General features: G+C 38.7%; 2 protein-coding genes across 4 annotated transcripts; one reads left to right on the top strand and one right to left on the bottom strand.

Moving 5' to 3' along the window:
- Positions 1–2,833: 2,833 nt before the first annotated feature.
- On the bottom strand, positions 2,834–104,917 carry CCNB3 (cyclin B3). Of its 2 annotated transcripts, none has more exons than XM_055106867.2 (13): positions 104,206–104,917; positions 70,135–70,209; positions 69,492–69,624; positions 65,864–65,971; positions 59,779–59,909; positions 43,310–46,301; positions 42,166–42,264; positions 40,850–40,942; positions 12,479–12,616; positions 8,011–8,166; positions 7,043–7,192; positions 3,455–3,585; positions 2,834–3,219 (listed from the first exon to the last, which is right to left on the bottom strand). In XM_055106867.2, the coding sequence occupies exons 3-13, from the start codon at positions 69,585–69,587 to the stop codon at positions 3,123–3,125; spliced, it is 4,191 nt and encodes a 1,396-aa protein (XP_054962842.1). In that variant the 5' UTR covers positions 69,588–69,624; positions 70,135–70,209; positions 104,206–104,917; the 3' UTR covers positions 2,834–3,122. The 2 variants fall into 2 exon arrangements, with proteins under 2 accessions (XP_054962842.1, XP_024783034.2); XM_024927266.5 differs by having other exon boundaries at positions 42,166–42,261.
- Positions 104,918–105,794: 877 nt separating this feature from the next.
- Positions 105,795–118,490, top strand: AKAP4 (A-kinase anchoring protein 4). 2 transcript variants are annotated; one of them, XM_003805955.4, is made up of 8 exons: positions 105,795–106,291; positions 107,131–107,240; positions 108,113–108,296; positions 110,391–110,486; positions 111,549–111,599; positions 112,149–112,250; positions 114,692–116,824; positions 118,051–118,490. In XM_003805955.4, the coding sequence occupies exons 3-8, from the start codon at positions 108,270–108,272 to the stop codon at positions 118,204–118,206; spliced, it is 2,565 nt and encodes an 854-aa protein (XP_003806003.1). In that variant the 5' UTR covers positions 105,795–106,291; positions 107,131–107,240; positions 108,113–108,269; the 3' UTR covers positions 118,207–118,490. The 2 variants fall into 2 exon arrangements, with proteins under 2 accessions (XP_003806003.1, XP_003806002.1); XM_003805954.4 differs by lacking the exons at positions 105,795–106,291; positions 107,131–107,240; positions 108,113–108,296 and adding an exon at positions 108,702–108,929.
- The last annotated feature ends 3,406 nt before the right edge of the window (positions 118,491–121,896 follow it).

Here is a 121,896-nt window from a genome sequence, read left to right as displayed (position 1 = left end):
TTGGTCCCAACTGATCACTGGTTCCAAATCCAGCTTGATATCCCTGGCATCTGGGGCTCTGGTGACACCACCTCTTGGCTACTGTTCCTCCAGCCCTAAGTATAACAGAAGCTTCACACTGTGTGTGTGACTTCTTAGCTCTTCTGTCCTTGAGTAACCAATTCCCGGCATTAAATTTCCTCTGTTCGAAATAACTAGAGTGGTTTCTGTTTTCTGACTGAACCTTGATGGATACATCTCCCAAATCAAAACTCTTAGTATAAAAACCTTCAACATACCATATAAGCCTTATTATTATTATTATTGAGACGGAGTTTCGCGCTGTCACCCAGGCTGGAGTGAGTGGCATGATCTCAGCTCACTGCAACCTCCGCCTCCCGGGTTCAAGTGATTCTCCTGCCTCAGCCTCCCAAGTTGCTGGGACTACAGGTGCCCGCCACCACACTCAGCTAACTTTTTGTATTTTTAGTAGAGATGGGGTTTCACCATATTGGCCAGGCTGGTCTTAAACTCCTGACCTTGTGATCTGCCCGTCTCAGCCTCCCAAAGTGCTGGGATTACAGGAGTGAGCCACCGTGCCCAGCCAGGCCTTTTTCTTTAAAACAAACAAACAAACAAACAAACAAACAGTCTCACCCCTACTTATCTCTGTAGCCACTCTGTGCCCCTTCCGCTACCAGAGAATACCACCACCATTTATTAGATATTCATGCTATGTGTCAGGCATTTTTCTAAGCATGTCACATTATTTCACAGGCTATGTTTGTTTTACTTATGAATTACCAGGCACATATCTCTACCAGAGTGTTTTTATGACCTATATAGATGATTTTGTAGTTTAAACTTTTAGAATTTTTTAGTTTTGTTTTTTAAACTGTTATGATCTTAAAGATATAGGGAGACATAAAGTTATATATACATATAAAAAGTAATTTGCATTCAGTTAAGAAAGTAAAACTGTTAAAAATACATAAGGTTACAAAGAAAGCTAGTTTTATTCATATATAGAGAGACAGTCATCAAAATATAAAAGCAAATTCTTTTTTTTTTAAAGCAGGGTCTTGCTCTATTGCCCAGGCTGGAGTACAGTGGCACGATCATGGCTTACTGCAACATCTGCCTTCTGGGCTCAAGTGATCCTCCTGCCTCAGCCTCCTGAGTAGCTGGGACCACAGGCAGAAGCCACTATGCCTGGCTAACTTTTTAACTTTTTTTTAGAGACAGGGTCTCACTGTATTGCCCAGGTGGGTCTCAAATTCCTGGGCTGAAGTGATCTTCCCGCCTTGGCCTCCCTAAGTTTTGGGACAACAGGCGTGAGCCACCTCACTGGGCCAGCAAATTCCTGATAAAGAATAGATGTGCTTCTTTAATAAGGCACTAGATATTAGGTTGGTGCAAAAGTTATCGTGGTTTTTGCCATTAAAAGGAATGGCAAAAACCACGATAACTTTTGCACCCACTTTTAACAAGCTCCAGTTCTAACAGCTATCTTAATTTTGAAGTAGTGATGAGTGTGTGCAAAATAAATGTTGAGGCATTGCAAAATCAACAACAAAAATGACTGATGGTTTCATTAGCACCTTTAAAGAACAGGGTTGGTAAAAAGGGGGAAACAATTCAATTGGTTAATTTTTTCCCCTTGATGTAAAGCTCCAGAATTCAAAAGCAGGTACAAGACACATCCTTTTAGTAAGGCTGGAGATTTGCAAGATGGCTTCCAGCCTAATGCTTTTAGCATGTTCATGCAAAGTTGGCTGTGCCAGCAGAACCACTGCTGAGTAGCTTGGACCTCTCTGGCTGTACCCCTTAGTCATCTTGCAATACAGTGGAATGGGGCAGGAGGAAACCTAGTGATGTCTGGTCTCCAAGGCAAAGCAAGTCAGGAGGAAGAATGGGAAACTGATTGGAAGGGAAGGAAAGCACTGAGACACCTAAGGGCTTGGCATGCTCATCCATCTGTCTCTAACCCATCAGAAAAGGTGATGTAATTACAATAGCATGGAGAGTCTTGGGACAGAATTGAAGAGGCATTTTCCCCATAACTGCTTCCTTGATTGTCCTCTCCACCAAATGTCCACCCTCCAGGACTGATATTCAAAATATTTGACAAGTGGTAACAAATGGTCACAGACCAATCAGGATAATTGCCAGCTACAATACTAGAATAGAGTCCTAGAGGTCTCCTGCTGTGGTAGACATTACTTGCTGGATTGTGGGGAGGTCCTGGGGTGAGACTGAGGCAGTAGCTCTTGAACAACTGGCATACTGGATGTTCCACTCCTCCATTAACAACTTAAGTAACTGTCCCAGTACACATCACCCCAAAGGTAGGGCAGAGTGAAAAAGAAAGGAGAATCTCTTAATGCTATATGAATTAAAGATTGGGCAAGTGGTTGATGCTTGCATTCATGGGACACCTTGCCAATTTCACAGGTAGGAATTTCTTCTCCTGGCAGAAGACAAGGGCCAAAAATGATTTCAGCACATACCACTCCAAGAGTATTTTCAAATTTGTACTCTAAAAAGCTGCCTAACTGAAAGCAAGGCTACATTTGGATTAAAATCCTGATCCCCAACTTTTCACCATCTAGGAAGAAGCAAAGAAAGCACAATACCTGAGATTGAGACCAAAAGGTATTAGCCTACACTGCCAGCTGCCCAGCTCTGAAAAGTGAGGTCTACCTGTCAGGTAAGGAGCTTTCTCCTTGGACTGGGCACCATAATCCTCCTTCTGTAGACCCATCCATCAGTTCATGGTTAGCTCAATTCCTCTTCCCATGAGGAGAAGACTTCTAAACAGAGGAGGGAATTGGGTAATCTAGGCTCTGGGGCCCAGCCTTGACTAGGAAGAAAAAAAAAATTATTGAGCTGTGCATGGGGCTCCTGAACAATAAGAGGGGAGATGAGCCATTTTAACAATAACCATTAATTTTTTATTAAATTTGTAGTCAAATATGACAATATTTTTTTCTTTCATAAAAACAAGCAACATAAATATTTATAACATTATCAGTTTGGGAAAAGACAAAGAAAGGAAAAATGAATAAAAGCGATCAAAAGACAAATTCAAACACAGAATAAATATACCCTGTTAACATGCATGCTTAGCCCTGTGGCTGCTGCTAGAGTACCAGGCCCTGAGCCTCACAATCACAGTTCAAAATCTCCTCCAGCTTCAACATATCCAAGGCAGGGATTTTGGCGACTTCAAAGAAGACCCTGCAAAAGGAAGAGGGGTCTCCTCAGCATAGAATAGGGCAAATACAATCATGCTCCATGGAACAAGTGGGACATACGGCCCTTAGTTTCCTATCTTGCTTTAACCCTAGAGTAGAAAGGAAGGTGAAAAGTGCCTGAATCTTTTTCTCTTAAGTGAGGCTAGTCTCGGTCTAGTATTTTAAAGCCTCCCAATAAATGAACACAAACCCAACCTCATCCGGGGCTTAGTACTTACGGGTGAGAATACTTGTAATACACAGCCTTGAGACTATCGTAAGAACTGAAAGTCAGCAGTTTGTTCAGCTGTCTGACCAAGGGGTGAAGCTCAGAGATACTGTAGCCACTGTAATGCTCCAGGAAGGGAACCTGGAAGAAGCAGCATGAATAGTGATTTCTACTATAGGAAGTACACCCTTCCTCCATCTCTGCTATCCCAAGTCTAAGCTTCCCACACATGGTTTAAACAGAGATGACATTCAAAACATTTCAAAGACTCACACCATCTGGACGCTGATCAATAATTATACTATGCTATATAGAAGAATAGATTCCAGCCACAAACTACTGGGATGGCTATATCCATACGTACCCGTTAGATATTAGCTCTTGGCCAGGCGTGGTAGGGATCATGCCTGTAATCTCAGCATATTAGGAGCCCGAGGCAGGAGGACTGCTTGAGCCCAGGAATTCAAGACCAGTCTGGGCAACGCAGCAAGACCCTATCTCTTTTAAAAAATTTTTAAATTATCTGGGCATGGTGGTGTAGACCTGTAGTCCCAGCTACTCGGGAGGCTGAGGCAGGAGGATTGCTTGAGCCCAGGAGTTCGAGGCTGCAGTGAACTATGATCGCACCACTGCACTCCAGCCTGGGTAACAGAGCAAGACCCTATCTCTTAAAAAAAAAAAAAAAAAAAAGATATTAGCCCTGGTCACAGATGTTCATGTAAGCAGAAATTCACCAGTCCTAAGGAACAGGACTGGTTTTGTAATTTGCTCACTCTCAGGTCCAGAGCTAATGGCCAGGTAAACCCCAGAACAAAGTTTAGGTGCCAACTCCACAGCCAACATGAACTTAAGGCTGATCCTCCTCTCTGGCTCTAACAGCTATCATTCCACAGGTTCATTTTCTCACTCAGCTAAGAATGCCTATTATGTGGCAGAAGCGGTATAGCAGTGTTTAAGAGCAGAGGTCCTGGAGGCAAAATGCTTCAGGTCAAATTTCAGTTCCCCTAACAGCTTGGCCTTGAGCCAGTTAATTAACTTCTTGGGGCCTCAGTTTCCCAACCTGCCAAATGGGGATTATTACGGTAGTTCCATCATAGGGTTAAATGTGTGTGTGTGTGTGTGTGTATTTGTGTATGTGTGTATCATACATAGAACAGAGTCTGGAACATAGTAAGTATCCAAACAATGCTAACTAGGATTACCAAGCCCTATATGTAGGATCCTGGGAACACAAAAATGAATGAGGGACCTGCCCTTGAGGAGTCTGTAGTCTAGTAGAGGAGACAGATGTGCAAACAGCGAGTTAAAAAATGTGTGATAAGTGCTATAATGGAAGTGAGCATAGGACACTGGAGGAACACAGCAGCAGGACCCACGAACTCTGTCAGGAGAGTCACAGAAAGCTTCACAGAGGACAGCATGTCCACAATGGTTGGTGAAGTGGGGAGCTCAACAGACAGAGAAAGGAAGAGGATATATAAGTCAGTGGTTTCCTCAAAATGTCTTATTTTCCTTGAACTCCTCTTTTTCAAGTGTCTTACCTGGAAGCCCAAATAGCTTACCTGGAAGTGGGGGTGTGAGCTAAGAAGCCCACAAATTTGGATCCCTTTATCTTTTACATGGTCCCTGAGAGAATTCTGCAGGAAACCCAGGGCTCCCCCAAATACTGTTTGGAAACCACCACCACCACCGGCAAAGGGCCGTCATTGGCGTGCTGAGTAGGGGAGTAACACAAGGGGGTAATGGAGTAGACTGGATGTGTTAAATAAGATTAAAAGGCCCCAGTGCCACTGTGTCAGTTCAGACCCTCAAATGCTTCACCTTGACTATGTTACAATAGCCTGCTCACTGGTGTTCCCACCTTTATATTCTCTCTCATTTACTCTACCTTCTCTTTTGCTATACCAGTACTGTTTCTAAAATACACAAACAGGAGCATGTCACCTCCCTGCCTAAAAACCCTTCAATGCCTTAGTGTAAAGTGGGTCTCTCAGTGTGGTATACGAAGCCTTTCTTTCACAATCTGACCATGATCTACCATTCTGGTCTCATCTGTCACTATTAACATCATTAGCACCTCTCCTTTTACCATACTCTCTGTTCTATCCATAGGGGATGTCTTATTCTGCCCTAAACACAACACACTCCCTCCTTAATGCCTTCACGTCTTTTTAATTACTGCTCCCTCTACCTAGAATGTCTCCTCTCACAAGTTCCTGCATACGTTTCAAGACCCAGCTCAAAAGTCACCTCTTCTGTGAAGCCTTCCTTATCTATAGGAGAGGCAGTATACTAACATAGAGGATTGTGGAGTCAGACTACCTGAGTTCAGATTCGGGCTGACATTTAGCTGATATGCCCTGGTTTAGTCACCAAGTGTGAAAACACTGAAATATTTCTATCTTAGTTGGCACACAGTTTGCTTGCCTGAACCCATCAGCTGTCCCCCTCACGGCCCACTGGATTTCCATGGGATCCAAGGGTCAAAGCCTGGTTCAGCATGGGGCCTCCAGACCCTCAGCTCCAGAGCTGTGGCCATGCCCATTCTGATTACACAGTTGGTTTGGATTGTGAACACCACTCCTAGTTTCCAAAGCCTAGCTCCACCTCTCATCAGCTGTGTAAACATGGGAGTTATTTCTTATCTGCAAAACAGGGATAACGGTACTATCATGTGGGGTTGTTGTGGAGATTAAATGAGTTAATACACAAAGTGCTTAGATCACTGTCTAAACACTCAATAAATGCCAGTCATGATTATTATTTATTCTTTTTCATCATCACTATCATTTATTGAATGCTTTCTCTGTTTCAAGAAATTTCAGTATGGCTTCTCCAAGTTCACATAACTACTTTATGTGGTTCTTTCTCAGCCCACAGAGGTTCTTCCCTCAGTGGCTCCAGGATTTTTAGGTAGGAGGAGCTCAGAAGTGGTTGAGCAGAGGGGCTGCATTTGCAAGCATACTCCTGCTACTTGGATTATATATTATACATATCATTAGTAAGAATGAGAAATTATCTAAAGTTGATTTTACCCCCAACTTTTCATAAAATTGAGAAAGCATCAAATATGAGTTTTATTTGTATTGGAGCAGGAGGCTTTGAGAGCCTTCTTCAGAGAAGAACACTATAGTCATGCCCCTGAGTGCCACTTTTGTAGACACAGACAGTTGCTTTCACTACTCTTCTCTGGCTCAGTGCTTTTCAAACCCTGTTCCAACAAGCTCCCTCAGGGGCCAGTCTTGCTGAGGGGATTGCAAGAGGCAAGAGGGGAACAGGGCTGGGGATAAGAAGTAGGGTCACACTACCCCATATGACAACCAGAATATCTTCACAGTAGTCTGGTATGTAATATTGGGCTTTCAGGTGAGCTTTCTTTGGAACAAAGGGTACTTTGATTATGAAAAATGGCATAATTCAAAACCATTGCTGTAGAAGCCCTTGCCCCAAGTTGTCCAGGTGTTAGAGTTCACAGTGGTGAATATGTGTCAGTTTTGTCCCCAAGAGTTTCCCGTAGCCTTAATTTACACCTTCCCCATGAGCTGACCTTCTGCTTTTTAAATCTCTACCCCTATACCCCTATCTCGCAAGTGTTTACCCAGTATCCGAGCTTCTTCATGTAGAGGGCCAGGAGTAAGGAGGCAGCAGCTAGCTTGGAAGCCTTCTCCTGGACATAGTGGTATTCCTGCAGGGTCATCTCGCAGATGTAGCGGGACAAGGTCAGTGTCTTCATGTTGGTGTGGATACACTAAAGGCAATGAGAAGACTGGCTCAGAAATCAATTTAGAGAACTGGCACCAAGCAGAGGACTCCCTCTCCAGTTACATCATCCCGAGCCTCAGTGGCCCTCTGTTTGAGTAATGTGCCTTTCTCCTGCAACCATAACTCACCTCATCTTCCCTACCCACAAAAACAGACTCTTTAGGGGGGATTCTGAAACAGTCAGTGGGATTTGCCACCTTTAGGATTTTAATCAAATTACCAACTGTGTGTATGGTACTGGCCCACATCCCCCCTTGCTATATGGGTCATTCTTTAAAGAGCCAAAGTCCTCCCACCGTGACTCTGTTCCTGGTCCTCCCTAGAAGGTGTTCCATACTTCAAAACAACCTTTTCCCTTTTCTTATTTAAACTTATTTTTTAAAAATTACAACCTATCACACACACAAAGAGAAAAGTACATCGCACTCATTTGCACAATACAATGAATTATAAAGTGACCTCCCTTGTAACCAATACTCAGGCAAAGATTGAGAATATTGCCAGCATCCCCCCACAAAGTTTTCCATGTGTCTCTCCCTGATCAAAGAAACGTTTCTCCTCCCCAACTCTGGCCTCACTTCAAAACCTTATAGGCACACTGTGGAAATCTGCAACTCACTCCCGCCCACCTCCCACTATTTCATAAAGATTGCCAAGCTTTAACCTAGGAGACTGGATGGAAGGAGAAAGCTCCCTGCTGCCTGTTGTCCCTTTCCCCTTTCCTACCACTCAAGGCAGCTACTCTGGGTATAAAGGAGACTAACTCAGCAGTGGGAGAATGAAGATGTGTCTCTTCTCTCTTACCCTAGCATATCTGCGCAGAAAATGATAGGCGATGGGAATGTTAATGTCACATTTGAGGACATTCAGGATGTTGATTTCCATGCTGAGTACCTCAGATCGCTGATAATTATCATCACAGATGTACACAAAGTCATCCACACGAGGTGAGTTGTGCTCCTATGGGTGGAGAGGAGAGGAGGTGACAACCAGACAGACAACCCAACCTTTCTGCTTAGAGGTAAAAGTCAGCGGGGAGAAGGGTGAAGGATTTCCTGGCATAAATCTTCAGGGTATCTCTGAGACTCAGCTTCTGGTTGATGTGAGTGGCTCATCAGAAAAAGTAAACCAAAGAAAGGACAGGAGAGGCCTGCCCCAAAACTGTACCACCACCACCACCAGATAGAGGATAGGACCTCCTGGGGGTGGATTCTTACAGTGCCAGAAGCAACATAATGGGGCACAGGGCCTAGGAGCAGCAATCTGCCCTCTGAGAACCACGAATGTTGAAATCTAAGGCCTTCTCTGGAGGGAGGGACAGAAGGAAGCCACAGAAATGGGAGCTAGAGATAGAAAATAAGCCTGTATTTTGTGTCCTAGTGTAGGGAATGAGTAAGGATGTTTGAGGAGGGCAATACAGGGTACCTGGCAGTGAGAGAAGTGGAGAGGCAGACAGGCATAGAGGGAACCTAAGCAGAGACAAAAGTCTGTGGTGGGCAGAGTGTGTGGAGGCACCCAGAGGTCAGACAAGGAAGGGCCAGGCCAGGCTGAGGGTGAGAAGAACCTCTGTCCAGGGAGCACCTTCCAGGGCTCTGCCCTCTGGAGGTCAAACATTGGTTTGGAGAAACAATGAGGACACAGGAAGGCCCCTAATTCTTCTCCCTACCTGCAGCTTACTGCCCGCAACAGCTTTCTTCCCCCACCTTTCCCCTATTTTTGGATGACAGACAGGACCAACCCTTTGGTTTGGCAGACAAGGAAACCTAGGCTCAGAGAAAAGTGATGTGCTCAGGTTCACACGGCAAGCTAGTGGCAACACCAGGGCAGGAACCTCTCTCTTCCGCTGCTCTGTGCAATGGCTACTGTCTCCTTTCTCTCCTCATGCCATCTCCACACCTCCCCTAAACAAAAGGCTTTCTGTACTTCTTAATCCTGTGAGAGGAAGACACCCCTCCTCCATGGACTTGGTAGGGGCCCTCTGTCCTGGCCAACAGAGGAAGGGTGCTCCAACTCCCAGGATTTGCTAAGAAGTACCCAGAGTAAAAAAGGAAGGGAGAGAGTGGGCAAGGAAGAAAAAGAGGGAGCCTGGGAGGGAAGGACAGAGCCTGGGAGGGAAGAAAGCAGGTGAGGGAGGGAGAGAGCAGGTGAGGGAGCAAGGGAAAGAGAGGAAAGGAGAGAGCAAGCCACCGAGGGAGGGAGGGTGTAGACTAGCCAGGGAGAGAGGAATCTATCCACCAAGTGAGAGAGGGAGCCTGGGAAGGAAGCAAGGAGGGAAGGAAAGAGGGAGCCAGCAGGTGAGTGAGGGAGGGAGGAAACAAGGGAAGGAGTGAGCAAGGGAGGAAAAGCAGGAGGAAGGGAGGAGGGAGCAAGCAAGCTGGCACAGGACGAAGGGACAGAGTGAGGGAGGGCTCAAGTGAGCAGGTGAGTGAGGGGCAACAAAGGAGAGTGGGGTGGTGAGTGAGGGAAAACAATCACTGAAGGGCAGGTGACAGGGAAAGAAGGAGGGGAGGAAGGGAGCAAGTTAAGGAGGGAGAGAGTGAGGCAGGGAGGGAGGGAGGGGGTAAGAGCCAGTATGTGTTTGGGGAGGAGAGGAAGGCAGGAGCTGGGGAGGGAGCCAACACAGAAACAAACCCACAGTTCTAAAGTTCTTTGAAATCCTTGGTAAAAGTTGCCACCTCTCTGCTCCCAAACCCTAAGGCTTCCTACAACTAGCCTAGCTGAAGGAAAAATGAAAGTTGAACAAGATCAGTTAGCACCTAAGGAAGGGGAATCAGAGAGGTTAGTTAGATGGATTATGGTCATGAAGAAAAGGTCAGCTACTCACTTTTATACTGCTACTTCCCAAATTACTATTTCACCTGGACCATTTAGACTCACTGCCATCAACATCAGGCCATTTTCTCTTAAATGTCTCCAGCACCCTGGTTAGGCAATGCTTTGTTATATAAGCAGATTGAGACTCCACTAGATGGGGATGGAGTTGGTGGAACAAGAAAATGGTGGAGGCAGAGAATCATGGAGCAGAAGGAAGCTGTAAAAAGAACTGCCCATTTAATTAGTTGGATGCCCACATAATACATCTTCAGACAGAAAATGGAAGAACCTTGTTGATGCCAGGAAACAAATACACCACCATTGCCAACCAACACCAGCTTCTCTGCTTTGGGAAGAGGGACAAAAAATGTGGCAGAAAAAAATTATTTGTATGTATGTAACTGTATGCACACACATATACACACTGATGTGTATGCACATGTGTATATATGTACAAATAAATGTATGTATACACAGTTATGTGTCACTTAACAAGAGGGATATGTTACGAGAAATGCATCATTTTCATCATTGTGAGAAGATCACAGATAAGAGTGTACCTCCAAAAACCTAGATGGTACAGCCTACACACCCAGGTTATATGGTATACAGCCTATTGCTCCTAGGCTACACACCTATGCACATGTGACTCTACTGAATTCTGTAGGCAATTGTAAAACAATGGTATTTGTTTAGGTTATCTAAACAGAAAAAGTACAGTAACAATACAGCATAAAAGATTTAAAACCAGTACACTTGTATTGGGCACTTAACATGAATGGAGCTTGTGGGAGTAGAAGTTGCTCTGGGTGAGTCAGTGTGTGAGTGAATGGAAGGCCTGGGACATTCCTGTACACTACCATGGACTTTATAAACACTGTAACTGTACAATTAGGCGACACTAAATTTATAAAAAATATTTTTTCTTCGATAATAAATTAACCTTAGCTTACTGTAACTTTATTTTGTAAAACTTTGACTCTTCTGTAATAACAGCTTAAAACACAAACACAGTATAAAGCTGTATAAAAATATTTGCTTTCTTTATATCCTTATTAAATAAGCTTTCTTCTTTAAAAAAAAATTTCTTTTGAGACAGGGTCTTGTTCTCTCACCCAGACTGGAATACAGTGGCTTGAACAAAGCTCACTACAGCCTCAACCTCCTGGGCTCAAGGGATCCTCCTGCCTCAGCATCCTATGTAGCTGGGACCACAGGTATGTGCCACAATACCCAGCTAATCTTCTTTATTTTTTTGTAGAGATGGGGTCTCACTTTGTTCCCCAGGCTGGTCTTAAATTCTTGGGTTCAAGCAATCCTCTTGCCTTAGCCTCCCCAAGTGCTGGGATTACAGGCATTGAAATACCATGCCCAACTTTACTTTTTACTTTTTAAACTTTTTTATTAAAAATGAAGACACATACCTAATGCTAAATGACGAGTTAATGGGTGCAGTACACCAACATGGCACATGTATACATATGTAACAAACCTGCACATTGTGCACATGTACCCTAAAACTTAAAGTATAATAATAATAATAAAATAAAAAAAAATGAAGACACAAACACACACATTAGCCTAGGCCTAGAAAGGGTCAAGATCATTAATATCACTGTCTTCCACCTCCACATCTTGTCCCATTGGAAGTTCTTCAGGGGTCATAATATGCATGGAGCTGTCATCTCCTACAACAATGCCTTCTTCTGGAAAACCTCCCGAAGGACATCCTGAGGCTATTTTACAGTTAACTTTATTTTTTTAAAATAAGTAATAGTATACTCTAAACCAGGTCAGGCACAGTGGCTCACACTTGTAATCCCAGTGCTTTGGGAGGCCAAGGCAGGAGGATTGCTTGAGGTCGGGAGTTCAAGACCAGCCTGGGCAACATGAGACCCCACCCCTACAAAAAAATTTCTGAAAATTAGCCAGGCACTGTGGTGCATGCCTATAGTCCTAGCTACTTGAGAGGCTGTAGTGGGAAGATTGCTTGAGCCCAGGAGTTTGAGGTTATGGTGAGCTATGATCACATCATTGCACTCCGGCCTGGGCAACAGAGCGAGACCTTGTCTCTAATAAAATAATAATAAAACAATTAAAAGTACAGTGAACACATAAACTAGTAACAGTTTATATCATTATCAAGCATTATGTACTGTACGTAATTGTATGTGCTATACTTTTATGACTTGCAGTGCAGTAGGTTTGTTTACACCAGCATCACCATATGAGTTATCTTTTGTAACATTACAATATTACAAAAGATAAGATGTCACTAGGTGATAGGACTTTTCCAGCTCCATTATACTCTTACGGGACCACCATAGTATAAGCAGTCCATCATTGACCAAAACACTGTTATACAGCACATAACAATGAATATATATGAATATATATTCATTCACTGGGTTGGACAGAAACTTGATTAGTTCTCCAGGCCATAGGGACTCAGACTCACCTCAAATTTTGCTGCAATCATAAAGGCAGTGGCACCAAGGAGTTGTAACTTATCCTTCTTGCATACTGCCTTCATTAGGTAGAGATCCACCAGCTTCACTGCCAAGTACAGGGTCTCATGGGTCATCTCAAAGGACACCTGGAGGAACACACACACGACACAGATCTGCATATTGTCCAACTCCAAAGTCGCCTCCAGACAGATCTAGCTACCTGGAGTGTCTGCAACATCAAGAACAGTCCTGACTAGCTGGGACTCTGCTACGAATACAGAAACTGCTTCAGCTAGGTTCCTGTGTATATCTCCTGTGCCTTTGAGGACACTGGCATTATCTATCCTTACACATTTGGGTAGTTGACCAGCCTTACAAATCAGAGAGAAATGCTCTGCCTTCTCTATGAGAGCCTTGAGTGGACACATCCTCTCCCTTTGATCTCTAATACTTAGGTTCTTGCTTTCTCCATTTGCTGCCAACTTGTACAGTGACCTCCCAAAGGAGATGTTTATTTAGCTCTGAAATATGGAGTTTATTCATGTACTACTTTCTCTTCCCAACTAGATATGCTATCAGAATATATCAATTGGGAGCAGACACCAACAGCACAATTTGGAAGTGAGCTAAGGGACTGGAGAAGCCAGACTGGGATTAAAGTATTAATAATACAACCTCCTTCCCTTCTTTTTCTTTTCTGATTTCATTTGGGTTCTCTCTCATTTTTTTCTTAGTCTAGCTTATGGCTTGTCAATTTTATTTATCTTTTCAAAAAAATCAACGTTTTGTTTTGTTGATCTTTTGTATTTTTTTTTTTAGTCTCTATTTCATTTATTCTTGCCATGGTCTTTATTATTTCTTTCCTTCTACTAATTTTGGGTTAAAGCAGTTCTTGCTTTTCCAGTTCCTTAAGGTGCTTTGTTAGATTGTTTGATATTTGTCTACTTTTGTAAAGTTATTTATTTTTAAATTTTTATTTATTTATTTATTTATTTATTTATTGAGACGGAGTTTCGCTCTGTCTCCCAGGCTGGAGTGCAGTGGTGCAATCTCGGCTCACTGCAAGCTCCGCCTCCCGGGTTCACGCCATTCTCCTGCCTCAGCCTCCCGGGTAGCCGGGACTACAGGCGTCCGCCACCACGCCCGGCTAATTTTTTGTATTTTTAGTAGAGACGGGGGTTTCATCGTGTTAGCCAGGATGGTCTCGATCTCCTGACCTCATGATCCACCTGCCTTGGCCTCCCAAAGTGCTGGGATTATAGGTGTGAGCCACCACGCCTGGCTGATCTTTGTCTACTTTTTAAATAAAATTTTGCTATAAATTTTCCTCTTAGTACCACTTTTGTTCTATCCCATAGGTTTTCGTATGTTGTATTTCTATTTTCATTTGTTTCAAGAATTTGATTTCCTTAATTTCATTGACCCATTTGTCATTCAGGGGCACGTTGTTTAATGTCCATGTATTTGTACAGTTTTCCAACTTCCTCCTGCTATTGATTTCTTGTTTCTTTTTCTTATGTATCCTTGTCTTGCCTTCACCAACTCCAAGAAACCATCTCCTATAGCCCTAGTCCCATGGTTTGTGCTGGCCCCTGCAGTACCTTTCTGCAAATTAGAAAAAAAGTGTCTTCTTTGGGTGAATGCAGCCCTTCAAGCATACATCTTATCAAGTAGATAATACCTTTATATGAATTAGCCAAAGGTTACTCCTGCCTCAGGGCACAGCAGCCCCACAGCCAGAATGCACAGCTTGGCAAACAAAGTGTGAGCTAGATTCTATTGGTGGTTTCAGCCTTGGCTAGAGACCTTGTGTAGGCATAATTTGCACATCTATACACAAGAGTCCCACCCAATCTTCAGTGATGCTTCTTCCTCACAACCTCTTGGGTTCTTAGGATTCGAGAATAAAATCTGTCCTTATCCAACAACTCAACCAATGCATGAATGTTCTCTTTAACATCTCCACCAAGTAGTTGTTTAGATCCTGCCATACAAACCTCTAAATACAGCCCAATCTCTTTTTGAATGGCTTTAACAGAAAATTCTCCCTTATATTGAGTGACATTACCCTCCCTGTAAGTTTCACTTAAGTGGACCTCCCCTTGTATAGGTTACTCTTAATGACTGGTACCTAGATGATCCAAAAAGTATGTCAATGAGAAGCACTGGAGAAATTGATGTGTATTTTCATGGATGAATGATTATCCGAAGATGGTCAAATATAATGGTTCAGCAATACACATATTAAATTTCTGAATAACAGAAATACCAAGAAACAGTTCTTACTGTTTCTGGAATATGGCCTTGGATCTACTCAGAAACCTGTTCTGTGTTAGTTTCCTATTGGTGCCTGATATAGTTTGGATGTTGTCCCCTCTATATCTCATGTTGAATTGTAATCCCCAATGTGGGATGTGGGGCCTGGTGAGGTGTGTTTGGGTCATGGGGATGGAGCCTGCATGGCTTGGTGCTGTTCTGGCAATAGTGAGTTCTTGTGAGATCTGGTTGTCTAAAAGTGTGTGGCACCTTACCCCACCCCCTTGCCCCTGCTTTTGCCATGTGACATCCTGCTCTTGCTTTGCTTTCTGCCAAAAGTACAAGCTCCCTGAAGGGGCCTCCTCAGAAGCCAAGCAGATAGCAGTGCCATGCTTATATATCCTACAGATCTGTGAATCAAAACTCTATTTTTTCTTTTTTGAGAGACAGGATCTCGCTATGTTTACCAGGTTGATCTCAAACTCCTGGCCCCAAGCAATCCTCCCAAAGTGCTGGGATCACAGGCATGAGCCATCATACCTAGCCAAGCCTCTGCAAAAGAAAAATAAATCTTGGGACCCCAAAATCACTAATCTAAAGAGAAAAGTCAAAGTGAGAACTGCTTAAGGCAAGTCTGCCTTTCATTCTATTCAGTCATCCCTCTGCTCAATGAGATAAATGCATATCTGATCGGTTCCTTTGGTAAGGCTAATCAGAAACTCGAAAGAATGCAACCATTTGTCTCTTATCTACCTATGACCTGGAAGCCCCCTCCCCACTTCGAGTTGTCCCATCTTTCCAGAGTGAACCAGTGTACATCTTACATATATTGACTAATGTCCCATTTCTCCCCAAAATGCATAAAACCAAGCTATGCCCTGACTACCTTGGGCACATGTCATCAGGACTTCCTGAGGCTGTGTCATGGAAGCAAAATAAACTTTCTAAATTGACTGAGACCTGTCTCAGATATTTTGGATTAACACCTCTTTTTAGAATAAATTACCCAGTCTCAGGTATTTCTTTGCAGCAGTGCAAAAATTGCCTAACACAGAAAATTGGTATCAAAGAGTGGGGCATTGCTATAAAGATACCTGAAAATATGGAAGCAACTTTGGAACTGGGAAATGGGCAGAGGATAGAAACATTTGGAGGGCTCAGAAGAAGAGAGGAAGATGAGGGAAAGTTTGAAACTTCTTAGAGACTGGTTAAATGGCTGTAACCAAAATGCTGATACTGACATGGACAGTGAAGTCCAGGCTAAAGAGGCCTCAGATGGAAATGAAAAATTTATTAGGAACTACAGCAAAAGTCACCCTTGTTATATGCCTTAGCAAAGAACTTGGCTATATTGTTAAGGGAGGAGACCACCCCTCATATTGTCTTATGACCAATTTCTGCCTCAAAGAAAAAGTAGGAGTTAAAGAAAAGACAGAAGTGAAATCAGTAGTCAGACAGCCTGGCGCTGCATTCCAGGCCTGGTAGTTAAAAATTGACCCCTGACCTAGCTGGTTATGTTATCTATAGATACCAGACATTGTATGGAAAAGCACTGTGAAAATCCCTGTCCTGTTCTGTTCCATTCTGATTACCAGTGCATGCAGCCCCCAGTCACGTACCCACTGCTTGCTCAATCGATCATGTCCCTCTCACATGGACCCCCTTAGAATTGTAAGCCCTTAAAAGGGATAGGAATTGCTCACTCAGGGAGCTTGGTTTTTGGAGACATGAGTCCACCAATGCTCCCAGCTGAATAAAGCCGTTTCCTTCCACAACTCGGTGTCTGAGAGGTTCTTGTCTGCAGCTCATCCTGCTACATTTCTTGGTTCCCTGACCGGGAAGTGAGGTGATTAATGGACGGTCAAGGCAGCCCCTTAGGCGGCTTAGGCCTGCCCTGTGGAGCATCCCTGTGGGGGACTCCAGCCAGCTTGAGCAACGTGGATCCTGAGAGCGCTCCCGGGTAGGCAATTGCCCCAGTGGAACGCCTCACCAGAGCAGTGTATGGCAGGTCCCTGTGGAGGATCAATGCAGTGGCTGAACACCAGGAAGGAACTGGTACTTGGAGTCTGGACATCTGAAACTTGTTAAGACTGGTCTTTGGAACTTATCCCCTCCATTTGAGTGGAAGCGTGGCCTAATCACCCATGACGTGCCTGCACTGGCACTTTGGTTTTTGTTTTTGACTTGACTTGGATTGCTTGATACTTTGGTTTTGTTTCTGACCTGGCTGGGATTTCTTGATACTCTGATTTTGGTTTTGATTCTGGTTTGGTATAAACTGTAAAAGTGTGTGTGTGCCCTCTTTACCCATTCTGTTTTGTGGTGTGCGTGTGGTGTGAGCATGGTGTTTTGTCTCAAGGAAACATGGGTCAGGCACAAAGTAAGCCCACCTCACTAGGAACTATGTTGAAAAATTTCAAAAAGGGATTTAAGGGAGACTATGGAGTTACTATGACACCAGGAAAACTTAGAACTTTGTGTGAGATAGACTGGCCAGCATTAGAGGTGGGTTGGCCATCAGAAGGAAGCCTGGACAGGTCCCTTGTCTCGAAGGTATGGCACAGGGGAACCTGTAAGCCAGGGCACCCAGATCAGTTCCCGTATATAGATTCTTGGTTACAGCTAGTTTTGGATCCCCCACAGTGGTTAAGAGGACAGGCAGCAGCAGTACTAGTAGCAAAGGGACAGTTAGTTAAGGAAGGCTGTCACTCCACCCACCAAGGGAAGTCGGCACCAAAAGTCCTGTCCGAGCCAACACAGGAAGAATCATGGCAGGAACTGGTACCAGCAGTGCCTCCTCCTTATCGAGAGGAAGGGCTCCCCATTCCTGAGCCCACAGCACCTCCACTTCCACCAGATATCCATACTCCTAGACCACCCAGAGTAGACAAAAGAAGAAGTGAAGCCACGGGAGAAACTCCTCCCTTGGCAGCTCACTTACGGCCCAAGACTGAAATCCAAATGCCCGTGAGAGAACAGCAATATACTGGGGTAGATGAGGACAGACACATGGTGAAAAGGCAGCCTTTGTGTATCAACCTTTCACCTCTGCTGACCTCAACTGGAAAAATAATACTCCATCTTACACCGAAAAGCCTCAAGCTTTAATTGACTTGCTCCAAACTATTATACAGACTCATAATCCTACTTGGGCTGATTGCCACCAGCTGCTCATGTACCTCTTTAATACAGATGAAAGGTGAAGGGTGCTCCAGGCGGCAACTAAGTGGCTAGAGGAGCACGTCCTAGCCAATTACCAAAACCCTCAAGAATATAGAAGAATTCAGCTGCCAGGAACAGGCCACCAGTGGGACCTGAACAAGGGGCCAGACATGGAGAGGCTAAGACAGTACCATGCGGCATGGATAGAAGGTCTAAAGAAAGAGGCTCAAAAGGATACAAATGTAAATAAGGTCTCTGAGGTCATCCAAGGAAAAGAGGAGAGTCCAGCGCAATTCTATGAACGACTGTGTGAGGCTTACCGTATGTACACTCCTTTTGATCCAGATAGTCCTGAAAATCAGAGAATGATTAATATGGCCTTAGTCAAAACGTGGAAGATATCAGGAGAAAATTGCAGAAACAGGCTGGGTTTGCAGGTATGAATACCTCGCAGTTACTGGAAATAACCAATCAAGTGTTTGTGAATAGAGATGCAACAAGCCCCAGAGAAAGCCGTAAGGAAGGCGAACGCCAGGCCAGATGAAACACCGACTTACTGGCTGCGGCCATTAGGGGAATTCCCCCAAAAGGACAGGGAAAGGGGGGTTCCGGGAAGAATACCCAATCTAATCGCCCACGCTGCAATGTAACCAATGCGCCTATTGTAAGGAAATAGGACATTGGAAAGATAAGTGTCCCCAACTGAAGGAAAAGCAAGGTGATTCGGAGCAAAAGACCTCAGAAAAAGACAAGGGAGCTTTGTTCAATCTGGCTGAAGGGCTATTAGACTGAAGGGGACCCGGCTCAAGCGCCCCCAAGGAGCCCAAGGTCAGGATTACAATTGGGGGCAAGGACATTAAGTTTGTGGTCAATACTGGTACTGAACATTCAGTAGTGACCACCCTGGTCACCCCCTTATCCAAGGAAACCATTGATATAATCAGAGCAACAGGAGTTTCCACTAAGCAGGCTTTCTGTCTACCATGGACCTTCTCAGTGGGGGGACATGAAATAGTTCACCAGTTCTTGTATATGCCTGACTGTCCCTTGCCTTTGCTGGGAAGAGACTTGCTTAGCAAGCTGAGAGCCACCATCTCCTTTACAAAACAGGGCTCTTTACAGCTAAACTTACCGGAAACAGGAGTTATCATGGCTCTTATGGTCACCAGGGAAAAAGAATGGAGACTTTTTCTGACCGAGCCAGGCCAAGAGATAAAACCAGCTCTAGCTAAGCGATGGCCCCGAATATGGGCGGAGGATAATCCTCTGGGACTTGTGGTCAACCAAGACCCTGTACTCATAGAAGTTAAGCCTGGGGCCCAGCCAATTAGACAAAAGCAGTATCCGGTTCCCAGAGAAGCTCTCGAAGGAATCCAGGTTCATCTCAGGCACTTGAAAGCCTTTGGAATTATAGTTCCTTGCCAGTCTCCATGGAACCTCCCCTTCCTCCCTGTCCCTAAGCCAGGGACCAAGGACTACCAGCCAGTACAGGACTTGTGCTTGGTCAACCAAGCTACAGTGACTCTGCACCCAACAGTTCCTAACCTTTACACATTGTTAGGGCTGCTGCAGGCTGAGGACAGCTGGTTTACCTGTCTGGACTTAAAAGATGCCTTCTTTAGCATCAGACTAGCTCCTGAAAGCCAGAAGCTGTTTGCCTTTCAGTGGGAAGATCCAGAGTCAGGTGTCACTACTCAGTACCCTTGGACCCAGCTTCCCCAAGGATTCAAGAACTCCCTTACTATCTTCGGGGAGGCCCTGGCTTGAGACCTGCAAAAGTTTCCTGCTAAAGACCTAGGCTTGCTCCAGTACACGGACGACCTTCTGCTGGGACACTCCACAGCAGTCGGGTGCACAAAAGGGACGGATGCCCTGCTTTGGCACCTGGAGGACTGTGGGTATAAGGTGTCCAAGAAGAAAGCTCAGATCTGCAGACAGCAGGTACGCTACCTGGGATTCACTATTCAGAAAGGGGAGTGCAGCCTGGAGTCAGAAAGAAAGCAGGTCATCTGCAACCTACCGGAACCTAAAACCAGAAGGCAAGTAAGGGAATTCCTAGGAGCTGTGGGGTTCTGCAGATTATGGATTCCAAACTTTGCAGTGCTAGCCAAACCTTTGTACAGGGTTACAGAGGAGGCAACTGGGAGCCTTTTGAATGGGGGCCTCTACAACAGCAAGCCTTTTGTAAGTTAAAGGAAAAACTTATGTCGGCCCCCAGTCCCAGGACTACCAGATTTGACAAAGCCCTTTACACTCTATGTGTCAGAAAGAGAAAAAATGGCAGTTGGAGTTTTAACCCAGACTGTGGGGCCCTGGCCAAGGCCAGTGGTCTATCTCTCAAAACAACTAGATGGGGTTTCCAAAGTCTGGCCACCATGTCTAAGGGCCCTGGCAGCAACAGCCCTGTTAGCACAAGAAGCAGATAAACTAACCCTTGGGCAAAACCTGAATATAAAGGTCCCCCATGCTGTGGTAACTTTGATGAATACCAAAGGACATCATTGGCTAACAAATGCTAGATTAACAAAGTACCAAAGCTTGCTGTGTGAAAATCCCCACATAACCACTGAAGTCTGTAACACCCTAAATCCCGCCACCCTGCTCCTAGTATCAGAGAGCCTGGTAGAGCATAACTGTGTAGAGGTGTTGGACTCAGTTTATTCTAGCAGACCTGACCTTCGGGACCAGCCATGGGCATCAGTAGACTGGGAGTTATACATGGACGGGAGCAGCTTCATCAACCCACAAGGAGAAAGATGTGCAGGATATGTGATGGTAACTTTGGATGCTGTCATTGAAGCCAAACCATTGCCACAGGGCACTTCAGCCCAGAAGGCTGAGCTCATTGCTTTAACTCGGGCTCTAGAACTCAGTGAAGGTAAGACTGTAAACATCTGCATTGACTCTCGATATGCCTTTCTAACCCTCCAAGTGCATGGAACATTATATAAGAAGGGTCTGCTAAACTCTGGGGGAAAGGACATAAAATATCAACAAGAAATTCTACAATTACTAGAGGCAGTGTGGAAACCTCAGAAGGTGGCAGTCATGCACTGCAGGGGACACCAGCGAGCCTCCATCTCAGTGGCCTTAGGAAACTCTCGAGCTGATTCAGAAGCTTGAAAAGCAGCATCTACCCCTTCCCAGGCATCGGTAGCAGTCCCCTTACTCCCTCAAACATCTGACCTTGTACCTACCTATTCTAAGGAAGAAAAAGACTTCTTCCATGCAGAAGGGGGGTAAGTAATAAAAGGAGGATGGATCAGACTGCCAGATGGGAGAGTAGCTGTGCCACAGTTGCTGGGAGCCACAATTGTATTGGCCATGCACGAAACCACTCATCCAGGTCAAGAGTCACTTGAAAAATTGTTGGGCCAGTACTTCTACATCTCACAGTTGCCAGCCCTTGCCAAAGCAGTAACAAAACAACAGTGTGTTACTTGCCAACAGCACAATGCGAGGCAAGGCCCCACTGTTCCACCCAGCATACAAGCTTATGGAGCGGCTCCTTTTGAGGATCTTCAGGTGGATTTCACAGAAATGCCAAAATGTGGAGGTAATAGGTATTTGCTGGTTCGTGTGTGTACTTACTCTGGATGGGTGGAGGCTTATCCAACACGAACTGAAAAGGCCTACGAGGTAACCCGTGTGCTTCTCTGAGATCTTATTCCTAGGTTTGGACTGCCCTTACGAATCGGCTCGGATAATGGGCCAGCATTTGTGGCTGACTTGGTACAGAAGACAGCAAAGGCATTAGAAATCACTTGGAAGCTACATGCCGCCTACCGACCTCAGAGTTCCAGAAAGGTGGAGCGAATGAATCGGACTATCAAAAATAGTTTAGGGAAAGTATGTCAGGAAACAGGATTAAAGTGGATACAGGCCCTTCCTATGGTATTGTTTAAAATTAGATGTACTCCTTCTAAGAAAACAGGATACTCCCCTTATGAAATACTGTATCATAGGCCTCCTCCTATACTACGGGGGGGCTTCCAGGCACTCCCTGAGAGTTAGGTGAAATTGAATTACAGCGACAGCTACAGGCTTTAGGAAAAATTACACAAACTATTTCAACTTGGGTAAATGAGAAGTGTCCCATCAGCTTATTCTCCCCAGTTCACCCTTTCTCTCCAGGTGACCACGTGTGGCTGAAGGATTGGAATGTAGCCCCTTTGCGGCCACAGCGGAAAGGACCTCAGACCGTCATCCTGACCACCCCCAAGGCTGTAAAGGTAGAAGGAATCCCAGCCTGGATCCACCACAGCCAATGAAATCTGGGAGGCGAAACCAAGCCTGGACAACCCCTGCAAAATGACTCTGAGGAGGACGACAAGCCCTGCTCCAGTCACACCCGGAAGCTGACTGGTCTACGCGCAGCCGAAGAATGAGGAGGATCATCGTGGGACTCATTTTCCTTATAATTTGGACTTGTATAGTAAAAACCTCCACTGATTTTCCCCACATTGAGGACTGCTCTCAGTGTATACATCAGGTTACCGAGGTAGGGCAACAAGTTAAAACAATCTTTCTGTTCTATAGTTACTATGAATGCCTAGGAACTTTAAAAGGAACATGTTTATATAGTGACACTCAGTACAAGGTATGTAGCCCAGGAAACAACCAGCCAGATGTGTGTTATGACCCCTCTAAGCCTCCCATGTCCACAGTTTTTGAAATAAGATTAAGGACTGAAGACTGGTGGGGACTCGTAAATGATATAAGTAAAGTATTAGCCAAAACAGAAGAAAAAGGGTGCCCAAATGCATAATCTTGAAATTTGATGCCTGTGCTGTCATTAATAGCAATAAGTTAGGAAGGGGATGTGGCTCTTTTGATTGGGAAAAAGGCTATATGACTGAAAATAAGTACATTTGTCATGAATTAGGACTGTGTGGAAATGAATGTGGATACTGGTCTTGTGTCATTTGGGCCACTTGGATAAAAAAATGAAAAGGATCCAGTCCACCTTCAGAAAGGAAAAAGTGGCTCTTCCTGTACTAAGGGACAATGTAACCCCTTAGAGCTGGTAATAACCAATCCCCTTGATTCTCGCTGGAAAAAAGGGGAGCGTGTGGCCTTAGGAATCAGTGGGGCCAGACTGAATCCTCGAGTAAATACCTTAGTTTGAGGAGAAGTTTACAAACGCTCTCCTGAGCCAATGTTTCAAACTTTCTATGATGAACTACATGTGCCAGTACCAGAAATTCCAGGAAAAACAAGAAATTTGTTTTTGCAATTAGCCGAGCATGTAGCCCAGTCTCTCAATGTCACTTCATGTTATGTATGTGGAGGAATTGTAATGGGAGACCAATGGCCATGGCAAGCCTGAGAATTAGTACCTACAGACCCAGTTCCTGATTAATTCCCGGCTCAGAAGAATCACCCTGATAATTTCTGCATCCTAAAAGCCTCAATTATTGGACAATATTGCATAGCTAGAGAGGGAAAAGAATTCACTCACCCGGTAGGATGACTTAGTTGTCTGGGACAGAAACTGTATAATGGTACCACAAAAACAGTCACTTGGTGGAGTTCAAATCACACAGAAAGGAATACATTTAGTAAATTCCCAAAGTTGCAAACCGTGTGGACCCACCTGGAGTCCCACCGGGACTGGACGGCCCCCACTGGATTTTACTGGATATGTGGGCATAGAGCTTATGCCAAATTACCCAACCAGTGGGCAGGTAGTTGTGTTATTGGCATTATTAAACCATCTTTCTTCCTACTGCCCATAAAAACAGGCAAACTCCCGGGCTGCCCTCTGTCCATGCTTCCCGCAAAAAGAGAAGCATAGCTATAGGAAATTAGAAAGATGATGAATGGTCCCGAGAGAATCATACAATATTATGGGCCTGCTACTTGGGCACAAGATGATTTGTGGGGATACCGGACCCCCATTTACATGCTCAACCGAATCATATAGTTACAAGCTGTCTTAGAAATAATCACTAATAAAACCAACAGAGCCTTGACTATTCTGGCCCGGCAAGAAACTCAGATAAGAAATGCTATCTATCAAAAGAGATTGGCTCTCAACTACTTGCTAGCAGCTGAAGGAGAGGTCTATAGGAAATTTAACCTTACTAATTGCTGTCTACACATAGATGATCAAGGGCAAGTAGTTGAAGACATAGAGATATGACAAAACTGGCACATATGCCCATGCAAGTGTGGCATGGATTTGATCTTGGGGCCATGTTTGGAAAATGGTTCCCAGACCTAGGAGGATTTAAAACTCTTATAATAGGAGTTATAATAGTAATAGGAACCTGCTTACTACTCCCTGTACTTCTTCAAGTGATAAAAAGCTTCATCGCTACCTTAGTTCACCAAAATGCTTCAGCACAAGTGTTCTATATGAATCACTATCGATCTGTCTTGCAAGAAGACGTAGGTAGTGAGGAAGAAAGTGAGAACTCCCACTAATGAGTGAGGTTCTCAAAGGGGTGGGTAGTAAGGGAGGAGACTACCCCTCATATTGTCTTATGACCAATTTCTGCCTCAAAGGAAAAGTAGGAGTTAAAGGCAGAAGTGAAATCAGTAGTCAGACAGCCTGGCGCTGCATTCCAGGCCTGGTAGTTAAAAATTGACCCCTGACCTAAACGGTTATATTATCTATAGATACCAGACATTGTATGGAAAAGCACTGTGAAAATCCCTGTCCTGTTCCGTTCCATTCTGATTACTGGTGTATGCAGCCCCAAGTCATGTACCCACTGCTTGCTCAATCGATCACGACCCTCTCATGCAGACCACCTTAGAGTTGTAAGCCTTTAAAAGGGACAGGAATTGCTCACTCAGGGAGCTCGCTTTTTGGACACCTGAGTCCACTGATGCTCCCAGCTGAATAAAGCCCTTTCCTTCCACAACTCAGTGTCCGAGGGGTTCTTGTCTGCGACTCGTCCTGCTACATTGTGTCCATGCTCTAGGGATCTGTGGAAGTTTGAACCTAAAGTAACAACCTAGGATATCTGGCAGAATAAATTTCTAAGCAGAAAAGTGTTCAAGATGGGGCCTGCCTGCTTCTAAAAGCCTACACTCAGATGCAGGAGCAAATAAATCACTTAAAGTTGGGAGTTTATATTTAAAGAGGAAGCAGAGTGCAGAAGTTTGGAAAATGTGCAGCCTGGTCATGTGGTAGAAAAGAAAATACTGTTTTCAGGGAAAGAATCCAAGCAGGCTTAGGAACAACCACTGGCTAGAGAGATTTATATAACTAAAAAGGAGCCAAGTGCTGATAGCCAGGACAATGGGAAAAAGGCATTTAAAGCATTTCAGAGATATTCAAGGCAGCCCCTTCCATCACAGACCCAGAGGCCTAGGAGGGTGAGTGGGGGGCTGCTTCCATGTGCAGCCTCAGGACACTGCTCCCTGCATCCCTGAAGCTCCAGCTGCAGCTCAAAGGGGCCCAAAGGGGCCCAGTTACTTAGGCCTGCTGCTCCAGAGGGTGCAAGCCATAAGCCCTGGCAGCTTCCATGTGGTGTTAAGTCTGTAGGCACACAGAGTGCAAGAGTGAAGGAGGCTTGGCACCCTCCACCTAGATTTCAGAGGATGTATGGAAAAACCTGGATGTCCAGGCTGAATCCTGCTGCAGGGGTGGAACCCCCACAGAGAACCTTTATGAGGGCAGTTTGGAAGGGAAATATGGGGTTGAACCCCCTCACTAGAGTCCCCACTCTGGAGTGCCACTAGGCAGTGGGATACTGCCTAGTGGAGCTATGGGAAGGGGGCCACCATCCTCCAGACCCCAGAATTGTAGAGCCATGGGCAGCTTGCATCCTGAGCCTAGAAAAGCCACAGGAACTCAACTCCAGCCCATGAGAGAAGCTACCGGGGCTGAACCCCATAAAGTCACAGGGGCAGAGCTGCCTAAAGCCTTAGGAGCCCACCCCTTGCAGCAGTGTGCCCTGCATGTGGAACATGGAGTCAAAGGAGATTGTTTTGGAGCTTCAAGATGTAATGACTTTAATACATTTAAGATGAAATGACAGGGCTTAAGATTTAAACCCTACTGGGTTTCAGACTTGTGTGGGGGCCTATAGCCCCTTTCGTTCATTCTCCCTTTTGGAATGGGAGTATTTACCCAATACCTGTACCTCCATTGTATCTTGGAAGTAAATAACTTGTTTTGATTTTATAGGTTCATAGGTAAAAGGAACTTGCCTTGTCTCAGATAAGACTTTGGACTTGATGCTGGAATGAGTTAAGATTTGGGGGGACTATTGGTAGGGGATGATTGTAATTTACAATGTGAGAAGAATGTGAAATTTGAGGGGCCAGGGGTGAAATGATATAGTTTGGATGTTGTCCCCTCTAAATTTCATGGTGAATTGTAATCCCCAGTGTTGGAGGTGGGGCCTGGTGGGAGGTGTTTGGGTCATGAGGACAGATCCCTCATGGCTTGGTGCTGTCCTCATCATAGTGAGTTCTTGCAAAATCTGGTTGTTTAAAAGTGTATGGCACTTCCCCCACTTGCTCCTGCTTTTGCCATGTGATGTGCTTCCTCCTGCTTCACCTTCTGCAATGAGTAAAAATCTCCATGAGGCCTCCCCAGAAGCTGAGCAGATGCCAGCATCATGCTTACACAGCCTGCAGAACTGTGAGCCAATTAAACTTCTTTTTTGTTTAAATACATTACCCGGTCTCAAGTATTTCTTTATAGCAATGTGATAATGATCTAACACAGTGCTATAATAAATTACCACAAACATAATGCCTTACAACAACACCAATTCTTTATATTACAGATCTAGAGGCCAGAAGGCCAAAATGAGTCTCACTGGGTTAAAAATCAAGGTGTCATCAAGGCTGTGTTGCTTTCTGGAGGTTCTAGTAAAGAATCAATTTTCTTTTTTTTCTAGCTTCTAGAGGCAGCCTGCATTCCTTGTTCTGTGGGCCCTTCCACCTTCAAAGCCAGCAATAGCCAGCCAAGTTGTTCTCACATTGTATCACTCTCTGCCTCCCTTTTCTATATTTAAGTATCCTTGTGATTACATTGGGCCCACTTGGGTAATCGAGGATAATTGCATATCTTAAATTAAGCTGATAGCAACCTTAATTCCATCTGCTACCTTAATTCCCCTTTACTAGGTAAGGTAACATATGTACAGGTTCTATGGATTAGAAAATGGACTTTTTCTTCTGCCTATCACACTGTCTAAAGGAATGTCAAGAGAAAGGGATGGGACGAGCTCATGCATGTGAAAAGTAATGACTACCACGTTAAGTATCAAGAAATTACAGTAAGGTGATTATGAAAAATAAAAAGAGGATAGGAATAGAAAGCAGCAGTTCTCTAAGGATAATGCCTCTGTGAGCAAATGCCATAGCTAGTGCTTGCATAGCCTCCTAGTACCTCACATAGGCACTTGGCCACTTATGCATGCATTCATGCGTGTTGGTATCAAGTGGTAACATCAAAGTGTGTGGATTATATCTGAATGAATGGTTGAAATCTAGAGTCAATAAATATTTAAAACACAAGCTGTGTCAGTTATAGCAATTCTCCTTCCTTGAATGTAAGATGATACCCTTCTAACATAATTCTACCACTTGGAACCACATAGAACAAGTCTAATCCTTCTTGTGACAGCCCTTTAACTACTGAAGATAGTTATTACGTCTCCTATAAATCTTTCCCATTCTAGAACAAATAACTTGACTTCCTCTAACTATTCTTCACATGATATGGTTTTCAGCCCTCTCAGCATCAGGCTCCAAACAAGGGTCTTTGTGCTGGTCAGAAAATAGGGGCAGTGCTCCAGGTAATTTAAAGCAGCTACAACAAATATGGACAAGAAGTCCCTCAGCACATTAGCAAGATTCTCTCCTTTCCTCACAAGTGCTTCTGGTTAGAACACTCTTCCAATTCTTCAGAAACAACTGCTTTCCCTGTCTAGAGATGGGTAAGAAGAAACAAAAGGAAAGTAACAAATAAATCAAAACTATAGAACATATAAAGAGTACTCGTAGTCTTGAACTAGGAGACAAATCTGATAAAATCTGCCTCAAATTCCAAAACTCAAAGATCACCTTCTACAAATACAAACAGAGAAAATCAACCAAATGTATGAAAAAACAACAAGTAATTTTTAAAGGAGAAAAATCCTGAAGAATCAGAGTAAGTGTCTATTTATGCAATCTTTTTACTCCAAAGAACTGAAATACACTTTTAAAGAGTACACCCTCAACAAGGTCTGAGAGGACACTGAATCTATGAAAAGACGACATTCTGGAATCCAGAAAGACTGATTTCTGATGAAAAAAAGAACTAATTTAAGCAATGTAACAGAGGCAGTGAACAGCATATTAGATACTGCCAAAACCAAATCAATTATTCCAAAGGCTATCTTAAGAAATTCTCCCAGAATTAAGAGATAAAAGAAAGTTGAAGATAATGAATAAAAACTTGAGGGAATAAATTCTGGAGACACACATACACACATGAAGAGAAAAGGAAGACGGGTAATAATGTCAAAAAATAAAAGATAAAAATTTATCTGAGTCAAAGAAATAATGAACTTTTAGACTGAAAGGACTCACAATATACCAGACAAAATTAAGGAAAACAGGCTCACATCTAGAAATGTCAAAAATAATTATCCATAGGGAAGACAATATATTACATATAATCTGGATCTAAAAGCCTAGACTATTTTAACTAAAATCAGAAGAAGGAATGAGCTAAAATATGCAAATTATCTCAGCTTACTTGAGGGGAAATTAACAGACCAGGTCTATCAAAAGAGTTGGTTAACAAAATAAACACTATATTCACATAAAAGGATATCATGCTGCAGTTTAAAAGAATGTCATAGATCTATACTTATATGGAAAGATGACTAAGACTTATTCCTAAAAATCAAGGTGCAAAGCAATGTGTACAGCATAACCTATTCATATTATTCATACAACAAAAATATCACATAACCTACACCCATTAAAAGCTATATTTCATGTATTGCTCATATAACTTAGGATTTTAAAAGAAAGGATAATAAAAAAAAACTTTAAAAAAGTGATGAGACATATAATAAAGGATCTGTAAGGATACACTCTAAACAATTTATAGTTGTTACCCCACAGAGTTAGGAGAAAAGGGTTATTATGTACACACACACAAACACACACACACATATATATGAACATTTGCACATATACACAGTGAACAAATGTAAACCAGAAACAGCCAATCCTTCAGGATGGATCCTCAGTAGCTACCTGGGCCTAAATTTAAAATACAGTCAAGTGACCATTTGCTGACTAGAGGTCACATAGGTGCTCAGAGGTCTGTGGAAAACCCACACTTTTTAAATTTTGAGGTTTTCGGAGTTCACTTGCCTTGGCCAATCAGGGTTCAGCTGTACCAGCCAATGAAGGTTCCACTGTATCAACCAATCAGAACTCAGCTGTGTATACCATATACCAATCAGAACTAAGCAAGTTTGAATTTTTCATTTGCATAAATAGACCAGATTGGCAACCTTGGTGGGAACCTTTGCTGGAAACCCTAAACCCTTAATTTTTTTTCTCAGGAGCACACCTTTGTTTTACACTGAAGGCTGGTATCTCCTAGTTTGCAAACTGTTCACTGGAATAAAGTCTCTTTTCTCAAAATTCCTTTTTGGAATTTTTCAGTTAAAATATTGTATAAGTCAAGGAGGTTAAGGTAGGATGGCAGAGGTGAAGAAATGCCAGGAGAAATTAACTAAACAATAATATTTGTGGGTAGTTACCATACTGCTCTTAGGCTTTGATAAATTAGAAAAAATAAATTAGCATATAAATTATATAATTATTAAGCCAAAATTGATATAATGATCATTGTACCCTATAGAGAATACAGTTCTTCAGTGAATCATTTATACAAACTTATTATACCTGAAACCATGAAGAAAACCTTATTAACTTTAAGAAACAAATTATCATTCAGGTCACATTTTCAATACACAATGAAATACCTCTAGAAATTTATAATAAAAGGATAAATCAAATAAAAGGAAATATTTTTAAAATGTTAAGCACTAAAAAAACAACAAAAAACAGGGTCGAAGAGGAAATAAAAATTGCAACTGCAGATTATTGAGAAAAATCAAGATAGCTACAACACTATTTTTCAAAATTAATTGGATATTCTCAGAACTATACTTAGAAGAAAATGTATAGCTTTGGATCTTTTGTTATGAAGTCAAGAATAATTAAAACAGACTAAGCATTCAATTCAAGCAGCCAGGGAAAACAACAAAATAAACCTTAGCAAAACAAGAATAAAATAAAAATAAAAGCAGATGTTAAATGAATTTTTAAAACAGAAAAGGTATATATTTACCCATGAGCTGGTTCTTTGAAAAGACAAAGAGGATTTTTAAAAAACTGCTTGTGAGGAAAATTGAAGAAAAGAACATGTAGATATGAATGCAAGCACATGTGAGGAAGATAACACATCACGCAATGAGTGAGAAAAGAAATCATTATAAAGGGTTATAAAATGATATTATGTACAATCTATGATAATAACAATATATCCAAGAAATGGATACATTTTTAGGAAAATATAAACTACAAGGCCAGGCACAGTGGCTGACACCTGTAATCCTGGCACTTTGGGAGGTCGAAGAGGGTGGATCATTTGAGGTTCAGGAGTTTGAGACAAGCCTGGCCAACATGGTGAAACCCCGCCTCTACTAAAAGTGCAAAAATTAGCCAGGCAGTAGTGGTGCACGCCTGTAATCCCAGCTACTCTGGAGGCTGAGGCAGGAGAATAGCTTGAGCCTGGGAGGCAGAGATTGCGGTGAGCCGAGATTGCGGTGAGCCAAGGTGGCGCCACTGCACTCCAGTCTGGGTGACAGAGTGAGACCCTGTCTCAAAACAAAACAAACAAACACAAAAAAGTAAAATATAAACTACAAAAATGACTCAAGAAGGGCAAGAAAACCTTACTAGGCCAATAGCCATTGTTATTATAAAAATTTCTCAAAGAATCACACACAAAAATGGCACTATACATTGATGGGTTCATGGACAAGTTCTTCAAGGAAAATACAATTCCTGTGTTAAATTTAGTACTGCCAGAAAATTTCCCTAATTATGTTAAAAAGCTAGAGTAATCCTTTATAAAGACCTTTCTTAAATCTTTACCACACTTAATAATGACAGCATCCTTCAACAGAAACTTAAAAAGGAATCTGATTTATGAGCAAAGATGCAAAAATTCTAAATAAAGTATAAGCATATCAAGTGCAAAAGTAAATTAAATGAATCATGACTAACTTCAGCAAAGTAGATGAACATAAAATACATTAAAAAATCAACTGTTTCCCAATATACTAGTAATAAATTTTTTTTATTATACTTTAAGTTCTAGGGTACATGTGCACAACGTGCAAGTTTGTTACATATGTATACATGTGCCATGTTGGTGTGCTGCACCCATTAACTCATCATTTACATTAGGTATATCTCCTAATGCTATCCCTCCCCCCTCCCCCTACCCCACAACAGGCCCCAGTGTGTGATGTTCCCCTTCCTGTGTCCACGTGTTCTCATTGTTCAATTCCTACCTGAGTGAGAACATGCGGTGTTTGGTTTTTTGTCCCTGCGATAGTTTGCTGAGAACGATGGTTTCCAGCTTCATCCATGTCCCTACAAAGGACATGAACTCATCATTTTTTATGGCTGCATAGTATTCCATGGTGTATATGTGCCACATTTTCTTAATCCAGTCTATCATTGTTGGACATTTGGCTTGGTTCCAAGTCTTTGCTAATGTGAATAGTGCTGCAATAAACATACATGTGCATGTGTCTTTATAGCAGCGTGATTTCTAATCCTTTGGGTGTATACCCAGTAATGGGATGGCTGGGTCAAATGGTATTTCTAGTTCTAGATCCTTGAGGAATCGCCACACTGTCTTCCACAATGGTTGAACCAGTTTACAGTCCCACCAACAGTGTAAAAGTGTTCCTATTTCTCCACATCCTCTCCAGCACCTGTTGTTTCCTGACTTTTTAATGATCGCCATTCTAACTGGTGTGAGATGGTATCTCATTGTGGTTTTGATTTGCATTTCTCTGATGGCCAGTGATCATGAGCATTTTTTCATGTGTCTGTTGCCTGCATAAATGTCTTCTTTTGAGAAGTGTCTGTTCATATCCTTTGCCCACTTTTTGATGGGGTTGTTTTCTTCTTGTAAATTTGTTTGAGTTATTTGTAGATTCTGGATATTAGCCCTTTGTCAGATGAGTAGATTGCAAAAATTTTCTCCCATTCTATAGATTGCCTGTTCACTCTGATGGTAGTTTCTTTTGCTGTGTAGAAGCTCTTTAGTTTAATTAGATCCCATTTGTCAATTTTGACTTTTGTTGCCATTGCTTTTGGTGTTTTAGACATGAAGTCCTTGCCCATGCCTATGTCCTGAATAGTATTGCCTAGGTTTTCTTCTAGAGTTTTTATGGTTTTAGGTCTAACATGTAAGTCTTTAATCCATCTTGAATTAATTTTTGTATAAGGTGTAAGGAAGGGATCCAGTTTCAGCTTTCTACATATGGCTAGCCAGTTTTCTCAGCACCATTTATTAAATAGGGAATCCTTTCCCCATTGCTTGTTTTTGTCAGGTTTGTCAAAGATCAGATGGTGGTAGATGTGTGGTATTATTTCTGAGGGCTCTGTTCTGTTCCATTGGTCTATATCTCTGTTTTGGTACCAGTACCATGCTGTTTTGGTTACTGTGGCCTTGTAGTATAGTCTGAAGTCAGGTAGCATGATGCCTCCAGCTTTGTTCTTTTGGCTTATGATTGACTTGGCAATGTGGGCTCTTTTTTTGGTTCCATATGAACTTCTTTAAAGTTCATATGGAACCAAAAAAAAAAAACTAGCAATAAATTTTAAAAGGGAAAAAGGATAACACTCATAACATTTAAAAAATTCTCAATACTCAAGAAAAACATTTTTAAGTTAGTGAGACCAATATGAAGAAAATTTTTTAAAAATTGAAATTGTAAAAGACCTGGGAAGTAAATAGACACAACATAACTGGCTTAGTAAGTTCGATATTATAAAGTCTGTGAATTTTTCCTGAATTAATCCTAACGGGCTATTTTTGAAAACTCGACAAAATTATTCTACAGCTCACCTGGAAGAATTAATGTGCAAGAACAACCAGGAATATCTTATAAAAGATGAGTAAAGAGGCAATAAATGTATTACAAAGCCATAATAATATAATAATAAAACAGCATGCTACTGATGTTAGAGTAGACAAATAATATATAATAAAAACAGTATACTACTGATGTTAGAGTAGACAAATAGATCAATGGAAGAGAATTGGAAAGACTACAAACTGAAGTATTATGATAAAGGTGTCATTTCAAACCAGTGTATAATGAAAATAAATGGTGTTAGAATAACTGGATAATCATTGGAGAAAGTTGTTTAGATTCTGACACCCAATAGACTAAGGATTTAAAAGTAGAAATGAAACTATAAATATTCTAGAAAAAATTTTGTAGAAATAGTTATATAATTCTGGACTAATGACTTTCCTAAGCAAGAAACAAATCTTAAAGCTATAAGAACTGATAAACTTGACTACTTAAAATGCCAGTGCTTCTGTACAGCTAACTAAAATAACACATTAAAATTTTTCATTTATCAGATGGTAAAAAATATAACTTCTTTTGTTGATAAGATTATGGGAAAATAAGCATTTTCATTCAGTAATGGTAAAAGCATAAATGGTCATGACATTTCAGAAGGATAGCTGTCAACATGTACAAAAATTTTTCATGTGCATCTTTTGATCTAATAATCCTATTCCTAGTCATTTGGTCTGGAGAAACAATAGTAAAATTGTTAAAAAATGCACATTTATGTATATTCACTACAGGGTTATTTCAAAGAGCAATATTTGAAAATAACCTAAATGTCCATTAATAGCAGGATGGGTATGATAGAAGAGAAATACCATATTGCAAATAAAATGGATATAGAAATACATCAGTTTGACTGGAAAGATGTTTGCAATCATATAACCATTGTTATATGAAGAAAAAGTCAGAAATAAATATAAAGAAGATATAATAATCCTAAATGTGTATGTTCCTAACAACAGAACTTCAAAAAACACAAAGCAAAAAATGACAAAACTTAGAAATAGACAAATCCACAATTATAGTTGAAGACTTCAGTACTCCTCTCTCAATAACAGAATTATTACACAGAAAATCACCATGGATAATAAAGAAATTAAACCATAAGCAAGAAGAAAGAAAACTATTTTTTAAATAGTTATAAAATTATAAAAATTATAAAATTATAAAAATTAGAGCAGATATGAAGAATACTAAAAACAGAAAAATAAAGAAAAATGGATGAAACCAAAATCTGGTTCTTTGGAAAGATGAATAAAATTAATAAACCTCTAGCAAGACTGATAAACAAAACAAGAGAAGACACAAATTACCAGTATCAGGAATGAAAGAGGGAACACTATGAAAAACTCTATGCACATAAATTTGACAGCTTAGACGGAAGGGACCAACTCCTTGAAAACCACAAACTACCAAAAGTCACCCAATATGAAATAGATAACTTAAATAACCTTATAACTATTAAAGAAATGATATTCTTCACTGAAAACCTTTTGGGAAAAACCCTCCAGGCTCCAATGTTTTCACTTGCAAATTCTACCAACATTTAAAGAAGAAATAACATCAATTTTACACATCCCTTCCAGAAAACAGAAGGGTTGGGGATAATTCCCAACTTATTTTACAAGATCACTATTATTCTGATACCAGAACAAAAAACAAACAAACAAAAAACCCAATCAGAACACTACAGACCAACATCCCAACATCCATCACAAACATAGATGTAAAAATCCTCAACAAAATATTAGCAAATCAAATCCAGCAATACCTAAAAAGAAAAATATACCAGGACAAAATGGGGTTTATCTCAGGAATATAAAAATAACGTTGCTCCCATTTTTGAAGATCAATTGATTTAACTTACTATATTAGTCTAAAACAAAAAAAATCAATAGATGCAAGAAAAAAGCATTTGACAAAGTTCAACATTTATTCATGATAAAAAAATATATTACACAGGATTAAACTAGAAATAGAAAGTAACTTTCTCAACCTGATCAAAGGTGTTTACAAAAATCCTACAGCTAAAATCACACTAATAGTTAAAGTCAATGCTTTCCTCCTAAGATCAGGAGTAAGGCAATGCTGTCCACTCTTACTGCATCTATATCAACATCATAATGGAAGTCTCAGGCAGTATAATAAAACATGAAAATAAAATAAAAAGCATGGAGATTAGAAAGGAAGAAATAAAACGGTCCCCATTTGCAGATGATTCAATTATCTATGTAGATAACCCCAAGAAATCTACAAAAAAAGAACTCCTGAGTTTTAGCAAAGTCACAGAATACAAGGTCAACACACAACTATCAACCGTATTTCATACTGGCAATGTACAAATAGAAAGCTAAATTTAAAAAACATCATTTACAATAGCTTCAAGAGAAGAAAATATTTTTTATAAATCTAACACAACATGTGTAGGATCTATATGATGAGAAAAATAAATCAAAGAAAATTTAAATAAATGGAGAGACATACCATAGGTTGGAAGATTCAACATAGTAACGCGCCAATTCTATCTGAACTCACCTATAGATGTGTATTGGGGTTCCCTAAGACCACCTCAAGCACAATGATTTCCTAGGATGGCTCACAGGACTTAGCATATAGTCATACTCATGACTATGATTTATTTCAGTGAAAGGATACAAAGCAAAATCAGCAAAGGGATAAGAAGCATGGGGCAAAATCTGGAAAAAGCCACAAGCAAGCTTCCAAGAGTCCTGTCAGTAGTCACTTCAGGATGCACTTAATTCCTCTAGCAATGAGCTGTGACAACACATGGAAAGTGTTGTCTACCAGGGAAGCTTACTATCACTCAGTGCCCAAAATTTTATTGGGAACTGGTCAAGTAAACACTCTGTGCCTAGCATGTTCTGAAGTTCCAGACTCCCAAAAGGAAAGCAGGTGCTCAGCCTAAACCACACTGTTTGCATAAAGAGTTTAAGCACAGTAAGCCACAATTAACATTCGGGGAAGTTTTATATCAGTGTGGGGACTGCTTACCGGCCAAGTTTCCAGATTACCAGCCAAGGGCCAACCTTGCAAACAGACCTTTCTAGGGATAGCAGTATCAGGCCTATTATTTTAACTCTTTTCTGCACAAAATATATTTCAATTCCAATCAAACTCCTAGAAATATCTTTAAGATATAATCTGATTCTAAAATTTACATAGAAAGGCAAAGGAACTAGAATAGCTAAAACAGGTGTTTTTTGCTTTGTTGTTGTTGTTGTTGTTTTGAGATGGAGTCTCGCTCTATCGCCCAGGCTGGAGTGCAGCGGCCCGATCTTGGCTTACTGTAACTTCCGCCTCCCAGGTTCAAGTGATTCTCCTGCCTCAGCCTCCTGAGTAGCTGGGATTACAGGTGCCTGCCACCATGCCCGGCTAATTTTTGTATTTTTAGTAGAGACGGAGGTTTCACCACGTTGGTCAGGCTGGTCTCGAACTCCAGACCTCATGATCCACCCACCTCAGCCTCCCAAAGTGTTGGGATTACAGACATGAGCCACCATTCCTGGCCAGTTTTTTTTTTTTTTTTTAAGGAATAGAGTTGAAAATATCACAATACCCAGTTTTAAGACTAACTATAAAACTACAGAAATAAAGACAGTGTGATATTGGTGAAGGAAGAGACACAGAGATAAAGGAAACAGAATATTGGTATAGACCCACAGAAACTGTTTTTAGCAAGGTGCAAAAACAATTCCATGAAGAAAGTATAGTTTTTAATTCCCACACGTGGCGTTAGAACAATTAGACACTCATATGCAAAAAAAGAACCTTGACATAAATCTCACACCTTATACAAAAATTAACTAAAAATGGACTATAGATTTAATGTAACATGTAAAACTATAAACCTTTGAGATAAAATATAGGAAAGAAGTCGGGCACAGTGCCTCACGCCTGTAATCACAGCACTTTGGGAGGCTGAGGCAGGCAGATCACCTGAGGTCAGGAGTTTGAGACCAGCCTGGCCAACATGGTGAAACTTCATCTCTACTAAAAATACAAAAATTAGCCAGGCAGGGTGGCAGGCACCTGTAATTCCAGTTACTGGGAAGGCTGAGGCAGGAGAATTGCTTGAACCTGGGAGGCGGAGGTTGCAGTAAGCTGAGACCGCACCATTGCACTCCAGCCTGGGCAACAAGAGCAAAACTCCATCTCATAAATAAATACATACATACATACATACATACATACATACATACATACATAAATTTAAATACACACACACACATACACATGAGAGAGAGAGACAGAATATTCCTGACCTAGGTTTAGGCAAAGAGTCCTTAGAAGTAAGTATAATCCATAAAGAAGGCATTGATAAACTGGACTTCATCAAAATTAAAAACTTTTGCTCTGGGAAAGACACTGGTAAGAGAAAGAAAAACTACAGACTGAGAGGATATATTTATAAATCACATATCCAACAAAGGATTTGTATCCAGAATACGTAAAGAACTCTCGTAACTTGACACTAAGGAAACGAACTACCTATTTATAACTGGGCAAAAGACTTGAATAGACATTTCATCAAAGAGGATATATGCATGACAAGTATGGTTGTCAACATTATTAACCCTTAAAGAAATAAAAATTAAAACTATGAGGAGGTTCCTCTATACACCTATTAGATGGTTAAAATAAAGTACTAACAAAACCAAGTGCTGACAAGAATGCAGAGCAACCAGAACTCTCATGCATTGGAGGTGAGAATGCAAGATGTACAGCCACTCTGTGGCAATTTCTAATTAAGTTAAACATACACTTAACCATATGTCCCAATGATCCCACTCCTGTGTGCTGACATTAGAAATTAAAACATATCTTCACATAAAAACCTGTACATTAATGTACAGTTCTTTTCACAGTCATCAAAAACTGGAAACAAACTAAATACCCTTCCACAGGAGAATGGATAAACTGTGATATATCCGAACCATAGAATACCACTCAGCAATAAAAAGAATGAACTAATGATATCTGCAACAACTTGAATAAATCTTAAAGGCATCATACTGAATGAAAGAAGCCAGTCTCATAAGGTTACATATAACGCAAACATTTATAGAATATTCTTGAAAAGGCAAAGATAGAGAATAGATTAGTGGTTTCCAGAAGTTAGGGGTGGAAGGTGGGTGTGACTCTAAACGGATAACATAAGGAAGTTTTTATGGCGTGATCAAACTGTTCTATTTCCTAATCATAGTGGCAGTTACACAAATCAATACATATGCTAAAAATTCACAGAACTGTCACACTCTTCAGTATTAATCCCAGAGAAATAAAAACTATATTCACAAAAAAGCTGTATGCAAATATTCATAGTAATTTTATCCTTAATAGCCAAAAACTAGTAACAACCCAAATGTCCTTCAATAGGTGAATGGTTAAACACACCGTGTGTGTTAGTCCATTTTCATACATCTATGAAGAAATACCTGAGACTGGGTAATTTATAAAGAAAAGAGGTTTAACGGACTCACAGCTCCACATGGCTGTGGAGGCCTCACAATCATGGAAAAAGGTGAAGGAGGAACAAAGGCACATCTTACACGGAGGCAGGCAAGAGAGTGTGTGCAGGAGAACTGCCTTTTATAAAACCATCTGATCTCGTGAGACATATCCACTATCACAAGAACAATATGGGAAAAACTCATCCCCATGATGCACTTACCTCCCACTGCGTCCCTCCCACAACACGTGGGGATTATGGGAGCTATAATTCAAGATAAGATTTGGGTGTGGACATAGCCAAACCATATTACCGTGGTACATCTGTACCATGGAATACTACTTTGCAACAAAAAGGAATGAACTATTCATACACACAACTTGGATGGATCTCAAGGGAATTACGGTGAGTAGTAAACATCAAGCTCAAAAGGCTATACACTGTATGATTCCATTTATATAACATTCATGAAATGACAAAATTATAGAGATGGAAAACAAATAATTTGTCAGGGACAGGAAGGAGAGGGGAGGGAGATGGTTGTGGCTAACAAAAAGTGGCATGAGGGATCCTTGTGGCGATGGAACAGTTCTGTACCTTAACTGTGGTAGTGATTACAAAATGTACACGTGAACAAATAGACTAAATATTTATTTACAAATGTGATCAAATAGACTATACACACCCCCAAATGAGTGCATGTAAAACTGCTGAAATCTAAACAAGGTCTGTGGATTATAACAAAGTCCATTTCCTGACCATGACACGATACTATAGTTGTGCCAGATGGGATAAACTAGGGTGAAGGGTATACAGGCTCTCTTTGTCCTTTTTTTCAATTTCTTATGAATTGATTATTTCCAAACAAATGCTAAAATTTCATGGAACTTTATATCCAAAAAGTCATTATTGTTATTTGGTTATTTTAAAATAAAAAACCAAGGAGTTATAAAAGCACTACATATAACTAAGGTTATAAAAACAATATGGTATTTTCTAGAACTGAGATTCTCTTTCAAGGGGTATACATTGATATAACTTGTGGAGCTTTATAAAAATATGTGTGCCTGGGCCACATCCCCACAATTCTGATTGGATAAGTCTGGGATAGGACCTGGGCATCTGATTCTGAGATGCACCCCTAATGGATAACCACTGCTTAAGATGGGGGGATAATATATGCAAACAAATGAGAACAGCAGTTTGGGGTTGTGGGATCACAGGTAATTATAATTTCTTACTTTGCTATAATGTACATTTTTATGCAATAAAACTTTAAATAAAAAATATTTAGTTCATCATTCCAGCTGGCAGAGATATTTTTTCTCTGTAAGCCATTTATTTCCTATCCCTACTCCTAGTTTCCTGCCATCCAGGAATTTAATGAATACATCTTCTCTGTTCTCATTTACATTACTAATGACAATGTTAAGCAGAACAAAGTCCAATGGCAGTCACTAGAAATTTCTTTCCAGCTTGGCAATGATAAGCAATCTTTGGGTTCTGTTTCACTTATTTAAGATCTACCCAAATTTTACTCTTACCTGATTTACTGTTCTCTACCATTTTCATAAGATGAGAGACATTTTCATGTTTTGCTGATGTTCAGATATACTGTGTCTACCACAATTCCTTGGTCTGTCACCCCAAAATGAGCCTGAGCCACTCCTCTGATACTTAACAAAGGATATAAAACTATATTGTCTTTTCTTCCTAATTACATACTAAGACTGCTGAGCGTAGACTGACCATGCTGTATGTTTCCTTGCAAACTCCATAGCAATTCTTTCAATTCCATTCATTCAACAAATACTTACTGACCCCCTACTATATGCTATGTACTACTCTGGGCTCTCCTATCATAGTATAAAATAATAATTAAGTATTCATAGCAGTATTCCCTCAATATCTCACCTTGGACAAACAGCTACCTGCCATGTCCTGTGCCACACTGTCCTTCCTATTATCCATTCCACCCAAAGTTTGAACGACTTTGTCATCGACCCCAGTCCAAATCACTAGATATACTTTTACAAGACTTTAAGAATGATAAAATGACCATACCGTCCCTGCCTTTTCTAGAAAGAGTCTCTCCTTTCAATTAGTTCTCACAGTATCTTATTTGAAACATTCTTAGAGCACTTAGTATATTCTACTTTGTATTACACTTATTTGTCTGCATATCTTATCTTGCCTCCTAAATCATGAGCTCCTTGAGGGCAGGAACCACAGCTTATTCAACTCTATAGACCCAGTACATTTTTACCATGTTTTTGGCCTGGCAGCCCTGAATGAGAAAGAGAACAGCAGCTCCTTAAGGCAGGAGTTGTCAGGCTTACCTGCACGTCCACCAACCAGTCCACAAGAATGGCCCTCATGTCACTGGTGATTTCAATCTGCCTGTTCATGTAATCTGTAAGTATAAACTGTTCCTGGCATTGATGAGAAAGAAATGTTAATAAATAAACTCTTCTTATAGTTCAAAATTGTAACTTAAAAATTAACTTCTCCCTCATAGTTCTAACTCCTTGTTTTCAACTGGTATTAGAGAGGGGCAGATCAAAGTATCCTTTTACAGGCAAGTTGCAGTTATGCTTTGGGAAATAGACACGTGATATTCAAGTGTCAGAGTGGATATTGAAGAATCCAGGGGGAAATAAGGGCAGAAACACACCTACAGCTGTAGACAAATGCCAAAAATGTTCTGCCCTTTCTTTGCAATTCAATCTAAAGCACAATACCATGCTATGTAGAGCAGTGCTTCTCAAACTTTAACATACATATGCACTACTTGGGGATCATGTAAAACTTCAGATTCTGATTTAGAAGGTCTGGGATGGGGCTAGGTTTCTGCATTTCTAACAAAATCTCAAGTGAAACTGATACTGCTGAACCAAGGCTCACACTTTTATTATAACAAAGATGTCCCTTACTTAGGTATGCCAGAAAAAGTGTGGGCTTTGGAGTCAGTTAATCAATTGCACTCTCTCTATAAAGAGGATAGGTGGATCTGTAGGTGGGTTTCCATCCTCCCACCCTCTTATACATGACCTGCTAAAAATTCTGCTTGGTAGATAATCTTGGTCCCATCTGTTCTGTTGAGAGAGTTAGAAGAAACTTTGGAATTGATGAATATTAGTGGTAAAGGAGACTGGCAGATTTCAAAGGAGAAAGAAAACTTCACCAGGTTGGAGAGATGAAACAAAGACTACGATTTTGCATACAATGCCAGAAACATGCATAGGGAAGGAAAAAGATCTCTAAGAACAGCCACTCAGAGACTACTTGACCATTTTTGTGTCTAAGACTGTCTTCTTAGCAATTAGATGTACAGGATTATGGTCTTCAAGGTAATCAGACTTTAGTTCATATCTCAGCTCTACCATGTACCACTTACATGACTCTGGGCAGTTTCCTCTATCTGTAAGAGGGAGATAATAATACCTACCATCATGAAGTTACTGAGAGAATTAAGATAATGTCTACAAATCTGTTAGTACAATGTCCAACTCACAGTAAGCTACCAATATGTTAGTTGTTGCTATTATTATTTTTATCATCATTATTACCACCCCTTTCAACTTGCATACTGAAGGATGGAATGATGAGGAAATGAAAACTAGAAATCATTGCCCAACCCAAGCAACCTAAATACCTCTCTCTCTTTCATGTAACTGAAGATTTCCTTGGCATACATTGGGTTGAAACTTGGATCACCGCTGTCCTCATCAATATCTTCCCGTGGGGTTATCTGCTTAGAAATCACCAAAAAGACACATTATGAGAATTATTCCAAGGAAGACTTAGCACATACATATCAATGATTACTCCTTTCTCCCTACTGTCTTCTTCTGCTAAGGTATCTCAAGCCTTGTATATGTTGGGCCATAACACAGTACTCCTTGGCTGTGCAATCCTCATATGGTCCAGTGATCAAGAAATGCCTAGTCTTCATTGTATATACCTTCGCTGCCCTAGGAACAAGGGACCCTTTTTATAGGTAAGCTGAAGATTCTCCCAGACGGACATTCTTATTTTATTATTTCAGCTTTGTTACCTGTCTTCTTAGGTCCCTAATTATGTCAATGCTTTGATCTGGCCCAATTCATCTTGGTAGTCTTTTCCTCCTTTCTATATCTTTACCCAGGATGTTTTGCTACAAAAAGGACATTTCTCCTCCTGCTTGCTAAATATCATCCCTTCATTATTCAAATTTACAACGTAAAGACCATCTTCCTTGGGAGATGCTCTTATGAACTTTGCCCATTTTTTACCAAAGCCCACTGTGATGCAAATTACAATTACTAAGAAAGGCAATTTCCTGAATGAAATTACCTGGCCACTATTGCAAAGCCCAAGTATATAGCACAGTAGTCCAGACTCTTGTGGGTATTACTGGAATAAATACTTTCTGATTGCTTAGATCTATCACTGTGCCAATCAGGAAGTCAAGAGATTGTACAAGGCCAACTTAAGAGAAAAATGCCAAAGAACCTGGGAAATGTATCCCAAATCATGGGTAACCTCAGGCTACAGAAGGTGAGAAGAGATGATTCTGCATCACCTATCATTAAATAAAACCAGAAGTAAACGTAAGAAATATCACTCTCTCACTAGGTAGAGGGATACTCTCAATAACTTACTATATATGGCTCAACTGCTTAGGAAGGCAAAAAAACAACAACAACAACAACAAAAACAAAACAAAACAAAACAAAAAAAAAACAACTTTGCTAGCAGCCACCTCCAGGATATCAAAGAACAATTTATCTAATTTAAGAAGAAAGGGAGATGAATACCTCCTTTGGTGTTCCCTTGGCCTGTGGTGAGACAGGTTTATCAGAAGCAGATTCACATGCACTGGACTCGGTGGTGGTCCTGGACTTGCCCACACTGGTCATGGTTGCAATGCTGGACTTCTCTGTTATGGATTCAGGGGTGGTGCTAAACACATATGGGCTGGTTCCAATTTGGGGGATCAAGAATGTTTCCAGAAAGGTGTCTTCCTTGCAGGTGGGACTCTCTTGTAAGGCCAATGGCTCCTTGAAGGACAACTCCTTCCCAGTGGTGGGTTTCTCATTCAGAGTTATCATATCTTCGAAGAGGAAAGCCTCACTGATGGTACCAGATTTGCCCACACTGGTCATGGTAGCAATGCTGGACTTGCTGGTTATGGATTCAGGGGCAGTGCTAGACACATTTGGGCTGGTTCCAACTTGGGGGACCAAGAATGTTTTGAGAAAGGTGTCTTCCTTGTAGGTGGGACTCTCTTGTAAGGCTAATGGCTCCTTGAAGGACAACTCCTTCCCAGTGGTGGGTTTCTCATTCAGAGCTATCATATCTTCAAAGAGGACTGCCTCATTGATGGTAGACATCTTCAAGGCTAATGGCTTTTTGAGGAGGGTCTCTTTCTTAATGCTGGGCTTCTCTTGCAAGTCCAAAGACTCCTTGAAGATGGTCTCCTTCTCAGTGCTGGGCTTCTCCCACAAAGCTGAGTGCTGCTTAAAGAGGGCCTCCTGCTCAATGCTGGGCTTCTCCTGCAAGGCCAAAGTTTCCTTAAAGTGAGCTTCTGTGTCAACACTGGGCTCCTTGAGGACAGCCTCCTTCTCAGTGCTGGGCTCCTCCTGCAAGGCCAAAGGTTCCTTAAAGTGAGCTTCTGTGTCAATAGTGGGCTCCTTGAGGACAGCTTCCTTCTCAATGCTGGGCTCCTCCTGCATGGCCAAAAGCTTCTTGAAGAGGGTCTCCCCCTCCACAATGCTGGGATACCCCTCCAAGGCCAGTGGCTGCTTATTAAGGAACTCCTCTTCATTGATGGTCTCATTCAAAGCCAACTGCTTCTTCAGGAAGAACACTTTTCCATGAGCAGTGGACTTCTTCTTTAAAGATAATTGTGTCTGTATGTTTGTGGCTGCCTCAGCAGAAAGCTCCTCCTTCAGAGCCAATAGCTTATTGATAAGGGACTCTTCTTCCATGGTGCTTTTCTCCTGCAAAGCCAACAAGTTCTTCAAGGAATCCTCTTCGGCATCAGTCTTCTCTTGCAAGACCAAAGCCTCCTGGAAGAGGGACCCACTTTTGTTGGTATGCTTAACATGCAATGAAAATAGTTCCTGAGAGAATTCCTCCTCAGTGGTAGCCTTCTCCTGGATGGCCAATGACTCTTTTGAGAGGGACACTTCCTGCAAGGTGGTATGCTTCTCTTTCAATGCAGATGGTTCCTGGGAGAGGAACTTTTCTTCCGTTGTAGATTTCATCTTAAAGGGCAACAGCTTCTTATAGAATGACTCCTCCTTGGAAGTGATCTCCTGCAAGACCAGTGGCTTCTTTAAGTGGGACATCTTCCCCTGAGTAATTTTCTTTTCCTGTAAAGACAATGATGTCTTGGTAAGTACTGTCTCCTCAGTTGTAGGGTTCTTCCTAAATGACATTGGCTCCATAAAGAAAGAATTCTTATCTTCACCAATCATATCCTGAAAGTCCAACAGTTCTGGACAGATGGACATCATCTCTTGTGTGGTACACTTTTTCTTTAAAGACACTTTTTCTTCTTTAAAGGGCAGTGGCTCCTTAATAAGTGACTTTTCTCCAGAGGTGGTCTGTAATATTAGTGGTTTCTTCAAGTGGGACATTGTCCCCTGAGTGGCATGCTTCCTCTTTAAAATTAAAGGCTTCTTGGTGGGGGGTGCCTCCTCAATGGTACACTTCTTTGTAAAAGCCAAAGCCTCATCAAGAGGTGACTCCTCAGTTGGAGACTTTAGCAAGGACGAGGGCTCCTTTAAGATGGAAACCTCCTCCTGAGTGGTGTGCTTCTTTTGCAATGCAGATGGTTCCTGGGAAAAGGACTCCTTCTCAGTAGATGGCTTTTCTTTAATGGACAATGGCTTCATAATGAGCGACTTCTCTCCAGAGGTGATCTCCTGAAATACTAATGGCTTCAGGCGGGACCTCTTCCCCTCAGTCATGCACTGCTCCTTCAATATTAGTGGCATCATGATTGCTTCCTCAGTGGTAGGCTTCTTCTTAAAGGTTAACGACTCCTTAACAAGGGAATCCTCTTTAAAGTTGGTCTTCTGCAAGGCCAATGATTTCTTCAAGATGGACATCTCATGCTCAGTGGTGTGCTTCTCTTGCAATACAGATAGCTCTTGGAAAAGTGTCTCCTTCTCAGTGGTAGGCTTCTTAATGGAGGACATTGCTCCACAGATGGTTGTCTGCAATACTGGTGGCTTCCTAAAGTGGCATATCTTCCCATAAATGGTACATTTCTTCTTTAAAGATGATAACTTATGGGTGGGGATTGACTCCTCAGTTTTAGGCTTCTTCTTAAAACTCATCGACTCCATAAAGAAGGAATCCTCTTCAATATTGACATCCTGCACAGCCAACGACTCTTCCTGGCAGGACTGCTTCCGCTGACTTGCACACATCTTCTTCTTTAAGGATAATGTCTTCTTGGTGATGGCTGCCTCCTCAGTTTTATGTGTCTTCTTAAAAGTCATTGGCTCTATAACAAACGCATCATCACTGTCACTCTCCTCCTGCAGGGGCTGTAGCTTTTCCAGTAAGGACACCTCCCCATGATTTGAGCACTTTTTTAAAGATAATGACTTATTGATAAGGGTTTCATCCTCAATAGTGGGTTCCTCCTTTAAAACTAATGGCTTTCTGAAGAGAGATGCCTCCTCAGTGTTGGGTGTTTTGGAGGTGGTGGATATGTCTAGAATGAGTGGTTTCTCCATAATGTTTGGTACCACGGTAGTAGAGGCTACTACTGGTGTGACTTCCAGCTTATGCCTGTGAAGGAAACAATGTCTGGGTAAGAAAAATGTAGTTCCTAGAATCCTCATCTACCATTTCCTTTTGTTGCTATATTTATTAAAGGTATGAAAGGGGAAGGGGCTTCAACCCCATAAGACAGATTAGAGGGACAAAATCAGTAGGTACCATGGTCAATCAACTTAAGTAGTACACTGTATAGTTTCTATGGCCTAGATACCTACACTTTTCTATAATTTTTCCATAGAAATTCATGTTATGCTTTCTTATATATGCTTCATTACCTTATATACAAAGGCTTTTATAATACTTATCACATTGTATGAGTTATCTGTTCATACATCAGTCTCCTTCACTAGCTGCATTTGTCTTTGTCTATCAACCCAAGGCAGCTGGTAAACTTCAGGTTGAAATTAACATTGTTTGAAGGCTAATGAGAGAGGTGGGCTGGTAATTAACTTTGGTAGAATCTAACTACATTCCCCTCACCCTGGACTATTAAGGAGATGCTTTCCCAATGGAGGTAATAAAAAGCTCAAAATAGAAACTTGTCACATGTGCCAGATGCAAAGCTTTGTTTTGAATAGGATTGTATATTCAATTAGAGTCCAAATCACAGAAAGACTAAAGTTCAGAATAAGAAGAGAGAGAATTTCAGGCAGATATAATCACCAATCTGAGCAGGAGTAAATACCTTCTAAAGACCAGATATCATATGATTTAGTTCAATATGAAATATGCAAAATGGACATACCCATAGAGGTATATCCACAGCAGAAAGTAGACTGGTGGTTTCCTGAGGCTGGGACAGGGGTAGCAGTAGAAAGGGGGATTAGGAAGGGAAAAGAACTCCTAATAGGTATGGATTTAGTGGACGGGGGGTATTGAAAAAGTTCTAAAATTAGATAGTGGTGATAGCTGTACAAATCTAGGAATAGAATGAAAAACCACTGATTTGTTAAGAAAAAAAAAGTGCTTCAAAAGGTTCTGCTTGACCAGATAGATTCCAGGTCCCTCCTGATAACTTTTAGAGAAGATCTGTAGATAGTCTAGCTATGGTAAGAACATGCATTCTGGAGCTAGACTGCCTGGATTCAAATCCCGGCTCCTCCAACTTACTGACTGGGTGACCTTGGGCAAGTTAACTCTCTGTGCTTCAGTTTTTTTCACCTATAAAATGAGGATCATAATATCTCCTTCATAGGCTTATTGTGAAGATTCAACAAATTAGTATGCTCAAAAACACTTAAAGGAACATGAACAATTGAATGTCAATAAATTAGATAATTGAGATGAAATGGACAAATTCCTAGGAAGACACAAACTACCAAAACTGACTCAAGAAGAAAACAGAAAATCTGAATAGACCTATAACAAGATATCAAATCAATAATCAAAAACTACTCACAAAGTAAAGTCCAGGCCCAAATGGCTTCAATTCCATCCAAACATTTAAACAATAATTAATACCAGTTCTTCATTAACTCTTCAAAGAAACACAAAAAATGTGAAGTTTCTAACTCATTATATGAGGTCAGTATTACTCTGATAATGAAAACAGACAGACACCACTAGAAAACTACAGACCAATACCTCTTATGAATATAGATGCAAAAATCCTCAGCCAAATACTGCAAACCAAATCCAGCAACATATAAAAGGATTATACACCATAAACAAGTGGAATTTATACCAGGAATGCAAAATTAATTTAACACTCAAAATTCAATTTGCATACTACATCATATTAATAGAATAGAAAACAAAAACGACATGATCATCTCAAAAGATCCAGGAAAATCATTTGACTAAATCTAACCCTCTTTCATGATAAAAAGCACTTAACAAACAAGGAATAGAAAGGAGGTTCCTCAACCTGATAAAGGGCATCTACAAAAAAACCCAAAGCAAACATCGTACTTGATGGTGAAAGACTGATACTTTCCCCCTAAGATCAGGGAGAAAACAAGAATGTCCAACTCTTGATACTTCTATTCAACATTATACTAGAGGTTGTAGCCAGGGCAAGTAGGCAAGAAAACTAAATAAAAGTCATCCAGTTTGGAAAAGTAAAAATATCTGTATTCACAGATGACATGATCTTATATAGAGAAAATCCTAAGGAATACACACAGAAAACTATTAGAACGAACAACTTCAGCAAGATTCCAGGACACAAAATCAATATACAAAAATCAAATGTCTTTCTGTATACTTGCAATGAATAATCTGAAAATGAAATTAAGTAAACAATTCCATTTACAATAGTATCAAGAAGAAGAAAATGCTTAGAAATAAATTTAACAAACATAAAACTTATACTCTGGAAACTAAAAAACCATTCAAAAAACTAAATATCTAAATAGATAGACATCCATATTCATGAATTAGAAAACTTAATATTGTTAAGATGTCAGGCTGGGCACAGTAGCTCAAGCCTGTAATCCCAGCACTTTGGGAGTCGAGGCAGGCAGATCACTTCAGGTCAGGAGTTCGAGACCAGCCGGCCCAACATAGTGAAACCATGTCTCTACAAAAATACGAAAAAAAAAAAAAAAGCTGGTGTGGTGGCCACACACCTGTAATCCCAGCTACTCAGGAAGGCTGAGGCATGAGAATCACTTGAACCTGGGAGGTGGAGGTTAGAGTGAGCCAAGATTGCACCACCACACTCCAGCCTCGGTGGCAGAGCAAGACTCCGTCAAAAAAAAAAAAGAAAGAAAAAAAAAACCCATATCAATACTTCCCAAGTTGATCCACAGATCCAAGGCAATTTGTACAAGAATCCCAGCTAGCTTGTTTGTAGAAATTGACAAGCTGATTCTTTTTTTTTTATATATACTTTAAGTTTTAGGGTACATGTGCACAACGTGCAGGTGAGTTACGTATGTACACATGTGCCATGTTGGTGTGCTGCACCCATTAACTCGTCATTTAACATTAGGTATATCTCCTAATGCTATCCCTCCCCTCTCCCCCAACCCCACAACAGTCCCCGGTGTGTGATGTTCCCCTTCCTGTGTCCATGTGTTTTCATTGTTCAATTCCCACCTATGAGTGAGAACATGCGGTGTTTGGTTTCTTGTCCTTGCGATGGTTTGCTGAGAACAATGGTTTCCAGCTTCATCCATGTCCCTACAAAGGACATGAACTCATCCTTTTTTATGGCTGCATAATATTCCATCGTGTATATGTGCCACATTTTCTTAATCCAGTCTATCATTGTTGGACATTTGGCTTGGTTCCAAGTCTTTGCTATTGTGAATAGTGCTGCAATAAATATATATGTGCATGTGTCTTTATAGCAGCATGATTTCTAATCCTTTGGGTATATACCCAGTAATGGGATGGCTGGGTCAAATGGTATTTCTAGTTCTAGATCCCTGAGGAATCGCCACACTGACTTCCACAATGGTTGAACCAGTTTACAGTCCCACCAACAGTGTAAAAGTGTTCCTATTTCTCCACATCCTCTCCAGCACCTGTTGTTTCCTGACTTTTTAATGATCGCCATTCTAACTGGTGTGAGATGGTATCTCATTATGGTTTTGATTTGCATTTCTCTGATGGCCAGTGATAATGAACATTTTTTCATGTGTCTTTTGGCTGCATAAATGTCTTCTTTTGAGAAGTGTCTGTTCATATCCTTCACCTACTTGTTGATGGGGTTGTTTGTTTTTTTCCTGTAAATTTGTTTGAGTTCATTGTAGATTCTGGATATTAGCCCTTTGTCAGATGAGTAGATTGCAAAAATTTTCTCCCATTCTATAGGTTGCCTGTTCACTCTGACGGTAGTTTCTTTTGCTGTGCCGGAGCTCTTTTAGTTTAATTAGATCCCATTTGTCAATTTTGGCTTTGGTTGCCATTGCTTTTGGTGTTTTAGACATGAAGTCCTTGCCCATGCCTATGTCCTGAATGGTACTGCCTAGGTTTTCTTCTAGGATTTATATGGTTTCAGGTCTAACATTTAAGTCTTTAATCCATCTTAAATTAATTTTTGTATAAGGTGTAAGGAAGGGATCCAGTTTCAGCTTTCTACATATGGCTAGCCAGTTTTCCCAGCACCATTTATTAAATAGGGAATCATTTCCCCATTTCTTGTTTTTGTCAGGTTTGTCAAAGATCAGATGGTTGTGACAAGCTGATTCTAAAATTTATATAGAATTGCAAGGAACCCAAAATAGTCAAAACAATCTTGAAAAAGAAGAACAAAATTTGGAGGAGTCACACTTCCCAATTTCAAAACACAACATGAAGCTGCAATAATCAAGACAATATGGTACTGGCATAATGATAGTTAATGAGAGACATACAGATAAATGGAATAAAATTGAGAGTCCATATATAAACACATTTATGGTCAACTGATTTCCAAGAAGGGTGCCAAGACAATTAAGAAAGGTTAGTTTTCTCAACAAAAAGTGCTGGAAAAACTGGATATCCACACTCAAAACAATGAAGTTAAGGCTCCTAATACACACCACCAATAAAAATTAACTGAAAATAGATCAAAACCCTAAGTTAAGAGCTAAAACTTTAAAATTCTTAGAAGAAAACAGGTGTAAATTTTCTTAACCTGGGATTTGGCAGTGGTTTTTTAGGCATGACATCAAAATCATAAACAACAAAAGAAAAAACAAATTAGACTTCTTCAGAATTAAAAATTTCTGTACTTCAAAGGACATCATCAACAAAGTGAAAAGATAACCCAAAAAATGGATGAAAATATTTGCAACTCGTATCTGATCAGGGACTTGTATCTAAAATATATAAAGAACTCTTACAACTCAACAATACAAAGACCAACAATTATTTACGATTATTATATGTCAATTAAAAATAAAATTAAAAAATTAAAAAATAAAAGCATAAAAAATGGGCAAAAGATCCAAACAGACATTCCTCCAAAGAAGTACCAAATAGCCAATAAGTATATAAATGATGCTCAACATCATTAGTCAGAGAAATGCAAACCTAAAAACCACAATGAGATACCACTTCACACCCACCATGATGGGTGTTCAAAAAAAAAAAAAAAACACTGCCAGCTGGGCATGGTGGCTCACTCCTGTAATCCCAGCACTTTGGGAGGCCGAGGCAGGCAGATCACTTGAGGTCAGGAGTTTGAGACCAGCCTGGCCAACGTGGCAAAACCCCATCTCTACTAAAAATATAAAAATTAGCCGGAGGTGGTTGTGGGCACCTGTAATCCCAGCTACTCGGGAGGCTGAGGCACAAGAACCACTGGAATCCAGGAGGCAGAGTTTGCAGTGAGCCAAGATTGCACCATTTCCCTCTAGCCTGGGTGACAGAGTGAGACTCTGTCTCAAGGAAAAACAAAAACAAAAACACAACACTGCCACCATTCCACAGTGGCTATACCATTTTACATTTCCTCCAGTAAATACACTGCTGGAGGAAATGTAAAATGGTGTAGCCACTATGGAATACAGCTTGGCAGTTCCTCAATACATGGAGCACAGAATTACCATATGACCCAGCAACCACACTCCTAAGTATATACACAAAAGAATTGAAAACAAGTTTTCAAACAAAAAGGTATACACAAATATTCAATAGCAGCACTATTCACAATAACCAAAAGGTAGAAACAATGCAAATATCTATCAACTGATAGATGGGTAAACCAAATGTGTTGTATATATGCAATGAAATATCACTTGGCAATAAAAAGAAATGAAGTACTGACAACCTGCTATGACACGGATAACCTCAAAAACATGCTAAGTGAAAGAAGCTAGACACAAAAGACCACACATTGTCTAATTCCATTTATATGAAACATCCAGAATAGGGAAATCTACATAGAAACAGAAAGTAGATTAGTGGTTGCCCAAAGCTGGGCAGATTGGGGGTATTGAGAGGTGATAACCAAAGGTACAGGGTTTCTTTGGAGTTAATGAAAATGTCCTAAAATTGATTGTCATGGCTGTATAACTGTGAATATACTAAATACCATTGAATTGTATACTTTAAATGGGTGAACTGTTTGGTATGCAAATTATATCTCAATAAAGCTGTTACCAAAAAAAAAAAGACTTAATGATTATACTTCTGTGATCACAGTGAGCTCTCAATAAATGGCAGCTATTACTAGTTTTCCTACTATTATTAGGGTCCTTTCCACTGAACCCTGAGTGAAGAGAAGAATGTTTATGGCATTTGTGAGGATTGCCCTGCTAAAGTCAGAATGATGGTGGAGACAAGATAGCCAAATAGGAACAGCTCCAGTCTACAGCTCCCAGCATGAGCAACGCAGAAGTGATTTCTGCATTTCCAACTGAGGTACCAGGTTCATCTCACTGGGGAGTGCCGGACAGTGGGTGCAGGACAGTGGGTGCAGCGCACCATGCACGAGCTGAAGCAGGGTGAAGCATCACCTCACCCGGGAAGTGCAAGGGGTCAGGGAATTCCCTTTCCTAGTCAAAGAAAGGGGTGACAGATGGCATCTGGAAAATCAGGTCACTCCCACCCTAATACTGCGCTTTTCCAACAGGCTTAACAAACGGCACACCAGGAGATTATATCCCGCACATGGCTCGGAGGGTCCTATGCCCACAGAGCCTCGCTTATTGCTAGCACAGCAGTCTGAGATCAAACTGCAAGGCGGCAGCAAGCCTGGGGGAGGGGCACCTGCCATTGCCCAGGCTTGAGTAGGTAAGCAAAGCAGCCGGGAATCTTGAACTGGGTGGAGCCCATCACAGTTCAAGGAGGCCTGCCTGCCTCTGTAGGCTCCACCTCTGGGGGCAGAGCACAGACAAACAAAAGACAGCAATAACCTCTGCAGACTTAAATGTCCCTGTCTGACAGCTTTGAAGAGAGTAGTGGTTCTCCCAGCACGCAGCTGGAGATCTGAGAACGGGCAGACTGCCTCATCAAGTGGGTCCCTGACCCCTGAGTAGCCTAACTGGGAGGCACCCCCAAGTAGGGGCGGACTGACACCTCACACGGCCGGGTACTCCTCTGAGACAAAACTTCCAGAGGAACAATCAGGCAGCAACATTTGCGGTTCACCAATATCTGCTGTTCTGCAGCCACCACTGCTGATACCCAGGCAAACAGGGTCTGGAGTGGACCTCCAGCAAACTCCAACAGACCTGCAGCTGAGGGTCCTGACTGTTAGAAGGAAAACTAACAAACAGAAAGGACATCCACACCAAAAACCCATCTGTACATCACCATCACCAAAGACTAAAGGTAGATAAAACCACAAAGATGGGGAAAAAACAGAGCAGAAAAACCGGAAACTCTAAAAATCAGAGCGCCTCTCCTCCTCCAAAGGAACACAGCTCCTCACCAGCAACAGAACAAAGCTGGATGGAGAATGACTTTGACGAGTTGAGAGAAGAAGGCTTCAGAAGATCAAACTACTCTGAGCTAAAGGAAGAAGTCCGAACCAATGGCAAAGAAGTTAAAAACTTTGAAAAAAAATGGGACAAATGGCTAACTAGAATAACCAATGCAGAGAAGTCCTTAAAGGACCTGATGGAGCTGAAAACCATGGCACGAGAACTATGTGACGAATGCACAAGCCTCAGTAACCAAGGCGATCAACTGGAAGAAAGGGTATCAGCAATGGAAGACGAAATGAATGAAATGAAGCATGAAGAGAAGTTTAGAGAAAAAGAATACAAAGAAATGAACAAAGCCTCCAAGAAATATGGGACTATGTGAAAAGACCAAATCTACGCCTAATTGGTGTACCTGAAAGTGACAGGGAGAATGGAACCAAGATGGAAAACACTCTGCAGAATATTATCCAGGAGAACTTCCCCAATCTAGCAAGGCAGGCCAACATTCAAATTCAGGAAATACAGAGAACGCCACAAAGATACTCCTCAAGAAAAGCAACTCCAAGACACATTATTGTAAGATTCACCAAAGTTGAAATGAAGGAAAAAATGTTAAGGGCAGCCAGAGAGAAAGGTCGGGTTACCCACAAAGGGAAGCCCATCAGACTTACAGCAGATCTCTCGGCAGAAACTCTACAAGCCGGAAGAGAGTGGGGGCCAATATTCAACATTCTTAAAGAAAAGAATTTTCAACCCAGAATTTCGTATCCACCCAAACTAAGCTTCATAAGCAAAGGAGAAATAAAATCCTTTACAGACAAGCAAATGCTGAGAGATTTTGTCACCACCAGGCCTGCCCTAAAAGAGCTCCTGAAGGAAGCACTAAACATGGAAAGGAACAACTGGTACCAGCCACTGCAAAAACATGCCAAATTGTAAAGACCGTCAAGGATAGGAAGAAACTGCACCAACTAATGAGCAAAATAACCAACTAACATCATAATGACAGGATCAAATTCACACATAACAATACTAACCTTAAATGTAAATGGGCTAAATGCTCCAATTAAAAGGCACAGACTGGCAAAGTGGATAAAGAGTCAATACCCATCAGTGTGCTCTATTCAGGAAACCCATCTCACGGGCAGAGATACACATAGGCTCAAAATAAAGGGATGGAGGAAGATCTACCAAGCAAATGGAAAGCAAAAAAAGGCAGGGGTTGCAATCCTAGTCTCTCATAAAACAGACTTTAAACCAACAAAGATCAAAAGAGACAAAGAAGGCCATTACATAATGGTAAAGGGATCAATTCAACAAGAAGAACTAACTATCCTAAATATATATGCACCCAATACAGGAGGACTCAGATTCATAAAGCAAGTCCTTAGTGACCTACAAAGAGACTTAGACTCCCACACAATAATAATGGGAGACTTTAACACCCCACTGTCAACATTAGACAGATCAATGAGACAGAAAATTAACAAGGATATCCAGGAATTGAACTCAGCTCTGCACCAAGCGGATCTAGTAGACATCTACAGAACTCTCCACCCAAAATCAACAGAATATATATTCTTTTCAGCACCACACCACACCTATTCCAAAATTGACCACATAGTTGGAAGTAAAGCTCTCCTCAGCAAATGTAAAAGAACAGAAACTATAACAAACTGTCTCTCAGACCACAGTGCAATCAAACTAGAACTCAGGATTAAGAAACTCACTCAAAACCGTTCAACTACATGGAAACTGAACAACCTGCTCCTGAATGACTACTGGGTAAATAACAAAATTAAGGCAGAAATAAAGATGTTCTTTGAAACCAACGAGAACAAAGACACAACATACCAGAACCTCTGGGATACATTCAAAGCAGTGTGTAGAGGGAAATTTATAGCACTAAATGCCCGCAAGAGAAAGCAGGAAAGATCTAAAATGGACACCCTAACATCACAATTAAAAGAACTAGAGAAGTAAGAGCAAACACATTCAAAAGCTAGCAGAAGGCAAGAAATAACCAAGATCAGAGCAGAAATGAAGGCAATAGAGACACAAAAAACCCTTCAAAAAATCAATGAATCCAGGAGCTGGTTTTTTGAAAAGATCAACAAAATTGATAGACGGCTAGCAAGAATAATAAAGAAGAAAACAGAGAAGAATCAAATAGACGCAATAAAAAATGACAAAGGGGATATCACCACCGATCCCACAGAAATACAAACTACCATCAGAGAATACTATAAACACCTCTACGCAAATAAACTAGAAATTCTAGAAGAAATGGATAAATTTTTCGACACATACACTCTCCCAAGACTAAATCAGGAAGAAGTTGAATCTCTGAATAGACAAACAACAGACTCTGAAATTGAGGCAATAATTAATAGCTTACCAACCAAAAAAAGTCCAGGACCAGATGGATTCACAGCCGAATTCTACCAGAGGTACAAGGAGGAGCTGGTACCATTCCTTCTGAAACTATTCCAATCAATAGAAAAAGAGGGAATCCTCCCTAACTCATTTTATGAGGCCAGCATCATTCTGATACCAAAGCCTGGCAGAGACACAACAAAAAAAGAGAATTTTAGACCAATATCTTTGATGAACATTGATGCAAAAATCCTCAATAAAATACTGGCAAACCGAATCCAGCAGCACAGCAAAAAGCTTATCCACCATGATCAAGTGGGCTTCATCCCTGGGATGCAAGGCTGGTTCAACATATGAAAATCAATAAACGTAATCCAGCATTTAAACAGAACCAAAGACAAAAACCACATGATTATCTCAATAGATGCAGAAAAGGCCTTTGACAAAATTCAACAATCCTTCATGCTAAAAACTCTCAATAAATTAGGTATTGATGGGACGTATCTCAAAATAATAAGAGATATCTGTGACAAACCCACAGCCAATATCATACTGAATGGACAAAAACTGGAAGCATTCCCTTTGAAAACTGGCACAAGACAGGGATGCCCTCTCTCACCACTCCTATTCAACATAGTGTTGGAAGTTCTGGCCAGGGCAATCAGGCAGCAGAAGGAAATAAAGGGCATTCAATTAGGAAAAGAGGAAGTCAAATTGTCCCTGTTTGCAGATGACATGATTGTATATCTAGAAAACCCCATTGTCTCAGTCCAAAATCTCCTTAAGCTAATAAGCAACTTCAGCAAATTCTCAGGATACAAAATCCATGTGCAAAAATCACAAGTATTCTTATACACCAATAACAGACAAACAGAGAGCCAAATCATGAGTGAACTCCCATTCACAATTGCTTCAAAGAGAATAAAATACCTAGGAATCCAACTTACAAGGGATGTGAAGGACCTCTTCAAGAAGAACGACAAACTACTGCTCAATGAAATAAAAGAGGATACAAACAAATGGAAGAACATTCCATGCTCATGGGTAGGAAGAATCAATATTGTGAAAATGGCCATACTGCCCAAGGTAATTTAGAGATTCAATGCCATCCCCATCAAGCTACCAATGACTTTCTTCACAGAATTGGAAAAAAACTACTTTAAAGTTCATATGGAACCAAAAAAGAGCCCGCATTGACAAATCAATCCTAAGCCAAAAGAACAAAGCTGGAGGCATCATGCTACCTGACTTCAAACTATACTACAAGCCTATAGTAACCAAAACAGCATGGTACTGGTACCAAAACAGAGATATAGACCAATGGAACAGAACAGAGCCCTCAGAAATAATACCACACATCTACAACTATCTGATCTTTGACAAACCTGACAAAAACAAGCAATGGGGAAAGGATTCCCTATTTAATAAATGGTGCTGGGAAAACTGGCTAGCCATATGTAGAAAGCTGAAACTGGATCCCTTCCTTTCACCTTATACAAAAATTAATTCAAGATGGATTAAAGACTTAAATGTTAGACCTAAAACCATAAAAACCCTAGAAGAAAACCTAGGCAATACCATTCAGGACATAGGCATGGGCAAGGATTTCATGTCTAAAACACCAAAAGCAATGGCAACAGAAGTCAAAATTGACAAATGGGATCTAATTAAACTAAAGGGCTTCTGCACAGCAAAAGAAACCACCATCAGAGTGAACAGGAAACCTACAGAATGGGAGAAAATTTTTGCAACCTACTCATCTGACAAAGGGCTAATATCCAGAATCTACAATGAACTCAAACAAATTTACAAGAAAAAAGCAAACAACCCCATCAAAAAGTGGGTGAAGGATATGAACAGACATTTCTGAAAAGAAGACATTTATGCAGCCAAAAAACACATGAAAAAATGCTCATCATCACTGGCCATCAGAGAAATGCAAATCAAAACCACAATGAGATACCATCTCACACCAGTTAGAATGGCAATCATTAAAAAGTCAGGAAACGACAGGTGCTGGAGAGGATGTGGAGAAATAGGAACACTTTTACACTGTTGGTGGGACTGGAAACTAGTTCAACCATTGTGGAAGTCAGTGTGGCGATTCCTCAGGGATCTAGAACTAGAAATACCATTTGACCCAGCCATCCCATTACTGGGTATATACCCAAAGGATTAGAAATCATGCTGCTATAAAGACACATGCACATGTATGTTTATTGCAGCACTATTCACAATAGCAAAGACTTGGAACCAAGCCAAATGTCCAACAATGATAGACTGGATTAAGAAAATGTGGCACATATACACCATGGAATACTATGCAGCCATAAAAAATGATGAGTTCATGTCCTTTGTAGGGACATGGATGAAGCTGGAAACCTTCATTCTCAGCAAACTATCGCAAGGACAAAAAACCAAACACCGCATGTTCTCACTCATAGGTGGGAATTGAACAATGAGAACACATGGACACAGGAAGGGGAACATTACACACTGGGGACTGTTGTGGGGTCGGGGGAGAGGGGAGGGATAGCATTAGGAGATATACCTAATGCTAAATGAGTTAATGGGTGCAGCACACCAACATGGCACATGTGTACATATGTAACAAACCTGCACGTTGTGCACATGTATCCTAAAACTTAAAGTATAATAATAATAATAATAATAAAACAAAGAAACATAAAAAAATAAAGTCAGAATGGTGAAAGAAACTTAAAAGAAAATAATGCAGAGAATTGAGGTCAAAATATGCATGCAAACTCCAGAATTCCATTTCAGCAGGAAACCAAGTAAGGCTAAATGCTAATCTTCTTTCTGCTGGGTAATTAGCACAATATCCTGTGGACTGTGCATGTTATTTTCTAGAGTTACCCAGTCTTTTTAGCTTACCCTTTGGTGTTCCCAGGAGTGATAATCCAAACATCTCACAACCAGTATGGCACTGCACCAACCAATCACAGTGGAAGCTAGCATCAAACAACCAGTACAATAGTACTGGTATGTGTTGGCTAAATAGCAGCCCTACATGTTTCCAAGAGATACAGGATGTAGTTCTGTGCTCTATACCAGGCCTTCTGGCTAGCAAATAACTGAAAAGATGCTGTGTTAACATCACTCCACCTTGACCTCATAAGCTTTTCAGAGGGGAATAAGGCAATATGATTGACTTTAGCCCTGTAATAGCCAGCTATCTAATCTATTCAGATGTAGATTAGTTAGTCCCTGAAGAATAATTCCCATCGGAATGAGGAGGGGATAAAGTCTTCCTAGAGGTAAATTATTTTTCCAATCCTAAATGGGAATGTGCATCTGTACTTGTAGAACCTGTGAACGGTACCTGTAACAGCTGAAAACCACAGTTTTTGCTCTAGGGAGATAGTAATTTATCTCCAGTAACATGGGACAAACCTCCCGTAAAGCTTCTAATGGAATAAGCTGACTGGCAAGCTACCAGTCAGCTGCTGAGAATCCCTGAAAAGTTAAGTTGTCTCCACACTATAAAGCACAGACTAGCTCGAACAGGTACTGAATTACTAAAACACAGGAAAAGATGAGCACAAGGTCTTTTGGCAAATTTTCCAATGACAAGAGCTCTTTCAATATGCACACACGTAATGAAAGAGGAGAGACAGAAGAGGCTTTTTTTAACTCTTCAGCAACCACAGCTGAGCCCACCTCAGCACTCAAGGTTAATGTGGTAGTCACCATTGTGGCTCGCTAAATATGTTCTCAATGGGGACAAAAGGATGTCACATACTCTACCATCTAAAATAATGCCATCTGAGTCCCCTTTCACTCACCATTTTAGATTCCGCTTATTCTTTTTGGCCAGTCCAAGAGCACGTGTGTTCCTGTTTATCTTCTTGGAAACATCTTTTACAAACTCTTTATTGGCTTCTTTCTTGGGCTGGACAGGTTGACATTGAGAAGCCTGCAAAAAAAAAGGTGGGTTGGGGGGCAGGGGAAGAAGGAGGCAAGAAAATGAAGAAAACCACAAATTACCTAAAAGGTGGCTCTCATAGGAAAGTCCTGACCCACATAAGTTGGTTGGGTGTTCCCAGGAGTGATAATCCAAACATCTCACAACCAGTATGGCAGTGGGCCAACCAATCACAGTGGAAGCTAGCATCAAACAACCAGTGCAGTAGTACTGGTATGTGTTGGCTAACTAGCAGCCCTATGTGTTTCCAAGAGATACAGGATGTAGTTCTGTGCTCTATGCCAGGCCTACTAGCTGGCCCATAACTGAAAATATGCCGTGTTAACATCATACTCCACTTTGACCTCATAAGATTTTCAGAGGGGGAAAAAAGGCAGTATGATTGACTTTGCTGTCTGGGTGTGCCTCTTCAGGATATACCTCTAACACTACATACTACCTGTGATATATCTATCCCATCTCACTAAGTGGCATTTATGTAACTCAGGGCTTTGGGGAGTTCCACACAGACTCTAATCCTGACTAACACTATTAAACAGTAGGAAAGATCATGGGACTGTTAATAATGTCAGTAAAAATACACTTAAAGTTATATCTTTAAAATGAAACAAACAGGCTAGTCACAGTGGCTCTTGCCTGCAGTCCCAGCACTTTGAGAGGCCATGGTGGGAGGATCACTTGAGCCCAGGAGTTCAAGACCAGCCTGGGCAACATAGGGAGACCCTGTCACTACAAAAAAATAATAAAAAAATAGCTCGGTGTGGTGGCACATGCCTATGGTCCCAGCTACTTGGGGGGAATGAGGTAAGAGGATTGCTTGAGTCCGGGAGGTTGAGACTACAGTGAGCTTCAACCACGCTACTGTACTCCAGACTGGGCAACAGAGCAAGACCCTGTCTCAAAAAAGTTTTAAAAATTAAAAAATTAAATGACACAAATGAACCTAATTATATTTCAAATAAGTACCATAACTACATTAAAGGAAAAAAGAAAGCAGAATAAAAGACCAGAAATAACCAATCCAAGTCACTTATAAATAGTATTTGACTACCACCTTCAAAGTATACATCCTCAATTAGGATAGGTCTGCAGGGGTTTGTAGATATTGCTAATAAATCTGGAACTCTTTTTAGTAGGTTTGCTTATTACAGTGGTTTGGATGAAGCCATTTTGAAACTCTTTTAGCTGTATTACAGTATTAAGTAAATGTGTTGATGTTCTTGGGAGCCAGGGTTCTCATTATAGAACATACAAATAAGGACTAGTGAATCTAAGAAAGAATTTTATGTATTGAAATTGAAGCTGCACGAATTCATGATTTCCTAAATAGGTATATGTGTGTACATATACTAAATGCCCACATCAAAAAGCCAGAAAGATCTCAAATAGACAACCTAACATCATGACTAAAAGAACTAGAGAACCAAGAGCAAACAAACCCCAAAGCTAGCAAAAGACAAGAAGTAATCAAAATTCGAGTGGAAGTGAAGGAGAGAGAGACACAAAAAAACCTTAAAAAATCAACAAATCCAGGAGCTGGCTTTTTGAAAAAAATTAATAAAACAGACAGACTGTTAGCTAGACTAATAAGAAAAGAGAGAAGAATAAAATAGACACAGTCAGAAATAAGGGGGATATCACCATGACCCCACAGAAATACAAACAACCATCAGAGAATACTATAAACACCTCTATGCACATAAACTAGAAAATCTAGAAGAAATGGATAAATTCCTGGACACATACACCCTCCCAAGACTGAACCAGTTATACACATATATTTGTATATACAGACGTATGTATAAGTACACATTTGTGTATATAAAAATACAGATATTTCCTAGCTCTGTCTGCAGAATGGGCAGAAAAAGCAGACATCCTAATAGCACATCTAGCATCAATATCTTGGTATCTAATATCACTCCCCATTAAAGGGAACCAGAAATCTGGAGAAATGTTTGACTCCAGGGCTTGGACAAAGGAGACATAAGATGAGTCTGGAACATCTTTTTAAGCTGGAAAGAAAATGCTCAAAAAATTATGAGAGCGTGTCACAAGGACACGGTAGTGAGATTGAAGGTGCTCCTAACTGGCCAAAGATGGGGCAATTTGAGCACCAAAATAAAGTACAATAATGAACAGTAAACCTCTGGAAAATATGAACTCATGAGTCCATACTGATAATAAACAGTGGAGAAGGGAAGGCTCATGCTTGTAGAGTATGTCCTACAGATTCCTTACTAGTTGCAAGAGAAAAAGATAAACAATAATGATACAGTACAAAAACCAGGCAACATCTTGAACAGGTGATCAAAATTAACATCATCAATGAAAGACAGACATCCTGTGCCTCCAGATATACTTTGAGAAGGATAGCAAGAACATAACCTACACAGTATCCTAGCCAAGAATGTATCAATCTAGTCACAAGCAAACATTAGACAAAAACAAAATGAGGACTTTTCTATTTTACAAAGTGGGGAGTTGGGTGGGACTGCATCCTCAAAAATGGCAACGTCATTAAAAAAAGAGGCTATGGAAATGTTCCAGGTTAAGAGGCTAAAAAGACAAGTAAATACATGATCCTAGCCTGGATCCTTTACTGGAGGGGAAAACGTGCTATAAAGGTTGTTATAAGGTCAACTGACAAAATTGGAATATAGATGATTGATTACACAAAACTGCTATATCAATGTAAATTTAGAAAATTGATAAGTATATTGTGGTTATATAAGACAATTTCCCTATTCTTAGGAAATACACACTGTACTTACGGGTAAAGGGACCATGACATATACAAGCAAATGAGAAAGCACGTGGGACAAAATGTCAACAATAAGTAATCTACTATAGGGTATACTGGTGTTCTTTGTACAATTTTCATTTTTGCAACACTTCATAAATTTGAAGTTATTTCCAAATTAAATGTAGAAAAAAAGTATGTCTTTGTATCATCAGATCATAATAAACAACCACAGTCCAATAGGAAACTCTTTCTTAGGACCTCAAGTCATCTACCTCTGCACAGTCACCATTTTAACTTCACCTAAAGTTTTGCAAACTCCTTATATGTACAATCAAGATTCAGAATGGGAAAAGAGGTGCATTCATGGCAAGAAAGACGTGGAGATCATAACTCCCAAGATGAAACTCTCTACTTGCCATACATACAGGTACAAAGCACTGATATTTTCAAGTTTAAGCTCCAGGGGACCTTTACTTGTACTTCCCCATAATTCTTTCACCATAAAATAGGAAAATAGAAGTGAAGGTTGGGTGTGGTGGCTCACACCTATAATCGCAGCACTTTGGGAGGTCGAGGCAGGAGGATTGCTTGAGCCTAGGAGTTCAAGACCAGCCTGGGCAACATGGCAAAATCCCATCTCTACAAAAAGAATACATAAATTAGCTGGGCATGGTGGCAATCACCTGTAGTCCCAGCTATTCAGGAGGCTGAGGCTGCAGTGAGCTGTGATCATGCCAGCTTGGGCAGAAGAGCAAGACTTTATCTCAAAAAAATAAATAAAATAACATATATAAATAAAAATAAATGAAAGTCCTACTTACGCAAAACCATTTAGGCAAACATGGATATAGGCCCTATCTCCTTGTCTACTGGCTTAGCACCAGTTCTTAAATATCATAAGTCCTTCCCATGCTAGAAATGATAAGGGAGAGGAAAAGAAAAACTCACAGCAGATTAACTAATTAAAACAGATTAACTCTTTTTGGCAGGCCAGGAGCTCACTGTGGCAAATGTTGAGAAGAATACAGGGATGAAGACATGGAGACCTAATAATACTGACTGTAAGAAGCAAATTATCATATAGGGAACCTCCAAAACCCAGAGAGAAAGGAGCCCTCAACTGTCAAATAGATGAGCTCAGATATCTGCAGTAATGCCCAACCCTAGGAATGGCTTAGGTACATTGTAATGATGGAACTGTCTCTGGAAGGCACCAAAGACCATTCAAGGTAACCAAGGTAAATCTTCAGAACTTGAGTGCAAACGGTAAATGGGCTTTCTGAGCAGCCAGAGAGCTAGAAGCAGAGACTCTGCTCAGAGATCCCTTGCTCCCCTGCCCCCTAACCCCATGGGGATATGGCCAAACAGATGCTCAATTCAGCTGGAGAATCAGGAGGGTCCTAGATACCTGCATGGATTTCCCATTATTGATACACTTCATGTATATCTGTTCTTTCTGAATGGTAAGATAAATTCATGAAAAAAGGGACTGAGATGTCACAAGAAAGTTTCTCATGCGCTGTGATACTTTACTGCTGTGATCTGAATATTTGTGTCCCTTTGAAATTCATTATGTTGAAACCTAATCTCCAATGTGATGCTATTAAGAGATAGGCCTTTTGAGAAGTGATTAAGTCATGACAGCACAGCCCTTGTGAATGGGATTAGTGCCCTTATAAAAGAGGCCCGAGGAAGCTTGTTTGCCTCTTCCACCACATGAGGGCACAGGCAAAAGATGTCATCCATGAGGAACGGGCCCTCACCAGATACCAAATCTGCCAGCACCTTGATCTTGGACTTTTCAGCCTCCAGAACTGTGAGCAATAACTTTCTGTTGTTTTTAAGTTACCCAGTCTAAGGTGTTTTGTGATAATTGCCCACATGGACTTAGACACTTTCCTTGCACAGTGTCACTGTACTCCCATCAGGGACTTGGAGGGGCCAAGGCAAGTTACACTAAGATAGGCTGCATCTGCTCCTGATTTGTGGCTACCTTATTTCAGCCAAATTCTGTATCCATGGTTAAATAAGTCAGGAAATTAATCTAACCTTACAAGTGTGTGTGTGGGAAGGGGCTCTTTCTACCAATTGATAGTAAATCTGAAATTATGCAGAAAGCTGTAACTTAAAAAACCATGTTGTAATCTGTATAGGGAAGAGATTGTATTTGCAGAAAGGTGGCCATACAGAATCTAAAGAGCAGCGATCTAAAGGAAAGAACCTTACCAATGCTTATCCAATTATGCCCAAGGGAGTAAAACACTATTTAGTAGATACAAGTATTCTGGTAGCTACATAAGTATACTACATAATGCAGGGCAAGAATAGTTCACCAGGATTATCTATAGCCTAGATAATACAGACTTCAAAACCAACATTGGTGAAGTCCTCATCTATAAAGAAGATATTATAGTGTCTACCTCATAGGATTACATGAGGATTAAGTGAGCTGATGCAGGATAACATGCTTAGCATAGTGCCTGACACATGGTAAGCACCCAGTAGGTGTATCAGTTATTATTATTTTCTAAGACAAAGATTGCCTTTGGCCTGATTCTATATTCAATTAACAACATTCTATTAATTCTGATTTTTACTGGTACCTTAATAATACCAGAAGGGAGGTTACTTGAGAGAATTCTAGCCAAAATTGAATTTCTAGATCTTCATAAAGACTCGATCTTGGAACTATGGTTCTCAACAGTTCTGTGTATCTGGAGGCATTTTTGATTATCACTATGACTGGGCTGCTGGTGGAATTTAATGCCTGAGGACGAGGGGTGCTAGTTGAGATCAGTCCTACACAACAGAAAAATTGTCCTGCTCAAAATGTCCATAATGTGTGAATTGATAAACACTGCACTGGACTACAATGATTCCACTAAAATACTTACCTCGAAGGCCTGGGCAGTCACCGCTGGACTTTATCTAAATGCAAAATTCCATAGTTCTCATAGTTATCTGCAATTTCATATCTGATAATCACTGTCTGCTGCTTCCAGAGAACTCCACCAATTGTTTCAGATGGTATGTGCCAGGAACAGAGCCCCTGCAGTTTCTGAAACTGGGTCATTGGTCCCAAATAAAATTTGCTGTCAAGATTCCAGAGAGGGTCTGGTAAAGTGGAAAGGTCCCTCAAGAAACAGCATGTCTAAGCCTTATGCAAAACCATAGCAAAGGATTGGACTAGCATACTCACATTAGTGAGATCTTCAAAAGCTGATCTCTTTTTGAGTGCTCCCTGAAGTGAAGATGGAGACTCCTGAAGTGAAGATGGAGATATCTTCGTTTGGCAATTCTCCCTCGTCTAAAAAAGTAAAAGAGGTAAATGAGTATATCCAATTGTGAACAGTCTCTTCAGGGACTTTGGGTCCTCTTTAGGGCTCAGGGGAACTCCAGAACCTCAAAGTAACTGAGGATGCATATAATAAACCCCAATAAACTATAACAAAAGGAAATTATGGCACTCAGAGCTGTTTATTAAGTCCCTAAAGGTGGTAGACATTGTTAATGGGGTAAGTCTACGAGGAGGCAAGATGACCTTCAGTGTAACTCACAAAATGAGCAAAGTGTAGCTCAGTAAAGCTCATTTCTCCTCTTACTTCTCTCATACTTACGGTTATCCTATCCAAGGTAGACCACTACCACCCCTACCATTCCTAGTCATTCCTTTAATATAGATGTTTCAGGTAGATCAGTTTAATAATTTAACAAGTATCTAAGTGTCTCTTATGTTAAGCAGCTTTTTCAGGTAGATCAGTTTAATAATTTAACAAATATCTAAGGGTCTCTTATGTTAAGCAGCTTTTAAAACAGCGGTCCCTAACCTTTTTGGCACCAGGGACTGGTTTCATGGAAGACAAATTTTCCACGGACACTGGGGTGGGCTGGTTTTGGGATGATTCAAGCACATTACATTTATTGTGCACATTTATTATTATATTGTAATATATAATGAAATAATTATATAACTCGCCATAATGTAGAATCAGTGGGAGCCCTGAGCTTGTTTTCCTGCAACTAGATAGTCCCATCTGGGGGAAATGGGAGACAGTGACAGATCATAAGGCATTAGATTCTCATAAGGAGCGCGCAACCTTGATCCCTCGCATGAGCAGTTCACAATAGGGTTCATGCTTCTATGAGAATCTAATGCCACTGCTGATCTGACAGGAGGTGGAGCTCAGGAAGTAATATAAGCGATGGGGAGCGGCTATAAATACCGATGAAGCTTTTCTCACTCACTGCTCACCTCCTGCTGTACAGTTGGGTTCCTAACAGGCCACAGACTAGTACTGGTCCATGGCCCAGGGGTTGGGGACCCGTTTTAAAAGACATTACCAGTAAGGATAATAGTACACACATCTAGATACTGCTCCATGGCCCAGGGGTTGGGGACCCGTTTTAAAAGACATTACCAGTAAGGATAATAGCACACACATCTAGATACTGCTCCAGGATCAGCTCTTTACTAACTGTTGACCTTGGACAAGTAACTTAATCTCTAATCCTCAATTTTCTTATCAGTAAAGCTGGATAACTTGCCTTACAGTCCTTGAAGATTAAATAAGACAATACATGTTTTTTAAAAGTTCGTATGAACTGTAAATGGGCAGAAATAGTATTTAAAATAATGTAGTCTGATATGATTGTAAACCTCACAAGGAAAATTTTATATTAAAAACAAAGTTTAGTAATCCAGATTAATCTCTGATTGTTAGTATATATAAAGGAGGGGCCGGGGAAGGGAAGGGGGGTGAATATTTTAAAGCAGAAGGAGCTTTTTTCCCACATATTCTGTGTCTGTGCTTGCCTTACCCCATTCCCAAATGAGTAAGACCATCTCTATAGGGTTAGAGGTTAGGGCAAACCACACTATAGGTGTCTTCTACCCTCTAACAACTTTATGTGGTAAAAATCTCCTAAGTCTCAGACTGCCCTTATGAAATTCTGAAAACAAACCCGCCCTACCTGTGTCAGAGAGCTGTTGTAATGTGAAGCAGGACACTGGGATCAGACCATTTGCTCTGTTCTCCAGCTGTACCATTAACACTTAATACATGGCACAGTGAGTTACCAGAATTGGATTCATGACACAATAAACCAATCCAGCAGAGAGAGCAATCTTAAAACAGCTGGGGCCCGACGCGGTGGCTCACGCCTGTAATCCCAGCACTTTGGGAGGCTGAGGCGGATGGATCATGAGGTCAAGTGATTGAGACCATTCGGGCCAACACGGGGAAACCCCGTCTCTACCAAAAATACAAAAATTAGCTGGGCGCGGTGGCGCATGCCTGTAGTCCCAGCTACTCAGAAGGCTGAGGCAGGAGAATTGCTTGAACCTGGGAGGCAGAGGTTGCAGTGAGCCGAGATCGTGTCACTGCACTCCAGCCTGGTGACAGAGCAAGACTCCGTCTCAAAACAAACAAACAAACAAACAACAACAACAACAACCAAAAAAAAAAAAAAAAAACTAACTGAGGGCCAGGCACAGTGGCTCAGGCCTGTAATCCCAATCCCAGCACTTTGGGAGGCCGAGGCGGGTGGATCACGAGGTCAGGAGTTCAAGACCAGCCTGGCCAAGATGGTGAAACCCCGTCTCTACTAAAAATACAAAAATTAGCCGGGCATGGTGGCAGGCGCCTGTAATCCTAGCTACTCAGGATGCTAAGGCAGGGAATTGCTTAAACCCGGGAGGCAGAGGTTGCAGTGAGCCGAGATCGTGCCGCTGCACTCCAGCCTGGGTGACTGAGCAAGACTCCATCTCAAAACAAAACAGAACAAGCTGAGAAGAATTACTTCCATTTTCTAATTGATTAAGCCAAGACATAAGTAAGCTATTAGTCTTTCATCTAGCTGATGATAAATAATCCCACTAGAAATTAGCCAAAAATGAAACATTATTTTCTCAGAAATTAGCTAAGAAATAAACTGTTATCCAATTCCTATTTAATATTACTGGTAGAAATAATTGACCCCAAATAAAATTATAGCTGAAACTGAACTCAATAAAACTTAGATTTGCAAAATGTACGCCAAGAAAGTTGGTTTTGGAAAAATAATTGCCACTAAAGAAAAGTTACAATGGCAGAACACTAATCCGAAAATTTGGTGTCGACAAAAATTTGATCAATATATCAAATCTTTCTCGAAAAATTTACATAGGAAAAAATTTGGCACCTCGGTGAAAATCATTTTAGTAAAATAAGCAAGATTAGAAAATGTTTATCTGTGCTCAGAGAAAACCAATCAAGGAAATTAAATTCACCTAATGATGTTTTGCTCCAGGAAATACTCTCTTGATGCCAATTCATCAGTGCTAGTATAATTCTGATTAAAATATGTATGATGATGAACACAGAATATCCTAAGGTTAGAACATCAAACTATCAATAAAGTCAAAACAGCAGAGTCAAAATATACCCATTCTTCAAATTTAATAGCTATAAAAAGCATAATAATATATGTGCTGATATAATCTTCATACTCTCCCCAGAATGTACCAGTCTTTCAGCAAGGTGCTTGGAGCTTCTCAGAGAAAGTAAGAATATAGACATGATCATTAATGAGGACTGAGTGTTGTTCAGTTTTGAGGGTTATGGAGGGTGGCCTTCATTTGAGCCCTGCATTTATGGGAATGAAGAGTCCATACTTTCTCCCCAAGTTCTAATTTGCTGGCATTCTCCAACTACAAGGGCTGCAACCCCTCCCCACTTTCTCAGGTTAAACCAGACATATTTCAAAAGACTCACAGGTGAGGATAGGTACTGAGCCAACACAGGAAGAGACTACCAAAGATATTGTTGGGAAAGACAGCTTGCTCTAACCTTTTCAGATGGGTCATGATGACTGGGCACAATTTTGCTGGACTGAGATTTCTTAGGCACAGGTTTGGAGCTCTGGGGTGGTAGTGGCAGTAGCATCACTTAGAGATTCAGCTGCGTCTTGTCCAAGGCAGGGCTGTAATCAGAAAGAGGCTCTTTAACACCATTCACCAGAAACACCATAAATTCTCTGAAAATTCTTGAGAAAACCCAGTCTATCTATAGCATCCCTAGGAGAAAACAGACTTTGATGTTGGGCAGATCTGGATTCAAATCTTGGTTTTATCACAATTAACCTCAGGCAAGTGACTGACTTAAAATCTCTGGGCTTCAGTTACCTCATCTGTAAAATGGAGATAAGTATACCTACCTCTGCAGGGTGTTGTTCAAATTAAATGAGACACTTTATGTAAAAAGCCAAGCACAGTGCCTACCATCCTCTGTGAATGCTGGGATGTTGTCTAGCCCCTAGTTTAGGCCTAGCAACACTGGGGACAAATTACATAGGAGTTTTGCATTGAAAACAAGGAAGAACATGACAGCTCATATAGTATGGAGGCAAGCTGGTAGAGCCAATGTTCTTAAAAGGCATGGGGTCCTGGCAAAGCAATTATGACCCTACAGAGAAAACAATAACTGCACACACATGTATTCGCGATAGGCCAGGCAGTATTCAAAGGCTGTGTTCAATCAGAAGAAACTGTAATCCAGTTCCAGACACCTGGAAGGAACAAAAAATTCAAAAGATGAGATTATAGCAAAATAAACTAACTTATTAAAAAATCATTTGACATAAGAACTTGATCTTGGATTTCCCAGCCTCCAGAACTGTGAGAACTAAATGCCACCCAGTCCATGGCACTTCATAGCAGCGCAAACTAAGTGCTATAGAAACATAATGATTAGTAACTTCACACCAAATGACAGAAGGCAGTGAAACACCGTTTACATAGTTTCTAGGGAAAAAGATTTTTCACCTAGAATTCTATACTTTACCAATTATGCAGATGTGAGGGCAAACTAAAATTACCTAAGGACGAAGATGGTGAAGGAGTAGGGGGAAGAGAAAGGAAGATGGAGGAGAAACAGAAAAATGAGAAAACAGTTGAAAAGTAAGCAGTTGAGCAAAGAAACCAATAAAATATATGGCTAAATCTAAGTAAAGGTTGATAATGTGTCTGTGATGCTTAATATGACTGCTAAAAATGTATTCCTGAAGTATTTTGATAGAGGCAAAATGTTTTTTAAAAAATCCAACTACCTGGAAAAATACAACTAAAATTCTTTTATAGACTTTGTTCAAGGAAAAGGATAGAAATAATGATTAAATCATAATAAAATTTATATGTGTCTGTCATGCCAAACAAACAAACAAAAAAGAAACATAATGGAAAGCCAGTAATCTTGTTGGGGACAGGGGCTGGAGGAAGGCTTCACAAAGGAAGTAACATGTGATCAGGACTTAAAATGACAAACAGGTTCCCAAGTTGACTGGGAGGTTTCCAGGCAAAGAAAGCCGAGCCCAGGCAGAGGCATGAACATACAGAATTCAGGGATGTCCTAGTTGTCTGGAGTAGGGAGCATAAATAACATGTTGGGGAGGGGTTAAAATGAGGCTGAAAAGCTAGGCTGGGGCCAGGCTGGTAAGAAAAGGAAACAGAAAAGTCTGCAGCTTGAGGGGAAAGTTTAAGAAAGGAGAAAGCCTGATTTGGGTTTCGCTTTGGATGGAGAAGGATGAAACATTTTGTAGGTCAGGAAAAGCCAGTATAAGTATATGCATTCACATATGTTACCTCAGTTGATTCTCACAACAAAACCATAAGGCTAAGCAAGGCAGGTACAATTCTATTTTACAGTCTCAGATGAATTAAGTAACTTACTACCCAGGACAAACTATTAAGGGGCATAGACTGCCCAGCTTTTTCCCGGGCAGTTTCTAAAATACCATGAAGTCTCTTTGATCACACTCAAAAATATTCCAAAACAGTGAAAGGCCATAGTATGAGGAGGTAGAATGAACACAGGTCTTGGAGTTTGAATAACTGGACTTCTAAGCCAGCCAACTTAGCATTTCTGAGCCTCAGTTTCCTCATTTTCAAAACAGCTATAACACCACTTACTTGCAGAGGACTTGTGTGGCTCAAATGCAAATTTACATGTACAAAACCTGATGCATGGCAGGCATTTAATAAATACTGTCTTACTCCCCTCTTCTTCTATCAAATCCAAACCTATATTCCATCTCATTCCTCAAACCTCAGCCAAGCAGCAATAAAGCTAAATTGGGTGCACCCACTGTTAACTGCACTGTATGAAAATCATTTACTCCACTATTATTATTTATGCCTCATAATTTTTTTTATGGATGACCAAAGACTCACATTCTGAAACATTTACCTTTTAAAAGGAAAAAGAAATACGGAGCCCACAGGCTAGAAAACTCTCAGCTGATAACATACAGGTTAACTAAATCTCAGAGAAAATAAGGTTATTTAAATGATGGTCATGTACCCCATTTATTATCGTGAACACTAATCATTTGCATTGAGGGACAGATGCACTGACTTAGGTAAACTAATTTTCCCGGGGAGAAGGGGAGGAGAGGGGATTGACACTATCAAAAAGATCCTTTCATAAAAGGACACTCTCTGCGGAACACTCTCAACTTCTGCCACCTACAGAACCCTGAGCCTTGGGCAAGAAAATTAGAATCCTTTCCCCTTTTCAGACTTTCCATGTCCCCTACATACACACTGGCAAGTGTTGCAGACTCCACTGGACCTCCCAGGGCTGGTGCTGAAACAAACAAAGGGGCAGCAGGGCTAAGCTGATCAAAACAGTCTACAGGAAGTAGTAGCAACTTCATTTTTTATATAAAGGCAGGTTACAGACAGCAAGGCTCTGGGGAGAGAACACAGCATTGTGTCAATAAAACAGCACTGGGCTGGGAAGGATGCCTAAGGTCTAGTTCTGGCCCTGCTGTTAGTTGGCTGGGTGACACTGGGCAAGTCCCTTTCCCTCTCTGGGACCCAGTTTTCCCACCCAATAAAACGAAGCAGTGGAACTAGAGCCTCCTCGCTATTCAATGTGGTCAATGGACAAGCAACATTAGCATCACCTGGAAATTTGTTAGCAATTTAAAACCTCAGGCCCCAAACTAGACCTATCAAATCAAAATCTGCAAATTAACAATATCCCCAGGTGATTTTTATGCACGTTAAGATTTAAGCGCCGCTGTTCTAGGGCCCCTTCTACCTGATCTTCTACGATTCTAAGCGTAGCAGAGGGTGGTGAGAAAGCCAAAGCTGAAGGTGGTTGCCGGTGGGAACAGAAAAGAGCCAGTGAAGATAAAGGGTTAACAATAGAGTGAGGACACATGTGTCCATCCTCCCTTCATATCCTTCAACCTGTAGCTCAAAAGACATGCTGCAAGTAGCATTCTATGACTTAAATATGTCTGATCCCTCTGCACTTGTAGATGAAATTAATCCTGCACACTTTCACTTGTGAAAAGACGTTTTGTAAAAGTACTCTGATTCAGGCACGTGTACTAATTGCTCCATCTAAAAGCTGGGACCCAGTCTCATTTGCTTTGCCATCTCACTCCTTAACAAACACTCCCCCTGCCCAATCTTGTACAGAGCTCACTCCACAGGCTGCTGATCGACAGGAGATTGAAAAGTTTCCTTACAGGAACGCCGCGCATCCCAGCAACAGAATTCAGCAAGGGGCTGGAGTGACGCCCAAGGACCCACTGGCAGGCGACAGAGCCGGACGCTGGAGCCAGCAGTACTTGCCCAAAGGCGCCTACCTCACACCGAGATCGAGGACAGACAGCAAAGACCATCGACGCACCCCTAGACCAGGAGAGGCCAAGGAAATGAACGGAGCTCCTTACTATAGCGACTCGAGTCCGTCTCAACCTGACACCTGCGACCCTCCACAAGCCCAGTTGGGATTTCGAAAACTACAGCCGTCATGAAGTGCAGTGGTGATTGGCCAGCAGACGACCAATCAGCGTGCACAGCTGCGACACGCGAAAGCCTAACAGGAAGGGGTGGAGCTGGGTATTTTAAAATCCAACTCGGCCTCTGAAGGACCTCGCAGTAGGGTGTTGTTTCTAGTATAATTGGTTGGACTAGGCTGGGCTGACACGCAGGGAGTATCGGGTCTCTTTAAAGACGAGTTTTTGGCCAGGCGCGGTGGCCTACTCCCGTACTCCCAGCTCTTTGGGAGAGCGAGCTGGAGCGGATCGCTTGAGGACAGGAGTTGGAGATGAGCCTGGGCAACATGGAAAAACCCCATCTCTACAAAAGATACAAAAATCAGTCGGAGCGTAGTGGCGCGTACCTATAGTCCCAGCCACTTGGAAGGCTGAGGTGGTAGGATCACTTGAGCCCGGGAGGCAGAAGTTGCAGTGAGCAATGATTGTGCCACTGCTCTCCAGCCTGGGTGACAGACTGAGACCCTGTCTCAAAAAAATAAAATAAAAGACGCGTTTTCATTTAAATAATCTTGCCAGAGGATGGGAAGAGCAGAGCAGCTGTATGAGGCAGGTACGGGCCTATTAAAAAATTAATATTAATAACCACTTATAGAGTCAAGCATTAATTCCTGCAGGCTTCACAAATAGCCTTGTGAAGGAAGCAAGGCAGAAGTTACTGCCCCTATTTTGTAAATGAGGACCCAAAGTGCAGAGAGCTAATAGTAGTTAAGTTAATTCAACACGTGCTACCTACTATAAAATTTTTTCTTGCTTTAAATCCTGTCCAAAAACAAGATCCTTCTATTATTGCCATTTTACAGATGACAAAATTGTAGTTTTCTAATAGCTCAAGATCTCATTCATTTCATTCATACATTAGTTTAATTGTTTAACAAATATTTACTCATCACTTGCTTTGTGCCAGGAACTAGAATATAGGTATATTTAAATCAATATTATATATATATATTTATATCTATATTCTATACATATATTTATATCCATATTCTATACATATATTTATATCTATATTTTATACATATATTTATACATCTTCTATACATATATTTATATATTCTATATATATTTATCTATATATATTATATATATTTTTATATACCTTCTAAATATATTTATATATATTATATATCTATTTATATATTCTATATATCTATTTATATATATTCTATATATATTTATATATATTCTATATAAATATTTATATATTCTATTTATATTTCTATATATTCCATATATTTACATATGTTCTCTCTATATATATATTCTATATATTTATATATTCTATATATACATATATTCTATATATATTATCTATACATATTTATTCTATATATATTTATTCTATATATATTTTTATATATACACTATATATTTATATATATTATATATATTTTATACATAGTATATATATTTTAAATTTATAAACTATATGTATTTATATAAATACCATATATATATTCTATATATGTACTATATATTTATGTTAACATGAATACACATATTCACATATATTTATATATATAAATATACATATTCATATATATTTATATATAAGAATATATATATTCATATATATTTATATATGAATATATATATTCATATATATATGAATATATATATTCATATATATTTATATATGAATATATATTCATATATATTTATATATGAATATATATTCATATATATTTATATATGAATATATATTCATATATTAATATAAATGAATATATATTCATATATACTTATATATGAATACATATATTCATATATATTTATATATGAATACATATATTCATATATATTTATATATATTCATCTATATTTATATATAGTAATATATATTTTTATATATATGAATAAATATTAAATATATATATTTATTTAATTAAATATATAAACCTATAAATATATATTCATATATATTTATATATTCTATATATATTCTATATACAAATATATATTCTATATATATAGAATATATGTAGTCATATATATTTATATATAAATATATATATTCTATATATTTATATATATGAATATAATATATTCTATATATATTTATATATGGAATATACATATTCATATGTATTTATATATGTTCTATAAATATATTCTATATATATATTCAATATATATTCCATAAATATATTCTATATATAAATATATATTCTACATATATATTCTATAAATATATTCTATATATAAATATATATATTCTATATATATTTATATATACTATATATTTACATATATACTATATATATCTTTATATATTCTATATATATTCTATATATATTCTGTATATATATTATATATATATTCTGTATATATATTCTCTATATACATTCTATATATACATATTTATATATATTTTTATACATATTTTTATATAGATATTCTATATAGATATTTATATATATTCTATATATTCTATATATAGATATTCTATATATTCTATATCAATATTCTATATATAGATATTCTATATAGATATTCTATATATATAGATATTCTATATATTCTATATAGACCTTCTATATGTATAGATATTCATATATTCTATACAGATATTCTATATGTAGATATTCTATATGTTCTATATAGGTATTATATACAGATATTCTATATATTCTATATAGATGTCCTATATATATATATTCTATATATAGATGTCCTATATATATATATTCTATATATAGATGTCCTATATGTATTCTATATATAGATGTCCTATATATATTCTATATATAGCTGTTCTACATATATTCTATATATAGATATTCTACATATATTCATACACAGATATTCTATATATATTCATATTCATATACAGATATTCTATATGCATTCTAATATAGATATTCTATATATATTCTATATATAGATATATACATATATATCTATATATAGATATATTCTACATATATATTCTATATATAGATATATACATATATATCTATATATAGATATATTCTACATATATATTCTATCTATAGATATTCTATATGTAGACACATATTCTATATAGATATCTATATATAGAATATATATAGTATACATATTTATATATTTTTTCCATATATATATTCTATATAGAATATATATAGAATTCTATACAGAATATGTATATTCTAGATATATATATCCTAGATAAATATTTATACATATATCCTAGATATATATTTATACATATATCGTACATATATATTTATATATATATCCTAGATGTATATTTATATATAAATTCTAGATATATATATATTCTATATATATATATTCTTGATATATATATATTCTAGATATATATATATTCTTGATATATATATATTCTAGATATATATACATTCTAGATACATATTTATATATACATTCCAGATATATACTTATATATACATTCTAGATATATATTTACATACATTCTAGATATATATTTACATATATATTCTAGATATATATTTATATATATTCTATATATATTTCTATATTCTAGATATATATTTTTATATATATTCTAGATATATATTCATATATATATTCTAGATGTATATTTATATATATTCTAGATATATATTTCTATATATTCTAGATATATATTTTTGTATATATTCTAGATACATATTCATATATATACTCTAGATACATATTTACATATTTATTCTAGGTACATATTTATATATATATTCTAGATACATATTTATATATATTCTATATATATTTAAATATATTCTATATATATTTACATATATTCTATATATATTTATATATTCTATATATTTATATATTCTATATATATATTTATATATTCTATATATTTATTCTATATATATCTTTTATATATATTCTATATATATTTATATTCTATACATATTCTATACATATATTTATATATCTTCTATATATATTTATATATATTCTATATATATTTATATATTCTATATATATAGATATATATTCTATATATATTTATATATCTTCTACATATATTCTATACATATATTTATATATTTTCTATATATATTCCATATATATTTATACATATAATCTATATATATTTATATGTATATGCTATATATTATATATATTTATATATATTCTATATATATTCTATATATATCTATATATTCTATATATATTCTATATATCTATATATTCTATATATATTCTATATATATCTATATATTCTATATATATTCTATATATATTCTATATATTCTATATATATTCTATATATATTTATATTCTATATGTCTATACATATTCCAGATATATATTTTATATATATTTATGTATTCTATATATATTCTATATATATTTATATATATATTCTATATATATATTTATATGTGTATTCCATATATATTTATATGTATATTCTATATATAAATATAACTATTCTACATATATATTTATATATGTAGTCTATATATATTCTATATATTGTCTATATATTCTATATATGTATATATATTCTATATATATTCTATATATATTCTATATATGTATATATATTCTATATATATTCTATATATATTCTATATATATTCTATATATGTATATATATTCTATATATATTCTATATATATTCTATATATATTCTATATATATTCTATATATATTCTATATATGTATATATAGTCTATATATATTCTATATATATTCTACATATGTATATATATTCTATCTATATTCTATATATGTATATATATTCTATCTATATTCTATATATGTATATATATTCTATATATATTTCTATATATTCTATATATCTATTTATATATATTCTATATATATTCTATATATCTATTTCTATATATTCTATATATATTCTATATATATTCTATATATGTATTTATATATTCTATATATATATTTATATATTCTATATATATTTATATATTCTATATATATAGTCTATATATATTTATATATTCTATATATATATTTATATAGTCTATATTTATATATTCTATATATATATTTATATAGTCTATATATATTTATATATTCTATATATAGATATATATTCTATATTCTATATATATTTATATATTCCATATACATTTGTGTATATATTCTATATACATTTGTGTATATATTCTATATACATTTGTGTATATATTCTATATATGTGTATATATTCTCCATATATATTTACGTATATATTCTCTCTATATATTTACATATATAGTCTCTATATATATATTTACGTATATATTCTGTCTATATATTTACGTATATATTCTTTCTATATATATTTACGTATATATTCTCTATATATATATTTACGGATATATTCTCTATATATTTACGTATATATTCTCTCTATATATAGTTACATATATATTCTCCATATATATATTTACATATATATTCTCTCTCTGTACATTTATGTATATATTCTCTCTACATATATTTACGTATATATTCTCTCTATATATATTTACGTATATATTCTCTCTGTGTATATTTACGTATATATTCTCTCTATATATTTATGTATATATTCTCTCTATATATATTCTCTCTATATATTTATGTATATATTCTCTGTATATATATCTATGTATATATTCTATATATATTAATGTATATATTCCATATAAATATTTATGTATATATTGTTTATATATTTTTATGTATATATTCTCTCTATATATTTATGTATAGATTCCCTATATATTTATGTATATATTCTATATATATATTCTATATATATATTCTATGTATATATTCTCTATATATATTCTATATATATTCTATGTATATATTCTATGTGTATATTCTATATATATATTCTATATGTATTTTATATATTTTTATATACTTATATATATTCGACATATATTTATATATATTCTACATATGTATATTTATATATATTCTACATATATTTAGATATATTCTACATATATTTTTATACATTCTATATATATTTATTTATATATTCATACATACTTATAAATATTTATATATACTTACATATATATTTATATATATTCATATATATTTATAGATATTCTATGTATATATTTATATATTCCATGTATATATTTATATATATTCTATGTTCATATTTATATATATTCTATATTTACATATGTATATGCCATATAAATATATTTATATGTATTCCATATATATTTATATATATATTCCACATATATTTATATATATTCTATATATATTTATATATATTCTACATATATTTATACATATAGAATATATATTTATATAGGTAGAATATATATAAATATATATTCTATATATATTTATATATATTCTACATATATTTATACATATAGAATATATATTTATATATGTAGAATATATATAAATATATATTCTATATATAAATATATATAAATATATAAATAGATATTTATATATATTCCATACATATTCCATATATATTCCATATATATTCCATGTATATTCCATATATACATTCCATATATACATTCCATGTATACATTCCATATATACATTCCATGTATACATTCCATATATACATTCCATGTATACATTCCATATATACATTCCATGTATACATTCCATATATACATTCCATGTATACATTCCATATATACATTCCATGTATACATTCCATATATACATTCCATGTATACATTCCATGTATACATTCCATGTATACATTCCATGTATACATTCCATGTATACATTCCATGTATACATTCCATGTATACATTCCATGTATACATTCCATATATACATTCCATGTATGTATTCCATGTATGTATTCCATGTATGTATTCCATATATATATTCCATATATATATTCTATATATATTCCATATATATATTCCATATATATATTCTATATATATTTATATATTCTATATATATTTATATATTCTGTATATTTTCTATATCTCTTCTATGTATATATTCTATATATATTATCTATATTCTATATATATTATCTATATTCTATATACATATTCTATATATAATCTGTATTCTATATATATCCTCTATATATATTCTATATAGATATAACCTCTATACATATTCTATGTAGATATATCCTCCATACATATTCTATATAGATATATCCTCTATATATATTCTATATAGCTGTATCCTCTATATATATTCTATATAGATATATCCTCTATATATATTTATGTAGATATATCCTCCATATATTATGTATATATATCTTCTATATATGTATGTATATATATTCTCCATATATGTATTCATATATATTCTCCATATATGTATTTATATATATTCTATATATGTATGTATATATATTCTATGTATGTATTTATATTCTATGTATGTATTTATATATGTACTCTATGTATATTTATTGATATATGTATTCTATGTACATGTATTTATATATGTATTCTATGTATATATTTATATATGTCTTCTGTGTATATATTATGTATATATTTATATATTATTTATATATTCTCTATATATTGATATATATTCTCTATATATTTATATATATTCTCTCCATATATTTATACATATATTCTCTCTATATATATTCTCTATATATATTTATATATATTCTGTCTATATATTTATATATATATTCTCTCTATATATTTATATATATTCTCTCTATATATTTATATATATTCTCTATATATATTTATATATTCTCCATATATATTTATATATTCTCCATATATATTTATATATTCTCTCTATATATTTATATATTCTCTATATATTTTTATTTATTCTCTCTTTATATTTATATATATTCTCTCTATATATTTATATATATTCTCTATATTTATATATATATTCTCTCCATATATTTATATATATTCTCTCTATATATTTATATATATTCTCCATATATATTTATATATATTCTCTCTATATATATTTATATATATATTTTCTCTACATATATTTATATATATTCTCTATATATATATTTATATATATTCTCTCTATTTTTATATGTATTCTCTCTATATATTTATATATATATTCTCTGTATATATATTGATATATGTTATCTCTCCATATATTTATATATATATCTATATATATAATTATATATATTCTCTCTATATGTATTTATATATTCTCTCTATATATATTTATATATATTCTCTCTATATATATTTATATATATTCTCTATATATATTAATATATATTCTCTGTATATATTTATATATATATTCTCTGTGTATATTTATATATATGTATATATTTATATGTATATTCTGTGTGTATATTTATATATATTCTGTCTGTATTTTTATATATATTCTGTATGTATATTTATATATATTCCATATATATATTTATATATATTCTGTATATGTATTTATATATATTCTCCATATATATTTATATATATTCTGTATATGTATTTATATATATTCTGTGTATATTTATATATACTATATATAATTTATACATATATTCTATATATATATTCTACATATATTCTCTATATATTTTCTATACATTTATATATATTCTATATATTTGTATATATATTCTATTTATATATTCTATATATTTGTATATACATTCTATATATTTGTATATATATTATATATATTCTATATATTTATATGTATTCTATATCATTATATATATTCTATATATCTTTATATATATTCTATATATATTTATATATACTATATATATATTCTATATATATTCCATATATATTCTATATATAGTATATATACTCTATATATATTCTATGTACATATTCATTTGTATATTCTATGTACATATTCATATGTATATTCTGTGTACATATTCATATGTATATTCTATGTACATATTCATATGTATATTCTATGTACATATTCATATGTATATTCTATGTATATTTATAGATATATTCTATGTATATTGATAGATATATTCTATATATATATTTATATATATGTTCTATATATATATTTATAGATATATTCTATATATATATTTATATGTATTCTATATATATTTATATATATTCTACATTTATATTTATATATATTCTACATATATATTTATATATTCTATATTTATATATGTATTCTATACATATATTTATATATATTCTCTATATATTTATATATATTCTCTCTATATTTGTATATAATATGTACATATTTATATCTATATTCTCTCTATATATTTATATATATTCTCTATATATATTTTTATATATATTCTCTATATATATTTATATATATATTCTCCATATATATTTACATATATATTCTTTACATATATTTATATATATTCTCTATATATATTCCATATATATTCTATATATACTATATATTTATAGATATTCTACATATATATTTATAGATATATTCTATATACATATTTATATATACATTCTATATATATATACATTCTATATATATACATTCTATATATATATTTATATATATTCTATATATATATTTATATAGATATTCTATATATTTATATATATTCTACATATATATTTAGATATATTCTATATATATATTTATATATACATTCTATATATATATTTATATACATTCTATATATATTCACATATATTCTATATATATATTCAGATATATTCTATATATATTCATATATATTCTATATATATTTATATATATTCTATATATATTTGTATATATATTCTATATACATATTTTTCTATATATTCTCTATATATTTATATATACATTCTATATATATGATCCCAGGTCCTCTTGTCTTTTTAATCTGCCTAGGTTATCTCATCCAGATATATGACTTTAAATATCATCTTAAAGCTGGCCCTAAACTCCAGGTTCATGAATCCAAATTACTACTCCACATCTCCACTTTGATGTCTAATAGACACCTCAAATTCAGCATGTTCCCAATAGAACTTTGAATTGTCAAGCCCCTCCCCAAACCTGATCGTTTTCTCAGTATCCCCCCTTTCAGAAATTGATACCACATCAAACCTGTTATTGAAGCCAGAAAGCTGGGTATTGTCTATGATTCTAACTTTTTTCCATCACCTTTGTTTATTTGACCTCAAAATATATCTGTATTCGTCAATGTCTCTCCATCTCCGCTGCCACCTAGGCTCTTATTTGGCTCACTGTCAAGAGCCTCAAAGCTTTTTTCCCGTTTCCAAAATTTACCTTTCTCTGATACAAATACAACACGACAACAAGAGCAATCTTTTTAAGAAGGAAAAATGGTATCGTGTCCCTCCCTTCTTCAGTAATTTCCCACAGAATTTAAAATAAAAATCCTAACTACCTACCCTGGACTACAAGGTCCTGCCTACGTCATCAACCTCACTTCATAAACTGCATTTCGCATTCCCTGCTCTCCAACCATAATAGTCTTCTTTCAAATATTTGAATTTACCAAACTCTCTCTACCTGGTATTTTTGTACAAGATGTTCCTGCAGCCTGGAACATTCTTCCCTCTATTTTTAAAATTGCAAGTTTTTTCTCAAGGATCAAGTCTCAGCTTAAATGTCCCCTCTTCAGAGAGGCCTTCCCTGCCCATGTTATTTAAAGGAGGATTCTTCTCCCACTCCATTATACTCAGCCGCTTAACTTTTTAAGGAGTAATACTGCAATTTGTAATTTTTAATTTCTCAAGAATGCAAGGTTCATAAAACGTAGGACCATACATGTTGTGCTGTATCTCCAGTGATAACCATTAACAAAAGCTCATGTTTATAAATTATTTACTATATGTTTGAAACTGTTCTAACATTCACAAAAATCCTGTAAGGTATTAATATCCCCATTTGCAGATGAGGATCCTGAGACGTGGAAAAGTTTAGTAACTTTCCCAAGATCACACAGCTAATAAGTGATCAGACTGGAATTTAAACACAAGTAGTCTGATTCCAGAGGACAAACATAACCACCACTCCATATCTGCCTCCTTGATAGATAACTGAAAAATATTTGTTCACTAAGTAAATGAGCATCTTCTTGTAAAGGTCATCATTGTAGACAAGTATCCCACTGGGATGCACATAAAGGAATTGTAGCATTAACACAAGTCACCGTAAGTCTTTAGTCATGAGAGGAAAAGGTCTATCCACCAAAACAACAGCAACACAAAAATCACAAAAGAAGCAGTTTCATTTCTCCTATTTTTTCCTAGCTTTTCACATCAACAACAACAAAAACTTATTGAGTAAAAGTTGTGATTTTTCCAAAAATTTTTAAACGTATTTTTCCCTTAGCTGGCATACCTCCAGTTGACTTAAACTTTTCTTTGGGTACCATCCAGAGAGGACAATGAGAAAAGAGAAGACAGCCCTTTGACTCCACAATTTGTCAATATTTCACTCGTCCCAGGTATACAACATTCTCATAAACTCTCCTTTCTCCTCCCTATACCTCTGTATTAAAGTGTAATAGAAAAGATCTATTATAATCTACCTTACTTTTACATGAAAGTATATTACAGATGGATCCAAGATTTGAATTTAAAATGGAACCATGAAAATACCAGACAAACTATAAAAGAATATTTTTATAATTTTGCAGAAGGAAAAAAAACTTTCAAAACAAGATGATAAATTGTTAGTAGCTAAAAATTTTAAAATTTATATTTGGCACAACAAACAGCAAAGCAAGGTTAAAAAAAACCTAACAACAAACTGGCAAATGAAAAAAAAGACAATACCAATGACAAAAGAATACTTTCCAAAATGTAGAACAAGCTCTCTAGATTCCTCCTCTCTGGACAGGGCATCTCTGAAAGAAAGGCAGCAGCCCCAGTCATGGGCTTATAGATAAAACTCCCATCTCCCTGGGACAGAGCACCTGAGGGAAATGGCAGCTGTGGGCACAGCTTCAGCAGACTTAAACGTTCCTGCCTGCTGGCTCTGAAGTGAGCAGAAGATCTCCCAGCACAGTGCTCGAGCTCTGCTAAGGGACAAACTGCCTCCTCAAATGGGTCCCTGACCCCCTTCCCCCCTGACTGGGAGACACCTCCCAGCAGGGGTTGACAGACACCTCATACAGGAGAGCTCTGGCTGGCATCTGGTCGGTGCCCCTCTGGGACGAAGCTTTCAGAGGAAGAAACAGGCAGCAATCTTTGCTTTTCTGCTGCCTCTGCTGGTGATATCCAAGCAAACAGGGTCTGGAGTGGAACTCCAGCAAACTCCAGCAGACCTGCAGCAGAAGGGCCTGACTGTTAGAAGGAAAACTAACAAACAGAAAGGAATAGTGTCAACATCAACAAAAAGGATGTCCACACAGAAACCCCATCCGAAGGTCACCAACATCAAAAACCAAAGGTAGATAAATCCACGAAGATGAGGAAAAACCAGTGCAAAAAGGCTGAAAATTCCAAAAACCAGAATGCCTCTTCTCCTCCAAAGGATCACAGCTCCTCGCCAGCAAGGGAACAAACTGGACAGAGAATGAGTTTGATGATTTGACAGAAGTAGGCTTCAGAAGGTGGGTAATAACAAACTCCTCTGAGCTAAAGGAGCATGTTCTAACCCAATGCAAGGAAGCTAAGAACCTTGATAAAAAGTTACAGGAACTGCTAACTAGAATAACCAGTTTAGAGAAGAACATAAATGACCTGATGGAGCTGAAAAACACAGCATGAGAACTTCGTGAAGCATGCACAAGTATCAGTAGCCAAATCAATCAAGCGGAATAAAGGATATCAGAGATTGAAGATCAACTTAATGAAATAAAGTGTGAAGACAAGATTAGAAAAAAAGAAAGAAAAGGAACGAACAAAGCCTCCAAGAAATATGGGACTATGTGAAAAGATGAAACCTACGTTTGATTCGTGTACCTGAAAGTGACAGGGAGAATGGAACCAAGATGGAAAACACTCTTCAGGATATTATTCAAGAGAACTTCCCCAACCTAGCAAGACAGGCCAACATTAAAATGCAGGAAATACAAGGAACACCACAAAGATACTCCTTGAGAAGAGCAACCCCAAGACACATAATCATCAGATTTGCCAAGGTTGAAATGAAGGAAAAAATGTTAAGGGCAGCCAGAGAAAGGTCGGGTTACCCACAAAGAGAAGCCCATCAGACTAACAGCGGATCTCTCTGCAGAAACCCTATAGGCCAGAAGAGAGTGAGGGCCAATATTCAACATTCTTGAAGAAAATAATTTTCAACCCAGAATTTCATATCCAGCCAAACTAAGCTTCATAAGCAAAGGAGAAATAAAATCCTTTACAGACAAGCAAATGCTGAGAGATTTTTGTCACCACCAGGCCTGCCTTACAAGAGCTCCTGAAGGAAGCACTAAATATGGAAAGAAAAAACCAGTACCAGCCACTGCAAAAATATACCAAATTGTAAAGAACATCAACACTATGAAGAAACCACATCAACTAGCAGGCAAAATAACCAGCTAGGATCATAATGACAGGATCAAATTCACACATAACAATATTAACCTTAAATGTAAACGGGCTAAATGCCCCAATTAAAAGACACAGATTGGCAAAGTGGATAAAGAGTCAAGACCCATCAGTGTGCTGTATTCAGGAAACCCATCACACGTGCAGAGACACACATAGGCTCAAAATAAAGGGATGGAGGAATATCTACCAAGCAAATTAAAAGCCAAAAAAGCAGGGGTTGCAAACCTAGTCTCTAAAACAGACTTTAAACCAACAAAGATCAAAAAAAAAAAAAAACAAAGAAGGGCATTACATAATGGTAAAGGGATCAGTGCAACAACCAGAGCTAACTATCCTAAATATATAAGCATCTAATACAGGAGCACCCAGATTCATAAAGCAAGTTCTTAGAAACCTACAGAGACTTAGACTCCCACACAATAATAGTGGGAGACTTTAACACCCCACTGTCAATATTAGGCAAATCAACGAGAGAGAAAATTAACAAGGATATTCAGGACTTGAACTCAGCTCTGGACCAAGTGGACCTAATAGACATCTACAGAACTCTCTACCCCAAATCAACAGAATATACATTCTTCTCAGCACCACATTGCACTTATTCTAAAATTGACCACATAATTGGAAGTAAAACACTCCTCAGCAAATGCAAAAGAACGGAAATCATAACAGTCTGTCAGACCACAGTGCAATCAAATTAGTACTCAAGATTAAGAAACTCACTGAAAACCACACAAGTACATGGAAACTGAACACCCTGCTCCTGAATGACTACTGGGTAAATAACAAAATTAAGGCAGAAATAAGTAAGTTCTTTGAAACCAATGAGAACAAAGACACAACATACCAGAATCTCTGGGACACAGCTAAAGCAGTGTTTAGAGGGAAATTTATAGCACTAAATGCCCACAGGAGAAAGCAGGAAAGATCTAAAATCAACACCCTAACATCACAATGAAAAGAACTAGAGAAGCGAGAGCAAACAAATTCAAAAGCTAGCAGAAGACAAGAAATAACTAAGATCAGAGCAGAACTGAAGGAGACAGACACATGAAAAACCCTTCAAAAAATCGAAGAATACAGGAGCTGGTTTTTTGAAAAGATTAACAAAATAGATAAACTGTTAGCCAGACTAATAAAGAAGAAAAGAGAGAAGAACCAAACAGACACAATAAGAAACAATAAAGGGGATATCACCACTGATCCCACAGAAGTACAAACTACCATCAGAGAATACTATAAACACCTCTATGCAAATAAACTAGAAAATCTAGAAGAAAGGGATACATTCCTGGACACGTACACCCTCCCAAGACTAAACAAGGAAGAAATCGAATCCCTGAATAGACCAACAACAAGTCCTGAATTTGAGGCAGTAACTAATAGACTACCAACCAAAAAAAGCCCAGGACCAGACGGATTCACAACCGCATTCTACCAGAGGTGCAAACAGGAGCTGGTACCATTCCTTCTGAAACTATTCCAAACAATAGAAAAAGAGGTACTCCTCCATAACTCATTTTATGAGTTCAGCATCATCCTGATAACAAAACCTGGCAGAGACAGAACAAGAGAAGAAAATTTCAGGCCAATATCCCTGACGAACATTGATGCAAAAATCCTCAATAAAATACTGGCAAACCAAATGCAGCAGCACATCAAAAAGCTTATCCACCATGATCAAGTTGGCTTCATCCCTGGGATGCAAGGATGGTTCACATCAACATACGCAAATCAATAAACGTAATCCATCACATAAACAGAACCAATGACAAAAATCACATGATTATCTCAATAGATGCAGAAAAGGTCTTCGATAAAATTCAACACATCTTCATGCTAAAAACTCTCAATAAACTAAGTACTGATGGAATGTATCTCAAAATAATAAGAGCTATTTATGACAAACCCACAGCCAATATCATACTGAATGGGCAAAAGCTGGAAACATTCCCTTTGAAAACCGGCACAAGACAAGGATGCCCTCTCTCACCACTCCTATTCAGCATAGTATTGGAAGGTCTGGCCAGGGCAATCAGGCAAGAGAAAGAAATAAAGTGTATTCAAATAGGAAGAGAGGAAATCAAATTGTCTCTGTTTGCAGATGACATGACTGTATCTTTAGAAAACCCCATCGTCTCAGCCCAAAATCTCCTTAAGCTGATAAGCAACTTCAGCAAAGTCTCAGGATACAAAATCAATGTGCAAAAATCACAAGCATTCCTATACACCAATAAGAGACAGAGAGCCAAATCATGAGTGAGCTCCCATTCACAATTGCTACAAAGAGAATAAAATCCCTAGGAATACAACTTACAAGGGATTTGAAGGACCTCTTCAAGGAGAACTACAAACCACTGCTTAAGGAAAAAAGAGAGGACACAAACAAATGGAAAAACATTCCATGCTCATGGATAGGAAGAATCAATATCATAAAAATGGCCACACTGCCCAAAGTAATTTATAGATTCAATGCTATCCTCATCAAGTTACCATTGACTTTCTTCACAGAATTAGAAAAAACTACTTTAAATTTCATATGAAAACAAAAAAGAGCCCGGATAGCCAAGACAATCCTAAGCAAAAAGAACAAAGCTGGAGGCATCATGCTACCTGACTTCAAACTATACTACAAGGCTACAGTAACCAAAACAACATGGTACTGGTACCAAAACAGATATATAGACCAATAAAACAGAACAGAGGCCTCAGAAATAATGCCACACATCTACAACCATCTGATCTTTGACAAACTTGACAAAAACAAGCAATGGGGAACGGATTCCCCATTTAATAAATGGTGTTGGGAAAGCTGGCTAGCCATATGCAGAAAACTGAAACTGGACCCCTTCCTTATGCCTTATACAAAAATTAACTCAAGATGGATTAAAGACTTAAACATAAGACCTAAAACCATAAAAACCCCCGAAGAAAACCTAGGCAATACGATCCAGGACATAGGCATGGGCAAAGACTTCATGACTAAAACACCAAAAGCAATGGCAACAAAAGCCAAAATTGACAAATTGGATCTAATTAAACTAAAGAGCTTCTGCACAGCAAAATAAACTACCATAAGAGTGAAAAGGCAACCTACAGAATGGGAGAAAATTTTTGCAATCTATCCATCTGACAAAGGGCTAATATCCAGAATCTACAAAGAATTTAAACAAATTTACAAGAAAAAAACAAACAACCCCATCAAAAAATGAGCAAAGGATATGAACAGACACTTCTCAAAAGAAGACATTTATATGGCCAACATATGAAAAAAAGCTCATCATCACTGGTCACCAGAGAAATACAAATCAAAACCGCAATGAGATACCATCTCATGCCAGTTAGAATGGCGATCATTAAAAAGTCAGGAAACAGATGCTGCAGAGGATGTGGTGAAAGAGGAACACTTTTACACTTGGGAGTGTAAATTAGTTCAACCATTGTGGAAGACAGTGTGGCAATTCCTCAAGGACCTAGAATGAGAAATACCATTTGATTCAGCAATCCCATCACTGGGTATATGCCCAAAGGATTATAAGTCACTCTACTATAAAGACACATGCACACGTATGTTTATTGCAGCACTATTCACAATAGCAAAGACTTGGAACCAACCCAAATGCCCATCAGTGATATACTGGATAAAGAAAATGTGGCACATATACAGCCATAAAAAAGGATGAGTTCATGTCCTTTGCAGGGACATGGATGAAGCTGGAAACCATCATTCTAGGCAAACTAACACAGGAACAGCAAACCAAACACCACATGTTCTCACTCATAACTGGGAGTTGAAAAATGAGAACACATGGACACAGTGAGGGGAACATCACACACCCAGGCCAGTCAGGGGGTGGGGGCCTAGGGGAGGAATAGCATTAGGAGAAATACCTAATGTAGATGATGGGTTGATGGATGCAGCAAACCACCATGGCACATGTATACCTATGTAACAAGCCTGCACCATCTGCACATGTATCCTAGAACTTAAAGTATAAGAAAAAATGTACGAGAACTCTATGATCAATAAAATAGATGAACTTCCCATCAAAAAATTGGCAAGAAAATGAACAATTAGAAAAGAAATACAAATGACCACTAACCATGAAAATATGTTCAATTTCACTAAAAATAAATGCAGATTAAAACAACAATAGATTATTTTTGTTTAGGACACTGACAAAGGTTTAATATATTGATAATAACTTCTGTTGATGGGGGAGTGGGTAAACAGTCATTTGTATTCACTGTCGATGCAAATAAAAACTGCCATAAACTTTGGGAGGGTTATTTGAAAGTATCTGTTGGATTTCAAATGTTTGAACCCTTTTACCCAGAGATTCTACTTCTATTAATCTTTACTACAAAAATGCTTAGTTTCAGAAATAAGACCGAAAATTTCTCAAATCTGGGAGAGATATAAATCTAGACTGAAGATGCTAAGCAAATCGTAAACAGGATAAACCCAAAGTAATTAACATAATAAACACATCATAAAACTTCTGAAACTTAACAACACAGAAAAAAACTTTGAAGGCAACAAGAGGGTAATGAAATATTTCTAATAGAAGTAAAAATTTCTGAATAACAGTAGATTTCTCATTAGAAACTGTGCAGCCCAGAAGAAGATGACACAATATTTTCCAAAAACTAAAAGAAAACAGCTCTAAACTCAGAATTCAATATCCAGGGAAAATATCCTTCAACAGTGAAGGGAAAAATGGCCGGGTGCGGTGGCTCATGCCTGTAATCCCAGCACTTTGGGAGGCCAAGGCGGGCGGATCACGAGGTCAGGAGATGGAGACCATCCTGGCTAACACGGTGAAACCCCGTCTCTACTAAAAATACAAAAAATTAGCCGGACGTGGTGGTGGACGCCTGTAGTCCCAGCTACTCAGGAGGCTAAGGCAGGAGAATGGCGCGAACTGGGAGGCGGAGGTTGCAGTGAGCCAAGATTGTGCCACTGCCCTCCAGCCTGGGCCACAGAGCAAGACTCCGTCTCAAAAAAAAAAAAAAAAACAAGAGTGAAGGGAAACTCAAGACATTCTCAGATGAAGGAAAATTAAGAGAATTTGTTGCCAGTAAATCTACCCCAATAGAATAGAAAATTTACAAATTAAAAAAAAGGGTACAAAAGAAGGAATCTTAAAACATCAGGAAGAAAGAACAATAGAAAGAGCAAAGTATGGGTCAATTCAACAGACTTTCCTTCTGATCCTGAGTTTTCTCAAATATGTTTGACAGTTATGGCAAAAATTAGAACATGGTCTGATGTGGTTCTCAATGTAGGTACAGGAAATGTTAAAAACAGTAATATCAAAAAATAAAGGAGGATAAAGAGATGTAAAGGAAGGAAACGTTTCTATACCTCTCTCAAACTGCAAAATGATAACTCCAGAAGAATCTGAAAATACACACACACACACACACACACACACACACACACAGTAATACCCAGAGCAACCACTGTGAAAGCCATGTGAAGAGAGACACTCAAAACCACTATAGATGCATCCAAATGGAATTATAGTGAATGTTCATGTAACTGACTGGAAGGCAGAAAGAAAAAGAAAATATAAAAATGAAAACTAGAAGGAATAACCAGAAAACAAAAAATAAAAATGGCAAACTTAAGATATGACAGATCAATAATCATATTAAATGTAAATAAATTAAGTAAAACAATTAAAAGACAGATATTGGCAAAGTGAATTTTAAAAAGCACACCCCAGGCCGGACACAGTGGCTCATGCCTGTAATCCCAGCATTTTAGGAGGCCGAGGCGAGCGGATCAGGAGGTCAGGAGATCAAGACCATCCTGGCTAACATGGTGAAACCCTGTCTCTACTAAAAATACAAAAAATTAGCTGGGTGTGGTGGCCCGACCCTGTAGTCCCAGCTACTTGGGAGGCCGAGGCACAAGAATTGCTTGAACCTGGGAGGCAGAGGTTGCACTGAGCTGAGATTGCGCCACTGCACTCCAGCCTGGGCAACAGAGTGAGACTCTGACACACACACACACACACACACACACACACACACACAAGGCCTGGCGTGGTGGCTCACACCTGTAATCCCAGCACTTTAGGAGGCTGAGGTGGATGGATCACGAGGTCAGGAATTCGAAACCAGCCTGACCAACATCAACATGGTGAAACCCCGTTTCTACTAAAAATACAAAAATTAGCCAGGCGTGGTGGTGCGCACCTGTATTCCCGGCTACTCAGGAGGCTGAGGCAGGAGAATCACTTGAACCCGGGAGGTGGAGGTTGCAGTGAGCCGAGACCGCACCATTGCACTCCAGCCTGGGTGACAGAGGGAGACTCTGTCTCAAAAAAAAAAAAAAAAAAAAAAAAGAAGCACACCCCAATGACATGCTGTCAACAAGAAAACCCCCTTCAAATACAATGATATAAGCAGGTGGAAATTAAAAAGTGGAAAAAGATATATCATGCATACATTAATTTTAAACAAACAAAAGTGGCTATATTAATATCAGTTAAAGTAATATCAGAGCAAAGTAAATTAACAGGGTCAGAGAGAAACATTACATAATAATAAAAGAGTCAATCGACCAAGAAGATACAGAAATCTCAAACGTGTATGTACCAACCAACATATCTGCAAAATACACGAAGCAAAGACTGACAGAATTGAAAGGAGAAATAGACAAATCCACATTTACAGTTGGAGACTTCAACATCCCTCTCTCAATAATTGATTTTTAAAAATCAGCTAGATAAAAAATCAGCAAGGGTATAGAGGAATTCAACAACAACAGCAACAAACAGAATCTAATTGACATTTATAGAACACGTCCCCCCCACAAAAAAAAAAATACACATTCATTTCAAGTGCCCATGGAACTTTCACCAAAATAGATGATACCCTCAATTGTAAAACAAATCTCAGCAAATAAAATAAGAATTGAACTCATAACACAGTATGTTCTCTGACCACAATGGGATCAAACTAGAAATCAGTGACAAGAATAACAGAACAACAGGGCCGGGCGTGGTGGCTCATGCCTGTAATCCTAGCACTTTGGGAGGCCGAGGCGGGTGGATCACGAGGTCAGGAGATCCAGACCATCCTGGCTAACACAGTGTAACGCTGTCTCTACTAAAAATACAAAAAATTAGCCGGGCGTGGTGGCAGGCGCCTGTAGTCCCAGCTACTCGGGAGGCTGAGGCAAGAGAATGGCATGAACCCGGGAGGCGGAGCTTGCAGTGAGCCGAGATCGTGCCACTTCACTCCAGCCCGGGCGACAGAGCAAGACTGCATCTCAAAATAAATAAATAAATAATAACAGAACAATCTCCAAACACTTGGAAACGAAACGACATACCTCATGGATCAAAGATGAAGGTTTAATCAAAATAAAAAAAAAAACACTGAACTGAATGAAAACGAAAATACAACACATCAAAATGTGTGGGCCAGGTGTGGTGGCTCACACCTGTAATACCAGCAATTTGAGAGGCAAACATGGGGACAATCACCTGAGGCCAGGAGTTCAAGACCACCCTGAGCAACGTAGGGACTTTCTGTCTCTATTTAAAATAGATATATTCATTTTTAAATTTATATATAATAAGTGTACATATTATATACATAAATATATTGTATTATATATTATATTTCATTATATATTTTATTATACATAAAATACAATATTATATACTATTTAATAAAATATATATTGTACATATATAGGGAGAGAGACAGATGATATATATAGAATAGATGATACCATATATACATATATACGTGGGTCACAGCTAAAATATATATATATATATATATATATATATATATATATAGGCCACAGCTAAAACTGAAAGGGAAATTTATAACACTATTTAATATTAGAAAAGAGGAAAAGCTTAAAAGTCAATACTCTAAGCACCCACCTCAATACTAGAAAAAGAAGAGAAAAATAAATCCAATGCAAGCATAACTTAGGAAAAAATAATGATAAAAGCAGAAATCAGTGAAATTAAAAACAGAAAAACCAATAGTAAAAATCAATGAAATGAAGTCTGGTTCTTTGAAAAGATTAAAAACCTGGCAAACCTCTACCAAGATTGACAAAGAAAAAGAAGACACAAATTAGCAATATCAGAAATGACATAGATTAATAAATTTTACAGATCTGCTGTACAACAGAGTGCCTATAGTTAACAGCATTGGGTACTTCAAAATTTGTTAAGAGGGTAGATATCATGTTAAGTGTTCTTGCCAAGAAAATACCCAATAACAACAACAAAGGAACACAAGGAAACTTTGGCTGGTGTTGGATGTGTCTACTACCTTGATTATGGTAATGGAATAATGAGTGTTTATATATGAACAAGCTCGTCAAATTATACACATTAAATATATGCAGTTCTTTGTATTAATATATCAATTATACCTCAATAAAAGTTTTTTTAAAAGAAATAAAACAGGGGATTCTGCTACAGACCCTACTGACATAAAAAGGATAAAGGAATACTTTAAACAACACTACACACATAAATTTGACAACTTAAAAGAAATGGATGAATTCCTTCGAAAGCACACTGCCATAACACACCCAATAGGAAATACATCATTTGAATAGTCCCAGTTTTAAATAAATTCAATTATTAATTTTTAAATTTCCCAAAAGAAAAATCTCCAGGCCCAGATGATTTCACTGGATAATTAAACAAAATATTTAAAGAACAATTAATACCAATTCTACATATGTCTCTTCCATAAAATAGAAAAGGGAACAATTCTCAACTTCTTATATGAGAACACTTTTACAGTGATGCCAAAACCATCCAAAGATAATACAAAATAAGAAAACTCCATGGCCAATATCCCTCATGAATATAGAAACAAAATTCTTAACAAGATATTAGCAAACAAATTTGAGCAACATATTAAAAGTATTATTTAATATATACCATGACCAAGTGGGATTTATCCCAGGGATGCAAGGCTAGTTTGAAAAATCAATCCATGTAATCCAACATAGACATTGTCTTATACACTGAGAACTACAAAACATCATTAAGAGAAAGACCTAAATAAATGGAAAGATGTCCCGTGTTCATTGATCAGCTTACTTAATATTGTTAAGATAGCAATAATGCCCAGATTGATCTACAGAATCAAGACAATCCCTATCAAAATCTGTGTGGAACAGAGATAATATATCAGCCCTAAGAATATTGTCATTTGAAAATCCTGCTTACAAAGGTTGGCCTTTGGCTAGCATCTGGGAAGTTGGATTTGGAGAGGATTACCACAACACCAATTGATAAGATGAGCTCACTTTGCCTTATGGCTTATGGTGAACACAAGATTTCCTCCTAGAAATCTGAAATTTTGGTATGTGTTAGGCAGAAGGTGCCTGCATGACCAGTCCTCAATAAAAACCCTTGCCACTAATTCTCCAATGAGCTGCCCTCACAGACAACATTTCACACATGTTGTCACAGCTTGTTGCTGGAAAATGTTATGTTGAGAAGCCAGTCACAAAAGACCACATATTGTATGATTCAATTTATATTGAATATCCAGAATAGGCAAATATATAGAGACAGAAAGTAGATTAGTGGTTGCCTAAAGCTGGGATGTATAGGGGTGGAGGGGTGGCTGGGGTGTGATAGATAAAGGGTATAAGGTTTCTTCTGGGGATGATTTAAAAAGCTCTAAATTGATCATGGTGATGGTTGTCCAACTCTGTGACACAGGATACTAAAAAAAATTGAGTTGTACACTTTAAATGACAAGTTACATGGTATATAAATTATATTTCAACAAAGCTGTTATAAAAAATAACATAGTAGCTAATAAAGTATATCAATTCCTAAAAACTGTTACATTGAAGAGTGGCAAGGATAGATTCAATGAAACCAGTTAGTCAGTTACTACAATAATCCAGGTAGTTTGGATCAGCAGGATTCAACGTCCTTGGCCTTGACGAAGCACCTTTTTATGGTCTCAGGCTAGCAATTCTTCAAGAACCATTACCACTTATTTTCAATTATGTAAATATCATTAAGGATTTACTAGTATATATGAACCTGTGCTATCCTTAGCAGGGTAAGTGAAAATGGGCAAAACGCTGTCATTCTCTTCAAGAAGTCCTGTTTTTGGAAAGATAAAGCTCATAATGAAACAAATACACCACAAGGCAGAATGTGATGTGTGAATTATAAATTCACTAGGTGAATGTAAAACTGTTGAGAATTTCAGAAGACACATATGATTGGGTTCACTCTTATTATCAACACCATCACTATTGTCATAATCATCTCAACATCACCAGAAGTTACTGAGTGTGTAAACACATGAGCCACTGCTAGGTTGTACACACAGTTACTGCCTTCCTTGAACCCATACACATCTTCATGATGGAAATATTAAGGAAATGTATCAATAAATACGACATACACAAAAATGCAGTTTTTAGGATGGGGAGTGATTCTGTCAAAGAGAAATCACCAATTTCCCTTTTAATTGGATGAATGCCTTCTCAAGATGGCTTTTATATGGGGTGTTCTCTTACTGCATGGGAACACGTTTTCCAACAGCTGCGACCTCCTAGTGGCCACATGAAGTCATTACCCCGATTCATCATCCTGACTTGAGAGCAAGACGCACAGGAGCCTGGAGTGCAGTTGTTGAGATCACTCCTCATTGCAGCATCAACCTCCTGGGCTCAAGCGATCCTCCCACCTCAGGCTCCTGAGTAACCGGTACTACAGGCGCGTGCCACAACACCAGGCTAATATTTTGTTTGTTTGTTTGTTTGGTAGAGACCGAGGTTTTGCTATGTTACCCAGGCTGGTCTCAAACTCAAACTCCTGTCCTCAAGCAATCCTCCTGCCTCAGCCTCCCAAAGTGCTGGGATTACAAGTGTGAGCCACCGCACCCGGCTGTAATGTTTAAAACATGCATTCACTGATATACTATGTGCAGGGCAGGATAAAGATTTTTTCACGAAATAATACTATAGTGAAGGTTTTTGTGTTTTGTTTTGTTTTTTTCTTTTGAGACAGAGTCTTGCTCTGTCAGCCAGGCTGGAGTGCAGTGGCGTGATCTAGGCTCACTGTAGATTTTGCCTCTGGGTTTCAAGCGATTCTCCTCCTTCAGCCTCCAGAGTAGCTGGGATTACAGGTGACCGCCACCATGCCCGGCTAATTTTTGTATTTTTAGTAGAGACAGGGTATTGCCATATTGGCCAGGCTGGTCTTGAATTCCTGAGCTCAAAGCAATCCACCTGCCTTGGCCTCCCAAAGTGCTGGAATTACAGGTGTGAGCCACTGCAGCAGGCCTCAAGTACTTTTTAAAAGGTTATTTTGTCAGATGTTCCAGACAAGTTTGTTGGTTTGACAGGGAGGAAAAAAAATCTGATTAAAGGCTAAGTTCCCTCAGCCAGTTTTCCACCCACATCTCCAGCGTGACTCGTTATATTTCTATATTTATAATATATAATCAATATGTAAGGCAAAAAGCTCTGGTCACAGCTAACAAAACAAAATCTTTATCATTCCCTGCAGATAGTATATCAGTGAATGAATGTTTTAAACATTACAGCCAGAATTTAAACACAAGCAGTCTGATTCCAGAGAACAAACATGACCAGTACCCCATATCTGCCTCCTTGATAGATAACTGAAAAAAATCTGTTCGCTAAGTAAATGAATATATTCTCGTAAAGGTCATCATTGTAGACAAGTAACCCATTGGGATGCACATAAAGGACACATAGCATTAACACAAGTCACCCTAAGTTTTTAGTCATGAGAGGAAAAGGTCTATCCACCAAAACCACAGCAATACAAAAATCACAAAGCAAGCAATTTCGTTCTATTTTTTTCTAGCTTTTCACATCAACAACAACAAAAAAAATTATTGAGTAAAAGTTGTGATTTTTCCAAAATTTTTTAAACATATTTTTCCCTTAGCTGGCATACCTCCAGTTGACTTAAACTTTTCTTTGGGTACCATCCTGAGAAGATACTGAGAAAAGAGAAGACAGCCCTTTGACTCCACAATTTGTCAATATTCCCCTCCTCCCAGGTATACAACATTCTCATAAATTCTCCTTTCTTCTCCTCCCTATGCCTCTGTATTAAAGCCTAATAGAGAAGGTCTGTTATTATCTACCTTACTTTTACATGAAAATAGATTACAGATGGATCCAAGATTTGAATGTAAAAATGATACCATGAAAATACCAGACAAGCTACAAAAGAATATTTCCATAATCTTGCAAAAGGAAGAAAAACTTTCAAAACAGGATGAGAAATTTTTTAGTAGCTAAAAATTTTTAAATTTCTGTTTGGCAAATGTCAATATTCTAAGCACCCACCTCAATACTAGAAAAAGAAGAGAAAAGTAAATCCAATGCAAGCATAAGGTAGGGAATAATAATGATAAAAGCAGAAATCAATGAAATTAAAAACAGAAAAACCAAGAGTAAAAATCAATGAAATAAAGTCTGGTTCTCTGAAAAGATCAAAAGCCTAACAAACCTCTAGCAAGATTGACAAAGAAAAAGAAGACACAAATTAGCAATATCAGAAATGACATAGATGAATAAATTTTAGAGATCTGCTGTACAACCCAGTGCCTATAGTTAACAATATAGTATTGGGCTAGGCACAGTGGCTCATGCCTGTAATCCCGACACTTTGGGAGACCAAGGCGGGTGGATCACTTGAGGTCAGGAGTTTAAGACCAGCCTGGCCAACATGGTGAAACCCCATCGCTACTAAAAATACAAAAATTAGCCAGGCGTAGTGGCGGGTACCTATAATCCCAGCTACTCAGGAGGCTGAGGCAGGAGAATCTCTTGAACCCAGGAGGCAGAGGTTGCAGTGAGCTGAGATCGCGCCACTGCACCCCAGTCTGGGTGACAGAGTGAGATACCATCTCAAACAAACAAACAAACAAACAAAAAACAATCCAGTATTGGGCACTACAAAATTTGTTAAGAGGGTCGATATCATGTTAAGTGTTCTTAACAAAAATACACCCAACAACAAGGGGACACAAGGAAACTTTGGGAGGTGTTGGATGTGACTACTACCTTGATTATGGTAATGGAATCATGGGTGTTTACATATGAAGAAGCTTGTCAAACTGTACACGTTAAATATATGCAGCTCTTTGTATTAATATATCAATGATACCTCAATGAAAGGTTTTTTAAAAGAAATAAAACAAGGGATTCCACTACAGACCCTACTGACATAAAAAGGATAGGGGAATACAATGAACGACTCTACACACATAAAGTTGACAACTTAAAGAAATGGATGAATTCCTTGGAAAGCACAAACTGCCACAACACACCCAATAGGAAATATATCATTTGAATAGTCCCAGTTTTAAATAAATTCAATTATTAATTTTAAAATTCCCCAAAAGAGTAATCTCCGGGCCCAGATGATTTCACTGGAGAATTAAACAAAATATTTAAAGAACAACACCAATTCTACATCTGTCACTTCCAGAAAATAGAAAAGGGAGCACTTCCCAACACATTATATGAGAACACTTTTACTGTGATGCCAAAACCATCCAAAGATAATACAAAATAGGAAAACTACAGAACAATATCCCTCGTGAATATAGAAACAAAATTCTTAGCAAGATATTAGCAAACAAATTTGAGCAACATATTAAAAGTATTATTTAACATATACCATGACCAAGTGGGATATCTCCCAGGGATGCAAGGCTAGTTTGAAAAATCAACCCATGTAATCCAACATCGATATTGTCTTGTACACTGAGAACTACAAAACATCATTAAGAGAAAGACCTAAATAAATGGAAAGATGTTCCGTGTTCATTGATCAGCTTACTTAATATTAAGATGGCAATACTGCCCAGATTGATCTACAGAATCAACACAATCCATATCAAAATCTGTGTGGTTCAGGGTTAACATATCAGACCTAAGAATATTGTCATTTGAAAATCCTGCTTACAAAGGTTGGCCCTTGGCTAGTATCTGGAAACTTGGATTTGGGGAGGGTTCCCACAACACTAATCGATAATATGAGCTCACTTTGCCTTATGGTTTATGGTGAACACCAGATTTCCTCCTAGAAATCTGAAATTTCGGTATGTGCTAGGCAGGAGGTGCCTGTATCACCAGCCCCCAATAAAAACCCTTGCCACTGATCCTCCAATGAGCTTCCCTCACAGACATTTCACACATGTTGCTACAGCTCATTGCTGGAAAAAGTTTTGCTACGAAGCCAGTCACCAAAGACCACATATTGTATTATTCCATTTATACTGAATGTCTGGAATAGGCAAACCTATAGAGACAGAAAGTAGATTAGTGGTTGCCTAAAGCTGGGAGATATAGGGGTGGAGGGGTGGCTGGAGTGTGATAGACAAAGGGTATAGGGTTTCTTCTGGGGGTGATTAAAAAAGCTCTAAATTGATTATGGTAATGGTTGTACAACTCTGTGACACAATATACTAAAAAAAATTGAGTTGTACACTTTAAATGAGCGAGTTACATGGTATATGAATCATATTTCAACAAAGCTATTATAAAAAATAACAGAGTAGCTAATAAAGTATATCAGTTTCTAAAAACTGTTACATTGAAGAGTGGCAAGGATAGATTCAGTGGAATCAGTTAGCCAGTTATTACAATAATCCAGGCAGTTTGGATCAGGATGACCCAATGTTTTTGGCCTTGACCAAGCACTTCTATGTGGTCCTGGGGCTAGCAATTCTTGAAGAACCATTACCACTTATTTTCAATTATGTAAATATCATTAGGCATTTGCTAATATATATGAACCTGTGCTACCCTTAGCAGGGTAAGTGAAAATGGGCAAAACACAGTCATTCTCTTCAAGAAGTCCTGTTTTTGGAAAGATAAAGCTCATAATGAAACAAATACACCACAAGGCAGAATGTGATATGTGAATTATAAATTCACTAGGTGAATGTAAAACTGTTGAGAATTTCAGAAGACACATATGATTGAGTCCACTCTTATAATCAACACCATCACTATTGTCATAATCATCTCAACATCACCAAGAGTTACTGAGTGTCTAAGCACATGAGCCACTGCTAGGTTGTACACAGAGACAGTTACTGCCTTCCTTGAACCTATACATATCTTCATAATGGAAATATTAAGGAAATGTATCAATAAATATGACATTCACAAAAATGCAGTTTTTAGGATGGGGAGTGATTCTGTCAAGAGAAATCACCAATTTCCCTTTTAATTGGAGGAACCCCTTCTCAAGACGGCTTTTTTACGGGGTGTTCTCCTACTGCATGGGAATACGTTTTCCAACAGCTGCGACCTCCTAGTGACCACATGAAGTCATTACCCCGATTCATCATCCTGACTTGAGAGCAAGAGGCACAGGAGGCTGGAGTGCAGTTGGCGAGATCACTCCTCATTACAGCATCAACCTCCCATGCTCAAGCGATCCTCCCACCTCAGCCTCCGGAGTAACTGGGACTACAGGCACGCGCCACCACACCCAGCTAATTTTTTTTTTCTTTTGGTAGAAATGGAGGTTTTGCTCTGTTGCCCAGGCTGGTCTCAAACTCAGACTCTTGCCTTCAAGCAATACTCCCACCTCAGCCTCTCAAAGTGCTGGAATTACAAGAGTGAGCCACCGTGCCCAGCTGTCATAAAGTAATACTATATTTCATTTTTATTATTTTTTTCTTTTGAGACAGTCTTGCTCTGTCGTCCTGGCTGGAGTGCAGTGGCATGATCTCGGCTCACTGCAACCTCCCACTCCCAGGCTCAAGTGATCCTCCCACCTCAGCCTCCCGAGTAACTGGGACTACAGGCGGGCACCACAACACACTGCTAATTTTATTTTATTTCATTTATTTTTTGGTAGAGACGGAAGTTTTGCTATGTTGCCCAGGCTGGTCTCAAAGTCCTGCCCTCAAGCTTTCTTCCCGCCTCAGCCTCCGAAGGTGCTGGTATTACAGGAGTGAGCCGTAGCGCCCAGCTGTTACCAAGTAATAGTATATTTTATTTATTTATTTATTTATTTATTTTGAGATGGAATCTCGCTCTGTCGCCAGGCTGGAGTGCAGTGGCGCCATCCCGGCTCACTGCAACCTCTGTCTCCCGGGCTCAAGTGATTCTCCTGCCTCAGCCTCCCAAGTAGCTATAGACGCATGCCACCATGTCCCGCTAGTTTTTGCATTTTTAGTAGAGACGGGGTTTCACCTTGTTGGCCAGGATGGTCTCGATCTTTTGATCTCGTGATCCGCCTGCCTCAGCCTCCCAAAGTGCTGGCACTACAGGCGTGAGCTACCGTGCCCAGCTATTTAATTTTTTTTTCTTTTGAGACAAGAGTCTCACTCTGTCGTTCAAGCTGGAGTGCAGTGGCACGATCTCGTCTCACTACAACCTCTGCCTCCTGGACTCAAGTGATTCTCCTGCCTTAGCCTCCCAAGTAGCTACAGACGCATGCCACCATGCCCAGCTAATTTTTGTATTGTTAATAGAGACGGGGTTTCACCATGTTGGCCAGGATGGTCTCGATCTCTTGACCTCGTGATCCGCCCGCCTCAGCCTCCCAAAGTGCTGGGATTACAGGCGTGAGCCACTGCGCCTGGCTATTTAATTTTTTTTCTTTTGAGACAAGAGTCTTACTCTGTCGCCCAGGCTGGAGTGCAGTGGCGCCATCTTGGCTCACTGCAACCTTTGCCTCCCAGTTCAAGCCATCCTCCTGCCGCAGCCACTGCACCCAGCTGTAATGTTTAATACATTCATTCACTGATATACTATCTGCAGGGCAGGATAAACATTTTGTCACCAAGTAATTGTATATTTAAGTTTTTTTTTTTTCTTTTGAGACAGAGTCTTGCTCTGTCACCCAGGATGGAGTGCAGTGGCACCATCTTGGCTCACTGCAACTCCGCCTCCCAGTTTCAAGCGATTCTTCCGCCTCAGCCTCCCGAGTAGCTGGGACTACAGGCGCGCGCTACCACGCCTGGCTAATTTTTGTCTTTTTAGTAGAGACGGGGTTTCGCCATGGTGGTCAAGCTGGTCTCGAATTCCTGAACTCAGGTGATCTGCCCGCCCCGGCCTCCCAAAGTGCTGGGATTACAGGCGCGAGCCACCACGGTCAGCCTGAAGTACTTTTTAAAGGTTATTTTGTCAGATGTTCCAGAAAAGTTTGTTGGTTTGACAGGGAGGAAATAAACTAATTAAAGGCTAGTTCCCTCAGCCAGTTTTCCTCCCACATCTCCAGCCTGACACAGGATATATTTCTATATTTATAATATATAATCAATATATAAGGCAAAAACCTCTCGTCACGACTGACAATACATGTTGTACCTTTAACAAGCCACAAATGGACTGGAACAAAAGCTATTAGCAGAATGTTCTCCACCAATCGGAAACTGAAAGAAAACAATACAAAAATAAACCAATCAAAATGTAGATGAGGAACAGAGAGAGAGAGGCGACCACTGCCTCAGCCCAACTGCCTCAGAATGATGGAAATGCTTCCACAGAAATGCACTTCAGAACAACTGGTACGAAGGGCGGCCGGATTGACCCCACCATTCTCACCAGCAGGGGGAGATCACGAATCAGCGCTTTTTTTTTTTTTTTTCAGTCAGACTTAAAACCACCAGATGGGGCCAGAAGATCAGAGTAAATACCTTTCTACTTTTCTTTTTCTCAGGGAATTTCTCTTCTATCTCCAGACCCTGAAAGAAATAAAAGGCATACTAATCACCACACACACACACACACACGCGCGCGCGCGCGCGCCCCGCCACCCCCACCCCCAAGACGATGGAAGTGGCCAGTGCTGCCAAGCACCCCCACCAGTCACGTGGCCTCTGCGCTCCAGCGAGTCATTTATAATTAAAGTGGTAGGTATTTCATAAGGCTGTGCGTGAATTAAATGAGATAATGCATGTAATACACAGTACCAGGCAAATTCTCAGTCCCCACTCCAGACCCGTAGAATGAGAAACTGAAGCCCTCCAGGTGATTCTGATGCACGCCAAAGTGTGACAATTATTGCTCTGGGAAAGAAGCCTGCCTACTCAGATAGCTAACCAAGTTTTTTGGTCATTTTTACAGATCCCATGACGCTGTGATTTCTGAATTATGTTTTCTGCCCTAAAAATTCCAAAACCTTGTGTCTTGAGCCCACCTGTGTGCCCAGTATCGTGGTGGATGCAATGAAAAAGAGATAGATAACCTTCTAGGCTTGCAATGTCGGTAATCTAGGAATAGGAAAAGGTAATTAACTCTACAAGGCCAGATTTAGTAAATGTCAGATGAATTATCCTGACAATAAGCAAATGTTCTAGGAAATCAGGGGAAGGAAATTTCATAATTATAAAAGGGAAGAGCCTGACCAGAAATAGCCACTGCCAAGCCAAGCCCACCCCTCAAAATTAGCCATAAATCATTTTCTACCGCAAGGTTATGGAACAGAACTTTAGCTGCCTAATTAAGCCCCTGCCTATAAAAGAACCCCTAACATTCCTAAGACTCCACTTATCTTTAGCAGTTGCCCCCTGAAATTTTTTTATGATAATGTTTATAGACTTTAAAAGTCCTTTATTTTCCCCCTCCACTCCTCCAATCACTCATAGGAAAGAAAAAATATGTACAATGCAGACAAAACACAAACACTTGACAGAAGTAATTATACAGTTCCACTGCCAAGATGTTCAAAATGACTAATTTTTCACTTTAGTATGGTTGCATGAAGCTGCTCTAAATGTCATTGTGTACTCTCATGGCAGGAAAACAAATCAGGAGAAAAAGAAGTGGTGTTCCCAATTATATTGGTCCACAGTAAATGATGTCTGATAATCATTGGCATCACTGCCCATTTTCTAAATGGTCATTGTGTCATCACATAAAAGGTAGGCTAAATCTGAGGCTGGAAGATACCCAGCAAGACTACCAGACAGACAGTGATTTCATGAAGGCTGATGGTTCACTTCATTTAATTTCCTTTTGCCATTATTCATGATAATTATATTATAAACGCAGGTCCCATTTTTATTATCTTCATAGTTTTTTCTAGCCAAATGCAAACCGAGAGTGTATTTAAAGTATTGATTTGCACTCTTATTCACAAGTTTGTGTGAAAGAGAAGAAGTTTGGGTAGAATAAACAAGGTTACAAAATAGATGATGGTGCTTAGAAAAAAAAAATGATGACCAAGGCTTTTGTGTTTAATATCTCAATATTTGGCTATTAAAGGCAAACCTAAGTGCAGACTATTCACACACCTTCACACACTAATACAATATATTCCTTACTTTGACTATTTGAACATCCCTTATCCCTCACCTGCCCTCCACCCCCTCTACTCAGTACAGACCAATTTGAGAGCCTCGAGAAGAGAAGGAAGAGGCAGTAAATGTACCGTGACCTATGACTGAGCCAGGTCTGCCTTGATTCTTCCCTTACATTTTGCTCATTGGTTTCACATCCAAATGCTGCTCTTACCTGCTCCTGGTTAGCCTCCAGGATGACAGGATTCAGGTGCCCTGGGAGAGTGCTCTAATCATCCATAGTAGTTCTCTCTTTGTCATCTGGGGATTACTAAGACATTTTCCAGGCATGAATCATGGTTGTTCCTTTCCGGGCTGGGAGACACAGAGTTTTTGTTTTTGTTTTTGTTTTGTTTTATTTTTAATCTCTTAGAGATATGATTTCTTGTGCTTGGAGAATATGTAAACATTTTCTTCCTTTGCTTCATATTCCACAGAGATGAGCCAGACACAGGAGCTCCAACTTTGTCTTTAATCATCAAAAGTTGCCCCTTGACAAAAGGATGGTATAGGAAAAGCAACAAAGACCCTCTTCATGATCAAACTTTAGTCAGGCTTCTCTGAGCCCACTTCTCAACTAGGCCTCAACTTTGGCCTATAAGAACTGCAACTTTCAGCACAATTTCATCCACCTGCCCCCCAATACATACACACACTAAGAGACTTGAACAAACACCAGCGTAGTTTCTATCAGCTCAAGGCCATTTCCCTAGGATGACAATCTCAGCCCTTTTAAAATGCCTTCCTGAGACAGTTCAAAGCTGCCAAAAGGCCATTTCCCTAGTATGACAATCCTAGCGCCCCTTAAAATGCCTTCCTGAGACAGTTCATTGCTGCCAAAAGAATTTACTGTTTGTTCAGGCCAAAACCTGACTACAGGCCCTGACTCCCTTCCTTACAGCATGTACTTTAGAAAACTTGCAATTGTAAATTCTTTCTCTCTTCTTTTAAGATGTATCTTCTACAACCCAGGACTGTCTTTCTCAACAACCTGGAAGCCATCCCTTTGTAATGTAATGATCAAGAAAAATAGGGTCCATGTCTCCCTGTCTCTATGGGAAGGTAGGAGCTTAGCTTTCTTTTCTTTTCTTTTTTTGATTTTACTTTATTTCATTTCTTTCTTTATAGTTCTTAATTATGTTTTTCTTTATAAACATTGTGAACATAGGGAACCTAACTTTAATAAGCACCCATTAGCAAACACAGATGCCCCAATACATTGACCAAGCTCACCCCCACTCAATGTCCTTCGGTACTTTTCCTTAGCACACCCTGCCTTTTGTTTCAGTGGAGTTGAGATCTGTTCATCAGAAGTCTCTCTCCTCTACTGCAGTGGCCTGAATAAAATCTGTCTTGCCGCCTCTAACAAATTCCAGGCTCTGTTTCTGTTTGACACCATGAGCTAACAGGATCAAAATAATATAGTGGAGTTAGAGATGCAATCTCAGGGGCAACAGGAAAAAGAATAAATGGAGGTAGAACCAAGAATATGGAACTCTTTTAGGGGATCATCTCAACTGATTGTTAATTCAGATGCATTTATTTACATGCATGCAGTATTAAAGTGGAGACGTGGAGAAAAGACAAGGAAAGATGAGACTTGGGCAGAGTGAGAGACATTTGGTTGTGGGATAATATTTCCAAACTGGGGCTAAACTCAGTAAGATGAGATGAAGGCATCTCAAAGTGTAATGGATAAATCTCTAACACATACTGCAGCCAACAAACCAGCACTGGCCAGATTGAAAAGATTAAGTGGAGCTTAAGTCTTTTCATGGCCTAGGGAGTCTGTAAAAGACAGACCCTGTCTCAACTAGATCAGCCTTTCTCTGGACAACTTATTTCTCATAGGGAAGGTCAGAGCCTGCTAGATCACTTAGAGCACACAGAATCCTTAGAGCCCTCCAACTTTGTGCTGTCACTGTTCTCTATAGAAACGGTGATGTCAAGAAGAGGTAACTCTGGTACCAGCTGGCAGTCAAGGCTGTAGGAGGGCATGGAGAGTTGAAGAAAAAAGCAGTATCTTGAGGCAGACTGGAAGAGTCATCACAGCATCCAAATCGACAAGAAAACATCATTCCAGGGTCCTACATGATGGCGTACTCTGATACTACAATGGTAGGGACATCTGACTTCTTTTTGACTAGCTAAGGGGGCATCTTAATGGTGAGGTGAAACTACAGAAGCTGCTGAGGCAGCCTCCAAGTTTCTATTTTCATACTTTTATTTGGGATACCCAGAAAAGATTTTGATCAACATTTCTCTGTTTCTATGTAAATCTAAAGATCTCTTGCAATATAACTCTGATTCTCTAGTAGGGGTATGATTAGATTGTTCTGGAGGTCTCGCAGGAAATGAAAAGAGAAGGGATATCTTGATGGACTGTGAGCCAGAGAAAATGTGAGAAAAATGGTGTGTACCCTCATAGAGATAACAGAAAAAGTTTGTCGCACCACAGGCAGCCTGATGTGCTTTTGATGGGAATAGGTTTCTGAGTTTGCCAACATGCCCACCTTTGCTTAGGTTGTGACAGTTCAGGCATTGTGACCCAACAAACTCTGTTGCCACACCCCAGGGTCAGAGGCAGCAGGGGAAAGCCTGGCCCCTCAGTCTGGTCCAACAGCTGACAGGGGTGGCAGCCAACTGCAGGTGCCCAAGAACTTGGCACTTCTCGGTTCCATCTAAAGGGGCACATCTCCCTTCTGGGTGTCACGTTTTCAGCCAAACGTCTAAAAGAACTTCATCATCAAGGTAATGAGTTCATAAATTTTATTTTTCACAGTTCTTTTGGACTTGGACTTAGGCTGTTTCTGAATCACATGAGGGACTCTATGCCTCCACCTCTTTTTTTACTAGGCTAGTGTTCCCTATGTAGCTCTTGGAAAAAAAGAAACTCCCTCTTCAGAGTGAGTCTTTTCCTATAACTTTTTCAAGGTTTCACAGAGATTCCTGAAGGAAGAGTTCAAAAAGATCTTGGTTGGAGGCAGGGATGGTAAAGAGCAGGAATGTAGTATTATCATGTGAGAGGATAGCCATTAGAGAATAGCTATTATTAATATGCTGTAGGGGAATAGAGAAGGGGTGGAAGGAAAGAAGGAGGAAGGGAGAAAGAGAAGGGGAGGGAGGGGGAGGGAAGGGGGAGAAAGGGGGAGGGAATGGAAAGGGGAGGGAGGGAGGGGAGTGGGGAGAGAGGGGAAGGGCAGAAGGGAGAGCGGGAGTGGGGAGGGTGGGAGGGGGAATTCAATAGCCCTCTAATACTTGGCAAAAAGGATTTCTCTTGTTAAAATTTAAAAAGAAATCAAATTCAAGCCCCGGATACCAAAAAAAAGTCTACTGAGCTCTTAACTGTGTGTTCTAAGCCTAAATCTCAGGTCTTACGTAGCAAAAATCAGTCACTGGCTTTTGTCACTTCCTTTTTACTTTTAGTTCCAGACTGGTTTGGGAGGTGGTGGCGGGGGGTGATGGTGGAAGGAAGTTGGCAGAGATTATTTTTTCTTTCTAAAATAAATTAAACTTGATCCTACTGGATCAGGGTCTGGTCTCCCCTCAGATTTCTGTCTCTCGGTGTTATATTTATGGTTATTAGACTGGGTTTTCTCAGCATTCAAAATCTTGTTCTATATATTGAAATTGTATATGTTGTTTTAATAAAAGGGCTATTTATTTACTGCTATTGACTTTAGTATTTTCCAATGGCTCTGAGTGATGTGTTATAGCTATCTATCTAATTTCACTTTCTTTAGTGTAATGGGAAAGACTGGTTGAACTGGAGTTAGCTAGAATTAAGTTAGAGGGGGTAACGTGAGCTGGAGTTTTTTGAAGGTACTCGAGGGGGTAAAGAAATGTGGAGATCAGAGACATTTAGTTAGTAGAGTTGGGTAGAAGTAAATCACTAAATGTAATCCCCAAAGTCACTAGATTTCCTTTTAAATTTGATTCCCAGGTCATCATACTCTCATGATTCCAAATACTTGGTGTGGGGAGTCTAAATTAAAGGAGACTATGGATTTTGCTAAAAGATAATGATCCTAAGCATCAAGTTCAAACATCTCAATGTGTCCCCCACTGCTCACCCCACCAGTTCCTAGCCTAAACCTATATATGAAACACAGAAATGGATTTCAGAACCCCTCCAGAGATTCTTATCCAAACTGACCCGGTTTCCAAAAACCATATATAAGCATTTCAGCTTTCTTTTCTTTCTCTTTCCAGATGTCTGATGATATTGACTGGTTACGCAGCCACAGGGGTGTGTGCAAGGTAGATCTCTACAACCCAGAAGGACAGCAAGATCAGGACCGGAAAGTGGTAAGATAAAAAATGACTCATGCCGAGGAGTAGGAAAAATTGGCATATGGGTATAGATATCCTGGGGCCCAAGATAAACTAATGGACGATGATACCCTGACTTCTCCAAGCAACCAAGCTCAACAAGGTCTGTCAGGGGCCAGCATGCTCATACATCACACAGAGATAAAAATCAAGGGAGGGGCAGGGTGTGGTGTGATGTAAAGGACCTGGGGAGGGCAGGCTGGGGAGGAGCCTGAGGGAGGAGTGGTGGTTGCCTGGCAACCAGCCTTTATTAGTTAAGACCTCTTAAGTCATAAAAATATTGCCTAGCTAACAATGTTACCCTAGGACCCCTCAGGAGGGCAAAATGCTTCATGGTCTGTTTCCCAAACTTCAAGTAATTCACAGGGCTTCACAGTCTTCAATCATGTTCAAATGTCACGCATACTATTATTTAATTAATATGTATTTTTACAATGTTTTAAAAATTGACTTACATTTTAAAAATTACAATCATGCTAAGAAATATTATCCATAATATCCCAGGTTTGATGTTCTAGTATGTATTCTCCCTAATGCACAATAAAATTCACCTATTAAATGCAGAAATATTTATCCATACACTACTTAAAATATTCTATATTATTGATAATAAAATAAATTTTGAGAAACACTAGTGTAGTAGCAAGTGCTCTAAATTGGAAGCCAGGAAAATTGAGTTCTAATACAAGCTCCACATTTAAGTTTGTGTCAGTTGGGCAAGCCATTTCTCTTCACAGTTTTCTCAATTAATACATGTGGATATTGTACCTCAGGCCTCACTCTGACAGGAGGTTGGTATTCTCATTTAAGAAATGTGCTAATGCTAAGATTCTGTCTGCCTAACAATAATCACAGTATTAACATTTATTGGGTACTCACTATGTGCCAGGCAATCTGCTTTTACATGCTTTCCATATAGTATCTCAGTTAATCCTCACAAGAACCCTCTGAGGTAGGTGCTATTATCATCTCCAAGAAAGAGAAATTATGCCCCCTTCTCTAGAGTTTTTCTAAATTCACCCTTCTAATTTGATGCAGATATGCTTTGTCGATGTGTCCACCCTGAATGTAGAAGATAAAGATTACAAGGTGCGTATTCTCTGCTCAGAGTCAGAATCGGTGGGAAGCTGCTGAGAAGGGTTATCAGTGAAGTATGAAGAATGGAAAATGTTGGGGGGAGAGAGGGGAAAGGTGGAGGGGACTCAGGGGGAAAGCCAGCATTCTCATGAGCCCAAGATCCCTGGTTCTGAATTTACCGTCACTCTTGATATCAAGTCTCATTTTAGAAGCCACTTAAGTTGCTGGTAGGACTGAAAGAGATAAAACATGGAAGATAGCATGTCAGAAAAGTTGTTTTTTATTTTTTTATTAAAAAAAAAACCCATTCAAAGGGTGATGAATATAGTTCTTGAGACTGGTGGCTTTGTGAGCATCTTCAGAGTGGGGAGTAGTAATTTGTGGAGGGAACTTCGTCTCATTCTTCAAAGATTAGCTAGCCTCACAAGCCTACCTCTCCTGCAGAAAGAAAAAAGATAAAAGAAGTCATAACATTCATGATTTGAAGTCATAGCCTAGCGGGGCAGCTTGGAGAAATATCCAAAAGTAACTGTTTAAGAATCTCACCCTTTAATTCCATAGGATGCTGCTAGTTCCAGCTCAGAAGGCAACTTAAACCTGGGAAGTCTGGAAGAAAAAGAGATTATCGTGATCAAGGACACTGAGAAGAAAGACCAGTCTAAGGTACACTTAACCTCTGAGATCCCACCACTTCTAATTCTCAGAGCTCAATGATGAGTCTAAGGACTCTGGATCAGACATGGTAAGACACTTACTGTCAAACAGGCTCATCAATTTGAATACTATGACATTCTAGAGAACACAGGCCTAAGTTCAAGACCACAGTAAGTTCAACACCCAGGTACTTAATAATGGCACTAATCACAGAGGCTCAGAATGCCCTCTCCTGATTTCCAGCTACCCATCCAATCATAATCACACAAGACTATTTGTAATGTTCTTCGCTGGCTGGTAATGGACTTGTGTGCCCCACATTGCCCAGCATCCAGCAGGGAAGAAAGAGGGGTATGGAGCAGAGACAATCCATAACCACCAAGAATTTGAGTGCCTCATCCTTACCCTGTTGTCTAAGAGATTACCTAGGCTGTTGAGTAGCTTAAAGTTAGAAACAATTAGACTTGCATGCCACTGTGACATACAAACTCCTTTTGGTTTTGTTTAAGTATCCAAAATTATATCTGTTAGGGTCCTGGTTTTGGGAGGGCACTGGAGCATACAACAAGTCACCCTCTCATACCTACAAGCCTGGAGTGGCTGGTAATAGGACAGGATATTTGACTTTAATGCAGAGGAATCAAATGTTTCTTGTTCTGTGTCTCTAGGCTCATATTATAACCAAAACATTATTTCTGACCCCAGACTCCAGAAAGGAGTGGCCCCCAAGGAAGGAAAAACAAGTTTACATTACAGTATCCAAAGAGTTTTCAGTTTACTTGGGTATGGCCAACTCAATTTTGGAGTCTTAAGAAAGGGATAAATTATACCTGGCATTAATTTTTGAAAAAGCAGCCCATGTTTCCTACATACAATGCAGATCTGCTTGATTGTAACTTAAGCTCATTTGCAAAAAGTTGACTTTATCATGACCTCACATTTCCAGAAATTCAGTGAAAAGAGAGGAGATGAAGCAATAGAAGGAGCAGAGGGCTTGGTAGTTAGTGTTGGGTGGAATATGTGTATATAGTACATATACACATATCTGGACATGGGCATACACAGTCACAGGCATAGATATACACATATAAATTTATACAAAATGATACACACATCAATGTATACATTTATATACATTTACAAAAAACAATTTATACAAGCAATTATAAATACATGCTTGGCTACATTTGATATTGACATACACAAGCATTGATGTAGCAAACTTAAACTGATCATAAACAATGACACACATATACAAAGATATACAAAGTCATACAGAGTCAGATGCAGTGACATGCCCACACAGGACACACATAAACACCCATATTACACAATGCATGAACATACATTCACACACATTACATGCATAAGACTTGATCAAAACATAGTGACCATACAGACTCAGTTATTGGTATACACACTTATAAATATACATATGTATGCAAAGACATATATGGTCATACACAGTCATGCTGACATACACACAAACTTACACTAAGCGACACATATTTACTAACACACTTGTTTGTTCGTATTGATACATACACTGTTGACACAAATGCAATAACACACCTACTCACACACATACTCAAATACCAGGGTATGTACAACATTGACATACACATGGTCAAATATTGACATAACATAAATTGATACCCAATTCATGAACATACATAGTCATTATACAATCACCTGTTTACACATATTCATGTTTTAACATACATATACATTAATATATTAAAATTGTATCTATTATATTAATGAATGTGTATGTTAATATGTGAATTTATGCTTTAACATACATAAATGCATTTATAGCTGCATGATACATACTAGTGAATTTATATTACACACATATATGCAGATTACTGAAATTGACACTTGCTCATTTACATATTCAGAGACACACTGACATAGACACTCATATTTTGACATTCACACATGTACAAATATGCATACTAACATGCACATGTCAGTCTATACAGTAGACATATACAATAGGTAATGATGTCAACACATTATTACACATGCTTAGACATAGTCACACATATGCACACACACACAGAGGCACATTTTCACACACTAACAATACAGAATGGCACATTCTTACATCTTTGAGATGTTCACACATGTGAACTGCTATATTTCCATGCATATATACACACACAACAGACACACTGACACATTTTTGACACATTGAGATACAACATATTCATATGAGTTGGCAGACATATATTGATAACCCTTGTATAAAGTATACACATGTATATACTTTGAACTTTTGTTGCTGCCACTTCTGCTTGAATGTGTACTAATGGATATAACTGGATGTTACGTTCCCATACAAACTCCAAAAGGTCAAATCCCTAATCTGATACATCTTCTAAATAAAATAAGGGAAAAAAGTAGCCTACCCAAACTCTTATGGATAGGTCTTCTTCTTTTTTTAGACAGAGGGATCTGTATGCCTTTTCAAACAAGCTCCCTCTGATCCTGTAAGTGTCCTCAACTGGCTTCTCAGTGATCTCCAGAAGTATGCCTTGGGTTTCCAACATGCACTGAGCCCCTCAACCTCTACCTGTAAACATAAAGTAGGAGACACAGAGGGCGAATATCACAGAGCATCCTCTGAGAACTGCTACAGTGTCTATGCCGATCAAGTGAACATAGATTATTTGATGAACAGACCTCAAAACCTACGTCTAGAAATGACAGCAGCTAAAAACACCAACAATAATCAAAGTCCTTCAGCTCCTCCAGCCAAACCTCCTAGCACTCAGAGAGCAGTCATTTCCCCTGATGGAGAATGTTCTATAGATGACCTTTCCTTCTACGTCAACCGACTATCTTCTCTGGTAATCCAGATGGCCCATAAGGAAATCAAGGAGAAGTTGGAAGGTAAAAGCAAATGCCTTCATCATTCAATCTGTCCATCCCCTGGGAACAAAGAGAGAATCAGTCCCCGAACTCCTGCGAGCAAGATTGCTTCTGAAATGGCCTATGAAGCTGTGGAACTGACAGCTGCAGAAATGCGTGGCACTGGAGAGGAGTCCAGGGAAGGTGGCCAGAAAAGCTTTCTATATAGCGAATTATCCAACAAGAGCAAAAGTGGAGACAAACAGATGTCCCAGAGAGAGAGCAAAGAATTTGCAGATTCCATCAGCAAGGGGCTCATGGTTTATGCAAATCAGGTGGCATCTGACATGATGGTCTCTCTCATGAAGACCTTGAAAGTGCACAGCTCTGGGAAGCCAATTCCAGCATCTGTGGTCCTGAAGAGGGTGTTGCTAAGGCATACCAAGGAGATTGTGTCCGATTTGATTGATTCTTGCATGAAGAACCTGCATAATATTACTGGGGTCCTGATGACTGACTCAGACTTTGTCTCAGCTGTCAAGAGAAATCTGTTCAACCAGTGGAAACAAAATGCTACAGACATCACAGAGGCCATGCTGAAGCGCTTGGTCAGTGCCCTTATTGGTGAGGAGAAGGAGACTAAGTCTCAGAGTCCGTCATATGCATCTTTAAAAGCTGGGTCCCATGATCCCAAATGCAGGAATCAGAGTCTTGAATTCTCCACCATGAAAGCTGAAATGAAAGAGAGGGACAAAGGCAAAATGAAATTAGACCCATGCAAGTCACTGACTAGTGCTGAGAAAGTCGGTGAACACATTCTCAAAGAGGGCCTGACCATCTGGAACCAAAAGCAAGGAAACTCATGCAAGGTGGCTACCAAAGCATGCAGCAATAAAGATGAGAAAGGAGAAAAGATCAATGCTTCCACAGATTCACTGGCCAAGGACCTGATTGTCTCTGCCCTTAAGCTGATCCAGTACCATCTGACCCAGCAGACTAAGGGCAAAGATACATGTGAAGAAGACTGTCCTGGTTCCACCATGGGCTATATGGCTCAGAGTACTCAATATGAAAAGTGTGGAGGTGGCCAAAGTGCCAAAGCACTTTCAGTGAAACAACTAGAATCTCACAGAGCCCCTGGACCATCCACCTGTCAAAAGGAGAACCAACACCTGGACTCCCAGAAAATGGATATGTCAAACATCGTTCTAATGCTGATTCAGAAACTGCTTAATGAGAACCCCTTCAAATGTGAGGATCCATGCGAAGGTGAGAACAAGTGTTCTGAGCCCAGGGCAAGCAAAGCAGCTTCCATGTCCAACAGATCTGACAAAGGGGAAGAACAATGCCAGGAGCATCAAGAACTTGACTGTACCAGTGGGATGAAGCAAGTGAACGGGCAATTTATAGATAAACTAGTAGAATCTGTGATGAAGCTCTGCCTTATCATGGCTAAGTATAGCAACGATGGGGCAGCCCTTGCTGAGTGGGAAGAACAATCAGCCTCGGCAAATAAGCCCAATTTCAGGGGCACCAGATGCATTCACAGTGGTGCAATGCCACAGAACTATCAAGACTCTCTTGGACATGAAGTAATTGTCAATAATCAGTGCTCTACAAATAGCTTGCAGAAGCAGCTCCAGGCTGTCCTGCAGTGGATTGCAGCCTCCCAGTTTAACGTGCCCATGCTCTACTTCATGGGAGATAAGGATGGACAACTGGAAAAAGTAAGTAATGCATTAAGGCACAAGAAGAAAGTTGGAATGGGCAGAGGCAGGGAGGCAGCATTGTACTTAGAGCCCAAGATCATTCGAGTTTCAAGTCTATTCTTTACCGTGTGCTTCATGAATTACTTTCACCTCATAAAAAGACACAAAAACAGTGAACCACTAGCTAAGTGGACACCTCAAAGCCTGTGCATTTCCACCAAGAGGAGGAGAGTGAGATTAACGCATTTCATCCGTGACCCTTTTGACAAACTATTTGATAAAACATTGGGGAATGATTAAGTCTTATGTTTTGAGTTTTAAGATCCCCCAAAGTACTCTAGAGAGGAGGGAACAAAAAAGGAAAATGGAGTTCCTCCCTACCTCTTGAGGTGTTGGAAGTATCATGGACTAATTTTGTGTTTGACCTACCAGAAACAGTTTGAAACTTGTCTCTTACTATTTTCCCTATGCTCCTCCCCCAAACTCATGGGTCCTGCAAGTGCCCTGAGAGTCCTGTCTTCTTAAATTTTATGCCCTAGGTGCCTCACTTGCCTGACCCTAGTCCTGGCCCTGCTCCTCAGATTCCATGGAGGCCAGCATTCATACATTCATACAGATGCACATTCTCTCTCTGTCTCTCTCTCTCTCTCTTTCTCTCTCTCTCTCTCTCTCTTTCTCTCTCTCTCTCTCTCTTTCTCTCTCTCTCTCTCTCACACACACACACACACATACACACACACCTATCTGACAGCTGAGTTTCCTGCATTAGATGGATTCCAGAAACATCAAATACTTAACAAAGTTATTTTCAGTCCAGGAGCCAAGGCCAGACAATCCTCCCTACTCCAAGTCTCATACTTTTTTAGGGAGGTGGGGGAATGGCAACCCCAAACCTTGACCCAGCAATCAGCACAGACTAACTGAAGGGTCCAGCATCTGGTGAAAAGTATTTAATGAACACAACTAATTTCAGAGTCTGTTTTTGAAGCTCAAAAAAGAAAGAATCTTTGGCATTTTGATCTATGTCATTAGAGAAGTTTCAAGGGAAAAGGAAAGATGTGTCAGCAGCCTCTAGTCCTAGATCTATGACATGCTGTACCCTAATCCTAGAATCATGGGCGGGAAGGTGGTGGGTGTGGGTGAGGAGGTTAGGGGTTGAGGGGGTTGGGTGGTAGAACTTCGTCCAGCAGGTCTTTCCTCCAAAAAGCATCATGCAACTCACACTAGCTCTGTTTTCCCCACAGCTTCCTCAGGTTTCAGCTAAAGCAGCAGAGAAGGGGTACAGTGTAGGAGGTCTTCTTCAAGAGGTCATGAAGTTTGCCAAGGAATGGCAACCGGATGAAGCTGTGGGAAAGGTGGCCAGGAAACAGTTGCTGGACTGGCTGCTCGCTAACCTGTGAGCTGATCCTTGACTCCTCTTCATCTTAGCCCCCCTAGCAGCATTCCATCCCAGCCAGAGCACCCCCACCATCAGGCCAGTCAACTGCACAATACACAACTGTATTTCCCAATACACTTGAGCAGTTGCCTGTGAATGTGAGAGGTGTCAACAAACTGGGAAATAAAATAAAAAAAAATAATAAATGTGTCATTGTTTTTTTGATCAGCTGTTTCCAAGACAAGAGAAGGGAATTGGCTCATTTTCCAGGAATGGTGATACAGTGTTGGAGTTGTATTCAGATCTCACCCTGGATTATTTTCTGAGCACCGAGGACACAGGGATATAATCCATGTCAAGGTCCCTAAGTAATCTGGTTTGTCCAAATAATCTCAATTCACAGTCTATTTAGAGTTTTCCCACCTGTGGCCTTCCTATTTCTCCCTGAACTGCACAACTAACTTGATAATCCCCTTTCTAATCCCAAGGATACAGCTTTCTTGGTTTAGTTGAAGAAAGCGTATACCCATTACCCTGCCTTGCTACACACACATCCCTCAAAAGTGTTCACTGCACATAGCTAAATACTACCCAGAACTACAGTGGGATCTGATCCTCTCCTGTGTGTGAATAAAGCTTCCTTATAAGGAATTTCCTTCAGTTGATGAGATATCCTTGTCTTCTTCCAGTCTGAAAGAAAAATTTTCCAAGAACATAAACCTCTAAGATGGGTAAATTCCTTTGGGGCCCAATGTCCCAGTGTCTTCTCTGGGAATAACAGTAAGTTCCCAGATTTGTTCTATGTGTCCTATAAGTCAATCATAGTGCTAGCATTCACTGCAAATCAGATCAAGACAGTGGTTTCAACCCTGCGGCCCTTGTTAGCTAGTTTACTGTGTGCTCTCATGGCACACTTTGGCACCCTTGAGGCGTTGCGGCTTAGTAGAACAAGCACAGGATGGGGTGTCCTTCTGGACTCAACAGTCAAAGCTTTGCCTCTTACTAGTCACATGGCCTTAGGCAATCCTGCAGACTGAGACTATTCATCTGTAAAATGTAACTAAAAATTACCTTACATTGTTTACAGGTTAAACTAGAGGAATAGATGTGATGGTGTTTTGCACAGGGTGGATTTTGTTGCAAATGTAGATATGTGAATGATATGCGACTTTCAATGCCAGTCCTAACACAGGAGTGCCCTCTTGATACATTTCAGAACTGAAAGCATATCCTCTGAGTATGGGACCCAGAGAGACACATTTTGGGAGAAGTTAAGCACACAGGCAAACTTTGCCAACTTCTCCACGATGCCTGACCCAGTCAGATAGAAGAAGTAAAGGCAGGCTTCTTCAAAGCAGGATCTTTACAACTCTCCAGCCCGGCTGAAAGCTCATGGAATCTTTTTGAGTCTCACCCCACCCCATTAAAATCTTTGGAGTTGAGCCATCACAGATCCTTCTCTTTGCCCTTGAAGAAAATCCTTAATAAACAAATCTCGAGGCCAGGGCTACATTTCTAATGATTCAGTCCTCCCTGAGCACAGCTGGGTCCCATAGCAGTTTACTTCCTTGATTAACTTGGCTCTTACCTTGCTCCTGATTTTTATTATGAGGCAGCCTTGGGGATTCCTTGAAACGTGGAAATAGAGCAAAGGAAGTTACATGTTCTGTTAAATGAAAGGGGTTGGGGCAAGATGGTCTCTCAGGGCCTTTCCAGTTCTGACATTTGAGAATTATACGAACAAGTTTCTTTTCCATAATTTCTAAGGGAAACTTGTGTGGATGGAGTAAGTTCAGAGTGAGGAAACTTGATTTTTGCCAGAGCTAACTGACAGATTCCAGCAGAGAAAGGAATGCTTTGGGCCACAAGGACCCTGTCAAGGGTCTGGAGGAGCTCAATAGCCCTTGGGGTTTATTTCTGGAGAATAAGACCCTGGCCTTTGACCTCTCTAAATGAAGAAGTAACCCCAGGCATCCCAATAGCAATGTGGCCGTGCTCAATGCCAGCAGCTGGAAATGGACAAGGACTTCTGCTGAGCTGAGAGTCTGGCATATAGTAAGAAAGAGGCGAAAGGAGCAGAAAAGGACAGCATGATTCTCTCCTGGCAGGCGGTACAATTGGCTTAATAACAGTTTCAGTCTCTCTGATATCAGGCTTCCATCTCAAAAGAAAATTATAAGCAAAACTTGTCTGGGAGGTTATTACAAGGCCAGAACTAGACTGGAATGAGGTGAGAGAGGTACTTGCCTCAGGGATCAAAAACTCCATAATCAAATAATATTTTAATAAATTAATGCCAAAAAACCGTGATGAACAAAATATCAAAAATTTTTATACACACGATCAGTAACAGTGCCATGCCAAGCCATAATGGAGCCTGAGGCAAAAGGAAAAATTAATTTGAAAGACTGATTTCATGGGAGTAATGTTAGAGAAACAGGAGCCTAGGAGAGCCAGGTGACACCATTTTAAAATCAATTCCATGTTAAAGCTAATAAGGCACATTCCTTGCCAGTCACGGCCCATGGTCATAAGATGTTTATGGCTGAGGAAACAGCTTAATAATACCTGTAAGGATAAATGCCCACGACAGCAGAATGTTCAGATGTCCCAATATCGCATAACAATATATGCTTTTAAGTTGATTATAGTCATGCTTTGATGTGCTTACAAGCTAAAATGCCAAGAATAGTTTTCTTTACATCAGCAAAATAATAAATTGTCATGCTGTCAGCCCACCAGCATGTAGACATAACTTAGTTTTACATAGAAAATAAGACCACTATATAAGAAAACTTAAAGACAAGTCGTTCCTCCTCTTGCTTTCTGAGGACGCCCTACTCTGTAACTGAGTAGCAGTGTTCAATAAACTGTCTCTTCTCCCTGCACTCTACAACTTGCCTTGAATTCCTTCCTGCATTAGATCCAAGAACCCTCTCTTGGGGTCTGGATCAGGACCCCTTTTTCTGACAACAGTAACACTTTCTGGGAGATTGCCAAGGCAGCATTTAGAGAATGTGTTGCCCTTAAAGCCTATATCAGAATAAAAAAAGAAACAGTGACATCCTGCCTAAAGAAAGTAAAATAAAATCCAGGTTTAAACTAAAATCCAGTGTAAACTCAAATCCACGTTTGCCTCATGTCAAATAACAAATTAAAAGTTTAGAAAAGGGGAAATAAAATTTGGAACAAGGAAAAAGACCAAACAAGGAAAGCAAAGTTTTGCTTAAGTCTTAAGACATCAGAAATCAGAGATGGGGTGGGTGAGGGTGGGTGTTGCAGTGTTTTCTCTCTTGTTTAACATGATAAGAGTACACCCTTTCCACCCCACCCCCCCAAAAATAAAAAATAAATAAATAAAAACTCATATGAGATTTATTCCGGGTAAAAACAGGAACTGCACAAGATTACCCGTGTTAAAGTTCTACCTTAAAACAATTCTAATAATGAAAGAAGAAAAATAAACAAAAAGTAGAAATATAGGAAAGAGGGAAAAAAATGCCACTTTTGCGAATAGTATATTTGTACATCAGTGAAAATCAAATCCCCAAATACCAAAGGTAATGAAGGAGTTTTGCAAAGGTATTAGGATAGGAGATACTGGTGAGCTGCAATAATTTGCTGTCAATTAAAACAGTCTCCCCAGTGACTCAGAGACATGTAAAAAGTTCACTGCTTCTCCCGAGCCAAAGCCTCTGTGGTGTCAGAACAT

Source organism: Pan paniscus, chromosome X (genome assembly GCF_029289425.2).
Source record: "Pan paniscus chromosome X, NHGRI_mPanPan1-v2.0_pri, whole genome shotgun sequence".
Classification (NCBI taxonomy): domain Eukaryota; kingdom Metazoa; phylum Chordata; class Mammalia; order Primates; family Hominidae; genus Pan; species Pan paniscus.
Note: the sequence above shows the minus strand (reverse complement) of the source record. Positions and strands in the feature narration are given on the sequence as shown.

What these genes read in the sequence shown, in the direction of transcription:
- CCNB3 (XM_055106867.2), bottom strand. Translation starts at nt 69,587, where the DNA reads ATGCTACTGCCACTACCACCCCAGAGCTCCAAACCTGTGCCTAAGAAA. An exon ending in CCAAGGGAACACCAAAGGAG is followed by an intron (nt 42,265 to 43,309) that starts GTATTCATCTCC and finishes GTGATTTCTAAG; the next exon opens with CAGATAACCCCACGGGAAGA. An exon ending in TTCTGCGCAGATATGCTAGG is followed by an intron (nt 7,193 to 8,010) that starts GTAAGAGAGAAG and finishes CATTGCCTTTAG; the next exon opens with TGTATCCACACCAACATGAA.
- AKAP4 (XM_003805955.4), top strand. Translation starts at nt 108,270, where the DNA reads ATGATGGCGTACTCTGATACTACAATG. An exon ending in CGTACTCTGATACTACAATG is followed by an intron (nt 108,297 to 110,390) that starts GTAGGGACATCT and finishes TTCTCTTTCCAG; the next exon opens with ATGTCTGATGATATTGACTG. An exon ending in AAGATCAGGACCGGAAAGTG is followed by an intron (nt 110,487 to 111,548) that starts GTAAGATAAAAA and finishes AATTTGATGCAG; the next exon opens with ATATGCTTTGTCGATGTGTC.